The 122185-nt window shown below is 43.6% G+C and overlaps 3 protein-coding genes across 4 annotated transcripts; 2 read left to right on the top strand and 1 right to left on the bottom strand.

Moving 5' to 3' along the window:
- Positions 1-6956: 6956 nt before the first annotated feature.
- Positions 6957-14626, top strand: tp53inp1 (tumor protein p53 inducible nuclear protein 1). Its single transcript, XM_058053952.2, has 4 exons — positions 6957-7165; positions 9062-9426; positions 11568-12072; positions 12165-14626. Exons 2-4 carry the CDS (start codon positions 9303-9305, stop codon positions 12373-12375), a joined length of 840 nt encoding a protein of 279 aa, XP_057909935.2. The 5' UTR covers positions 6957-7165; positions 9062-9302; the 3' UTR covers positions 12376-14626.
- A 306-nt stretch (positions 14627-14932) lies between these two features.
- On the top strand, positions 14933-22230 carry ccne2 (cyclin E2). 2 transcript variants are annotated; one of them, XM_058053404.2, is made up of 12 exons: positions 14933-15534; positions 16849-16887; positions 17135-17216; positions 17349-17402; positions 18056-18198; positions 18274-18409; positions 18481-18627; positions 19607-19702; positions 19915-20049; positions 21177-21288; positions 21367-21524; positions 21599-22230. In XM_058053404.2, exons 1-12 carry the CDS (start codon positions 15446-15448, stop codon positions 21707-21709), a joined length of 1302 nt encoding a protein of 433 aa, XP_057909387.2. In that variant the 5' UTR covers positions 14933-15445; the 3' UTR covers positions 21710-22230. The 2 variants fall into 2 exon arrangements, with proteins under 2 accessions (XP_057909387.2, XP_057909388.2); XM_058053405.2 differs by lacking the exon at positions 14933-15534 and adding an exon at positions 16115-16387.
- Positions 22231-29519: 7289 nt separating this feature from the next.
- LOC131105307 (neural-cadherin) lies at positions 29520-117890 on the bottom strand. Its single transcript, XM_058053294.2, has 34 exons — positions 116746-117890; positions 72773-72961; positions 71211-71436; positions 69266-69470; positions 65488-65599; positions 64679-64928; positions 64279-64421; positions 62335-62507; positions 62086-62254; positions 61847-62017; positions 58597-58769; positions 55498-55665; positions 53941-54190; positions 52631-52758; positions 52363-52549; positions 52144-52287; positions 47176-47459; positions 44088-44717; positions 43028-44024; positions 42424-42517; positions 38900-39084; positions 38470-38705; positions 37574-37851; positions 37282-37496; positions 36172-36299; positions 35449-35576; positions 35204-35315; positions 32784-32964; positions 32537-32703; positions 32184-32448; positions 31926-32106; positions 31566-31816; positions 30735-30892; positions 29520-30655 (listed from the first exon to the last, which is right to left on the bottom strand). Exons 1-34 carry the CDS (start codon positions 117653-117655, stop codon positions 30083-30085), a joined length of 8661 nt encoding a protein of 2886 aa, XP_057909277.2. The 5' UTR covers positions 117656-117890; the 3' UTR covers positions 29520-30082.
- Between the last annotated feature and the right edge of the window lie 4295 nt (positions 117891-122185).

The following is a 122185-nucleotide window of genomic DNA, read 5'->3' as shown; positions in this document are numbered from 1 at the left end:
TAACGCAACTCATGTCTCCTCTGCTTCACTCCCTTCCAATACTGCTCCATCATCATCATCTGTGATTTTCACCTCTGGCACCTTTTCCTTCAGACCCATCATGACCTCAGAAGTTCTAGAAGAGCTCTCCAATCTGGACTCTAACAAGTCGACTGGCTTTGACGAGCTCGACCCCACATTTTTGAAAGCTGCTGCTTCTGTCATTGCTGTTCCCATTTCGCGACTCTTTAACATGTCACTGGAGCTGTCCATCCTTCCTTGGAAGTCTGCACTTGTCTTCCCGCTCTTTAAAGTTAAAGGTGATGGTTACTCCATCACCAAGTCTGTTGCCAGTCTTATGGACCCACTGCAGTTTGCATACAGGGCCGGCAGGGGAGTGGAAGATGCCAAATTGTTCATAATGGAGGCCATCCATGCACATCTGGAGACCCCTAATTCCATTGCTCGGCTCCTGTTCGCGGACTTCTCATCAGCATTCAATACCATGCAGCCACACCTCCTTGCTCAAAAGTTAGTTACCCGCTTTAAACTGGATCATCAGCTCACCTTGTGGATTATGGATTTTTTAACTGACCGTTCACAAAGGGTGCTTGTTAACAGTTTATACTCCGACACCCTCCGTACCTCCACCGGCTCCCCCCAGGGCTGTGTTTTATCACCACTCCTTTTCATCCTCTACATCAGGGGTGCTCATTAAGTCGATTGCGATCTACCGGTCGATCGCGGAGGTGGTACTGGTCGATCGCGGCGTGACATTAAAAAAATATCATCCTAGCATCAATGCCGTCACTTGATTGATATACAGGGCAGCCTTTCAGATGACAACTGAGTGTTGCCCTTCGGGTGACCAATCAAATCAAACAACGTCTCTAAGTGCAGCAGAACTTACGATGTCAGCCTATCATCCATCCCCGTTACTTGATTGACATACAGGACAACCAGTCAGATGACAACTGAATTTTGACCTTTAGGTCACCGCTCATGCGTAAACAACGATGCAAAGTGCTAAGCTAGTCGGCGAATTGCGTCAGATTTTAAGCCCTCGCTAAAGTTTATGGTCACTAAAATGAGTGAAGTAGCTGGACCAAGTAAAAAGGCAAAAACATATAACTTCCATACAGAATGGGAGGTGGACTTTTTTTTTTCACAATGTCTTTTTCGAAGTGCGTTTGCCTGGCTAACCTGGCTATCAGCAGCTACTGTCCGGACTATGCATCCCTGGCTGATTCAATTCAGTGCAAGTCATCAAAGTAAACTCAGGTAATTACAAAAAATGTTCATAGTTAATTATGTGTGTTTTGCAATATTGGCTCATTTGGTTATGTAAGGTACATCAACATACATTGTACGTACAAATAATCTTCAATACATTTGAAAATAAATAGATGTTTTGCATTTTTGTAGTGGGTAGATCATTTTGACTCGGTCATTTTAAAAGTAGCTCGCATGCTGAAAAAGTGTGAGCACCCCTGCTCTACATGGACGACTGTAGGTCTAGCCAGCCGCATTGCCACCTCGTGAAGTTTGCGTGAAGGTTTTCATCCAACACAGAGGAGATCCTCAAGAAGTGCCATCAGAGGCAGTACATGTGGAGGAAGCTGAGTTCCTTTGGAGTGAACAAAAAACATTTGCTGACCTTCTATTATGCTTTTATTGAGAACATTTTGACCTTTTCATTCATTTCATGGTTTTATTCACTGCATCTACAGGACCGGACTCAGTATTTAATCAGTATTTCAAAAGTTTGTTCCAAAATCATTGGCCATCATGTGAGAGCTCTTTCTCTACACTGCCATCAGTAAATAACCCGGACTGCATACAGGATTCTACAGGACCCTTCCCACACGCTACACCCCGTTTTTGAGTGGTTTCCATCAGGTCGGAGACTAAGATGCCCATGATGTAGAACACAAAGGAGGAGGGCTACCTTTGTCTCTACAGCAGTCCGGCTTCTGAACTTGGACCCTTCCCTATCCAGATTTTGCACAACCTCCCTTTAACTTGTTATACTTTTAAAAATTATTTAATTACTATTTATTCTCTTAGGTACGTGTGTGTTCAGTAGTGTCTGCTCTTTTACTTTGTCTTTGTCTGCTTTCTACATTTTTATTCCATATGCTGCTCTCTGTGTCCTTTAAATTGCCCCTCTGGGATAAATAAAGTGTTTTTGAACTTGAACTTGAAAGGTGGCACAGGCTCTGACCCCAATTGCTATAGACCTATCTCCATCCTGCCGTGCCTCGCTAAGATCCTCGAAAAACTGGTTCACAAACAATTAAGCCATTTCTTGGCCTCCCATAATGTTCTGTCCAACCTACAATCTGGTTTCCGACCAGGCCATGGTTGTACCACAGCTACACTGAAAGTCCTGGATGACATCATTACCTCCCTTGACTCCAAGCAGGTTTGCATTGCTGCTTTCATTGATCTCACCAAGGCATTTGATTCTGTAAATCACTCCATCCTCCTTCAAAGGCTCTCTAGCATTGGCTCGTCATCACACTCCTGTAACTGGTTTGCCAGCTACTTAAACAACCGAGTCCAGCAAGTAAAGACTGAAAACATCCTGTCTCCCCCTCTCACCATGACTAAAGGGGTGCCGCAAGGCTCCATTTTAGGCCCAACACTGTTTTCCATCTACATACGTAAATGATGTAGCCTTATCTGCTGGTAATTCCAAGATCCATCTATATGCTGATGACACCATCTTATATGCAGATGGGCCTTCATTACACTCTGCAACATCCTCTCTTCAGTTCAGTCTCACCTCAGTAGAGCAGCACTTCCACAGCCTTCACCTTCTCCTTAACACTAAGAAAACCAAATGCATCATCTTTGACCGGAAAACTGTTCTCACCCCTACTCCCAAAATGTTCTGGCCTCTGGTTGGACACGTCCCTTTCCTTCACCACTCATATCAAGCACCTACAGTCAAAAGTCAAAGCTTGCTTGAGCTTCCTCTATCGCAATAAGTCCTTTCACCCGTTCAGCAAAACGTTCAGCTTATCCTCACGAGGGTCGCGGGGGTGCTGGAACCTATTCCAGCTGTCTTCGGGCGAGAGGCGGGGTACACCCTGGACCGGTCGCCAGCCAATCGCAGGGTACATATAGACAAACAACCATTCACACTCACATTCATACCTATGGACAATTTGGAGTCACCAATTAACCTAGCATGTTTTTGGAATGTGGGAGGAAACCGGAGTACCCGGAGAAAACCCACGCATGCATGGGGAGAACATGCAAACTCCACACAGAGATGGCCGAGGGTGGAATTGAACCCTGGTCTCCTAGCTGTGAGGTCTGCACGCTAACCACTCAACCGCCGTGCCGCCCGCAGCAAAACATACACTTGGCAAAATGTCCATTTTGCCCATTTTTGATTATGGTGACACCATCTATAGAATGGCGTCTCAGTCCACTCTGAAGAAGCTGGATATTATTACTATATATATTATTATATAAGTTGGTAGACTGGACATGACTCGTCACTGGCTCCAGCTCATCTACAAAACCATACTTGGCATCACACCCTTCTATCTCTCTTCCCTCTTACATCTTTCTCACTCTGCTTTCAATCTAAGGTCCAGTAATCACATCAAACTCTCCATCCCCAAAGTTCGTACCGTCGTTGGACGCAGCGCTTTCCGGTTGGCTGCAGTTAATGACTGGAACAACCTACAAAACTTTCTAAAACTTTCAGCCTTCACATCTCTCTCTGTCTTTAAACAAAACTTGCAGCTAATTACATCTGACTCATGCACTTGCTGATTAGGCCTATTGCCATATCCCATTGTTTTAATGTTGTTTGATGGTTTTTGTATTACATATTTACTGTATTGATATTTGTAATTTTATATAACGTTGTTCTTATTTTCAGCACTCCCCTCTCCCTCAAAGTGCTTCTGCTCTTTGTTCAGGCTGCATTTGTAAATAAGAAATTGTTCTTAAATTGCTTGCCTGGGTAAATAAAAGTAAAATAAAAAATAAATAAATAAAAATATCACATCTCTTAAAGAGCTTAATTTAGGTCAACTGTGACATAATCCTTACAACACACATGCTAGGCTATGCTAACTTTTTTTTCCCTCATCGCCTGTTTTTTCCTTACCCGTGTCAATCCAAGTCTGCTATATAACATTTTGATATGGTTCGTCTTTAATTTGTACCGATGTGTCTAAAGTGTTGCAGACGTCACTTAACATGATGGTTTTGTATAATGTACATTGTATTTTGGGAGAGTGCAAGTGGGGGCAAAGGAAAAGTGAGGGAAAAGTCTGTCACAGCAGAGGTCACTGTGTCACTTAGCCCCGCCTGCATTCCCCTCCACATTTTTACGTCCTGAACGGGAAGGCCACGACCTGCGGATACTCTTATGACACCAGCAGTTGGGAGTCAGGAGGGCATACTGGGTCCTCTTTTGTTTTTCATACCCCCAAATTTTCCTTTTTTAAAATCATAATAGTAATAATACAAAAATAATAATAGTAGGTATGAATGGGCCAGTAGTAGGTGTGTACCTGTAGCTCATGAGCTGAAAATTGTGTATAATTTATCATATTTAACATATACAGGTGCATTTCAATAAATTATTCTATTTTTGAAAAATTAATTTACTGTATCAGCAGTCAAGTCAGGTGAGACTCATACTGTGCATTCTGTCAATTTAGAAAAGTGAAATATTTTTAAAAAGTAATAATTTGGATCATAAACCCCAAATTCAATATCTCTTTGACATAAATTGCCCAAAAGTGGCATTTTGAGCACTACTGGTTCATGTGCAAATACTTCCTGAGCCTTTATTTGGCCTCTTAGCCTGAACTGAACTCCTCAACGCAAATAACTTTTGCACCAAATTCTAATCTTTGTACCTCTAACGCCTGTATCAGCATATTGACTTTAACGCACCTCTAATGCTAAACAAAGTGCTTATTGATGTCATCAGCCATGTTTTATGTTTACTCTCAAGCAGTCATATGTGTAATACAAGCATCATCTCTTGACGGCCTCCTGCCTGGCGATATCCCTTTGAATATAAAATAGCTAAAAACTATATAGGAATTTAAAGTATAGTCAGTTAATGGTGTCTTATATCATGTGAGACACACTCTGAGGTTCTGTTTAAAGTGTGTAGCCTTTTTTGGGCGGCGCAATAATCTCGTCCCACTTCCCAGTATGTTTGGCGTCAACAACACAAGGTCGTTGACCCCTGATGGGCACACGGAGGACGGCGTTGAGCAACCCACAGCAAACATTAGTCTCATTATGTAAAGACGCCCCATATGGAGGCCCTTCATTGTTGTTATGGAACGGATGTCAGACACTGATTATTATGGATTATAATGAGGACATTTGGTACTGAACATATTGTGTGGGCTTCTTTGGTCAACTCTTGAGAAAGACATGAGGACACATTGTCCCCTTTTGGTGCTTAAAATGAAGATGAGCCAGAACATCTGAGGGGTTTATTCTAAAATAATAGTTTGCTATTATATTTCCAAATATTCATACCAAATTAGCCATTCATAATTTTAGCTTTTGTGGACCAATTTTGGCACCATTGACTTTATTTTTTCTCAAACAATTGTATGTAATGAAAGTGTATTATTACAAGTGTATTATTTTGTCAATATTGTTACATTGTCTTGTTGTATTTGCATATTGTATTTGTATACTGTTAAATTTGTCACAGATTTGTTCCCAAAATCAAATCAAAACATTTTCATTCACTGATCTTGATCGGCAATATTGGCTCTTTATCTGAATGATACCAACATTTGCAGCATCAACCCTAGAAAATACCATGTATGTGAGGTTTAGTCTTATACGTAAATAGTTTTAGCAAACATCCGTGAGCATTACCAAACCTTTTCTAAAGAGATTTGTTAATGTTTGAGAGACACAATGTTATTAAAATGCATTATAAACAAACCCTTTAGAAGGTTAAAGTGCAGTAGCAGTGAAGCTGATGTAACACAGCAGAAACAGGAAAGAGAGGAAAAAAACACTTTAGAAGAACGTCTTATCATTGTTGTGACGTCACCAATGTGTGCCAGTGGAAAGATGGGAGGTAAAGCGTTGTCTTATCTCGTGTTTTTGCTTCTGAATTTATTGCGTTGTTGTCTGGCTGATTCACACTGGCTCATGTGATGCCAAGGAACCAATCAGGAGGCTTCTACTGTTGTGTCAAAAGTTCAGCTCTGCTGAGGAAAAACAAAAGATGAATCTAACTTGAATTATTAACACAATGGGGTGTCACTTGAAATGTCTGCTATGACTATGTTGCATCACTTCATGATGAGCACTCAATTAACCCTGTAATGGTCACGAACCATATAGATTGGTAACTCAAGTTAGTGCTAAGAATATTAAAATGCAATCTCAATAGTTATTAAACTGGGGGTTTTGTTGACCACAGTTTGACCCTGGAACAGATTGTTTCCTTGATTCCCTGTGGGGAAAGTGGTTTACAAACAAGTTGGGCGTCGCCACTGTACACTGTATTGACTTTATGAAGTAATCCGATGACGTCTCAATGTGTGACTGCATGTTTGTTTAGTTGTTTTTTAAGCTAATTTGTTGTTTGAATATATTTTAATTAAATTACTGCCCATGCCCAAAGTTGTTCCTCCCCTGTGTTTATGCTGTCAACGAATGAGGCTTATTAAATTTGTACAAACAAACTGCAAGACTCCCAGCAATAAAACAATATAAAATATGTATTGATGACAATGCAGTAGTAATACATTGTTGTTTCTTCGCCTTGGAACCGGAAGCGGATGTTGTGGCGCTTATGTAACTGCTTTTTGGAGAAAGGCGAGTGTTTTGTCCAGTCATGTCCTTCAACTCGTCACGTGGCATAGTGACAGTCAGTGTTACGACCTGTGATTGGTCAAGAAGCTAATGGTTCAACCTCCTCTGCTCGTTAGCCCCGCCTTTTGACGTAATGGCGATCAGCTGTTGGAGGCTGACAACAATAACAGAAGGAGCAGTCGGGCAAAGAGGAGCAAGTAGCCTGCAGAAACCGATGTTCAATTTTATACTTTTCTTCTAAGAAGAAACATTTCCCTTTTCCATTCTTCGAAAAGTAACACAGCTACCTCATATTTGAAAGGATTTTAACGTCGATTTGAGCTCTTCACATCCACTTCTGGTTGAGCCGCAGGTGGGTTCTTTGTTTTCTCCTCAGTCATCCCTCATTTTTTATTCTCTTGAAAACGGATCACTTGAATACAATTAACAGCACAAATACGCTTTACTTGAATTGCCTACTTTCATTTTGGCTTCGTTAGTGGTCAATGACGATGGATTTGTTGAATTATATTATGTCTCTGTATTGTTTGTTCTTGCTAGCTTCTGAGCTGCATTAGCTACTCGACGCCTAACCTGTGCTCGAAGACATGTTAGTCTGGGGAAAAGTGCCTCACAGTTGGTGAACATTCTAGAAGGTGCTTCTTGGCGACATTGTTTTGAAATGAAGGTAGAACAGACGTTGGTCCTGCCCAACCGTGTCGAATTACAGCCCTCCCCTTCCAAGTTCAGCTAACAAGCTAAACCGTTTTACGCCGGCTTTTGGAGCCCTTCTAAGTCTCGCAAACTAGTTGTTCGACTACATACACAAACTAAAATAAGCCAGCCGATGAACAAAATGAACAAAATATGTAACATGTGTAACTTGTAAACAAGTTTTTCCCCATTTCTTCGCACCACATAGGTGTTTTAAAATAGATCGTTTGTGCCGTGATATCCTCAAATCCAGAGCTGTGGTGTGTGGAATTGCTTTAATTTGGTGCTTTTTTGTTTGGCATGAGATGGTTTCCCGAGAAGGCGGTACAACAGATTACCAAACCTCTGTTGTTGTTAGTTTTAGTGCGGTGTCCACCGGTAAGTCGTTGGGTTCTTTCCACTCGGCATGTTTACAAAGTTGATAATTCACCTCTTGCTCCAGAGAAGCTCCAATCTGAAGGAGGTCATAAAATTATCGCAGCCACAACGAACTCCGCGGTGCGTTTAAGTGCCAGTGAAGTAGATTAAAGGTCTGGATGATTGGAGTCAAAGCAAGTTCGGGTTGATTGAAGAACTGTGTTGGCAGTGTCTTCTGTTTTCAGAGAAAAAGGGACACGAAATGCAGAGGGCTTCTGACGAATAAAACACACATTCATGTTCATGTTTGCAATGGACTCAACAAACAACGCGTGTGCTGTGAACGTCACACGGCGTTGTTCACGGAAGTAGACAAAGCTGTACTTTGCGCGGTATCACTAACAAAGCATTCGTTTTGCAGTGGTAACCGATCTGGCTATACAAATAATGCAGAAACTTAACGACTAGCTAGCTTAGACTGCCTCGCGAGTGTTAGCAACAAAGTCACAAGTTGTTTTACATAAATATTTACTGGACAGCACCACGTAAACTGACAAGACTGTACTGGACTGTGAGTATTAGGTAAGAGTCAGGAGCCAAGAGTCAAAAACATGTCACCTTGACAGTTGGGTTTTGGGTTGGAGATGTACGAGTCAGAGGGGAAGGTCGTAAACGTACCACACAAGTGAACCTCATTTAGACCATCGTGCTTTTAAAGTCAATCCAACGCTTGGGTTACAAAGTATGCCTGTATTCAATTAATTATGAAATTCATTTCTGGACTAAAACGTTCACATTCCTCATTGAGTGTCAAGGGTGTACATTTCAGATGGTAATTGAGTCCTGCCATGCATCCAGATGATGCAAGGAAGCAGCAGTGCAAATTGACTCTCTGCTTTGTTCTCCAGTGTGAAAACCCAACTGTGAAGAGCTGACCCGCTGCTGTCCAGCTGTGTCTTCTTTTTATTTACTGCTCCAGTCTGACATAGCCTCTTTTTGTCAGGCCAGCAGCTGAAATCACCGCAGCTGCCGCAATGAATCCTGTAATTGGCTTTTGAGGGTCATTTAATCACCATAATCTTTGCACAACAGCGTCCCTGCTGGTTACAGCCAAGTAGTACACTTCCTTTTGCCTCAACACGCCACCCTTCTTAATATTAACATAAAGCTTATTAACAACCTTATTAATGTCTTTCAGGTCTTCTTGTTGTTCTTTGTCTCTCCCCCACACGCCGAGCTATGTGCAGCCTCCTGGCTCTCAGATGAGTCGCGACCACACATCGTTGATGCACTTTAGCGCCTCCGCCGAGATCCTCGCCGACCGCTGCCAAGCTTGCAGCTGATGACCAAAACGCCTCCCCACCATCGCCCCGAGCCACCTGCTGCTCTCCATTCCCTCCCCGAGATACCCTCTCTCGGCCTGACACTCGCGTCCCAGGATGTTCCAGAGGTTTGCCAGCGCCCTGTTTGGCGACGACACACAGGAGCTGAGTCGCTGCGGCCGACCCGGAGATGGCAAGGAAAAAGAGGATGATGAAGACTGGATTCTGGTCAACTTCCTGGGTGAGTGTAAACTTGTTCTAACCAGTCGAACCGGCAAATGCTTGAACTTGATTGTGGTGAAGGCAGCAGCACAATGTGCCAAAATGGAGGCCTTGTTGTGAGGACAGAAAAGTGCATTAAGAGCGGTAAGAGATGTAACCAGGAGGGGAAAGTGGAGGTCACACACACACACACACATTGCAACATTCCAAACTGTCTGGGCCCAGTCAAAACAGATCTGCCACCCAAGTCAACACACATAAGACTTTGCAATGAAAGTTCAGGTGACGCGGAGCTGGCACTGCTTTGGAACGTTAATCCATCGCTCAACCTTACCCACTGTGACTCGACTTGAGGCGACTCAGATTCCACAAGCGTGTGAACGTTTTTGGTGGGTGGGGGCAATGGGTGCACAGGTGGCCCACTTGTGCTGAGTTGTTGTCAGAATAGATAAAAATAGTACATATTAATAGTCCTAATAAATTGAGCATTAAATCTTGCACAGTAGTCAGCCATGGCTCCAGGAGCACAATATTCAGGGTTGCGGTATCAGAATCATTCACATATCGGAAATTTCCAGTAGGAATATTTGGATGACCAATTTAATGTTATCAGCAAATGTAGCTATCGCCACACACACACACACACGCACAGCAGGCCTGGCCTGAGCCAGTCAAAAACCACACAAAACAAACCACACTCACTCTTAACACAACACAAAATCTCAGGACACTCCACTATCATATTTGTCTGAAGAGAGGAGGTTATTCCAGCCTCATATAGCATATATACCCATATATGTGCAATTTTAATAGTTTGGTGATGTCCGATCACCTGGGAGCTTGTGTGTGTCATGCTGCATGTATGAGACACACTGATAGTCTTAATTAAGACTATCAAGACTACTTAATTCATTTTCGGATGTTTGTCGCAGTTGCCGTGGACAAAACAGGTTAGTAACCTAACCTGTTTAGGTTACTAACAGGTTAGTAACCTAACCTGTTTTGTTTAATAAAGCGATTGTTGATTGAGCACTTTACAGCTCCTTAGAGCGTCTGTAGACACTGCGATTAGTAACATTATTAAAGCAAACAGCATCTCGTGTTGAGGTATTGGCAGATATCCAAATTCAAATGTGGATTGGTGCATCCCTAGAATAGTGAAAATGTGTCATTTAATTAATGTGATCGATTCTCCACACATGCTGTTGTGTAAATAAGGATATTTAATATCCTGAATAAAAGAACAATGTATAGATGTGTTCAACCTGTTGAATTAGATTTGAATTAGAGTTGAATTAAATTAACCTGACTTGTAACCTGTGTATTCTAATAGAATGGTAGAGTGAACACTGTCACCACAAGGACAATGGTAAACATATTGTCAAATGAACATGATCTCTGTAAAGGCAGATTTTGTTTGTATTGGATCTCATTAGATGGCATACCTACTAATGAAGAGGCAGCTGTGTAAACAACCGTGAACTCGTGGGTGTGGTGCAAACGTCAGATGCAGCGATGATCTCCTAAAGTGTAGTTGGACATGCTTCCAAGCAGGAAGTAAACAGCAAAGAGGTCATTTAACAAAGTTTTTTTGGTTTCTTTCTGCTGCTGCTGCTGCCAAGTAGATGCATCACTCTGGTCACATGACTGACCGACTGTTTGCTATTAGGGGGAAAAAAAATAAATTCTAGAAGAAAGTTAATAAATGGGAAAACTAATGATTTACCTGCATTCAAGCAAGTTCCCCCATCCTAACAGCTTGTCTATGAATCATGCGGTGGGGCGGGGGTGTCCTGGGAGCTTGATGTTGGCATCTTTGCATAGACGGGATTGGATAACATGCAAAAATATTCAGTGTGGTGTCTGTGGCCTCCAGCCCAGCAAACAGGATCAGCTGTTTGTCAAGTTGCTATTAGCGAGTCTCCGGTTATGTGGTCAGGTTCGTCGCGTGATGTTTGGTTGCTCCCGGCAAAATGTTAATTTACCCTTATAGTGGTACGTGCAGACAGTGCAGTTTTATTAACCACAATGCGTCCTGGTAGATGACAATACGAGAGGATCATCTAAAGATTTGATGCATTTGGTAAAACTGTAGATTGATGCTAAATATGTAAGGGCTTAAAGCATTCTGGACTAAAAGCTGGTTTGTTGTGTTCTCAGCTGATGCCTGCACCAGTCAGCATGGTGACGGCCTCCCCAGACCCACCGGCAGCCCAGACGAGGAGGAAGACGAAGACCTGGTCATGATCCCGTCACCGATGGCCAGCCCTCCTATCCGCTACGCCTCTTGCACCTCCCTCAACTCCACAGCCGACACAGACCCGGATGGCGGCGCAGAGGAGGAGGAGGACGAGGTGGAGGGTGGCTTCCTGCGTCTTGACATGTCCTCTATGGAGGAAAGCTGGTTTGTCACCCCCCCGCCCTGCTTCACCGGCCGCAGCAGCCAGCCGGTCCTGGTGGAGACCAGCCCACTGGAGAACCTGCTGATTGAACATCCCAGCATGTCCGTCTACGCCCACCACAGCCCCCCCCGAATCAACCTTGACCCCCTGCCCCGCTCCCTCGACCTTGAATTGGGCCTGTTGCCCAGCAATGGGGCGACTGCAACGACTGCCTCGGGTGGAAGGGAGAAAGGCAGACGCTCACTTGACGGTCCGCGTCACAGGTAATAATACAAATATTTTATTATTATATTTACATACTTTAAACATTTTGTGTAAACATCAGCCTCATATTCTGTGGTGTCTCCCCATATAGGCCAGAGGTGGCGGTGGTCCAGCGTCGGTCCAGCCTCCACCCAGCCTGCTATGCGGCTCTCTCAACCCGTGCGGGCCTCCTGCCTCAGCGCCCAGGCCTCGCCAGCCAGCCGCTGTCCCGCAATGCGCTGCGACGTCTCAACCTGCTGCACCCACCCAAGGCCGGTGCTACACACCTGCACCAGCCCAGCCAGAGGCACCTCAATTTCTGAGGTCCTTCTCCTGTTGTCCGTACACAAACACCAGCAACAAGTGAGGCGCCAGTGAAAAGGGCGGCAGGTCATTTTCTGTCATCAGCCCCTTTTGTCACAGCAATCTCCTCCACTTTCTCCTTCCTCTTGTCATCATGGACTCTTCTTCATGAATCAAATCAAAGCTGTAGGTCACTTTACTCAGAGGCAGGTTCACTTGGCCCCGGCAGGACCACCCACAATGATGTCACTGCCATCTCTGCAACCTTTACATGAACATCCAACGTCTGTTCGGTCTGCAGATATGTTAAATTTGACTATTGTAAGGGGTCGCTATAAGGCTGCATGAGGGCAAACCTCTGATCCAATTTTGGACCTTGGTTTGTCTCCTCCAAATGATTTGACTTGACGTGGCAAAATCTTCACTCCAGCAACGACAGAGTCCAGCGTTTGTTCTGTACCGGCAACTGAACCAACCTCTGCTTTCTAATTCAGTACTTTTCTTGAACGTAAGAAGAAAAAAAAGTCAAAAATAACTGTTAGATATCACTAAATTGCCTTGTTTTAACGGTAGCTTTGAGACGAATAGAAATGTAAAAAAAATGTATTTAAAAAAAAAAGTCAAAAATATATTTTGAAAAATGGAAAACAGATTACATATCAGTATGAAGTTTGTGTGTCTGCTTCCGTCAGTGTGCGACGTGTTGCATGGTGGTAGACTTGTGTTAGCGCTGGGAGAAAAAAAAGAAAATGGAAAAATATTTTTGTTATTTGTTTGTTCTTAAATGAATCTGCAGTCCATTTCTCAGGGTCACAACCAATCACTTTTACACTTAAGGAAAATGCAGATTTACTTGACAGCTGATGATTATTTTCTTTTCCACCGGGACTTTTACTGAGAGGTCTCAGGAAGTGGTTTTGGTTGAGTCCATCACAATGGATAGAAACTTTTTGTCAGTAATACCTTTTGTTGGTTTTGTTCTTCTCCATGTTAGCTTAGTTACTCTTAAAACTATTTAAACCAAAAAAAAAAGGGTAGCAATGATCTTTTGGTCTTTCTGTATGTTTTTAAGCAGATGTTTTATAACTCTTATTGTTTAACGTTTATTGGGCTTGGTGCTTTTAACATGGCTGAGAGGTATTAATAGTCCGCCTTTTGAACTTGTCTGAAACTGATACATGTGATGTTAACGTTATACAATGTTTTGTTGTGATTTAGTTATACAGTACCCCCAATCCCCCTACATAACTTTTACCTTTATTAACCATCCCCAAGTAAAATGGGCTTCCTTACCATTCTAATATCTAAGGAGTGTATAATCTACCTGCCTGCCTTTTACTTGTTTTGTATTTCAGATGACTATTTACCTATAATCTGCAAGAGACACATTTGTTTTGAATTCTTTCAAACGGAATAATACATTTGCAGAGATTAGTAATGAGAAGTCAGACACAATATTCACTGTGTGATGGGACAATACAAAAAACATTTTAACGCGCCAGCAGATGTTCATAAAGTTGTTGGCCTGCCTGTAAATAATCCTGATAGTGTTTTCTGGTGTATTTAAGGTAATAATTTTTTGAATGTCTTGGTAACGCTCTACAATTCTTCATCTGTGTTCCAATGATGTATTTAAGAAAAAGAAATGGATCACAAATGAGGTTTATGGGTTTTTTGATTTGTGTTCTCGCATCTGTCATCAAAACTAACAGGGATTTTTCATGTTTGTGTTCAATGCCTTGAAAATTGTGCATCACGTGCCTTCCAGTTTGAAATGCTCTTATGCATCAATGAAGAACTTGGAATGTCTTTTTTTTTTTTTTTTGAAGTCCTGAGTGGACATTCTACAGACAAAAGGACGCCAACTATGCACCACTCAGCTGCCGCCGCCCTCGCCCTTTTTCTAAAGACTCCGATAAACCAGACAGAATGATGTAGCAAACCTCCAGTTTATTCTCAAGTGTAAAGAATATTTTGTGGCATTTTTTACTGTTGTTTCATTTGATTCACCAAGTGTTACACATTTTGTTTTTCCCTGTGTAGTTTACTGGAATAATACAGCACTTTGCCAAAAAAAAAAAAAAATTGTGTAGGTATTTTAGGGTTAACGTTTTTATTTATCAGCATATCCTCTGTATTTTGTATGTACGGTTGTTCAAGTCACTTTGTTAAAATCTGAAAAATGTTATATGGGGGTCATCTGTTTTCAAACTGTAATAGTTCATTCATGTGATCTCTTTATTAGTCACAAAATAAATGTTTTCATACACATCTCTTGATTTTTATTTTTTGGAATGTCAAACCTGTAGATATTTTTGTATTGTAGAAAATCATTGGGCTCATGCTATATGTATTGAGTTATTACAATGCCTTAAACTATGAAAACATGATGTACCGATAGACACTATAATAGTTAAGTTACATTGTAAATGCATAATTAACCATAATGGCTGACCGTGGTAAATTTCTGTTATAAAAGTAATTATATGTGAGTGCATAATTAAAGGGCTCAATTAGTGGCAAAGTGTCATTATAAAAGTGTAGTATTTGATATAAAGTTGCTATTACGTCCTTCCTTTCACGTGAGACTTTGTTGACATGTTTGACAGCTGCACCACGTGCTCGCCTGTTTACATTCTCCCAGGAAGGAGGCACGTGACCCGCCATGCTCGTGCTCCCATTGGCCGAACGTCGCCCTGACTCCTCCCTCGGGCGGGCCCAGAACGCGGAAGTTCCTCTGGCGCGGGTGAAAAATGATGAAAAACGTCACTTTATGATAATGCCACTGAGTATTGTGTGCACCGGACGATTGTAGGGTAAAATACCCGTCGTTTAAATTCAACCGGAACACACAGAATTCTGTATTAACATCAAAAATCACCATGAGATACGTTCACCGTTCGAAATGAACGCTGTGTCCAGTGAAACCAAACAAAAGGTCGATGAGTTAGACACTGTGTGCTTTCGTTGAGTGCGTGCATTATTGGAGCTGCTTTTCGGCGTCCATGAGAACCTCTCGGCGTTGCTCGTTTGTGGAGATTTCCGCTCATTTTCAAACATTTAGCGCGAGTGGTTGAACCGGGAAAGCGCATGCGCAGATGCGCGCGGCAGTCTCAGACGGATATAAGGATTGGCGCCGGCGCCACAGCTGATCCATTCATTCATTCTTCACTCAGGAGGTAAGAAGCTCTCACGGAGGAGCTCTTTTTTTTTTATACATGTACACTTATTTTAATACTTCTTGTTTCTAACAGGAGACGTTGACGGTTGCTTTTATTGCTTTATGAGGCGAAACACTTTTTCTTCTGTCGTGGTTTTCGCTGACTGTTTGAAATGTGGACGGACGAGGGATTGCAGCTTTGAGCGCGCTTTAACTTGGAAATGGGCAGTTTAGTTAGTGCTTTTACACTTCTACGATAATGTGCCTGTACGCTGCATGCCATGTTTTTACTTTGGATCGGGAGAACTTTCATTTTTAATGGGGGTTTACATGTTGGAACACAAAGACCAGTTTTCTGACTCAATGGAGCTCTCCAAAGTTATCTTTTAATTCACTACCACCTATTTTTCTTGTAAACAGAATGTAGTAAGAATAATGAAGGTGTTCTATTGTGGTTTTTAGAGTTGTTAATCCATAGTTAGCATTGTTGACCCAGTTAGCAGCTTGGCTAATTACAGTAGCTTCCCTCCAAACTGTTAGCCTCCATCCACTCGCTTTTAAACACAGCAAACTGCATTCAGACAAGACCAAGTGTCCGTTTAACGGGTGTCGGGGCTTTGATATAGCTGTTGGTGATGATAAATGATGAATAGGGGTCCATTTTGTGGTTTTTCTGCCCAAGTTTGTGTCCTCAGAAGAGGACGAGCGCTGCGTTCCACTCCCGCTTAGCGCTGCTGAAATTGGCGCGTCTTTGCGATTCAATTCTTGCTTAAAGTTCACATTTTGGCAATTTTCCCTTGCTAAAACCACCCGAGAGCTATTTGGAAAGGTTCGAGGAACCCTTTAAGGCGAAAAGAAGGCTTTTAAATGAGGTATTTTGTGAGTTTTTTTTGTTTGTAAGCGAGGGAAGAGCAACCCCCTCCTCCTGTTGGCTCAGTGGACTTTGTTAGACTCTTACTCAAAACACATTGCTACTATACTCACATTACAACCTTACATCTCATTACGTTTAAATGATCTGTTTTCAGATCTTATAGTCATTGTAGCTTTATAACAACTGTATGCACAGTAGCTCATTCACGATCATATACAAGATCAGGAGTGGACTAAAGTATGCTACTTCTGGGTGTTTCTGTGAGTGTTTTTTTAGACCATTATTTACTTGTATTTGTCACTCTTAAATGAGTCAAGTATAAGATGAGTTGAAGCTTAGCACATATGTGATGATTGGGGTTTATGGCACTGGGATGTGACCTCTTCTGAAGACCCCCGTCATCCACCGTCAACAAAATTTGCCCGACTGACTTTTTGTGTCTCTTTCCTGTCTTTGCAGCAGAACACCAAGTCCAATCAGAACCATGTCCAGACGCAGGTGAGCACCTGGTGCTGTTTGTGTCGGTCTTGAAGGAGGGGGGACGGGGGATGTGTCCGTGTGTCTCCCACCCACCCCTCTGTGTTTGAGAGGATTAGGGTGGTGGTCGGGGTGTGGTGACACCATTATCACATTATTAAAACGTGTCCACATGTCAGCCATGTTCAAGGCAGCTGTCTGTGCGTCCAATGAGCTTTAAGTCTTTATAAGTTGTAATAATAATAACAAAATATGTGTTTGTTCTCAGCGGTCGCATCACTCTGCAAGCCAGAGACTCCAACACACCAGAACCCCCCGTCAAGGCTCTGCTGAGGAAAAGAAAGTCTGAGGTTGGTTGTCTTGTCTTTGTACACAGTATGCATAAATATTAACACATGTTACTATAACAATCTTTATATTGTACAGACAGTTGTGCTAATGTGTGTTTTTCAACTTGGCTCACTTGTTTGTTCCTCTGGTAGTCCTCCAAGAAGAAGACACAACCTGCCGCCAAGAAACAAAGCTATGAAATTCAGGTTTGTGTCTTTTACATGTTATTAGCACCCATTGTGTACTCTGTTGATACGAGTAGTTCCCACAGGACTGCAATCAATTTCTGTTGGGGTGGGGTTGACGTAATCATCAATTTTAATAATTTGCAATGTTGTGGGGAGTCTTCCATCTTTTGTTATGCAAAGTGAACATGGTCATTTGTTTACTGTAATATAGATATAGATGCAATGCATTTCTGGTTTCAAGTAAAAAGCACTTTTACAGATAAATGAGGAAAATATAAGTCTCATAGCTTCCTAGATGACTAACATGGAGGCACACAACATGATGGAGCGACCACATGTCAGCTTTAAGGCTTAAAATTCTTAAAAAATTTGCAATCTCAATGCAAAACAAGAAAATTGCCATTCAAATTTTCATTATTACAACATTAACAGCAACACAAGCATGATTATTTGTTCTTAAAGTGCTTATTTTCTCTATGTCTAGAGGGTTGTAATAATGTTAAAAGCTGCATTTAGAGGATGGTAAACAGAATTTTTATGCTCTAATCAAATGATTCCGATTAGAAATAAGGAATCCTACTTTTACTTATCACAATCTGGTCCAAATGAAATGTAACAAAGGAGGTACACATGACAAATAAGTTAACCTCAAACTTTTTGTGTATTTGTAGAAGTGCTGGTCCGAGGATGGTACCAGCCCGTGTGTCCTCATTGAAACGCCCCACAAAGAACTGGAGCCCGCAGACCCATCCAGCTTCAAGCAGTACCGGTTCAAGAACCTCTTCATCAAGTCCTCGCCCCTCCCTGTCCTCAGGTAGGCCGCCGCCCAAGCGTCGTGCTTCCTCATGTCTCCTGTGTTCTCAAATTAAGACTTGTTGTCGCATTGCAGCTGGGCCAGCTCAGATGATGTGTGGATCAAGATGCTCAACAAGGAGCTGACGTACGTTCACGATAAGAGCTACATGCAGCGGCACCCTAAACTGCAGCCCAGCATGAGGGCCATCCTCCTTGACTGGCTGCTGGAGGTGAGGAGCGCACCGCACAGGAGAATGAGCCCCTGGGGAGACGCTTTTACATTTTGTTTGTTGCGGTACAGGTGAGCGAGGTGTACTGCCTCCACCGCCAGACGGCGTATTTGGCTCAAGACTACTTTGACCGCTTCATGCTGACTCAGGAGGACGTCAACAAGGACTACCTGCAGCTCATCGGCATCACGGCGCTCTTCATTGCCTCCAAAATAGAGGTGAGTCTGAACTCACTTTTTAAAATTATTATTAAACACCACTAAAGTAAATAGAATAAAAGGACTAGAGTAGGAACTATAATCAATTATATACTATACATTTCACATCCCGGGTGGCACGGCGGTCTAGTGGTTAGCACGCAGACCTCACAGCTAGGAGACGAGGGTTCAATTCCACCCTCGGCCATCTCTGTGTGGAGTTTGCATGTTCTCCCCGTGCATGCGTGGGTTTTTTCCTCCCACATTCCAAAAACATGCTAGGTTAATTGGCGACTCCAAATTGTCCATAGGTATGAATGTGAGTGTGAATGGTTGTTTGTCTATATGTGCCTTGTGATTGGCTGGCGACCATTCCAGGGTGTACCCCGCCTCTCGCCCATAGACAGCTGGGATAGGCTCCAGCATCCCCCACGACCCTCGTGAGGAAAAAGCGGTAGAAAATGAATGAACATTTCACCTCCCATTAAGTGATTTAAACTATAACGTCAAACCTCAGTTTTCAACGGAAATTTCCGCCACAATTTTTGTATTGTTCTTTGGAATGAAGTGCCCAAACAAAGCACCCTACATGTTGCTGACTCGCCATGTGTGCGCGTGGGTTTTCTCCGGGTACTCCGGTTGGCGACTCTTAAGTTGTCCATAGGTATGAATGTGAGTGTGAAACAGTCCAGTGTGTACCCTGCCTCAGTTGGTGAGGATAAACAGTGTAGAAGATAAATGGATGGATTTGGATGCACAAAAAATGCAAAAGGCCAAACAATATTCTTATGAATCACAATATTCTTGCTTTTACACACCAAGAAAATGATACTTAGGAATAAAATAATTAGAATCCTCATTGTCTCGCTGGCCTTTCTGCTGTTCTTCCTGTAAGGTCCGGCAAGGACGATGACATTTATACATAGAAATGAATAAAACATACACAAAATTAGAATGTGAAGGTGGGGCTTGGAGTATTTGACAGCGGACTTTCTTACAGGAGATCTACCCTCCCAAAATCGGCGAGTTTGCCTACGTGACGGACGGAGCGTGTGACACGTGGGACATCCAGTGCACGGAGCTTCACATCCTTAAGGTACTTTAATGAATCCAGGGTTTCCCTTCCATTCATTTTTGATGGCCCGCCACAAATATATTTGGGGCTACTTGTTCACCCTCGCCTGGATCAGTATTGAGTATTCTATACAGTATTTATCCAACTATTCAGACCCCTCGAGCAAATACTTTTTCTGGTGTTAGTTGAGTCTTTTGGAGACTGACTAAAAGCAATCAATTTGTCTGGTGCAGGCATTGGACTGGACTCTCTGTCCGGAGACTCCCATTTCCTGGCTCAAGCTCTACGCTCAGGTGGAGGCCCAGAAAGATGGAGATAACTTCCTGGTCCCTCAGTTCTCACAGGAGACGTACATCCAGATCACGCAGGTAACATGACCACATTGTCATCTAACACTGTTTTTAACTCGCTGCACTTTGTTAGTAGCGGACAGCAACTGCTATTTATACAGCATCATATGAGTGGATTCAAGTCCATCCTATTGATGCGGCCCACCAAGTCAATTGTGTATAAGTGCTACATAATGAGAGTTATTATATGAATAGGCCACGCATTAGCTACGGTGATGTGATGTAATATACTTTTACACAGAAAATTATACACTTGATCAAACTTACATAAGATTTTGTCGGGTCAAATCACGATCGCTGCATAAAAGTTGAAAACGTGATAATATCACCCACTTCAGAAACTTCCTGACTCTGCACTGGATCTGTACATAAACACATTTTTATAGAGAACAATTATAGTTTTACATGTGGAAAACAGGGCGGCACGGCGGATGAATGGTTAGCACGCAGACCTCAGCTAGGAGACCAGGGTTCAATTCCACCCTCGGCCATGTCTGTGTGGAGTTTGCATGTTCTCCCCGTGCATGCGTGGGTTTTCTCTGGGTATTCCGGTTTCCTCCCACATTCCAAAAACATGCTAGGTTAATTGGCTACTCCAAATTGTCCATAGGTATGAATGTGAGTGTGAATGGTTGTTTGTCTATATGTGCCCTGCGATTGGCTGGCGACCAGTCCAGGGTGTACCCCGCCTCTCGCCCGAAGACAGCTGGGATAGGCTCCAGCACCCCCGCAACCCACGTGAGGAAAAGCGGTAGAAAATGAATGAATGAATGAATGTAGAAAACAATAGAAAATAATGAAAAGATGTAGCTAACTGTTGGCACAGACGGAATTGAAGATGGAATTCAATAATGTTTCTCACCTTTATTGAATTGCTGCCACTCATGGCTTTCTTTGGACCCATGGCAGGTTATGTAGCAGTTGCACGCAATAAAAAATATGCAAAACTGTACAAAACCCAAGTCAGTGTACAAAAACTTCTGTCAAACAGAATCACACGGTAACAGTGAAGTTTGACTGTATTGCAGACACGCAAACATGGATGCATATTTTGTACAAGGCCTCCTCTGATTTCAGATCAACATTTGCGATAAAAATGTACACTTTGAACCCTCCCGTGACATTTTGACCTGATGGTGTTTCAGTTGTTGGACTTGTGCATGATGGACATCAGTTCGCTGGACTTCAGCTACAGCGTCCTCGCCGCCGCCGCCTTCTGCCACTTCTCCACCTTCGATGTGGTGAACAAAGTGTCAGGTAGGGGAGAAGTCCAGATGCGTTTGTGCTCGTTCGGACTTTGTACTTTCTGAGCGCTGACAGTGTTGTTCCTGGCAGGCCTGACGTGGGAGAGCGTTTCCCCCTGCGTGCGGTGGATGAGTCCCTTTGTGGACACGTTGCGTTCAGAACCCAAACCTGAGCTCAAGACCTTCCCTAAGGTCAAAGCAGAGGACAGACACAACATCCAGACACACGTCACCTACTTGGACCTCCTGGTGAGCGTCGCCAAAGAAAGGTTTTTTCTTTTTCCATCTGCTACCTGTCTGACGTTGACTTTTCACTTCCTCAGAGGAAATCCCAGGACCGGCACACAGACAGCACCGACTGTCCACTGTCACCTGTCGCCATGACGCCCATGTTGACTCCGCCCAGTAGCACAGAGAAACCAGCCAATCACTGAGCAGGACCTCTCTGACCAAGACATCTAGCTTTTGAAATTTTTGTTTTTATTTAAACACAAAATGAGATTTTTGGTTTTGTGAAAGACTTTTTCATCTTCAGGAGGATGTAACACATCCTGGTGCTCCTTCACTACATCATTCCACTGTGAATGTTCTCTGGATCATCCCATCATCAGTATGGGAACACGCAGCTCTCTCGTGGACTCATCGCCATGGCGACAAGTGTTATTGCTCTATTTTTCCTGTTTCATTCCTGGAAACTTGACCCAAGTAGGATGCCCGCCTACTTCCACTCGTGTGCTTGTATTTATTGAAAAGAGTTTAAAATCTGGGAGCGAGGGATGAGTTGAGCTTGGTGGCTATTTATGATGTTGCTGTACGGTGACGTGCGTTTGTGCCTTCGACTCCAACCATTTACATGCTAAAGAATGTTTGTGTACATAGATCCATTTTTTCTAATGATGAATTTTCAATCTTTTATACTGCAATGTTGTACACACAGATGAAAAATAAATTCTAAATGAACTCAAATGGGTCTGTTTATGCAATGAAATTCCACATTTTTCCCCATTAAAAATGAATGTATCAGTTTTCAAACTTTTACCATTTTCATATGTCTCAACTGATTTCAGCAAGTCCATGAAACTATCCCACTTAGTTGGGATTAAACTGACTATTTTTAAAAATTTGCACGTTACACCACTTCCTCTTGTAAGATTTCTTTCATATGTCCAGGTTTCTCAATTCAAGCCATTCCAACATCAAACTGTTTAACATGGTCAGGACATTCAGACATTCATCTATTTTTGACATCTTGAACATTTTTGCTTCACCCAAAACAACTATTTTCCTCTAAGAAACCTCCTAATTGTTAGTGTTGGCACATTTATCAAGCACACGATTAACTTTAAGGTTTTCATCTGGCACTTATACGCATAAAGGTGTGTGAGATAACATTTAACATGATAATAAAAAGTCAGGACTTTATTTGTGTGTGTGAGTGTGAGCTGGGTGGGGTGTTGGGTTCTCAGTTTAGTGTGAATACTTTCGGTAAGCACTATCACGTGCAAACATTCTCGTGCAAATACGGAAGAAAAGTTTCGTCTTAGCTCGTTAGCATTAGCGTCCTTCTCCAGTGAACTTCTTTATTTGCCTTATTTGACTTGGGTATCATTTGGCTCGCTTTGAGAAATAATCAAAGCGGCCACCAGGGAGCAGCAATCATGCAATTCATAGTATTGTACTGTATATACACTATTGACCTGCGAGTGTGTGTATGTGTGCCATATATAGGAAGATTGGGGAGAAAGAATACCCCCCCCCCCTCTAGCCCCTGTAGTGAAGCTATTGTGTTGGCCTGGGAATGCATGGCCTTAGTACACACACACACATACACTTTCCTGCATAGCTATGTGATTATAATAGTGAGGACAAAGTTGAAAACAACACTTTCCTTGGGCTTTTGCTGAACGATGAGTCAATTTCTATCCCTCAACTTTCACGTTCACACTAAAAGTGGTCACCATGACACTTTGAGTCACAAAGGGACTCTCACCCGACACTTCCTTAGCGGATAGAATCCCATACAAAAGTGGTGCAAAATAAAAGATGAACGGCAACATACTCTAGATCAGTGTTTTTCAACCTTTTTTGAGCCACGGCACATTTTTTACATTGGAAAATTTTTGCGGCACACCACTAACCAAAAATATTACAAAATGACACTGCACAGTATATTTAATTACAATATAATTTCGTAATTTATTTGTACTCAGTCAGTGTGAAACCTGGGCCTGTTTAGATGAACACAAAGCCGATATCCGAGCAGGAATGGAAGAAAGACACACACGAAGCTCTTCTTCAACAGCTCTTAGTCTCTCTCTGTTTTTAGTTTTTATAGCAGTTGGGCTTGAAAAGCTCAGCTCACACAGATACTATGTTGTGGAAAATGGGAGCAATGTCAGAACAGCTTTATTGGCCACAATGGGGAACTCCTTTGCAGCAGTCAACCAAAAACTGTCCAAAGGAAGATCAGAAAATCTTAGTTTTAAACTACGATCCTGTTTCAGTTCAGTTAGTTCCTGCTCTTGTAAAGTCATGTCCTTTCCAACAACTGATGCTGAGCTGTATGGGTCCCTAACCCAGTCAAAGCATTCAGTGGAGGCTGAAGAGAAATAAAATGACAACTTCTCCTCAAGACTTTTCAGATGTTTACCTATTACTTCACACAGTGCAGCAGTGGGACTTTGCTGTTTCTCTGTCAGTGGGAACATCTCCAGGTTGGCACGTTGCACATGTTGTTGCCAGAGGTGCACCTTTAAACGGAATCCATTTACTTTATCTGTGCTTGTAAGCAGGTTTTCATTTCGACCCTGCATCCTTGTGTTCAGTTCAGATGATGAAATATATCAGCCAGGTATGCCAGCTTTGCGCACCACTCATCACTTGCAAACAGATTTGAGTAATCAGACCTCTCATTTGTTCGAAACATTTTAAGTTCCTCTCGCAGCTCATACACACGGGTCAGCACCTTACCTTGCGACAGCCATCGGACCTCTGTATGGAGCAATAAGGCTTTATGCTCCGCTCCCATTTCCTCACACAGAGATGCGAATATCCGGCTTTTCAGAGGTCGTGTCTTTACAAAGTTCACTATGCGCACCACATCATCCAACACAGGAACCAGTTCTGCTGGTAAAGTCTTAGCGACGAGGGCCTCACGGTGCAAAAAACAGTGCGTAACAATCAGACCTGGGTTTCTTTCCTTCACTCGACTCACGAAGCCTTTGGTGCGCCCGACCATGGCTGCAGCTCCATCAGTGCAAACACTTGTGCAGTTTTCCCACGTAAGTCCTCCCTGGTCAAGATATTCCGATGTGACCCGAAAAATTTCCTCTCCAGTTGTTTTTTCTGGCAGTGCCTTGCAAAATAGGAAGTTTTCTCTAATCGTATCTCCATCCACAAAACGCACATTGGCCAAGCTGAGAATGTCCACTAATATCTGTAGACTCGTCCACTTGCAACGCAAATTTCCTACCAATGCGTATCTTTTCCAAAACATGGCTTTCAGTGTCTGTCGACATGTCATCAATACGCCTGGCAATTGTGTTATCAGAGAGCGGGACTTTAGCGATGTCTTTAACCGCGTCAGGGCCAAGCATCTCGTTGACAATGGCTTTACAGGCATGTAGTATTAATGTCTCTGCCACAGTGTGCGACTTTTTGGATTTTGCAACGAGTTCGGCAACTAGGTAACTAGCTTTGAGCGCTTTCTCATTTACCTTTGTGGTTTTTCTCATAAACGTTGCCTGTTTCGCTGTGTTAACACACAGGCGAACAAAATAGTCCATTGGCTTGTTTTGAAGCGACGGGTGTTTCGTTTGGAGATGGCGTTTAAGCTTGCTTGGCACCATGGCATTGTTGGATAGCTTCTCGCCACATACCAGGCACAATGGAATAGGTGTCGTCTCATCCCCGGTGAAGGTAAATCCAAACGAAAGATAGCTATTGCCTTGAGCTCACCGTCTTTGCTTTCTTTTTCCCACCACTCATACTAGGACCTTCCTCCGGGTCAGAATCTTGTCCAGGGCCCAGTTCGGAGTTTGCAGTTGTCCTTTTTAAAAACTTCTCCATGACTGTCACCACGACTTCTCAAGTGCATCACTAATTCTATTCGAGGAACGAGCCAATCAGCTCCGTGTTGCCACACGGACGAATATTACATTACTCTGCCAGTCTTTACAGCACGGACACTCGACAATGACATAGTATTTGTAGAAAATGATTAATAAATATTATTCATTCATTTTCTACCGCTTTATTAAAAAAAAAGTGATACTGGATAATTTCTCACGGCACACCTGACGATCTCTCACGGCACACTAGTGTGCCGCGGCACAGTGGTTGAAAATCACTGCTCTAGATGAGAGAACGTGCACATTTTATTTTCCCAAACATGTGCAAGTGTATGCAGGGAACAAGTTGTCCTCACAGAGACACAAAGGCGATACAGATGCCCACGCCAAACTCATTATACATCAACTCAACGCCCATCTATGTGTCCTGCCTGGATGGGGGTGTAAGGGTCACAGGTCACGTTCCCATAAGAGACGGACAAAGGAGGAAAAAAGACAAATGAATGTTCTTCTTACTTTCTATTTTTCCACCTTAGAACAAATCTATCAAAACATCTATCTATCTATCTATCTATCTATCTATCTATCTATCTATCTATCTATCTATCTATCTATCTATCTATCTATCTATCTATCTATCTATCTATCTATCTATCTATCTATCTATCTATCTATCTATCTATCTATCTATCTATCTATCTATCTATCTATCTATCTATCTATCTATCTATCTATCTATCTATCCATCCATCCATCCATCCATCCATCCATCCATCCATCCATCCATCCATATGTGTGTTACACTTTACAACCACTCAATACTCAATACTAAAGGCAAATACACACATGGCATGATGTAGGGAGGTTATAGGACAATCTTTGTAGTTTCTAAACTTGAGGCCATCTTGCTAGGTGCTAGCAGGGTAGCCGTTAGCATGTTAGCATTTAAGGTAATTTACTCATGTCTAAAGGATAATACACACATGGCATGATTTAGGGAGGTTACAGGACAACCCAGGCACTTTTTAACGTAAGGCTCTCTTGCTAAGTGCTAGCATGATGACTGTTAGCATGTTAGCATTTAAGCTAATTTACTCACGCCTAAAGGCTACTAAGCACATGTCACGATGTGGGGAGGTTATAGGACAACCTTGGTACTTTCTAAACTTGAGGCCCTCTTGCTAGGTGCTAGCATGATGACTGTTAGCATGTTAGCATTTTAGCTAATTTACTCATGTCTAAAGGAAAATACACACATGGCATGATGTGGGGACACTGCAGGACTGCCCCAAACTTTTCAGGACCTGAGGCTGTTTTGCTACGTGTTAGCACGGTAGCCGTTATCATGTTAGCATTTTAGCTAATTTACTCAAGTTTAAAGGCAAATACACACTTGGCATGATGTGGGGACACTATGGGACTGCATCAACCTTTTCCGTACTTGAGGCTTTCTTGCTAGGTGCTACCGCAGTAGCCGTTGGCACACCGGGCCCGAGGTTCACAGCACAGGTGGCCAGTCCGTCAAAATTTCCGCGGGAATTTTCTAGTTTCCTTTTAAAATCTCCTATTAAGCTAACTAAAACTAATTAACTATAAATAATAAAAACATGACTTTGCTATCAATACAACAGCTAGCAAAGACGGCTGTGTGCTCTTTTAAAGATAGTAATGTTTAGCACAAACCTCTGCTGTTGTGTTAAACAAATTTTGTGTGTCTATGAATTTAAAAGTCAATGTTCATGTACATGTGTAAGGTCATTTTGGAGTTATTTTATAATTACATTAAAAATGTATTTTACAGAACATGCATTTAATTACTTTAATCATTATTTTTTTTGTTTCCGTGGCTGTTATTACGGTAATGCATCCATACCCTTTCCCTACACAAACTGTCCACAAGGTGGCACTGTGGCTACATCCTGATTAGCATCTTGATAAACTTGACGTAATAAAATAGCATTTTAAAGACCCCAAGTGCTGCAGACTCGGTGAAATGATCAGCGTTAGTTAAAATAATCACATTATAATAAACAAAACATGTCTCTAAAGCACCACTCCAGAGTGTACCCCGCCTCTCGCCCAAAGACAGCTGGAATAGGCTCCAGCATATTATAGGATAAGGGGTATAGAAAGTGGATGGAATGATGCTGTCTAAAGTACTGCATAGAGTTTAAAACATGCTTTAAATAGCCCTTTTTTGAAGAGAAATGTGGTGGAATGGTACAAGACAGTGGTGCAGACAGTGCCAAGGGCCAGGGGACCAATACAAAATGAGGGGGTTGCATCAGGAAGGGCATCCGATGTGAATACAAAGCCAAATAAAACATGTAATGGACTCTGTGGAAGAAAGAAAAAAAAAATCTGTGATATCAACAAAGTTGCAGTATGTGCATGTGATTTTCGGGGAAAAGCCATTTTTATTCAAATTCATATACAAAAGTTAGATCCCGTGTCAGGTTGTTAAAAAATATTCATATTTACATCATATCATACAACTGGAGACTTTCTGAAGTGAAAAAAACACACAAAACAAGTGAAACATGATGAACGTTCTTTCAAATACAGTGAAGAAAATAAGTATTTGAACACCCTGCTATTTTGCTATTTCTCCCACTTAGAAATCATGGAGGGGTCTGAAATTTTCATCGTAGGTGCATGTCCACTGTGAGAGAGATAAACTAAAAAGAAAAATCCAGAAATCACAATGCATGATTTTTTAACAATTTATTTGTGTGATACAGCTGCAAATAAGTATTTGAACACCTGAGAAAATGAATGTTAATATTTGGTACAGTAGCCTTTGTTTGCTATTACAGAGGTCAAACGTTTCCTGTAGTTTTTCACCAGGTTTGCACACACTGCAGGAGGGATCTTGGCCCACTCCTCCACACAGATCTTCTCTAGATCAGTCAGGTTTCTGGGCTGTCGCTGAGAAACACGGAGTTTGAGCTCCCTCCAAAGATTTTCGATTGGGTTCAGGTCTGGAGACTGGCTGGGCCATGCTAGAACCTTGATATGCTTCTTACGGAGCCACTCCTTGGTTTTCCTGGCTGTGTGCTTCGGGTCGTTGTCGTGTTGGAAGACCCAGCCACGACCCATCTTCAATGCTCTGACAGAGGGAAGGAGGTTGTTCCCCAAAATCTCACAATACACGGCCCCAGTCATCCTCTCTTTAATGCAGTGCACTCGTCCTGTCCCATGTGCAGAAAAACACCCCCAAAGCATGATGCTACCACCCCCATGCTTCACAGTAGGGATGGTGTTCTTCGGATTGTACTCTTCATTCTTCTTCCTCCAAACACGCTTATTGGAATTATGACCAAAAAGTTCTATTTTGGTCTCATCTGACCATAAAACTTTCTCCCATGACTCCTCTGTATCATCCAAATGGTCATATGCAAACTTAAGACGGGCCTTGACATGTGCTGGTTTAAGCAGGGGAACCTTTCGTGCCATGCATGATTTCACATCATGACGTCTTAGTGTATTACCTACAGTAACCTTGGAAACGGTGGTCCCAGCTCTTTTCAGGTCATTGACCAAGTCCTGTCGTGTAGTTCTGGGCTGATTCCTCACCTTTCTTAGAATCATTGAGACCCCACGAGGTGATATCTTGCATGGGGCTCCACTCCGATTGAGATTGACCGTCATGTTTAGCTTCTTCCATTTTCTAATGATAGCTCCAACAGTGGACCTTTTTTCACCAAGCTGCTTGGTAATTGCTCCGTAGCCCTTTCCAGCCTTGTGGAGGTGTACAATTTTGTCTCTGGTGTCTTTGGACAGCTCTTTGGTCTTCGCCATGTTACAAGTTAAAGTCTTACTGATTGTATGGGGTGGACAGGTGTCTTTATGCAGCTAACGACCTCAAACAGGTGCATCTGATTCAGGATGATACATGGAGTGCAGGTGGACTTCTAATGGGCAGACTAACAGGTCTTTCAGGGTCAGAATTCTAGATGATACACAGGTGTTCAAATACTTATTTGCAGCTGTATCACACAAATAAATTGTTAAAAAATCATGCATTGTGATTTCTGGATTTTTCTTTTTAGTTTATCTCTCTCACAGTGGACATGCACCTACGATGAAAATTTCAGACCCCTCCATGATTTCTAAGTGGGAGAAATAGCAAAATAGCAGGGTGTTCAAATACTTATTTTCTTCACTGTAGGTGCATAGCTTGGAGTCAATAAAAAAAAAAAACAATCTTGAGAACCAGAACAATAAAATAAAGGTAACATGTAATGATTTCAATGTCAATCACATGCTTCTGCAGGTGCCGGACATTGAACACGTCCCTGCCCTCACCACTAGAGGGAGCACAGCAACGTGTGCCGTGGCAAGAAGGTTGTGTGAAAAGCATGGAGGAGACACCAGGAGATGATGTTCACGTTCACGTGTTGTTTGAGTCTGAGCAGTTCATCTCCTTGGCAAATACTCGAGCTAAGAATAATTGAATTGTTCTGTCTTGCTAACGTGGCGCCCGTGTGGTCGGCGGAGGAACCAAACCAACAAGTCACCGCATGTTGGCTTTTAAGTACATTCTTAAGGCAGCAGCATAGAAACCTTCTGGTAGGTTCCAGCAAAGTGAGGCTTCACATTTGTGTTTCTTTTATTATTTGTGAAATAAAAAAATGACGCCATGATGAGGAGGTGTTGCTCGCCAATTCGAAAAAAGCGTCCGCAAATTGTCTTTTCTTACTGGACCAACACACCTGGGTGGCAGTGTGGCACGCCCTAGTGGTGTTGATGATGGCCGCTGGTGTGCATGTAAGCCAGCGCCTCGTCGTACGTCAGTGTCAGCTGGGGGCGGTCGTACATCTCGCTCAGCGTCTTGAATTTGGGCCCCCAGCGTGACAGCCTCTCATACGGCGTCCCTCCTCCAACGTCGTCCTCGCCGGGATGGTGCGACTCCAGCGAACCCAGTGAGCTGAGGCTTCCTGCCGGCGTGCCTGAACCCTCAACGCACCACACGTGGAAAACATCCGGCGGGAGGGCGTCGCTGTCGTTGTCCGCCTCCCAGAGGATGCGCGCCACGTAGCTCTTAAAGTCCACGTGGGTGTGCGGCGTGGACTCGCTAGGCTCCGTCTCCTTGCTGCCGTGCTGCTGCTGCGTGTGGTAGTGATGATGATGATGATGGTGATGCGGGATACTGAGGTAGGGGGCGCCAGAGCTGCAGGAGGAGCTGGACGGGTGCACCTCCTCCTGCGAGCCCGGCGAAGACTTGATGAGTGGCGCCGTGGTGCATGACGATGACTGCGACAGGCTGGAACACAGCGGACGCTTCAGCTCCGTGATGTCATAGACATTCTGGAAGGAAAGGGGCAAAGGTCAAAGCGGACATCATGTGATCGATGGGTGCACGTGCATCAGTGTGCGTGGGCGTCACCTGGTCTTGCTCGCCACCTCCCTCCTCGTTGTAGTTGAGGATGTTCTCTCGGATGTCCTCCCAGCTCTCGTGTTCAGCTGGGATGTGGTAAACGCCTCGCTTCCGGAACTGGTTATGGCTGCCTTTCTGGTTCCACACCGTCACTGCCACCAGCACGGCTGCACACACACACACACACATGCACACACACAAAGGACAAACAAGCATGGCTGTGTTAATCGCCGCTGGGACACGTTTGATTTCCTTCCTGAAGCGGCGGCTCATTAAAGATGCTCCGTGGAGCCATTTTGCAGCGGCTGACTCAGCACTTTGACACACATTACTTCCCTGAACACAAACAACGGACACAAAGTGCTGCTCTGTCAATAAAACAACAACGACTGGACAGTAAAAACATCAAATATTCATACGGATGCTTAAGGAGAGTTACGTCATTCAGGTGGGAAGCAATGATGGGAAATGAAGTCGTGTCATTTATCAGATCTTACATGGACGTGACACACACACACACACACACAGCAGTGTAATCGGTCGGCCATGTTCTGCTCTGTGATGTTTGTCAATGCAAGATTGGAGCTAATGGACATCGTATTGATCCATGACGCGGGACAAAAGGTCTTTTGAGGTGATCGCTGATGTAATTGTGTGTGTGTGTGTTCGATTAAATAATTGCATGAAGGCCACAAGGCATCTGTTGGATTATTGGAATTTCCAGAAGACGACAGCGCTTACTAAGCATCCAATCAGCTTACTCCGATGTCATCTCCATACTGCTCACTGTCACTAGGGGGCGTATGTGCATGAGTGCATGAGTGGCGCTGATGGACTCACCAAAGAAGACCAGCAGACACATGCTGATGGCCAGGATGGAGCTGGGGCTGAGGGTGGCCAAACGGTGACCTCTGACCTGGCCCAGCTCGCAGCGCCGACCCCTGAACCCCTCCAGACAGCGGCAGCGGTAGCTGTCCGGCGAGAATGCCTGGCAGACGCCGCCGTTGCGACAAGAGGCCGGACTGCAGGGCGACGGCACGCAGCGCTGCTCGCCCGACTCATCCGTCAACGTCACCTGACCGCCGGGGCACCTGCGGGACGAGATGATGAGTGAGCAGCGCACTTGAAGAGTGTAGGGGCGTGTGTCTTATGATGAAACGTATATTGTGGCGTTATAGTGACATCATTGTGTGTGTTGACCTGCACTGGTGTTTCCTCCACAGGTCGACGCATCGCAGAGGGCTTCGGCAGGGCTGCGCTCGGCAGGCGTTGCTGAGGCAGCCCTGAGTGACGCCCCGCCTCTCCAGCACGGTTACAAGGTCACCGTTTTGGCCATCCAGAGGTAGCGCCCGCCCGTTAAAGCGGATGTCCCGCATGCAACCTGGGGGTGGCGATGTTGGGTTTCATCCTGGCTCTTCCACCATGAGGGGCTTTAGTGTGATGGACATGGCTACTCACCCTGAAAGTCCGTGTCGTCTGCATCGTTGGGTCCGTTGCCCACCGTGATGCTGGCTGGGTCCACCACCAGCTCTCTGTGACTCCCCAGGCACACCTGGACCTCCCGCGAGCCCCCGCCTTTCTCCAGCCGCAGGGTAAAGAGGTTGTCATGTCGTTGAAGGCTGACAAGGACCCACTGACCGATGTCCACACGCTGACTTGGGAGTCTCGCCGTGTGGGCGCCGTCGCCGAGATTGACCCGAGCTGCTAGGTGGCCGTCTGCGACCTGGAGGATGACAGCATCAGTTTCACTTTCCGTATTTGAACACACTTCTTATGTTCATTTTTTTGTGTGTGTGTGGGGTGGGGTTCACCTCCAGCACAATGTACTCGCTGGCCTCCCGGGACATCACGGAGACCAAGGTACCCGAGGTGGAGCGGGTACGCAAGAGCAGCTGGATGTTGGTGCGGCGGTTGTTGCTGCCTCCTCGAAGGTGGAACCTCAGCACACTGTTTGAGTCCAAAGAGAACTCTGGAACCACTGAACGGACATGTGGCTTTAGTCAGGAGGCGGACAGCGTTATGGACTCGAAGTTCAAGACCATACACGCGCACACAAACCTGTGTCGCACTTGTGTCCGCTGTATCCGGGGTGACATTCGCAACTGAAGGCCCCCCAGTCGGCCAGGCAGGATGCGTGGACGCCGCAGGATGGGCCCGCTGCCGTCACACACACGCCGTCTGTCATCTTGCACCCTGGGGTGCTGTTCACGCTCTCGCCGGGTGATGCCAGGTCGTACACCTGAGAGTGAGAGACACACAGATAATGCTAATGGTTTAATATGATTTGAACATGCATCAGGTTACAATGGAATACATCACATAAATCAATTCACAGTTCCACATGTCCAAAACGTATACACATACGTGTATATATGCGTGTATACACATACGTGTATATGTGTTTATACACATACGTGTATATATATGCGTGTATACACATACGTGTATATATGTGTGTACGTGTATATATGTGTGTACGTGTATATACAGTGAAGAAAATAAGTATTTGAACACCCTGCTATTTTGCTATTTCTCCCACTTAGAAATCATGGAGGGGTCTGAAATTTTCATCGTAGGTGCATGTCCACTGTGAGAGAGATAAACTAAAAAGAAAAATCCAGAAATCACAATGCATGATTTTTTAACAATTTATTTGTGTGATACAGCTCCAAATAAGTATTTGAACACCTGTGTATCATCTAGAATTCTGACCCTGAAAGACCTGTTAGTCTGCCCATTAGAAGTCCACCTGCACTCCATGTATCATCCTGAATCAGATGCACCTGTTTGAGGTCGTTAGCTGCATAAAGACACCTGTCCACCCCATACAATCAGTAAGACTTTAACTTGTAACATGGCGAAGACCAAAGAGCTGTCCAAAGACACCAGAGACAAAATTGTACACCTCCACAAGGCTGGAAAGGGCTACGGAGCAATTACCAAGCAGCTTGGTGAAAAAAGGTCCACTGTTGGAGCTATCATTAGAAAATGGAAGAAGCTAAACATGACGGTCAATCTCAATCGGAGTGGAGCCCCATGCAAGATATCACCTCGTGGGGTCTCAATGATTCTAAGAAAGGTGAGGAATCAGCCCAGAACTACACGACAGGACTTGGTCAATGACCTGAAAAGAGCTGGGACCACCGTTTCCAAGGTTACTGTAGGTAATACACTAAGACGTCATGATGTGAAATCATGCATGGCACGAAAGGTTCCCCTGCTTAAACCAGCACATGTCAAGGCCCGTCTTAAGTTTGCATATGACCATTTGGATGATACAGAGGAGTCATGGGAGAAAGTTTTATGGTCAGATGAGACCAAAATAGAACTTTTTGGTCATAATTCCAATAAGCGTGTTTGGAGGAAGAAGAATGAAGAGTACAATCCGAAGAACACCATCCCTACTGTGAAGCATGGGGGTGGTAGCATCATGCTTTGGGGGTGTTTTTCTGCACATGGGACAGGACGAGTGCACTGCATTAAAGAGAGGATGACTGGGGCCGTGTATTGTGAGATTTTGGGGAACAACCTCCTTCCCTCTGTCAGAGCATTGAAGATGGGTCGTGGCTGGGTCTTCCAACACGACAACGACCCGAAGCACACAGCCAGGAAAACCAAGGAGTGGCTCCGTAAGAAGCATATCAAGGTTCTAGCATGGCCCAGCCAGTCTCCAGACCTGAACCCAATCGAAAATCTTTGGAGGGAGCTCAAACTCCGTGTTTCTCAGCGACAGCCCAGAAACCTGACTGATCTAGAGAAGATCTGTGTGGAGGAGTGGGCCAAGATCCCTCCTGCAGTGTGTGCAAACCTGGTGAAAAACTACAGGAAACGTTTGACCTCTGTAATAGCAAACAAAGGCTACTGTACCAAATATTAACATTCATTTTCTCAGGTGTTCAAATACTTATTTGCAGCTGTATCACACAAATAAATTGTTAAAAAATCATGCATTGTGATTTCTGGATTTTTCTTTTTAGTTTATCTCTCTCACAGTGGACATGCACCTACGATGAAAATTTCAGACCCCTCCATGATTTCTAAGTGGGAGAAATAGCAAAATAGCAGGGTGTTCAAATACTTATTTTCTTCACTGTATGTGTGTATACACATACGTGTACATATGTGTGTATACACATACGTGTATATATGTGTGTACGTGTATATGTGTGTACGTGTATATGTGTGTGTACGTGTATATGTGTGTATACACATACGTGTACATATGTGTGTATACACATACGTGTACATATGTGTGTATACACACACGTATATATATGTGTATACACACGCGTGTATATGCGTATGTGTGTATAAACATACGTGAATATATATGTGTGTATACACATACATGTATATATGTGTATACACACACGTGTATATATGTGTGTATACACATACGTGAACATATGTGTGTATACACATACATGTATACACAGCAACAAAGCTCATCATCTTGTGTCAAATGGCGTCTTGCTAACCTGACTGTCCACCACCAGGTTGCGGATGCAGCCGGAGAAATTTTGATAACGTTGCAGAGGAGAACCCTCCTTCATGCCGCCCAGCTGAAGAGGCTGATAGACGTTTAGATACCTTAGGAGGAGATGGAAGAAGAAGCTAAAGTGTTGCAATATCACATTGTTCCTTTTGAGGCAGCAGTGAGCCAACAGCGCTAAGTCAACCGCGTGTGACCTTATATCGTGTTGACAGCGTTCTGTTCCTATACCTCTCGTTCCCGGGGGTCTGTCCTGCAACTCTACAGCTAGACTCGTCTGGTTCTGGAACATCTCCGCTGATACCCTCCAGCTCAGTCACCGGCACCCCCAAACACTGATCCAGGACCAGCTGCACAGCCTGCACACACACATTAGTGACTTGTTACATAAGGCATAAGTGCTCAGAGCTGCTTGAGCTTTTACAAGGTGGTTTGCTGATGTTCTACCCTCCAATACACAGCAGAAACACCTAAAATAGTCAACATCGCATCATTCATTCATTTATTCATTCATTTTCTACCGCTTATCCTCACGGGAGTCGCAGGCGTTGCTGGAGCCTATCCCAGCTGTCTTTGGGCGAGAGGCAGGGTACACCCTGGACTGGTGGCCAGCCAATCACAGGGCACATATAGACAAACAACCATTCACACTCACATTCATACCTATGGACAATTTGGAGTCGCCAATTAACCTAGCATGTTTTTGGAATGTGGGAGGAAACCGGAGTACCCGGAAAAAACCCACATATGCACGAGGAGAACATGCAAACTCCACACAGAGATGGCTGGGGGTGGAATTGAAACCTGGTCTCCTAGCTGTGAGGTCTGCGTGCTAACCACTCGTCCGCCGTGCAGCCTAACATTGCATCATTTGTGTCTTAATTAAATAAAAAATATATCCCAAAAGTGCCTCATTGGTAAAATAAGACCAATAAAGAAGTGAATTCACCTGACCTTGCCATCGCTGATGACGTCAAGGCGATGCCAACGGCGGTCGGCGACGTTGGACATAGGTGGCAGCTGCAAGGTCAATGTTCCAGAGCCATGGTTCACGTTCAGAACTGGAATGCCGTTCTTCAACTCTGGATGGAAAGATGCAGTTTGTTGTTATCATTGGCCACTAGGGGACAATCATAAGTGTAACACTGATTGAGGAGCATGAGGCTGTCATATGGACGGAAGCATTAGGAGACGTTCCAGATCAAGGAAGTGTGCTGTGTCTCCATACTTTTCTCTGTGGAGTGTTCTGTCAATTACTTTAAAGAACTTCTTGGTAGAACTTTGCATGTACAGTACTTTGTGTGCTAATGGCTGTGCCAACAGTCCTTTTTGCTGCGGTAGCTGATAAATCCCCAGAAAAAGTGCATTAATGGTCAATTCTTGGGTGCAAACGTGCTTCCTTCAACATCCTCTCATCCGCCGTGCGTGTCGGATGTGGCGTTGTGTGCGCGGCCTCTGCCAATGCCATCGAACACATTAATGACAAAAGCTGGGTCGTGATCAATGATGCAGCCATCTTTGATTTTCCCCTCACTGGAACAACGCTACAGCAGTCGGCAGGCTCGATAATGATGTAACTTTAATGCCATGAGATTATGCAAGACGTGTCTGAAAGGCCACAGGCGGGCTAATCCTATAACGCCACATTAGGACCACCGGGAGCTGACATTAACGTCCCGTGATGCTCTTTGTCTGCTGACAGGCTGCATTGATTCGCTCGGATTGTCGGAGGGAACAAGAGGATCAGCATGTTTGTTCCTGGCATTTCAAACACAAATCAAAACTTTTAAGTAACTTCACCATGGAACGACGAGCCGTGTTTCCCAGGACTGTAATCTATGTGTGGCAATTGTGGGTTGGACACAGGGGACACAACTGCTTTCAGTTTCTGTCTTTGAGTTTTTTTTTGAAAAAAAGTATTAAGCAGGGTCTGTTTACTCGCTAAGTATTTTGATAATGCAGCTATGTTGGCAAAACTGATACTGTACCTCCTGCTATGTCTTCTTATTCTCTTTCTCTCTTTGACAAACCTTGAAACAGGAAGTCAGGCGTTTCCAGACTCACCGATGGCAATGAAGTCGTCTGGCTCTCCGGGCTGAGGAAGGCCGAGTGGACCGTCGTAGAGAAGCAGCCCGTCAGGGGACTCTGTGAGGAACTCCAGGGATATACGGCTCTGGAAGCACGATATGATGGGAGGGAACCATGCGTAGCCCCGCCCACCAAAGCTGCGTTTGGTCTGCTGGCACTCGGGCCCGTCGAACATTGGCGGACACTTACAGCTGTCAGGTGGATATCAGCTTTAAGTGTTTATGCACGGGATCACTATTTAGCTAGCAAAACTAGCAGTTCCATCTACCTGTATCCCAGTGGCCCGTCCTGGCACGTGCCCCCGTTGAGGCAGGGGTTGGTCGAGTAGGCGGAGCAAGCTAGGTGGGTCGCCTCTCGACCCCGACAGCCACAACGCGCTGTCGCTCTGGCCGAGAGGGAAACCAGAGAGACGTTACCCGAGCTGAGAGGCTTTGGGTTCTGACCGAACGACACTTCAGTGGTGCAGCCGTCTGCGTGACTGCAGTCCGTGTGGGGACAGTTGTCAACGCTCACTTGGGAAATGGACACACCCAACATGGCTTCCAGCTGGAGGGGGAGAGAAATAAACGTCCATGTTTGACTTGAATTAAGCCTTTGACCATGAGCTCACCCTAAGAGACGTGCTTACTTAATTCTGGCAATACGCTGCCCCCTGTTGGCTTGGAGTTTGAAAAAAAATGACCATCTGGCATGTTGGATTCATCTTTAAAGTCTATTAAACGTCAAAGCTAACATTTAAGAAGTGTTCTGTTTGCTGCATTTATTTTGTACAGCATATTTGTGTATATGTACTATGTATGTACTGTATGTATGCATACTGTATGCATATGAGGTTGCATGTCAGTGTAACGCTCACTTCTGTACATTGAGTTGGGGTCAAGCAAGCAGCTGCTTTCAGGCCTTTGAAGGCTTTTAAAGTATTCATGTCCATGTACTGCATATGTGGGTGTCACAAGAACATGCACTTACTGGCCTCACTTACACTTGACTTGACTTGACTTTGTGTGTGCAAGGGTTAAATGCTTTACATTATTGTGCTAAGTGCTACTAAAGTACATATTTAAATCTTTGCGTTCACGTCTTCCACTTAAATCATGTGACTTTTAGCATGATATCTCCAGTATGTAAAAGCGCTTCTGTCAATCTTATGAACATTGTTCTCACCTTGGCTTTATTGGCGGCCACGTAGCCGTGCAGCCTCTCGGTCTTGTAGTACGGTGAGCCGTGAGCTGCGAGCCACACATCGAGCTCCTTTTCCTGCTCTCGGCTGGCGTCGCCCACGGAGAAGACGTACACGTTCTCCGGTGCCGTGTCCAGGAGTTGTGCCAGTGTCCGACTCAAACGGGAAAAGAGACTCTCGTCTCCTCCTGCAGAGGTGAAGAAGTCCTCCAGCGTCACGTCTGCCAGAGGAGAGAGATAAGACACATTCCTTACCCATCATGCTTGGCTGTCAGCTGCTGGTGATGAAGACCGAGTCAGCCGACTGACATCAAGTCAAGGCCCCTTGGGCACTTTGGGATGTGTCAATGCCTCTTCATGTTACCATGGCAACAACGGAGCGAGAACTTCTCTGGTTGTGCTGTCATCAACTTACTGCGAAGACGGATGGAGGCGGCGTTGTCCAAAGCGTCCTGCGGCAGCTCCACAATGTCCACCTGTGCCGTGGACGTGACATCCGGCCAGGTGGGGTCCGACACGCGCACCTGGAGGTGGAATGAGCCGGGCGGTGTCCCCTCCCTGATGCTGAGCTGACCCGAGCTCTGATTGAGACCGAACAATCTGCGAAGGAATAATGAGCACATGTAAATGTTTGATTAACTGCAGCTCTGCTGAGCATCAGGGTAAAGCAAAGACATTGTTAGAGATTTTAAAACTACAGTATATTAATATTAACATGATAAAAATAACATCCATCCCTCTTCTATGCCGCTTATGCTCACTAGGGTTGCGGGTATGCTGGAGCCTATCTCAGCTGATAGCCGAACCATACAGTAGATGCATCAAGGCTGGATGGATTCTATCCCCCCACAGAGGCCAGGCCACTTGTTGCTAGGCAGAATTCATAGAGCTTCACCAAAGGCCAATAAGTCACTTGGCTATAGATCTAAAATGGAACATTGTTTTTCATTATGTCTCGGGTTTCATACGGCCAAACATTCATTCATTTTCTACTGCTTATCCTCACAAGGGTTGCGGGGGTTGCTGGAGCCTATCCCTGCTGTTGTTGGGCGAGAGGCGGGGTACACCCTGGACTGGTGGCCAGCCAATCACAGGGCACATATAGACAAACAACCATTCACACTCACATTCATACCTATGGACAATTTGGAGTCGCCAATTAACCTAGCATGTTTTTGGAATGTGGGAAGAAACCGGAGAACCCGGAGAAAACCCACACAAGGAGAACATGCAAACTCCACAAAGAGACGGCCGAGGGTGTAATTGAACTCGGGTCTCCTAGCTGTGAGGCCTGCACGCTAACCACTAGACCGCCATGCAGCCCTACGGCCAAACAGTGCGACTCAAAAAATAGCCTAGTGTCCAGACTAAGCATCTACGCATTGGTGACTCAGTCTTTGTGAAGAATGGATTGCAGTTCCTTTAAGTGTTCCCGGCCAGGGAATCCTTGAATCGTTTTTATGATGTGTGTGTGGGTGGTTTATGTGTTCATAGAATGCACACAGAACGATGAGCAACTTGTAACAGTCTCCTAATTCCTTCCTTCTTTCAAGCACTGTGCCTTGCACTGTTGAGGCATTCAAGTGCATATGAAATTATAATTATTCTCTATAAAATGTGTTTTGTGTTCATTTTGTTCATCTGATACGGTGTATTGCATTTACATGATTTCTTATGGAACAAATGGATTCAGTCTGGTTTTTGTCGAACATTTTGGAACAAACGACACTGTCATCCCCTGCCATGTTCGCACTTCAACTTTTAAGGCTTCACTAAAACGTTTTTCCCAAATATATTCATAAAAAAAATTGTACAACTGTTTCTTGCAGTTTTATGATGGAAGCCTATTGTTAGTCATCATTTAAGCAATGTTTCTACATGTTTTTGGCTTCAGTGAAGTATTTCCAAGTAAACTAAACACATATATAAGGCATTCAGAAGACATACTGTACTCACTCAAAGGCCTGGGTACAATATCATAACCACCAAACAAGTTGCAGTATTTTCACAGCTTAGTGTGTGTGTGTGTGTTTTTGGGTAATACGAGTGTAAGGTAACTATGGGGTGTTATTTCATGTAGTAAAGAGGTTTTCTATGATATGATTATGAATATATTTCATCCTCTTTCGTGGAAATTCACAAATCACGGTTGGGTCCGGAACTGATTATCAGCAATAAACGAGGGACGACTTTATATCTCCACCCTTGTTGAAGATGGTATGATCCTCTTCTGTACATTATAAACTAAACTTAGCTGGCTTCTGTCCAAAGCTAACAAACACATAATGAATGAGTTTATTTTAGCGACACAAATGTTTTTCTTCACAGTGCCTTGTCATCATCTCAGCTGCTAGGAAACCAGCAAGGACTTGGACAAGTTATGGCACTTTGCCCAGAAGTACTGTAGCTTTATGAAATATTAATTTGTCTGGGCTTTTTTTCCCTAAAATATACGATTATTGTGACAGTTATGGTGAGGCGAGTCAGCAGAGTGATGACGTTTGTGATGCTCATACATGTGTTCATGTACAGTATCTTATTAAAGGACTTTCCAGAGGGGGATCTTTCACATGAAGATCAGAGCAGATGTGGTCCAACGCGTGTCCATAGAGGTGGGGGGGCGGGGGTTATATGATCTTGATGTGGAAAGCTTGGCGCTCACGCTCGGCTGCACTGGAGAGTCAATGTGGCCCGGATACAAACTTGGACACGTGCCATCAGGCTCATGTAGCGTTAAACATCCGCACGCCGCCGCGCCCTTCAGAGCGCGCAGCAGATGGACTCATTAGCTGCGACTGAAACGTGGCCAAAATGTGTCCGCGGTCGAACCACTGCTGCTACGCCTTCTCTGCATTTACACCTTTAAAGACTTTACACATGCGGCGAAGTACGTTATCGATAGTCCAGTTGGAGGTTTAACTCCTGATGTGTCTTGTGTGTATAGGTGGGATCAGCTTCTGTATGTAAACAGTGACCTCACAGCGTGGTCCTATTTAAGTGACCATTCTACGTCCACCAATCAACACACTGTTGTATCCAGCTCCGCCCCTTTAGGTACCTAACCATTGTGTTTGGTGCCCCATTAAAATGTGCCCCTAACCGGTCTTGCTTGCACCTCTAATTGTGGTACCCTTCACAGAGTTTCTACATGCAACAAAAATAAAAACTAGCAGTGCTCTATCAGGGTTTTATGCCTGTAAAGATTATATTTTAGGTTCATCCTGAAATGTATTTAAAATTTCCCTAACTTCCGTCTTGGAGTTCAGTTCATGAAAGATGGCAGCACAAAGTGTTGAGTATATAGTGAATGTATGAATGTCTATATTGTCAACAAGTGGTTATGATCTGCAGGGTGGATTTGTTGTTATTGTCCTTATAGCAGGTGATTGTGACACAATCAAGCGCTCCTTTCAGTGCGTACACCTGATTAAACAAAAGGAGCGCACCCTCGCAAGCACTTCCCTGGGAATATTCAATACATCTGCTTATAAAGTATTCATAGCTCAGATCTGCTTTTCCTGCGCTCGCCATCGCATGTTGCTGTGTCGCCATGCCGCCATCTCTTTGTCACGGTGCACCGCTGTGCTGAATCTCTGTGCGTCTAACTCTGGTTTAAATCTGTCACTTCCTCTTTTAGTTTGCCTTTTTTCTCCTCATTCAAGTCATGCTGCGCTTCACTTGTGACGAGAAAAACCTTTCTGCTCGCAAGCGTTTCATCCTCAAAACACCTCACGCAAACTTCATTCATATACCAAAACCTCCACAAATATGTAAACTAGGGGTGTCTAAAGTGCGGCCCGGGGAGCTATTTTTTCTTAAATGAACATTCTTCAGTTTTTCTGGATGTGGAAAAAGCTTGAACACCCTGGCATTCATAGGACGGTGCTTTAGGTTACCCCTGCACAACGAAATCTAATTTTACCTATTCTCACATTGTACCTGGATGGTTTGCCTTCAAATCGGTATGTTTTCTCACTCCAGTCATCCAGGTCCGGGGACTGGACTTTACCCAGGACTGTTGTCGGGAGCATACCTGGAAAGAGTCAAAAACAACAGCTTCACTTTGGAAACACAATTAAGGTTCAAAGAGTGAAGGGGCGCTAAATAAGTCACATGGTCATAATCTGACAGCCTGGCAGGAAGTTGGAGCTGCTCACTGTCTGTTCTGTAATGTCTATTCTGCCTTTTAAAAACATCCCGTTTCTGCGATCAATCTTATTGCTCGATCATTGTGCGTTTTAGTGAGTTAATGTACGTTCATGTGGAAAAGCTCATCCAGTATGAATATCTAAGAGAAAACCTTAGTAATGGCAGTAAGTTACTGGGCCTGACAGCTGGTCTGAAACAATAAATAAGTCATGTGGACTGCAGCGAGACAGCGGAAGCACTCGACTGTGACAAAGACGTCTTATGAGCATAGAGATGGTGGCAGTGAGGGGTTACCCGTCAGAGAGTGCCCTGCCCAGATTGACTGGATATTGACAGCCACCCTCTTAATCAAGGGGGAAAAGCAGTGGAGAACATTAGAGTCGATGGGACGCACCTTCATAACTGTAAACGATAAAGTGGGTGTGTCCTGGAGAGTGCGGGTGATCGTTCCTGTCACCAATCACCACTGTCAGTGTGTTGGTGGAGCTCATCGCAGGAGATCCGCTGTCAATCATGAGAATGGGGAGGCGGTACTCCTTCTGGCGCTCGCGGTCAAACATGCGGAGAGCCGTGATGGCCGCACTCCCGTTACGGAAGTCGGTCAGATTAAAGTTGGAGGCGTCTGAGGTGAGCATGAGAAGACGTATGGAAAAGGGACCGCTGTTGGAGGAGGTGTCACGGTCAGTGGCGTGGAGGAGAAGCGAGGTGTCGTTCATGTGTACCGTCTGTGGGGCCGCCGTGTTCTCCCACACGACAGGCCTGTATGGGGCTTCGAACTCCGGCCCATTGTCATTGATGTCCAGTACCGTTACCATGACAATGGCGGTGCCGGTCAGAGCCGGGCTCCCGGCGTCGGTGGCGAGGACCATTATCCTGTGCTGCGATATTTTCTCCCTGTCCAAAGGATGAGCCACCACAACCCAACCTGACTGGTCCACCAGGAACTGACTGTAAGGGTCCGACTCTTTGGCAATACTATAAGAAAAGCGCCCATTTTGTCCCGAGTCCAAATCTGTCGCTGTCACCTGAGCAACAATCGTCCCCACTGGAACATCCTCGGACATGGCCGGGGACTCGTAGAACTGAGGGAAGAAGACGGGGGCGTGGTCATTGGCGTCTTGGACCTGGATGAGACAGTTGGCCAGGCTGAAGAAGTCTGCGTCCTCGGCCTTCAGAGTCAGGTTGAAAGTCCTCTCCTGCGGCTTCTCAAAGTCCACCTTTTTCTTCAGCTTGATTAGGCCACGACGGTTCACCTTGTCCGTCTCCACAAAGAACTTCCTGTCTTCATCACCCCCAACGATGCTGAAAGTCACTACGGCATTCTCATCCTGGTCCCCATCTGTGGCGGACACGACAAGAACCTCGCTGTTGACCTCCAGGTCCTCAGTGACCTGACAAACACAGTAGGTATGGTCATCACCATGACAACATTTGTTTGAGACAAGTAGACTCACCTGAGTGGTGTAGACCCTCTGAGAGAAAATGGGCGGGTGGTCGTTGACGTCTGAAACCAAGATGGTGGCAGTCCCCGTCCCCGCCAACCCTCCTCCATCCCTGGCCTCCACTACCACCAGGTAGCGCTCCTCCACCTCCCGGTCCAGGGAGCGCAGAACCGTGTAAATGGTCCCCGTGGTGGCATTGATGGAGAACAGGTTGAGGTTGATCTCGTTGCGAACGTTCTTGATGATGCTGTAGGTCAGCATTGCATTGGTGCCCTCATTGGGGTCGTCCAGATCCATGGCTCTCATCTCCATGACCGAGGTGTCAGCGGGGGAATTCTCTGGCACTTGGCCGACAAAACAGCCGTCGACTTCCAGTGCCGGGCACGGGAAAAAGGGTGCGTTGTCGTTGACATCACGAACCTCTAACAGCACGTCTGCAAATCCCGTGTGTCCCGCGCCTCCCTCATCTGTGGCCAGGACGAGGAATCTCCATGCGGGACGCTCTTCCCGATCCAGGCGGCGCTGAGCGAAAACCCTTCCTGTGCGCTCATCGATGGTGAACTCGCCGCCGGCACCTTGTCCGTGGAGAGAGTAGCGGAGGGCGGTCTGGTCAGCGTCTTGGTCCGGATCGGTGGCTGAAACCTGTCAAGATAAGAAACACACCATCACTCCAGTCCTCCATGACCTTCACTGACGCTCTTCAAGATACTCCTCATGACCTACGACTTCTTATTTCTGCGGAGCTGTCCTCTCTGTTCATGTATACGTACTTCTGTCTACATTGTTTCATGAAGTAACATGACTTTGGGAAAGCGATTTATACTACGTTGATACTGTGACCAAACGTCTTAAGGGGCGCTCTTCCTCTTCTCTTATCACAGTGCTTTTCATTAAGTAGAAATGTTGAGCCCAGCAGATAATGCACATGGAAGCGAGCTGTGCCACCACTCCCCCCCGCCACTCATTTGCATGCTTTTATCTCCCAGAGTGGCGCCCCGACTGTCACTGTATCCCACCATGCAATTAAAAGTTAATGTTTGCCACAAAAGAAAGGAAAATGACATTTTGAGCCTTTCGTCTCCATCTGGGGGTTGTTTACACAAACCTTTGATGTGACCCCCCCCCTTGTGTGTGTTGCCTAGTGATGTGATGCAGGTAAACAATGCAGACGATACAGGTGAAGTGAAAACTATTCATTTCAAATAGGATTTTCCCATCTGTTGGCTAGTATGGATGGAGGGGAACTGTGTAGGGTGTTAGCGAGGGAGTGGGCGCACATCAAATCAATTCCAGCAGGCGAGCGGGAAGCGGGCCGGGCGGCGGACTGGGTGACACATCGGATTACTTCCCTGCCCTCTGTGGCGCACTTCCATCTTTATAATCTGATTGAGCTCGGCGGCACATTCACATTAGTGCTCGTTACGGCGGGGAGGTGTGACCAAAGGCGGGTGAACGGTGCAGGAGAAGGAGGTCGACTGACTTTGTAAGGAAACTTTTATGAGGACTTCTGCTTGACAGGATGTTTGTCGAATGATGCCACACGTGTGATGTGTTACCATGCCGACATTGGATCCTAACTCTGGTGCTGCAGGGTGCAGATGATATTATTAGTCTTGCATACAAGCTGACACATATTGTTCACATAAACAACATCTTCCATGGCGGAGGTGTTCTGAGGAGGTGAAATGTCCCGCTGTTGACATTTCAAACAGTTTCATCAGAAATCATATCAGGTGTTATGGTTAGAACGTGTTTAGTGGAACAATTGGTCACTTGATCCAATGTGCACATGATCCATCAGCAGGGTCACAGAGCGGCTAGATGCCATCCCAGAATGCAACCTTGACCTAACCAGCTTCTTTGTAGCCACTTTGACTGTCAGCAGTTAACATAAAGACTGAACTGTATTGGACACAGTAAATGTAGGGTGACCATATAGTGTAACGCATTTAGAAGATGCATTCAATGACATTGTGACGATTCCACATTGGTCACTAGTGTTTGGAGAGACACATACTCACCATACTTCATCGTTGAAACAACATGCCTTTATTGCAAGTTTAAAACCCAATAAAAACTACTGTCGTGGCTGTAATCCACGTCAAGCTAAAAGTAAACTCTGACTTCCTTTCCACCCTCCGACTCAATTCCCCTAGCATAGGAACAATTTTACAGCAACACACAAAAGCACAAGTCTTATTTAGGTCTCAAATGTGTTTTTTACTCTTACTATGTCTACTAAAATGGGTAATACAAGTGTGAAGGTGACTATAGGGATGTTATTTCATGTCTAGAGGGCTCTGATAATAATAAATCCTGTATTTAGAAGGTGGTAAACAGGGTTTCTAGGCTCTAACTATAAACATACTCAATTTATAAATAAGGAGTCCTACTTTGCAGAAATTTACTGACCAACCTCAGCCATCTCTGTGTGGAGTTTTCATGTTCTCCCTGTGCATGCGTGGGTTTTCTCCGGGTACTCCGGTTTCCTCCCACATTCCAAAAACATGCTAGGTTAATTGGTGACTCCAAATTGTCCATAGGTATGAATGTGAGTGTGAATGGTTGTTTGTCTATATGTGCCCTGTGATTGGCTGGCCACCAGTCCAGGGTGTACCCCGCCTCTTGCCTAAAGACAGCTGGGATAGGCACCAGCACCCCCGCGACCCTCGTGAGGAAAAGCGGTACAGAAAATGAATGAATGAATGAATGAATGTCCTGTGATTTGCTGGTGACTAGTCCAGGGTGTACTCGCCTAAAGACAGCTGGGATAGGCTCCAGCACCCCCGCGACACTCGTGAGGATAAGCGGTAGAAACTGAATGAATGGTCTGGGACCAATTAACTGCCATGAATGAGGCATTAGTGTATTTAAAGTACAGTATGTCTACTCTGTATGGATTGAAAATTGTTAGATTACAAAATATTATCGATAATCAAAGACACAAATTCCAAAGAAAGCACATTCAAAAGCTGGCACAAAAAAGATTTGCCTGTTTTGTCTGTCATAAGGTCACAAAGTCACAAGCAGCTTAGTGATGCTGGTTAATTTAATGACCCAATAAAAAAAAAACAGGACATGTTTAGTGGATCAATTGTACCTCCATGATGAAAACAGGAAGTTCCGTCAGCTCCTCTGTTACGACAGCGTGGTATTCCGTCTGACTGAAGACGGGTGCCTCGTCGTTGCGGTTGACAACCTGCACCACCACCAGCGTCTCGTTCTCCCACTTGCCGTCGGAGGCGACCAGTCGCAGCTCATAGCGCCGCTCCATCTCGTAGTCAAGTGGCTGGGCCACAAAGATGGTGCCCACCTCGGGTTCCACGTCAAAAGTGCCCATGGTGTTTCCCGCGGCAATCTGATAGCGTAGCTTAGCGTTGGCACCTGTGAGGAGAACAGACCACTTTGAGGGGTTGGGTCTAGACTTGGATGAAAAGTAACAATGAGGTACTGTCACTCTAACTCTTCTAACGGACACTGAATTGGGTACACACTTTGTAGAATATACATCTACTGTATCTATTTTACACCAATAATCTTACTAAGTTTACATGACATATCAATTCTTCCATGTGTGCATGTGACTTTAAATGTAAATAATCAGTCTCATGCATATCATAGCCATGGTCTTTAATATTATCTAAATAAACAAGACGACATGAGCATGTATGAAAAATTCAGCTTTGCCATAATCGTGCTCACTTTTGATGGATTCAAATCCGTTTCTCATAATTTGGTAATCCTAATCTTATTACTGGAAAGAATAAACCAGGAAAAAAAAATCAACAAAAGTCAAATGAGATCCTTCCATTTTTTCCTGGTGAAGCAGCAGAAATGTGTTCTGCACACTTAGCCTTGGTAAACATGCCCGTGTCGAAACATTCAAACACACATACACACACACAGATGCATGATGGGAGCCCAGAGGCAGGTCCGTCTGGGTCGGGTTCGCACAACACTTACTGGCACCGAGGAGAATTTAACAGACTATCACCATCTGTGGAGACATGCAGGGCCTCCATCACCACACTGGAGTGTATGTGTGTGTGTGTGTGTGTGTAAAAGCAGAAGCTCACCGGCCCTTCACAGCCTTTGAACACGATGTGTCGTGACACTCTGCAAGTTGTTGAGTGTGTGTGTGTGTGTTGAAATGTGTGTAAGGGGAGTAGCTCCAGCGGTTCCTCGCCTGCAGCAGCCTCACTAATGATCAGCCAGGCCATATGGCAGTGCCCTCTTCTCGCTCACACTAACACACATAAACACACCCCTACACGCACACACACACACAGATACACACACAAGGGGCTGATTTAATTTGTGGCCTAGCAGGAGGCTCTAAAATGAGATTAAGGTCAGAAGTGAGCTCCTTGTGAGGTAGACCTGAGGGGAAAGTTGTCCCTCAGCTGCGTCTGCAGGTCGACTCTCTAATGTCACCGCTGCTGAAAGTTTCATAGTATCATGATAAAAAAAATAGAGGACTTTTCATGAAGCTTCATTACTTTTCATTTAATAAAACAGGTGACAGATACCAAATGTGGCGTTGATTACAGTCTAACCCAGGGGTGGGCAAACTATGGCCCGGGGGCCACATCCGGCCCGCCAAGTGTTTGAATACGGCCCGCCCAATCTTTCCAAAGTATTTCATTTAAACTCAACATACAACCTGGCATCATGGCCTGAGCCAACCTTTTGATGGTTTTATCAATTTCGTTTTTTGACATGGTCTGTTGTTTACAAAGTGCTCCTGAAAAAAGGGACACAAGCATATAATAATAATAATAATAATAATAATAATAATAATAATAATAATAATAATAATAATAATAATAATAATAATAATAATAATAATAATAATAATAATAATAATAATAATAATAATAATAATAATAATTATTATTATTATTAGATTATTCTAAGTATTATTAGACCTATTATGATTATTATAATTATTATATTAATGTTAATTATTATATTAATTATATATAATATTATTGTTATATTTGCATATTTTACATAATAATATAATAATAATTATTTTAATTTCATTGTAATTATTATAATATTTTATTATTTTTAAAATATTTAAATATAAATATAAAATAATAAATAATAATAGCAGATTGCATGACAATTTTACAGATACAATAATACCAGGTGGACTGTTACGTGTAAAATATATAGTCTGCCCCCCCCCCCCCCCCTGGAAATTTTGTCATATCAATGCGGCCCGCGAGTCAAAAAGTTGGCCCACCACTGGTCTAACCGCTACCAGCCCCATCCTCATCCCCTGAGGTTGTACAATTTGGAATTTGACCAATTTGGGGAGAATACGGCGCTAACGTCTTCAGAACTACCATTGCAAGACGTCAGCGTAGCTAAGTTCAGTAAGCACTAAAAGGTTAAGAAGAACATGGCGGTTATGTGATGTAAGATGACTCAAAATAAAAGCACTAAGACTGGAGTATCACAATTAACAGTTTATCCTATTAACAGTTTCACTTCTATTTACACTTGTATGACATTGAAGAATGTTCAAATGTGATTTAAAACACTGCCTGTATTTCATTTTAGCCTGCAGTGTGTGTGAGTGTGTGTGTGAGCTCATCCATTGAGTGTATGTATCTGTGACTGTATCTATATGTGTGTTTATGAATGTGTTTATGTGTTTCAGTCTGTGTGTGTGTGTGTGTTTGTGCACTGAAGCTTCGGGCGACACAAACAGTCGACTCGGCAGAATTTTAAACAGCCTTTTGATCTCATTACCAGACGCACTTAGTTCGGCAAATTTTCCACTCGGAGGGCCGAGCAGGATGCTGAAATCACACAGGGTGACAAAGAGCTGCAGAGCTTAATCAGCTTTAGAGAAGGGGGGGGGGGGGGGGGAATTGCTGGTGGTTCATCCATGCTACACTCTGCCTTTTATTATCTCAACAAACTCCAAATCAAGATGAACATACAAAGTAAATATTACAAACAGCTCTTGGTATGGCACACCTCTCTGACAGTGTAAAATAAAAGTGAGCGTTATCCACTTGCATTGGGGCAAAATAATGAAGCTGGTGGAGATGGAGGTGTGGTAAAAAAAATTACTTTGTGGCAGTTGGCGCCCACTTTTATTGTGCATTATAACCACCTTCAGGACAGAAGTGAAACAGCATTGTTCTGCACATAATGATTTTTTTAATGACCTGCCTCAGTAGGATATTATTTAAATATGGTTGGACGTTGGCGCGATTCTTATTTGGTCTTTGTAAAGGTGCATCTTTTGATACAGTTCTTATCTTGGATTTATTGAGATTGTGTGCCCTATGAAGACGCCAGAGACTGAAGAAGGAAACGTTTTTGCGTGTTTAGAGTGTGTTACTCCTTCGAGAGGCCCCTATTGATCATGAATATTGACACAAAGGCCGTACCAATATATCTCCTGATAGGCGGGGAATGAAAGTTGATGTTGTTTGTTGTTTGAGCCTATCCCAGCTGACTTTGGTCGAGAGGCGGGGTACACCCTGGACTGGTCGCCAGCCAATCACAGGGCACATATAGACAAACAACCATTCACACTCACATTCATACCTATGGACAATTTGGAGTCACCAATTAACCTAGCATGTTTTTGGAATGTGGGAGGAAACCTGAGTACCCGGAGAAAACCCACGCATGCACGGGGAGAACATGCACACTTGAGATAGCCAAGCAGAGATTCAAACCTAGGTCTTCCCGATCTCCTGACTGTGTGGCCAACAAGTTAACTACTCATCCAGCACGTGGGCTTGTTGTACAATCATTCCTCTTTTATCAGGTTAATTGGTTCCCGACTGCTATGAGTGAATTTTTGCAAAGTAGGATTCAGTATTCCAAAGAAATGGAATGGAGATGTGTGGAGGACAGGAAGTCAGAGCTTCAGAGTTGAGGTTTAGCTTGTCGTGGGTGATGGCCCCAACAGCATCCCATGTTATTGTTATGATTATGCCGGTTCTGTTGATCACGTCTGGTACTTGTCTCACTGCACAATTACTGACACCTAGTGGCCATTGCAGAATAATACATTCACAAATTGTATGCCTTTTCTGCCTTGTTTTTGTATCATTAACCGGGAGTTTGTTCATTTATGCTTGACAATGTAATTGAAATGTTAATTTAGGCCAAGAATAAGTACAGTTTGCATATATGCATATTTGTTTTATTAATAAATGTGAGTGTGAATGGTTGTTTGTCTATATGTGCCATGTGATTGGCTGGCGACCAGTCCAGGGTGTACCCCGCCTCTCGCCCAAAGACAGCTGGGATAGGCTCTAGCACCCCCGCGACCCTTGTGAGGAAAAAGCGGTAGAAAATAAATGAATGAATAAAGGCCACATTCAACCATAAAACAGCAATCATTCATTCAAATTCATTCATTTTTGAAAACCGTTATCGAGTGAGGGCGCAATGTTTGAACTGTGATGTCTCGAGGAATGACTACAATGACTATTATATATATTATACATATTTTGGACAGTTGTTGACCTGATCTTTCCGCTGGTCTGTCCAAATGTGTGGTTGTGTTCACCTGTGTTTCTCATTTCGTACATCAAATGTCACTGTCTGACACTTGACGCTGTGAGTGAAAGTGAAAAGACAACTAGAGACAAAAAAAGCGACGCTTGTTTTGTTTATTTGTCGCCTCCTGCCGCTCATTGGCAGAGAGCGGAGGAAGAAGAGAAGCGAGGGACAAACACAAAGAGGCAAACATCAAAACTATCGGGCTCAAGGGAGCGGTGACACACTCGCTAACGAGCAGCGACAACAACGTGGGGTGGGCACAAAAGCGGTGAAGGGCTGTGGGGGGTGGGAGTTGGGGGGTGGGGGGTGACGGCTGCCGTGTGGTAACGTGTGTGTTAGAGAAAGTCGATAGAAACCAGAAAAATACTCAAAACTTGTTTGTTAGGTAAATTTGAGTACCTATCCATATTAAAGGTGTACAGTGATAAATGCTATTCTACTTTTATGAATATTGGCGAGCTGTTTTATGATTTTTTTCAGCAATTGAGTCAAAATGAAATGTCCTACTGCGCTGTTAAGGACTGACCTTCATCTTCATCGTTGGCCGTGACGGTGATGAGCACGTAGCCCACCTCCTTGTCCTCCTCCACGCTCACCTCGTACACTGAGCGGGCGAACATCGGAGCATTGTCGTTGACGTCGGTGACAAAGATCCTGACGTAGGCCGTGTCTGAAGAGAAGACGCATTCATCGTCAAATATGCGACCTGCTTTGGACTGGTCCGTGTGGGTTCTGTGAGTGGTACCAGTGTTGGGCTGGCCCTGCTGTCCTGATCGTGCAGACTCTGACCCGTCGTGCGACTGCACTTCGATCAGGTAGGACGCTTTCTGCTCGCGGTCGAAGGAAGCGCGGGTGGTGATGGTGCCGCTGCGTGAGTCAATGCTGAAGAGTTGCGAGTCGCCGCTCTCGTCCTTCAGGATAGTGTAGTGAACCTGGACAGGTGAGGAAAGACATGCTGACAGGAAGAAGCAGCAAATGATAGTGATGATGAAGTTTCTCAGGGAGATCCTCACCATGCCGTGCAGGCCCGAGTCCAGGTCGATGGCCGATACCTGGGCCACGGACGTGCCGACCTCGGCTCCCTCTGGAACCGTGGCCTCGTATGTGGACGACAGGAAGAAAGGAACGTTGTCGTTCACGTCTGCAGAAAGGAGGTTTTATCATGAAAGTGTCACAATGACTCATGAAAAAACAACAAATAAATCAATCAGAATTCTTAGTTTTTTTTTATTCCTGCAAAAAGCCTAAGGAATCCACAAAGCGACTCATCAGCTCAGCCAATTCAGTCCTCTGATGTTCTTTGTTGTTCAAAGCCGATCAAGCCTCTCCTCCACTCCCCCTCCATCCACCAGCGACAGATGCTGAGTGGCCCATGAGTCAGGGCCAGAAAGAGGCGGAATGGAGCCAATGCAGACCAACACAAATCCAAATTTCACTTCATGTCTGTTTTCGCCCTCATTATTTCCCAGCATTACACTACAGCTTGTTAGTTCAGCTTTCTGTTGTTTGACTGATGGATGATAGAAACGGTAACTATTTGCCAAAAACAACTAACGAGTTCTCAAAGAGTAAGAAGGGAAGCTCATGTAGCCTGGGTTAAACATTCAGACGCATTTCAAGTTGAAATATTTGCAGTTGTTTTGGCCCTAATGGAATTTGATGATATGATATGTAGCTTCCTGATTCATTTCCTTTCTTATAAGATGCTAGGCTGTTGGTGGAAAAAGCTGGTTGAAACAAACAGGGTAAGATTAAAATAATTAACATGAAAAAACAAACAAACAATGAAACAAAATCAAATTTTATATTATATATTTTATATTCTCAGCCATCTCTGTGTGGCGTTTGCATGTTCTTCCCATGCATGCGTGGGTTTTCTCCGGGTACTCCGGTTTCCTCCCACATTCCAAAAACATGCTAGGTTAATTGGTGACTCCAAATTGTCCATAGGTATGAATGTGAGTGTGAATGGTTGTTTGTCTATATGTGCCCTCTGATTGGCTGTCGACCAGTCCAGGGTGTACCCCGCCTCTCGCCCGAAGACAGCTGGGATAGGCTCCAGCACAACCCTCGTAAGGATAAGCGGTGATTCAATGAATGAATGAATAAATATTTTATATTTCGGCTGCACAGCAGTAGAGTGGTTAGCGCGCAGGCCACACAGCTAGGAGACCCGAGTTTGATTCCACCTTCGGCCATCTCTGTGTGGAGTTTGCATGTTCTCCCCACATTTAGGAAAAGATGAAGGAATTATTACACAAAGAGACTGACATTCATAGCAATAACGTCATTAAAAACCACAGCGTCAACATGGTGTCCTCACCTGTCACGTTGACGTAGACGGTGGTGAAGGAGGCTAGCGGCACGGCGGCGACGTTCTGCACTCGAACCCTGAGGGCGAAAAAACGCGTGGTCTCGTAGTCGAGGTTCTCCGCCACCAGGATGGAAGCTGAGCCGCCCGCCCGGTTGGGTTTGATGTAAAAGCGAACTGGCATATTGGTCTCGGGAACCTGGCCCTCCTCCAGGTTGTAGGTGACCCTCGGGTCCCCCAGGGGGGACGTGGCCTTGACGGTCTGGGGAGGGTAAAGGAGGTAGTTAGTAGCAGTCATTTTTTTTTCTAATTTAAGCTCCACGTACTACATCGTAAACACATATCAAGTATCAAGAGCTCCTCCTGGTTCGGACGCAACTTCTAGAGGTTGTTCATCTTCACAACGACTCTGACAAAGTTCAGACACGCAGAGCGGGAGTGTCGCCATGGCGACGAGTGAATAAGATCCCCAGTGCTTGTCGCGTTTGAGTGTTACGGCCTGAGTGTTACGTTCCTTTTAAGGACATGAAGTGTTCACAAAGGAGAAAACTACACCAACGCTCAAAAGGGCAAACTTGTATTGGTGTTGCCACCAGATATTATTATTATTATTATTATTATTATTACAACCACAGAAGCGCAAGAACTGTTAGATAATCATCCAATCTAACACTTTATTATTGCATTGAAGCAGTCCACAGATACTCCTTGTCTATTACATGACCCTCACAGAACCTCTCCAAAAAATGCTACCTTGGCCTGAGCCTAAAAAAGCAATGTTTCCACTAAAGGTAGCATGTTTCCTGGCGGTGATGCAGGAGGACGCTGAGTGAGAAATGCTGTCAAAGCACTTAAAACATTGAAACACTCTCAGCCGGGCCATCAGCTGCGCCATCACGCCACTTACTACACACCGAACATGTGCACACAAGCTCCCATGAAGGTGGCCAAAGAGGATATGGCTGTGCAAGTATGGACAAAAGTGTTGGGACATCTCTTAAAGAATGAATGAGGCAATGACTCGAGTCGTTCATTGTCCCTGAATCTTCATTCATCATCTTAGCACAGGTTTTTTTTTACATTTTCGTTTTGTTGTAATATTATAACCTTATGGGCCACACGGTGGATGAGTGGTTAGCATGTTGCGTGAGTCGGTTTTGTGCAGGTACTCCGGTTGCCTCCCACATTCCAAAAACATGCCAGGTTAATTGGCGACTCCAAATTGTCCATAGGTATGAATGTGAGTGTGAATGGTTGTTTGCCTACATGTCTTTTCACTTCCTGTGGGTGTTCCAGTACTTGTTAAAAAGTTTTAATATAATCTTATTCTCACCACATATGAAGTAAAAAAAAACTGACAGCACGTGCCCGCCTCTGCCTCGTTAGCGATGTAATTAACAGCCTGCTAAATTTAAAACTACTGTTCCTCCACCGTGTGATGAGCATAGCGGGGTAGATGCAGCCATGGAACTCATTAGTATGAACAGGTGTAATGAAGAGGCCACTGACTGCAACGACAACGCGAGTGGACCCACAGGAGCGAGGAGGTGTGTGTTCCTGTCGGCTCACCACAATTTTGGCATCTCTCATGGTGTTCTCCGGCACAGTGACCCAGTACTCGGACTGCTGCCACTGCGGGGGCTGGTTGTGGACGTTAGTGATGATGACGGTCAGTTCCACAGAGGTGCTGCGGTTGCCGCCGTCCGACGCCACAATCTGCTGGTTGATTTTGGACGTCTGCGAGGAGAAGACACATACAACATCACAGCAGAAAATGAATGAATGAATGAAAAATGCTAATACTACAGTAAAGTCTTGTTATATCGATATCGGTTATATTGAAGTACTGCTTATTACGATACTATTTTCATTTCCCGGCAAATTTCTAGTCTTTTATGATATAATTAGTTCCGTTAGTACGATACCCGGTTATTATGATAATCCGGTTACTACGATGCCCTTTTCATCTCCCGCCAGCCAATTTGGTCTGCTTATATCGATACAAAAGCAGCTTAAATCAATCTTTGCTTAAGGATTTCAATACCAAAAAAGAACACGCCGAATGGCTGCTTCCAGTCAACTTTATTTTTCACACTTCCACCACCAGAGCGCAGCACACACACCGATTCCCGCACTTCCTGGTTCCCAGGTCATGCTCAACCCGCCCCACATAGCTGGCCAAACACATGCCTCCAACAGAAGAACCAACTGCGTTCGTGGTTTCTCTCGTGTGTATAGAATCTATACACACGAGAGAAACCACGAACGCCAGCATGTACATATGAAAAACAGTGATTATTGCAAGCGATAAAAAGATATCTGAATACAACACAATTAAATACATGTATTTGTACGCTTGTGTCTTTGTTGGAATAGGTGTGTATGCTATGTCAGTTGGTTCTTCTGTTGCAGGCATGTGTTTGGCCAGCTATGTGGGGCGGGTTGAGCATGACCTGTGAACCAGGAAGTGCGGGAATCGGTGTGTGTGCTGCGCTCTGGTGGTGGAAGTGTGAAAAATAAAGTTGACTGGAAGCAGCCGTTCGCCGTGTTCTTTTTTGGTATTGAAATCCTTAAGTAAAGATTGATTTAAGCTGCTCGACATTGTTCTATACTATAGAACAATTTCGAGTGCATTATTGCCCACTTTTAATGCAGTTTGGCGCAGGATCGGATATATCGACAGTCCGGTTATATCGATATTTTTTCAGACTCCCGACAATATCGATATAACGAGACTTTACTGTAATTCAATATATCTAAAAAAAGTTCTTCCCCTATTTGGTGTGAGCCTAATTCTTCTCTGTAATGTTCTAATGGTAGCCAGGTTTAATTTTATTGTTCGACTATGCCCTAAGCCACTTAAGAACGAGCTGCAGGCCGAAATCTGCCTTCGGTCTGAATTTTGAACCGCTGATGTAGCATGTACTCATATGTAACGAAGTGGTCTGTGAGTGAAGGTTAAAAGGGTGGGCGAAGACATGTGAATTGCTAAATTTGGAAATGAGGCGTCCTTAAAAATAATACAGGTTCAAATATAAAAACGTGTATTTGAAGGACTCTTTATTCTATCTTTATCTTTGTGGGAGCTGTCAATGGTGGTCCTCACTAGAGTAATTCTTGAAAGCGGGGGTGTCCAAACCTTTCCAGAGAGGGACAAAATTATTTGAACATTTTAGCTTTGTGTTATTGGTGACAAAGCAAATTAATGTAATTTCTAATCATATAGCTCAGTGATTTTCAACCATTGTGCCGCGAGGAATTATCCAATATTTAAATGAACATTTATTATGTAACATTTATTATCATTTTCTTGAGCTGCACGGCGGAGAGTGGTTAGCGCGCAGGCCACACAGTTAGGAGACCGAGTCCGATTCCACCCTCGGCCATCTCTGTGTGGAGTTTGCATGTTCTCCTCGTGCATGCGTGGGTTTTCTCCGGGTACTCCGGTTTCCTCCCACATTCCAAAAACATGCTAGGTTAATTGGTCACTCCAAATTGTCCATAGGTATGAATGTGAGTGTGAATGGTTGTTTGTCTATATGTGCCCTGTGATTGCCTGGCCACCAGTCCAAGGTGTACCCCGCCTCCGACCTAAAGACAGCTGGGATAGGCTCCAGCATGCCCGTGACCCTCGTGATGTGGTGAAGTGGTAGAAAATGAATGAATGAATGAATGTTTCTCAAAATATATGAATGAATAAATCATCACTGTTTTGTAGTTGCCTACACCATATTACTAATAACAAAAATGTTAGATTGATGAGATCACAGCCATTGCAGGAAGTACTGTATAGAAACCAGAAGCAAAAAAGCACAAACAAGCACTCTCCCAATGCGAACGTGTGAGTCTATATTATGTTTTATGTGTCGTTTTTTCTCTTAAGATCTCGCTTAATGTGAGATTAAAACGTGACAAGATGTATCAAAGGCACTATGCTGAGTAATCACATAATAACTTAATTTGATAATTTTGCCGGCTTCAATACATTGCCATGTGCATGTGTGTATCTTTTCATAGTTTCCCGCCTGCAAACAGGCAAGAGGAGAGTTCACTCTGTGCAGCACCTTGGCATGTTTGCACCATAGAACAATGGTATGAACGGAGTGAGTCAGTCATACAGTATCTTGCCTTGATGGGTAGAGGCGGGACCGGTAGCATACACACAGAGTGCAGAAGAGTGTAAATTATATGAGTAGATTGCAACATATTGTCATGTATGGTTTATATTTTTTCATTGTACTTCAAAATAGTAAAGTTAAAATATAATTGTTTTTCGTTCTCGTCTATCCAATTGCGTTTATTGTCAACTGAGTCTCTCATGACACCCCTAATGTCTACTATATTGTGTAATAAAAGCTTGAAAGGTAGGATTGTAGGGGTGTTATTTCATGTTGAAAGAGCTAAAATACTACTAAAATCATATTTAGAAGATCATATGTAGGTTTTCTCTGCTCTAACTACAAAAATATAAAGATGACTGCATGCCGAGGGATAAGAAAACAGAATCTGCGAGGTGAAAATATGCCCCCGGGATGCAATTTGGACACTTGGACACTGACAGTATGTCTTCATTCTGCAAGTTCATTTGAAAGACGCTTACATATACTGCAAAAAAAACGCCGACTAATCACTCCAGCAGGACACAAAATCACAAATGCTTCATCCTACCTGTGAAATAGGCTGGTTGACGTAGATCCATCCTGTGCTGGGGTTGATATGCAGGTAAGATGGTTTTTGTTTGGATAGTGAGTAGGTGATGGCCGCGTTGCTGCCCTGGTCGTCATCGTGCGCCGCCGCTCGCAGGAAACTCGTCCCCACCGGTGTGTCCTCTCGAAGGAAGTCTGAGTGAGGTGATGACAATTCATGTAGGTTACAATCAGGGGTGTTGATCTACATTTACCAGAGACAAGATCACAAAGTACAGATTGCAAACTGTGGCTGTATTAAATATTTGATGTGACCGAGGACAACATGGCTTTGTTGTCCTCTCAGCAGATATGTTAATAGCGCCCAGCGCAGCATTGTGTCACCTCACTTTGCTGTTTCCACGTCTCGGTCTGCAAAGTCAACAGATGCCATTTTCACTTTTATGGAAAACAAGCCCAGTTCTTGCTGACTGGGCCGTGTGTCATTGCTGATCACGCTACAAAAACATGCATCGGAGGCGAGAGAAGAGGAGGATGTTTGACTTCCTGATGCTGCGTTTCAAGCATCATGTCAGAGATAATGTCGTTTTTTTGGAGGGGGGGGTGGTTTACGACTCGTGTCATGTTCTGCTGAGGCAGCCTAAAACTCCCATGATGCACCCTCTACAAAGATGATGGCCGGCAGAGGATGGTTTGTAAAAACATTTGTATCATGTGGTCATTCATTTCATTCGTTCATTTTCTACCGCTTTTCCTCACGAGGGTCGCTGGAGCCTATCCCAGCTGTCTTCGGGCATAAGGCGGGGTACACCCGCCTAGAATCACAGGGCACATATAGACAAACAACCATTCACACTCACATTCATACCTATGGACAATTTGGAGTATCCAATTAACCTAGCATGTTTTTGGAATGTGGGAGGAAACCGGAGTACCCGGAGAAAACCCACGCATGGTGGAGAACATGCAAACTCCACACAGAGATGCCCGAGGGAATGAACCCTGGTCTCCTAGCTGTGAGGTCTGCGCGCTAACCCCTAGACCACCGTGCCGCTGTATCATGTGGTGTTTTTGATTTTTAATGTAACCATAATGGATGCCAACATTCATGCAACATGGTTCAGGTACAGACAAACCTCGGTTTTCGGACGTCAAAAAAGATTTTGGCATGTAAAATTACAACTATTCTCTATAAAATGTATTTCTAATATAATTGACATATATTATTTTGGGAATGGATTCATTGGATTAACATTATTTCCCACGGGAAAATTAGTTTCGGTTTTCACAGTTCTGCAGCGTTCTGGTGGGTTTATGGTGTTGAGGAAAGTAGTTCTGGTTAGTTGTTGGGGTTACCTGAGGCAAGTATTTTGCTCCAGTCGTATCACAATCCCCCCTGAAGTGATGCCTGTGTATATGTTACACAGTGTTTACATGTGCGGATGACGACTGAGAACAAGAGTGGTAACCCCTCCCCCCCCCAAAAAAAATGCTGGAGCCTATCCCAGCTGTCTTTGAGTGAGAGGCGTTGTACACCCTGGACTGGTCGCTAGCCAATCAAGACAAACAACCATTCACACTCACATTCATACCTATGGACAATTTGGAGTCGCCAATTAACCTAGCATGTTTTTGGAATGTGGGAGAAAACCCACGCATGCATGGGGGGAACATGCAAACTCCACACAGATATGCCCGGGCAGGGAATCAAACCAGAAGAAGTAAAAAAAACCCTTAATTTAAATAACACTACAGACTACTACAGACAAGCATGTGCTTCAGATATTATTAGAATTTACATGTGTATTTGAGTCTTAATGTATGGTGATGAATGCTGGAATAAGACACTAAATGAATTCATGTCCCAGAAAGATTTCAATCTGGTTGTTAAATAGTTAATGAGGCACTCTCCTAATCTGACGAGGACGACTTGTGACGCGACGCTTATCAAAACACTTATTTGCACACATCATAAACAAACAGGCACTTGCGGGAGCCGCCGGCAAATATTTCATCAGCCTTAAGAGCTTCCCTGGATGACGAGGATGCGGAATGACGACTAGCAGCCGACTGACAAACTTCACCTGATCCCACCAGCACCCGACAGAAGGTTTGGCGGGCGGGAAGAGGGCGCGACGGTTGAAGGGAGGATGAAACTCTAAAAAGCCGAGTGCATCGCTGTCTGGTATCACACAAAGCAAATCTGAGGGAGGACAAGCTGAGCGACAGCTGAGAACATTCCCGAGTGTGAGCGCAGTTGATGAATATTAATGAGCAACAGCTGCGCTTGTAAGAACATGGAGCCCAAGAGGTGGGCCACCGGTACCAGTTAGCTCAAGTAAAGACTATGGCTGTGTCTCAGATGGAATACTTACTTTAGTATACTTCAATATGTACACTACGTATATTGCCTCCATAGTTCCTGAGTGTTGTGATGTCCCAAATCCATTACTGTCATTGCACGCTTACCACAATGACAATCACAATATTTCTCTTTTTCTCTCCTTTCTCGTCGTGAACTGCAACCACTCCAGATCCACACTACTGCACATGAACCGCGTTGAGTACAGCATCCGAGTACGGACAGTGCACTGGTTTTTGTCGTACTTCTCAGTGTGAAGGAAAACTTATTATGCACAACAGAGTTTCAAAGCATTTCACGTGTTGATAAGTGGAGATAATGACCATTTGTTGAATTTGCAGTATAAAGTGGTCATATTTACTGAAAGCAAAAGCTATTTCAATCACTAACATTTTTACATGTTAACATCTATCCCCTTGATATAAGCTTCACAATTCTATATGGATTTCTTGGCAAGATGTCAGAATAGCCTCCCTTCCCATCCTTCCCATCCTCATAGATTTTTCCTCAGCGATGCTCCACAGGTTCTCAACTGGGTTGAGGTCAGGGGAAAACAAAGGGGGGCAAACCATGAGTTTCTCTCCTTTTATGCCCATAACAGCCAATAACAGAGAGGTAGTTAGTCTTTGCATTATGAAATGTTGCATGAAGGTAATGTTGCTACAAAAGCTATGGTTCTTCTGATTGTACCTTGGTCATTTTCACACATGAAGGGCCTACCAGCTCTCTTCCAATTATTCCAATCCGAAACGTGACTCAGCCTTGTTGACAACACACAAATCGTTTGCACCAATAGCAAGTGTCCAAGTTAAAATACAGCTTCAGCACAATTACTTAGCTTTCGTAGCAATGCCGGGAGCAGAAATAGTGAAGTAGTTGATGCTAAGGCTAACAATTAGCGAACTCTTACACTGATAGCGGCTGTTCTCAAACTTGGGGTCATTGTCGTTCTGGTCGGCGATGAGGATTGTAATCTGACAGATGCCAATGAGCGGCTCCTCGGCTTGATCTGTAGCTGTCACCGACAGCGTGAACTCCCTCTGGCGTTCACGATCAAAGCTCATCGTGGAAGTGATGACACCTGCCAGACGACGCCATGAAAGACACGTCAGTGTCAGACTGATACCTGAAGTGAACTGTAGAACCTACCTGTGTCTGGATCAATGTCAAAACCAGACAACATTGCGTCTCTGTGCATGATGCCATATTTGACTTCTCCATTCACCCCCATGTCGGCGTCATGGGCCTGGACCTTAAGCACAAATGTTCCCGGTGGCTGGTTCTCCAAGACCGCGGCGTTCAGACTGTAGTTCTGACACTGTGATGACAAATAAACAAAAACATCACATCTTTAAGTCGCTAAGCTGAAAGGAACCTTTGTATTCCAAACCGGATCACCTCCTGGAAAACGGGCTTGTTGTTGTTGATGTCGTTGATCCCTACAATGACCTGAGCAGAGCTGCTGAGCGGGTACGGACCACCAGACGCATTATCGTCGGTGGCGGTGATGGTGAGAACGTACTGAGGACCCCTCAGTCTGGGAGGAGGACTCCGACGTAGCTTAATGATGCCTAAAAGCAAACAAAAACACACTTGATGAAGTAGAAACTAAACAAAAGATGTTCTACAGACCGTCTAGATTCTAGGTTTCACAACACAACAGTGGATTTTTGGTTGTTGAACTGGTGCAAAACAGTCCTTTTGGAGTCCTATAACTAGTTCCATGGGGTACACTACCACACTGTCTTCCACTTCCTACAATTTTCTGGTGTTAGCTGTCCACTGGTAAGTCAGGATTTACTGATCTAAAGTAAACCAGACCGCTTGGTGGGAGGGTCAGCAGAAAGAGAAACAAACATGGCCGCCTTGCAGCAAGCTACAAGCTGACAAACAAGGCTACATGCTAACCTTACTATGTCTACTACTACAGTGCTTTTTTCCCCATTTAGTCTCGTTAGTAGGCTTCTTGTTGCCGAAGTTATAATTTTAATATCCTAAATATAAAAAGCGGTAGAAAATGAATGAATGAATGAATGAAATATGCTATCTATGAGTCATAAATGACAAATGCAGCCCATTAGATTTGTTATGCTGCTTCTTCTACTCCTGCTTCCTGTCAACCTAGCATAATGTGTAAAGTTTGAAGACAGCCTCGTGTGGTCAATGGAGGCACTGCAGCTATGACAACTTGGAGCGTGGGAGGTTTGTCACATTAATACGAGTGGTGTGTGTGTCTGAAAACAAATGTCATGTTTGCACGTACGGCATGAACACAACAGAGCCAAGCAGCACACAAACAAACAAAGTAACACATAAGCAGCTTTGCGAACAACATGAATGGAGGCTGCGAGGGAGCCGGCGTGTCTACATGAAAATACTTCCCAACACTTTGAAGTGACAAAGCTCAACATCCCAGTAAGCCAAAGGCCATCTGCCATGTGTGTGTGTGTGACAATAAAAGACTCTTATTCCATTTATATGCACACGTTTATCGCTTTGGAGGCGTGTGTGTGTGTGTGTGTGTGTGTGCAGTAAAGAGTGGAGTGCATGCTGGGTGATAAGGTGACAAACACACACACACACAAGATAAACACCACAGCTGAATATCAATAAATAATTATGTGTATATTCATGTTTTATATTCATGCATGCTTGTGTGTGTTGGGGGGCTGTTTGTTAATGCACCCCTGCTTTGTCCCCAAATACTGGTTACCATGGCAACAACCCTCATGTTGCATGTTGTTATGCTAATGCATGCTAACAAACAACATGGATTGTGCCCTACCCAGGGAGAAGGAACATTTTTTTGTATTTCTCATTAAAAATTATAACTACGTGTTTACTAACGATGTGCACAAATAATCACATGAAGCAGTTTTTTAACAAATGACAAAATCACTATTTAATGTGGGCGTGGCTTAGAGAGGGAGGGAGTCACTTTTAATTTGTTATATTCACAAATTTGTTCAGCGGTCAAGTGGATTTAATATCAGAAAATTATAATGGTATTAATTTTACAAATGTATATTGCATTTATTTCCAATTTTGCGCATTTGGGTTTCTTTTTTTAGTTTTAATAATTTCATTTTTCATGAAAAAAGATCCATTGACTCATATCAGACACTTTGAAATAGAAAAACATCTCATAACGTCATCATAATTAAAGCAAGAGATACTATTTTTGTTCCAGGCTGACATTTGAAGTACTCTTACAAACAAAAAAAAATTTAAACAATCCGGGGGCCTGTATTCTGTGCACAAAAAATCCAGGGCCTAGTGTTATACAATTATAATGACTAATTATATAATAATAATTACTTTATTACATCATGTGTCTCTCACCCTTCTGGTTGTCCAGCAGAAAGTTGCTGTCCTCGTTGCCCCCGGTGATGGCGTAAGACACAGCATCCCCGTCGGGGTCATTGGCGTGGACGATGGCGACCAGAGTGTCGGGCCCGGCATCCTCGCTGAGGAAGGTCTTATAACTGCAAAGAAGTTAGAAGTCGAGTTCAAGTGTGGATGCACACAGGTGGTGCAAAAAAGGTGCAAAGGTGCAAAAAAACAACAGGCAGGGGCGTGAAAAAGAAAAAAAATGTGTGGAGAAAGAAGAAGAAAAAGTAAAAAGAAGGTGTGAGATACAGATGAGAGCAGATGGAGGCGGGTTAAAAAAAGAATAATGAGAGCGGCCGGGTGAGAGACAAGGGACAAGCCACGGAAGAACGAGAGTAAAAGTTGCTCGTACACGCTCTGTGAGAAAATGGGCGACTCGTCGTTGCTGTTGGCCACCCGGATGCGCACAGAGGCGGTGCCCGTGCGGGGCGGAGTCCCCGCATCCACGGCGACCACCAAGAACTCGTAGACATGATTGGGCCGCTCGTAGTCCAGGCGGCGGGCGGGGCTGACCACGCCCCCTGAAGTGATGTCAAAGTCGCTGCTGTGGACGAAGTAGGAGAGCTCCGAGTTGACGCCAGAGTCACAGTCCCGCGCCAGAACTGGGGAAGGAAGAGGATGAATGAGGAAGAGGCATTAAAGTGTAATGAGATAAAAAAAAAAAGATGCACAGGGAAAAGAACAGACTTCATTATTTAATAACACCGTGTGATTAACACAGTGATTAGTCACTAGTCTATCTGATGGTTAAATGCGTTATAGATCGATCCAGTGGCGGTTCTGGCTAGAATGGCATCCTGAGCGGATCGACGCTGTGGCGTCACATTTTGCTTCCTGGAGAATGCCGCCCTGGGTAACTGCCCATATGGCTCCTAGCTAGAACCGCTACTGGGTCAATCCAAAATGGAAATAGAGCTCAAACCTAATAAAGTGGAACCTCGATTATAAGTAGAATTATTCCCAAAACTATGTCTTGGTCTGAGTGTCCCTAAAAGTCGACACGCACAGTTGGGACACTATAGACAGATTCCACCCAGGCACTCCTTTGATAATCTTCATAATGAGAATGTGTGTGGTTTATTTGAACAACTCGTACTGTACACTATATGTCTCTTTCCTAAGCACAGTGTGATGTATGCTAATGGTTGAAAGTAAACTGACCTTGCAGCAGTGATGTTCCGGGTGCAACATTCTCAGGAATGTTGTCTCTGGTGTAGATGGAGTGAAGGAACTCAGGAGTGCAGTCGTTCTCATCTGTTATGTAGACAACAACCTGTAGGAATATGCAGTATTTGAGTAATCCTCGTTATATATATTTTTCAAAGACCTGATTTGTTTTGTGTATTTCATGACACTCACATATTTCCTTTGCATAACTTTAGTCAAATTCAGAAAGACTTGCAAGTCCTTTATTCATAGCCGATATACTTCATATGTGAGCGCAAGCAAAATGAAGACAAGTGTGATTTCATTTCCAACCAGTAAACGTCTCTCTTAAACCTGCAAATCCTGACCCTCTCCGACGTTCTGACCCATTTCCCTCACTGTCCCGAGCCACTGGAGCTCAAACCAATATGCCATTTTCCATTCCTATAATTTAACTGGAGAGGCTGCGCACCACCTGAGCGCTGATTTTCTAGCCCTGAGCCTTGGACACGCTAAATGTCGGGTAATAGCGGCGAGGCGATGGAGGGAGGAGGTTTGGGATGCGCGACTGCTTTGGCAAATTGTTCCACGATTTCAGGAGGAAGCTGCATAAAACTCGATTATTTTATATTTTGACCCAGCGGTTAAATATGTGAGTGCAATACGGACAAGGTGTTTCCTATTAAACAGATGTATTATTCATGTTGTTCGTGTGTCTTGTCGCAGTGTTACCCATACATTCATTTATTTATTTGTGGCAGCCCGCCACAAATCGACTTGGCACCCTGTTTGCTGGGTTTACTCTCTGTGAATGCAACTCTATAGAATAGATGGTCATGTAACTGCTTCATACACACCTGGTCAGCGGGGGAATAAGACCTAGCAGTGTTGCCAACTTTGCGACTGTCATTATCCAGCCATCCATTTTCTTTACCGCTTATACTCATCAGGGTTGTGGCTGTGCTGGAGCCTATCCCAGCTGTCTTTGGACGAGAAGCGTATAGACAAACAACCATTCACACTCACCTTCATACCTATGGACAATTTGGAGTCGCCAATTAACCTAGCATGTTTTTGGAATGTGGGAGGAAACCGGGAGTACCCGGAGAAAACCCACTCATGCACGTGGAGAACATGCAAACTCCACACAGAGATGGATGAGGGTGGAATCGAACTCTGGTCAGTACATTTCTGCAAATTAGGACTCCTTATTTATAAATTGAGTATTTTTATAGTTAGAGCATAGAAACCCTGTTTACCACCTTCTAAATCTTCAGGATTTAATATTATCAGAGCCCTCTAGACATGAAATAACATCCCTATAGTCACCTTCACACTTGTATTACCCATTTTAGTAGACATAGTAAGAGTAAAAAACACATTTGAGACCTAAAACCCACGCATGCAAGGGGAGAACATGCAAACTCCACACAGAGATGGCTGAGAATATAAAATATATAATATAAAATTTGATTTTGTTTCATTATTTGTTTGTTTTTTCATGTTAATTATTTCAATCTTGCCCTGTTTGTTTCAAACAGCTTCTTCCACCAACAGCCTAGCATCTTATAAGAAAGGAAATATATCAGGAAGCTACACATCATTTAATCAAATTCCATTAGGGCCAAAACAACTGCAAATATGGACAATTTGGAGTCACCAATTAACCTAGCATGTTTTTGGAATGTGGGAGGAAACCGGGAGTACCCGGAGAAAACATGCAAACTCCACACAGAGATGTCCAAGCAGAGAATCAAACCCAGGTCTCTCCGATCTCCTGACTGTGTGGCCTACATGCTAACCACTCGGACCCCATGCGGCTCTCCATAATCATTTAATACTAAATTGATACAACTTGAAATACACAACTAATGATAAAGTCTCATTTTCATGAGAACACTCTTAACGCACCAAATAATCATCAAAGTTACTTATTTGTTCACATGACAAATATAGAGCAATTAACAACTTCATGCTTCATACTTCATCTCCTTTCTGATCCTTTTAATTGTGAGCATTAGACACAAATTGTCATTAATTGTCATTTTTATTCACATGTATGACACATAAATTGACCGTTAGAAATTGTGTTTATGTTAGTGTCCACAATTAAGCTCCTGGATGACATTTCTTCTAAATGTCCTTTCATGCTAAACGCAACAGACCCTGCAGATGCTTCCGGGAGGTTTCATGGTAACACATATGTGACACACGCTTATAGACACACGGACACACAGGGGCCCTTGGAGTGGATTCACCACCATCTAATTGAGTAGCTGTGGCGTTTGGGGACTTGGTAGTTTATTAGTTATTCTAATGCTGTTAGCAAGATTTGGACAGCTAGAAGAGGTGCTAATGGACTCCTCCAGGTGTGTTAATGTAAAGAGCTGCAGCCATGAAATCTCCAGAGCTTCTTCCATGAGGAGTCAGAACCCTGCAAATAGCACTCCAATGTGTGCGTGGATGTGTGCGTGGATGCCATGGCGTCTGATCATTGAGCTTGTGAACGCAGCTTTGATGTGATGACTTTTCATCTGACGGACGGAAATGAGGTCAGCGGTAGCGCGTGCGTGGTGGCGTGCAGCGACTTGCATCACGGCGTCAGATTCAACAGCTGATCTTTTGCTCATTTGAAGGCTGAAGAGGATTCATTGGGTAGGGCAGTAGTAAACAAAATGCTAATTCACTTGCTTTTTAAACAAGTAAACAGTAAAACCCCGCCCTTCATGCTTTGCCAAAATATAACAGCCGTAGCCTAAAATTCTACTTTTACTAATACCAAATTATTAACTGTTTGTCTGGGATACAATACACGTCATTGTGAAGTGTATGTATACCATCCATCCATCCATCCATCCTCTATGCTGCTTATCCTCACTAGAGTCGCAAGTATGCTGGAGCCTATCCGAGCTGTCTTCGGGTGAGAGGTGGGGTACACCCTGGACTGGTCACCAGCCAATCACAGAGCATATATACACAAAAACAATTTGGAGACGGCAATTAACCTAACATGCATGTTTTTGGAATGTGGGAGGAAACCGTAATACCTGGAGGAAACCCACGCACACACGGGGAGAACATGCAAACTCCACACAGAGATGCCAAGCGGAGAATCGAACCCAGGTCTTCCCGATCTTCTGACGTATGTATATAATTTTAACACCACATATAGCTCTATTTTTCCGAATAAAACAGTAACAGTAGCTTGTAGCATGTTCATATTGGCCTGCAGCACATTGTAAAAATACGATTAAACATGAAAACAACAGCAAAAATGTTAAAATTACCAAAAAGGCGTAAAAAAAGAGAAATGTTGACAGATTCATGATAACACCTGTCATACCAAGATTATTATTATTTTGCCTGTTATTTTGCCTGTTAACAAAATAAAATGTTTCTCTAAGGTGGAAGAGGTTTTGACACACCTGCAATAACGGGTTGAAAAACTGCCTTTCAAGTAGCATCAATCATATGTGGGCTTTGTGACCTTTGTAAAGGCTGCAGTGTTTCCGATAGATTCAATTATTCGTGGCGGCCTGCCACAAATACATTTGGACCGCAACAAGGAGATTATAAACACTCATGTAGTTTGTTGTTTTAACTCCGTACAATAGATGGCATCGCAACGCTGCTTATTAACACACCTTACGCACCTTGTATGCCAGTGAGTAAGAAGACGTAGCACGAGGGATTAGTGTTGCTCACAGTGTCCATAAAAATTACAAGCACATTCGTCATGGCTTCTTATGCAAACTAGACCGTAAAGTGACGTTTGTGTGCGTTGGCTGTGTACCTCGGTCACTCCGCTGAGGCCGGTGTCCGGTTCGGAGGCTCGGACCTGAAGAGTGTGCACATTGTGTCCGCTCTCGTAGTCAACAGCACGAGTGAGGCTGAGCGCTCCGCTCTCTTGATTGATGCTGAACAGATTCCCGGGATTCACCAGCAACATGTAGGCCAACGTCTTCTTCTGGAAGGAGACAGCTTGTACTGTTCCCACACTGCACACACACAAGTAGAAGATGCCGTCAGGATGAGTTCCAGACACACAGAAGTCACAAGTGTGTCAACGTAAGGACAGGATTAGCATTAAGTCCATCATAATTGTTTATTACTTGAATTTTCACTTCATTGTCGTCCATGTGTGTGCGTGAGTGCATGTGTCCTTTCACTTTGACACAAACATCAATAACATTCCACTGCCTCTGATGCTGAGCGTGCAAATGACATCCCATCATATACATTACGTGTGTATTGCACATTTCCATGTCCAGCTCGTTGGCTTGACTTGTCATGTGATACATGAAAAGATGAGCGCTGTGGAGGAAAACAAAAGAGGAGAGGAAGGAGAGAGTGATGGATGGAGGGAGGAGGATGGTGGAGTGGGGGGGGGTGAAGGGGAGGACCCAGATGTAAGAGTGTGGCCCGAGGCTGAGAGTTTGAAAGTGTGGCAAATTCAAATATTTATTAAAAGCGAGGTCTGGATAAACATGAAGGGATGTGTGTGTGTGGATGTGTGTGTGTGTCCCTCTGGGCTTCTGGCGCAAAGCACATTGTGTTAATAATATCCGAGTGTCCATGCCACCCTGTGAGCAGTGCGTCTGCGGGCATGTGTGTGTGTGTGTTTTGAGTGCATCTATTAAGTCTATTTGATGTGTGGCATGTCCTCTAATCAGGTTGTGTGAGTGTTTTTTTTAAAGCATTTCAGTCTCAACATAGACACACAACATCACAACATGTCAGCAGTGATGACTTCAACGCAAATACCTCTTAAAGCCTAGGCTTACGAGAAGAAGATATACAGTGGTATTAAAAGGTTTGGGCACCCCTGATCATTTTCAATATTCATTCATTCATTCATCCATTTTCTACCGCTTATCCTCACAAGGGTCACGGGGGTGCTGGAGCCTATCCCAGCTGTCTTCGGGCGAGAGGCGGGGTGCACCCTGGACTGGTCGCCAGCCAATCACAGGGCACATATAGACAAACAACCATTCACACTCACATTCATACCTATGGACAATTTGGAGTCACCAATTAACCTAGCATGTTTTTGGAATGGGGGAAGAAACTGGAGTACCCGGAGAAAACCCACGCATGCACGGGGAGAACATGCAAACTCCACACAGAGATGGCCAAGGGTGGGATTGAACTCGGTTCACAAGTCTCTGTGTGCTAACCACTCGACCGCCGTGCAGCCCCAATTTTCATATGTTCCTTTATAAATCACTGATAGTTTGGATTAGCAATTTCAGTTAAATATATCATATAGCAGACAAACACACTGATGTATGAGAAGTGAAATGAAGTTAGAATTTGCTAAACACTGCTAAATACTTTTCAATTAGCTCTCCAAAGACTTGTTATCAACTTCTAAAGTTAGGAAGCACTTTAAGTGTGTGACCAATCACAGTGGAGTGGGCGTACCCTGAGGTGGGCCGTGGGTGGAATAAATTACAACAGACCGTTTTGGCAGGAAGCACAAATCCACGGAAATACAGCAGGAATGGGTGCAGATTCTGGAAGATCTAAAATGTTTTCTTTGTGGGTTATTGTGTGGAGCTGCTCTATAGGAGTCCACAAATCAATACAAAGGGTAACAAAAACGAGCATGGTAATGAGCAGGTAAGAAAAATGTTGGCAACACAAATGCATTGAACTGAACTGCGAATGTTGTGTATCGTTGCACCCCAAATTAACATAGCTTCAAGTCAAAAAATACAAAAGTCAGTTAGACTCACGGTTGGCCGACAGCCATGTTCTCCGCCACGTTCAGGCTGTACGAGGTGTTAGTGAACTGTGGCGGCCGATAGCCAGCCAGGATGGACACGGCGGCCGGCGGTCCTTTACGACCGTCAGCGTCCATCGCCTGCACTCGCAGCTGGTACTCCTTGCTGGGGGTAAGAGGTCGCCCCGTGGTCCTTATGTCGCCAGAACGACGGTCAATCTCAAAGCAGTCCTCCCCGCCTGAGAGGGAGGAAGTCCAGGTCATTCTGAGTCATTTGTAGTAACAAGTACCCGGAAGTGTTTGCATTAGTAAATACAACAAATGCTACATTTTGTCATACCTTCAAAATTATGTTATGTTCGATAGTTTAATGAAAAACTAATGAAAAAATACTGTGTACTGTATTTTTTCATTAGTTTTTTTCATTAGTACTCAGTGCATGTGGGATGTATTGCAGTTGTTGTCTCCCAATTACAGTGAATTTTTACATTGAATTTTACATCCAGAGCTTTCGGAAAGAGTTGGCTGGATGGTTGGAAGGGGGGAAAAAGGCTGCAGAGTGATGATGATGATGATGATGATGAAGAGGTGGAGGAGAATGCCCAGCTGTTGACCAGAGGCTTCAACTGGTCACAGCTGCATCCCACCTGTCAATCATCTCCTCCTGCACCGCTGATGCTTCTCATTGGGATGCACTTATGATGAAGCTCGTTGCTTCTCATCTTCTCTATGATCTCTAGGATACATTAGACTGTGTGCTTGGTAAAGGGGTGCCTGGTCAAACATGTATGTGATGTAATTCCTCAAAGTGGCAGTTAATCTCACTAACTATGCATGCAAACATCTCCAACATTGGCAAGATATTTAAAAGCATTTTTAAAAGTCAATTAGTGGATTATTTGCGTGTACATGTTGTCACATTACGCCACGGGGATGTTAACGCATTAAAAAAAATGAACTCTTAAAATATCTCTCCTTCCTCCTCCTCCTCCTCCTCCTTCCTCCTCTTCCCTTCTACATAAAAAATATAATAATAAAAGAAATCCACAGCCACTGGCGCCCAAACGCCCCCACCCTCCCGCTTGCCGCCTCTCCAGAGACGCTGCTATTATTCCCGAATCTGGGAGCTCTCTTGGCCCCGGGGAGCGTTTAGCGGCACAGCTCCTTGCCGTTTACCAGCGTTCTTGCTGCCGCTTGACACTAATTGAAATTCAACAAGTCAAATTTTATTTATAAAATCTATGCTTTGAGCCAAGCGGGTTTGTCATAGTGCAAGAAAAGCACATGACAGGTAATACATATACATATACTAAATGTACATCTTATATGCATATATGCTTTGTGTGCAGGCCTTCCATTGTTATGTATGTGAGGAATAAAAATAACTTCACGTGAACCTGAACACGGGAGCAAATTTACATGATAATAATGATAATAATATATCTGAATGTAAAACATAGATTTACCCTAATGCTAAAGTCAGTATTTACATATAAAGTATGTTTGTATGTTTGTATCCTAAATGCAAACAAAACACATGCTGGTTATTTCATGTTGGAGATCATGGAGCAATACCGTCCAATAACAGGAACTGCAGCTGCCCGAGGCTTCCGTCACGTTGCCTTGCCGACAGGCGGTACACCACAGAACCGGGCGCAGCATCCGGACCCACGGCGGCCAGGTAGGGGCAGGGAAACATGGTCCACTGGAGGTCAGCCTGACTGAGCGTGCTCAGAGTCAACCTGCACAGGTACCACTCATCACCTGCAGGAGACAAGATTGACATGATAAAGCACTAAAAACACAGCTATACATTCGTACCTTGTTTATCATGGATAATTACTTCCAGACCCGAATTTCTGCAAAGTAGGATGCACGGCGGGGGAGTGGTTAGCATGCAGGCCACACAGTTAGGAGACCCAAATTCAATTCCACCCTCGGCCATCTCTGTGTGGAGTTTGCATGTTCTCCCCATGAATGCGTGGGTTTTCTCTGGTTCCTCCCACATTCTAAAAAAATGCAACTCCAAATTGTCCATAGGTATGAATGTGAGTGTGAATGGTTGTTTGTCTATATGTGCCCTGTGATTGGCTGGCAACCAGTCCAGGGTGTACCCCGCCTCTCGCCTGAAGACAGCTGGGATAGGCTCCAGCACCCCCGCGACCCTCGTGAGAATAAGCGGTAGAAAATGAATGACTGATTAAATCAATCTCATAGCTGGAGCATATAAAACCTGTTTATTCATTCATTCATTCATTCATTCATTTTCTACCGCTTTTTCCTCACGAGGGTTACGGGGGTGCTGGAGCCTATCCCAGCTGTCTTCGGGCGTGAGGCGGGGTACACCCTGGACTGGTCGCCAGCCAATCACAGGGCACATATAGACAAACAACCATTCACACTCACATTCATACCAATTTGGAGTCACCCATTAACCTAGCATGTTTTTGGAATGTGGGAGGAAACCGGAGTACCCGGAGAAAACCCACGCATGCATGGGGAGAACATGCAAACTCCACACAGAGATGGCCAAGGATGGAATTAAACCCTGGTCTCCTAGCTGTGAGGTCTGCGCGCTAACCACCAGACTAAAACCTGTTTATCACCTTCTAAATACTTTTTTTGCAGAGATGAGACCAGTAAAAGAGATCCAGCACTTGACAGGCATAAAGCTGAAATAATGCACATTCAATGCACCAGCAACTCAAAGACACCAAGGCTGAACTAAATAATAAAAATGAAATGAGATGCAGGTGCGGGAAAGCAATAGCGAATGGAAAGTTTGCGGAACAGAAGAGGAAGTAAATACAGAGTAAGAGCATTGAACCGGAATTAATGCATAACAAGGGAAAACAAACAGACTGTCACGCAGACAATTACCCATGGGTGTGACAATTACATCCCTCTAGACATGAAATAACACCCCTCTAGTCACCTTTACACTCGCATAACCCAATATAGTACACATAATAATAAAAAATAAGCCATCTTAGACATAAATAAGATAAGATAGACCCACACATTAGCACTGACTGCGTATTTCCTGGTGGCTATTGTCTCATCAATGTAAGCTTACTGATGCCTGGGGACCAGTATAGAATACCACGCTACTGCCAATGTTTGTGGTGAAGGAAGGGCTGATGTTTAACGCTCACAGTTCTAACGGAATATGTGTATGCTTTTGTCATTTTTAAAGTTTGATGTCAAGTCCTTTTTTGGAAAAGCAGCGGTTGTTGTGTTTTTTCCTTTTGTGTTAGTACGTAGTACGATGTTATCTATTGTTTTGCGTCCGCTGCATGAAAGCGAAGCCTCTCAGGACCCCAAGGGGACAAGATGACATTAGCAACTAAGATCCTTTCTCAGCTTTTATCTCCATCGTGTTCCCCGGGAACACACCAGCTAGTGAGAGGCAACTTTCAGACGCTCTGACTGGAAGAAATACAAAAAACCCCCACGATACGGTGTGTTTGTTTGCAGCACTGAGTCTCCTGTCTCTGTGTCGGTCTTTGCATCTTTGTCTCATTCGGGTCGTGCGCTTCTGAGTGGGGATTAGTTGGGTTTGAAGGTACGGCGCTGGCATCTGTGTCGGAGAGGAGTTCACATCACAAAGGTGCCAGGAGGAGCGCGGAAGACGGGAAAACACAACAACATCTCTGCTTGTGTCAACTTTTTTATGGCTCTCAACTTCTGTCAACAAGCTGTGTCGACCACGAATAGGAGGAGGAGGTGGTGAAGAAGGCGTCTTCCAGCTCAGCTCCTCTTCCGCGTGGACGGTCTTCACTCGTCACTTGTTAAATCCAGAATAATGGCATCTATTTCTGTCTGTGGTTTTACATATGCTGCACGGTGGGACGCACCTATAGTCCCATTACCACAATAAACATCAACACACCCTGACAGAAAACATCATTGCTTGCCCTTGGCGGAGGTCTGCGCTCCACTACACTGTGTGCACAATGATTAGTTAGAGTATATGATGATATTCCAGCATATTTTCCAAGTCAAAGCCTGAGCCTAAGACATCTGTGCCTACATCAGGGGCCTGGACCACACTTTGGACAGCTCTGCCCTGTAATCAACGTTCAATGGGCCTTGAGTCAGAAGTGATACCATGTTGGCTACAGAAATATCAGCCACCGAGTTGGCTTGCAAGACTGTGAACTGGGTGAAACCGTAGCAGAATCCCCAGGTTTAGGGAGACCGAGGGTGTGCTAACACTTGGCCAAGGTCTACAACCAGGATAGAGGAGGGAAGGAGGTGCCTTACTTCTCAATTCTAGACTGGGACCAAACAGGGTACAGGCACTGCCCTAGAGAATAGATACCCAAGTGGGGACAAAGATACACAGAAAGTCATGACATCAGTCTTGAACTTTGTTCACATTACACCAAACAAACATGATAAGTGTTTGGTCTGAAGCAAATACAAGGTGTGTCAGTAGCCAACATTATTTGTTTACAATTATCATATACATTTTGAAGCTGTAAAACCCCTAACAATGCACGCCATGCACCATATCTGAATTGAATAGCTGGGCAATTTGGCCTTCAAACATGCCAGGTTCCCTCTCATCATTGTCGGAGTCGGTCTTGTTGTCAGGTGGCTGTTCAGCAATGCTGCCGGCTTTCGCCAAAGCTTGGACAACGCAGATACCTTAGCCCAAGCATCCGAAATCCAATCCCATACTGTATGGTGGCGTAACTCGCCCGGCGCTGCCTCCGTGCTCGCCATCTTTCATCCATCCCTTCGCTTTGAATGTCCTGTTTACACCAATGTCCAGCGGTTGCGCTTCATCCATAGTAAATACAATAATAGACATACAACAGAGCAACAATAGATAGATCTAATACACCACAAAGATGCAGAACACAATGCCTGTTCAAACACTGTAAAAAAAAAATTTCGATTTGTACTTGAAAACCCGAGAAACAGTGGGGGGTGAACCGCGTGGTTGTGAGGGAACACTGTATTTCAAATCCCAATGACAAAGTACAAGGAACCCACATGGAGTCTAATGCATTTTCTTAGAATTTCTCTGCCACATTTTTCTGTACTCCTGGAAGAATTCGTCTGGGATCCTTGACCGCTCTATTGTCACCACCATCTTGATGTCATCTACGCTTTAAAATGGGTCACCTTGATGACCCAGTTGAGCTTGGGGAAAGAGGCAAAAAAATCACACGCAGGGCATTGTGAGTAGGCGCTATCTTAGGTTGATCATCTGACTCTGTGGCAAGAACTCGCAGTGGATGATGCCTCTCGCACCCAAGACTGCCATGAACATCAACAGTCCTGGAACTTTTCTGGCACCTTGTAAATCATGACTATGACCACGACCGTGTAGGACATATTGTTGGTAACGCCACATACTGTGATTGTTCTTTCTAATTGTTGCCTTGACACGTTTACATGGAAATACAACAATGACATGACAAAGTTACATTGAAAAGTTTTTCAAGACACCGAGGAGAGCACCATGCGTGTAAACAGGACGCTTCAGAGCCCTGGAACAAAGCAGGAAGATGCCGACGGAATGTTAACTGACCACGGGGACGTCAGTGCGTTCAAGCATCACAAGACAAGACGATGAGCGTGAAAGCATGTCGGCCGCATTTGGACTCAGCTGCTGTCGCTCTTTTGTCAGTTTGTGTCTTCTGCATTTTTCATGCGCTGAGGTGATTGTGTAAAACGAACCTCGGGGCGAGTCTCGCTGCAGTTACCGATGCACGAAGAAGCTCATGAATACGAGCCGTGGCGCTCGTCTCCGTGACCGCAACCAGTGCAAGCGCGTGCCTCCGCTTGGGAGCTGCAGGGTCACTTCCTGTGGCTGATTAGATATCATTTCAGTCTGAGTGAACTCCACCACTGCTCCTTCTTCAGACTTTAATGCGAGCAGACTTCCCATAATGCTCACTTCATTATCCATGTGTGCACCTGAATGAACACAAGCCCGATTGTTGGCACGGTGACGTTGGCCGATGCTGAAGCGGTTGAGAGAAGCTTCTTTTTGAGATGAAGGCTTGTAAACTGATGACGGCTTCCTTTACCAGGTACATTTACACTACAGATGCTTGATATTGGCTTTCTTACAAATAGCCGCCATATTGTTACTGTCCAGCACTTCATTCCCAATATTGATATGAACCAATATATAGGCAGCAGCTCTTTCCTCAAACCAATGCAATGTAATGAACACATTATGCTGCTTTAACTGTGATGCCACTCAATGCATTTGACAAATAAACCGCTTGTTCAAAATAAGACACATACTGCAATATGCAATATAAGTTATGGGAAAAGTCCCATTTTTATTTTTAACATTTTGGGCTCTATTTTCATAGACCTAGCCTGCGCTGTGCCCGCGCCGGACCAACGGGGTGTGGTCAGCACACTTTGCAATTTTCCTGAGCAGCGCAGTCTGGTGCAGCGCCTCGCACCCACGCCTCCATCTCTCCCACCGGCGCAAGTTGCAAAGAGGGAGGATGGGCAGGGCCCACCGGACTGCGCATCAAAGGCCACAATGCGCGTCACCATGTAGACCACATCTGTTCCTGACAGTCACATTAAACACAGCAGCAGGCTAATCCAGGCATCGTGCTTGTGATCACGCCCACTCCTGGAGGTGGGCCGTGGGTGGAGTAAATTAAAACAGACCGTTTTGGTGGGAAGCGTGAAATCCAAAGAAATACAACTGGAATAGGTGCAGATTCTGGAAGATTGTGTGTAGCTTCTCTATAGAGTCCACATTGAGTCCACAACTCAATAAAAAAGTCCGAACATATGATACATTTATTCATTCATTTATTTTCTACCGCTTATCCTCATGGGGGTGCTGGAGCCTACCCCAGCTGTTTTCGGGCGATTGACTGGCTGTTTTCGCCAGCCAATCACAAGGCACATATAGACAAACAACCATTCACACTCACATTCATACCTATGGACAATTTGGAGTCACCAATTAACCTAGCATGTTTTTGGAATGTGGGAGGAAACCGGAGTACCCGGAGAAAACCCACGCATGCACGGGGAGAACATGCAAACTCCATACATAGATGGCCGAGGGTGGAATTGAACTCGGGTCTCCTAGCTTTGAGGCCTGTGTTGTTATGTGACTTTAAAAAACAGTCCACATTTCCTGTTGTGTTCACTTATTTTTAAACTTCTATGCCACTTAAAAATGTTAAAATGTGACTTAAAACGTAGGCTGTATACTTTAATAAAGGTTTCTCTGTAGTGTCAAAACCTGGCAGGGCTGGCAGACATGAAAATGAACAACGGTATTTGTGTTTGTCTTTTAATTTGAGCATATAGACGTACGTTTATGTCACCAAGAGGATGAAGACACAACCAGTGGAGCTATTTTTTGTAGGTGATGTATGCAGTGTGAAGATGCAGAAATAGCAAAGCTCCATCGTGGCTCACGAGCGTCAATTAGTAGAAGGAAAGAAAACAAGATGCCTCTCAGGAAGGAAGGAGGATTCGGGGCGGGGGTGTAGATGGTGGTGGAGGTGGAAGGCGAGTGCTTTAGGATGAGCGAAAGCGTAGCGGCGCCCACAGGTTGTCACGCCGCCGCCAATAAAAGGTGATTAAAGTCGCATTTATTTTTAACAAACAGGTTGAAGGGAGAAAAGGAGTCAAGCGGAAAAAAAGGGGAAAGCAGGTGTCAGGCACAAGGACGGAATGAAAACACGCACCCATAACCGTGACATGACCCCCACAAACACGCCTCGTTAGTTTTGATGCTTTTACGTTTACGTCGGCTGCGACTTGCCTTGAGTTGAAAGGACTTAGCTGAACACACCACCAGGCTGAACTGCGTTATTTTATCTTTTACTGTACATGAAGACTATTTTCCTTGAAAGTTCGGCTCTCATGCAAATAAAAAAAACATTGTGCAAATGCTTCCTGACCGTGTATTGACTGTGTGATTGACAAGCTGGGATGCATCCCCATGGTAACCCGCAGAGTGCAGGTGTCCCCACGGGGAGGTTGCCAGGGTAACATCAAGTTCCTGTGACATGTGAGACAGTGTCTGTCTCAGTCCCATGTGCTTGTATGTCTGTGTGTGTTATTGAGACATGCGTGTCTATTTGTCTTTGGGAATCAATTTACTTAATGTCAGTGGAAAAGAAATGAGAAAACATCTTTACTAATGAAGGTTGCAGAATGGATTATACAATATATGGTTTGAGAACATTTGAGTACAGTAAGGTCACATTAAGGTCGGAGGGTGAGAGAGGAGTGGGTCAACATGAAGACGAAAAGTCTCGACGAACAAACCCGCCTCTGTCGGTGGTGAAGCGGGACCTCCATCTGGTCCTTGGGAGCCAGCGGACAGAGGCCTGCTGCATTCTAATTAGCCACCGTATAGACTGGCCTACTTTACACACACACACAGAGGCAAAGTCCTGCAGGCACACCGTTAATTACGCCTCATTCTCACTGCTACCGATGATGAACAGCAACGCATACACGAGGCAGCAAGAGACGAAAGAATACAAAGTGCGACATGCGCTCATTAGCTTTAAATATTGTTATGCTCAGTGTCCACACGCCCTCGCTCATAAACATGATATAATGGGACTGTCAATGTAACTGCACTTCCTAACACACCTCATATGCATCCGGTCTGATGTAACAGAATTGATTTTTCGACTTCAACTTTTCAAAGCAGCAAATCTAGTAAAGAGATTTTTGAAGACTAAAATGGAAAGGGACTGAAAAGGCTGATATTTTTAATTCATTTTTAATTTCTTACAATTTTTAGTTTGGAATTATTAATATGTGTACGGGCGGCACGGCGGTCTAGTGGTTATTGCGCAGACCTCACAGCTGGGAAACCAGGGTTCAATTCCACCCTCGGCCATCTCTGTGTGGAGTTTGGTACTCCGGTTTCCTCCCACATTCCAAAAACATGCTAGGTTAATTGGTGACTGCAAATTGTCCATAGGTATGAATGTGAGTGTGAATGGTTGTTTGTCTATATGTGCCCTGTGATTGGTTGGCGACCAATCCAGGGTGTACTGCGCCTCTTGCCCATAGACAGCTGGGATAGGCTCCAGCACCTCCGCGACCCTCGTGAGAAAAAAGCGGTAGAAAATGAATGAATGAATTATTAATATGTGTACATTAAAGTTAAAGTGGCTTTATTAAGCTATGTCAGTGTCGGAGAAAGATACACATATAACTGTGGTGCATTCAAGGACCGCCAAAGCAAACAAAAGGAAGAAGCTCTCAAAGGAGTGAGATTTCACCACGGGTGTCAAAATATATATTGCTAGTTAGCTCGTTTTAACTAATTTTCTTGTGCTAGAATGCACAAAAAAGGGAAAGAAATATGTGTTCAGGATTGTGAATGATGGGCAAAATTCCAACAAAGTGCAGTTCCCCTTAAAGCATGGGATCATTTTCCCAGAGTTTTGTTTTTTCAGTTCACGGTACTCCATTCAGCATCCATTACAATTCCATACAATTGCATACAATGACGTCATGACTGTATGTCGTCACCCCTCCAAATGGATTGCAGTCCTGTAAAAAACACTGTGTGCTGTTGTTGTTGCTAACAAATTAGCGAACACATTGAAATGTACTATATGATGACTATATGATGAAAAGAGGATGGAGGTTGTCCCACAGTGATGCATGCAGGAAGCTATATAAGGTGTGGGGACAAAAGTCACCTTCCATGGCTGTGTTATTCTTTGTTCAATGGTTGCAACATACTGTATGCGTGTGTCTGAATGCGTGTGTGTGTGTTGGTGCTCCCTGGCCGCCAGCCCTAAGTCTATAAGAGTCCTGATGGAAGACATGAAGGACTCTCAGGAGCGTGTAGGCCAAGTGAAGAGCAACATGAAAACTCACTTAGGGCTGCAGTTTGTGGTTAGGGTGGAGAAAAAGCTTTACAGGAGAAGAAGAGATGGAAAAACACAAAAGGGGGGAAAAGATGCAGGAAAGAGCAGCTTGGAAGACCGCATCATATTGACATATTTTTAATTTGCCTTTGGTGAGGTTAAATAAGGTGATTGCAATATATCCATCCATCCATCCATTCATCCATTTTCTATGCCGGTTATCCTCATTAGGGTCGTGGGCATGCTGGAGCCTATCCCAGCTGTCTTTGGGCTTGAGGTGGGGTACACCCTGGACTGGTCGCCAGCCAATCACCGGGCACATATAGACAAACAACCATTCACACACACATTCATACCTATGGACAATTTGGAGTCGCCAATTAACCTAGCATGTTTTTGGAATGTGGGAGGAAACCGGAGTACCTGCATCTTTCCCATAGAAATCCGTGCTCCGCAGCAACCAGGAAGTGAAAAGGCATCTTGCCATGTTGTGCGAAGAAGGTTACGCATTGAAGACAAATTTTAACGCATGCATACATGCGCACAAACACATACACCAAACCTGATTTTGCCTTACATTTTGTCAAACAGATGAGCTAAATTGCGTTTGGCCTAAATTGCGTTTCAAAGAAAACAAGACCACATTTCACAGAAATAACAAAAGGCTTGACTGTGCAAATAATGAATGAACACAAGAGGCTTATTTATAAGTTAAATAAAAGTACTCTCTGAAGAAAAATAATTAAATAATAATTGAATAAGTGTCTCTTTCACAGAAAAGCTGCAAAAGTACATTGTTTACCTTTGAGTAAGATCCCTCAAGCAGAAGAACTCTGCAGCTCTCCCGTTAGCGAAAGAGGTTTTTTTGCTCCAGTATCCAAACAATCCTTCAGGAAGACTTATTTGTACGATGCCGTGCTGTAAATGAATGTGCTATGATGCTTGTAGATTTTTTATACTGGGCTTAAAACTTTCATATAAGACATATATGCCCCTTTGGCACTGGACTCTGGAAGAATGAACATTATGGTCCGTCCTTTCACTTTGAAACATTCGCTTTTCTCGATCGTCTTACTTTTGAGTAAGCCATGGTTCTACTCGAAGATTAGCAGCAAAAAATTAGATGGATGGGTGGTTCCTGGCAGTAAACACAAAAACAATTTAATTGGCTCATAATAAGTGACATCACAGCGTTTGTTGTCATGTTAACTGTAAAATGTAAATAATTACGCTGGTAAACTGCTGGTAAACGGTTTCAGATAATGAGGTTTGCACATTTGTAAGTGAGCACTGAAAGAAGTTTGGGATGGCTCAAAACGGAGGGTGTTGCTAAACTGTTCTTTTGTGATGTCACAGAGGAGCGGGCTTCTTTGTGGGCCTGGCTGTAGGCCAGATCTCTGCCCGAACCCAAGCTCTGCTTCTGTGTTTACGTTGCTAGCAAGCGCTCGCAAAAAATGTTTCTTTGGGTGTAAGAGAAAGCCACATTTGTTTACAATTCCTAAAGACGCCACCATCAGGCACAAGTGGTTGGAGTTCCTGATTCCCTACCAGCAAAAGAAATGCATTTTAATCTGTCAACGGCATTTCACACTGGACTGATTTGTGAATATGAATCGGTATGCAGCTGGACTAGCCGACAAACTTGCTGAAGCCCTACACCTTTCCAACGTTACTCGGTCACATGGAAGAGCCAGAAGAGCGAGCAGTAGGTAACAAGTCAGTGTCTGTAGTTTGTGTAAGTCATGGAGCAAAAGCGGTTGTCTTTCTAGAGTAGCATTATAGAGTGTGCACACAGGAAGCAGGGTTGCTAATAGCCGTTTCCCACCACAATTAGTGGCTCTACCTGACTTTCTTAAACACTCTTAGTCCCAGAAAAAAACATTACATATTACCGATGCTATAGAAAACAATGCCGTGGGTGGAATACATTAAAACAGACCATTTTTGCGGGAAGCAATACAGAAATACAGCTGAATAGGTGCAGATTCTGAAAGATCGAGAAAGCTTTCTGTGCTCGTTATCGTGTGTAGCTGCTCAGCTCAATACAAAGGGCCAAAAAGTGAGCATAATAGGTCTCCTTTAATATGATTTCAGTCCACATTGGGGGAGCAGGTCGGGGGAGCAGTCCTGTGCTGAATAATGAGACTTTTGACAAGAACATCAATGAAATACTGTACATCTACTGAGTAAAATGATGAAGTGATTGCATCAGCTTTGTGGTCGTTGTTCAATCTCCAGCGAACTTAGGCACTTTCCCATGAAGGAGAAGAACCCCATAGCTAATGGTAATGATGATGATGCTCAGGAGCCTCGGAGGCCCTCAACTTGAATCCGTGCAGACAAGTTGCAGCTTCACAGGCCTGATTGCTATCGACACCTGCGCAGACAATCAATGGTGGCGCCGCCGTGAGAGAGCATGAGATACAGTAACAGCGCAAGAACATCAAGGCGGAAGGCACAAAGAGGAACTATTGGAGCGGTGAAAACGGACAAAACAAACCATGAAGGGAAGATGAGAAAAGAATAAAATCAAAGCAGGAATATCAGCCATTAAAAATGGAAGGTGGTCTACTGCATGGGAACATCATCATGGGAAGTGGGGCAAGCGGACGGGTCGAACGGGATTTAATGATGATTCGTAGTATTTGTTTTAATCACCTCTGAGATACCGGCGGGTGGAGACTGTCTCTGCAGAGGCCAGTTTGAGATGTGTGTCTGTGTGTGTGTCTGTGTGTGTGTGTGATAGGTTCTGCAAGAGTTACACCAGAAGATGAAACATCCAAAAGATGCTGGAACCACAACAGGAAGTAGGAATACTTCCTGACTTTTTTGTTGTTTCCAGTCCACTTTTAAAGGTGCTATAAATCCTAATATTTATTGTGTGTGTGTTATGGCGGCCATCTTCTTCTTGCTTTCTGTCACCATTCTCCGTCCACCCATCGACACGCTGCACCCTTTAGCAACCACTGTGCTTGGTATCTCAACTTAGGGGTGCCAAAAAGTAGCAGAACAGGTCGGTAAGGCAACTCGCAAATGTTTTTTTGTTTGGATCGTGCTTAAAAGGGACGCCTGGGAGGAGGAGGAAGAGGAGGAGGAGAAGGGTGTGCGGTTTGTGTGCCGAGTGGTCACGGCGCCCGAGGAGGAAGAAGAAGAATCCAGTGTGATGCGAGACGGGCACGGCGCTGGTCTGAATTATGAATATCTAAGGACTTTTGTCGGCCATTAAAAAATAAAGCGATGAATGTTTAATGCGGCGCTTCGTTGATTATTGATGGCGGAGCGCTGACAAGTGTGCGACGTGCATGAGTGTGTGTCGCTGTGTTTTACACGCGTGTTCTCCTGCGAGATGTTCTAATCATCTGTGTGTACATTACTCGCACACACTTTTTTTTCCCCACTTCTTAATAAATGACACAGGTGGGCAGGAGGGGCGAGATCACAGGTGGGGTGGTGGGCGTGGCCAGCAGGTGTCTCCAGAGTGATTGACAGCTATGTGGAAACTGGTGGAGAGCAGCTGTTGAGCTGCTAGCTGCACGTATGTATGTTGAAGTGTCGATCTTTGTCTCTTTATGTGTGCGTGTGTGTGTGTGTGTGGCGAGCACGTCTGATATGTGAGCTTTCAACTCGGGATGGGATTTCCTCTCTGTGACTCAAATGGAATTATCTGCGGCCGTCATCTGTAGTGACAAAGATGGATCAACGCCAGCCGAGAGCTCCACTGAGCGCTCTTTGATGTGGTGTGTGTTTTTTTTTTTGCCTGTGTGCACTCCGGCATACTGTGTATTTTTCTGTGTGTGTCATATTCACTGTGGGAGAAAGTAGTCTGATTACTTTGACAACTCTCATAATGACTGCATAATGCAGTAGAAAAAAAGGCTATATTTGACAATAAGGTATAATTATTTACATGAATAGTGTTGAGGTACAGGTAAGGGCCAGAAAATTAGAATATTTTCATAAACTTGATTTATTTCAGTCATTGTGTTCAAAAGGTATAACTTTTGCATTATATTTAATCATTGCACACAGACTGATGCATTTCAAATGTTTATTTCTTTAATTTTGATGATTATAGGTGGCAACAAATGAAAATCTGAAATTCCGTGGGTCAGAAAATTAGAATATTACCTAAGGCCAATACAAAAAAAGGATTTTTAGAAATGTTGGCCAACTGAAAAGTATGAACGTGAAAAATATGAGAATGTACAGTACTCAATACTTGGTTGGAGCTCCTTTTGCCTCAATGACTGCATTAATGCGGCGTGGCATGGAGTCGATCAGTTTCTGGCACTGCTCAGGTGTTATGAGAGCCCAGGTTGCTTTGATAGTGGCCTTCAGCTCTTCTGCATTTTTGGGTCTGGCATTCTGCATCTTCCTCTTAACAATACCCCACAGATTTTCGATGGGGCTAAGGTCAGGCGAGTTGGCTGGCCAATTGAGAACAGAAATATCATGGTCCTTAAACCAGGCACTGGTAGATTTGGCGCTGTGTGCAGGCGCCAAGTCCTGTTGGAACGTAAAATCCCCATCTCCATAAAGCAGGTCAGCAGCAGGAAGCATGAAGTGCTCTAAAACTTGCTGGTAGATGGCTGCGTTGACCTTGGATCTCAGGAAACAGAGTGGACCGACACCAGCAGATGACATGGCACCTCAAACCATCACTGATGGTGGAAACTTCACACTAGACTTCAAGCAACGTGGATCCTGTGCCTCTCCTCTCTTCCTCCAGACTCTGGGACCTCGTCAGTGATGGTTTGGGGTGCCATGTCATCTGCTGGTGTCGGTCCACTCTGTTTCCTGAGATCCAAGGTCAACGCAGCCGTCTACCAGCAAGTTTTAGAGCACTTCATGCTTCCTGCTGCTGACCTGCTTTATGGAGATGGGGATTTTACGTTCCAACAGGACTTGGCGCCTGCACACAGCGCCAAATCTACCAGTGCCTGGTTTAAGGACCATGATATTTCTGTTCTCAATTGGCCAGCCAACTCGCCTGACCTTAGCCCCATCGAAAATCTGTGGGGTATTGTTAAGAGGAAGATGCAGAATGCCAGACCCAAAAATGCAGAAGAGCTGAAGGCCACTATCAAAGCAACCTGGGCTCTCATAACACCTGAGCAGTGCCAGAAACTGATCGACTCCATGCCACGCCGCATTAATGCAGTCATTGAGGCAAAAGGAGCTCCAACCAAGTATTGAGTACTGTACATTCTCATATTTTTCACGTTCATACTTTTCAGTTGGCCAACATTTCTAAAAATCCTTTTTTTGTATTGGCCTTAGGTAATATTCTAATTTTCTGACCCACGGAATTTCAGATTTTCATTTGTTGCCACCTATAATCATCAAAATTAAAGAAATAAACATTTGAAATGCATCAGTCTGTGTGCAATGATTAAATATAATGTAAAAGTTATACCTTTTGAACACAATGACTGAAATAAATCAAGTTTATGAAAATATTCTAATTTTCTGGCCCTTACCTGTATTTATACAGTCAGGTCATGGTTTGCGTATGCCCTAGCCGTCGTACAATATTGTTGTTGACTCACTGTCTGTGCATTTTTAAATGCAACTGCCAAATTAATTATAATTATAGCAAAGAGGATGGGGCCTCATTTTTTGACTGCAAAAATGATTTGGAATGCATGAGAAAGTGAAAAGGACTCTCTCTGACCACTTTCACTTCCACCAATGTTGTGATTGAAAGGAGCCAACTAGGAGAACTAAGTTGATTGTAAACAACAGTACGGCAAGTGTAACACACACAACTCCACCACACACACCAACACCTGAGTAGCAGCATTTTAAAACGCACGCAGAGGTACATGGAGCCGCTGGATACTGACCATAAAAAACTGTGTTTTTTTAACAATATTGAAAACACTTTCAGTGTCTATTCAGTTTGAAAATAAAGTGTAAAGCAGGGGTCTCAAACTCAATTTACTTGGGGGCCACTGGAGCTAGGGTCTGGGTGAGACTGGGCCACATCAGGTTTTCCAAAAAAAACAACACAACAGCATTATAAAACACACACAATGTACACAATGTGGGATTCATGCATGAACACAAACACAAATATAGGAGCACACACAAACACTTTGCTGAATGGAATTAAGCCTCACTAAGTCTGTGATCAACTTTTATACACTTGTGAATATCACACACACACACACACACACACACACACAGACTTTGCTGCACACACAGCCACACAGCAGCACGCAAAGATCCACACACACACACATTAAGCCAATTTGGTTCAATCTTATAAAGCTGCTGAGTGTGTATGAGCGTGTGTCTCGTGAGCCCTGTCATGGTTTAAGTCCATTGTAGTCGGCGATTGTCGAGTTCACCACAAAGCAGATTGTTGAGCCTCAAATCGTCTGTGAAGCTTTTTTTTTTTTTTTTTGCCAGTGTCGAAATGTGCTGAAATACGATCCAATCAATGGAACGAGTACAAGTGTTGTAAAAGTGATGGCTTCCAGGAGCAATCTCAACGTGACAATAAAGACAATAAACTATCAGCTGTCCTCTAAAGATGGCTGTTTAAGTTTAACATCTGAGATCTTTGTACAATATTGGATAATATACTGTAACTGTGTGGTGTCCTTAAATACCACTACAGCTAATTAAGGAGCCTTTCAGACCTTCCAGGTTTCTAACACAGTACTGATCCAAGCTATTGTTTTAATAGCGAGTGTTCTCAACGTCAGGTGACTTATATACTGTAAGTCACATACTAAACACATATGCTGACGTAGGAATTAGCCTGGCTACACAGCCCTGCTAAAAAACAGCATAGACCAGCTGACCAATATATGTTGTCCTTCAAGGCGGTCTGAGCAGCATATCGGCATACCAGCATACGTTGTGTTTTCCGTCCTCCAGATCAGCATAGACCACCTACCAGTACGAAAACACCATGTATGCTGGTCTATGCTGGTAGCTGGTCTATGCTAGTTTTTCCAGCAGGGAGAATTTAAGCAGGTTACTCGGAATTTAGCAAGGTTACCATGACGTTAGCCAGACTACACAGAAGTTAGCAAGGTTACCAGGACGTTAGCCAGGCTACACGTAAATTAGCCAGGTTACCTGGAAGTTAGCAAGGTTACCAGGACGTTAGCCAGACTACACAGAAGTTAGCAAGGTTACCAGGAAGTTAGCCAGGCTACATGTAAATTAGCCAGGTTACCTGGAAGTTAGCAAGGTTACCAGAAAGTTAGTCAGACTACACATAAGTTAGCCAGGTTACCTGGAAGTTAGCAAGATTACCAGGGAGTTAGCCAGGCTACACAGAAGCTAGGCAGGTTACTTGGAAGTTAGCAAAGTTACCAGGAAGTTAGCTAGACTACACATAAGTGAGCCAGGTTACCTGGAAGTTAGCAAGGTTACCAGAAAGTTAGTCAGACTACAAGAGAGTTAGCAAGGTTACCAGGAAGTTAGCCAGGCTACACCTAAATTAGCCAGATTACCTGGGAGTTAGTCAGGTTACTTGGAAATTAGCAAGGCTATAAGGATGTTTGTCAGGCTAACAGGAAGTTAGCCAGGCAATCCGGAGTTTTCCCCATTGGTGTTTGTGTGTTTGGATATTTTTTGTCTTTGAAGGTTTTTTTTAATGTAAATGATTCATATTTAAATCAATATATATATTTTTAAATTAAATAATATTAAATGCAGGCGAGTGGTTTGCGCGCAGACCTCACAGCTAAGCGACCCGAGTTCAATCCCACCCTCGGCCATCTCTGTTGGAGTTTGCATGTTTTCCCTGTGCATGGGTTTTCTCCGGGTACTCCGGTTTCCTCCCACATTCCAAAAACATGCTAGGTTAATTGGCCACTCCAAATTGTCCATAGGTATGAATGTGAGTGTGAATGGTTGTTTGTCTATATGTGCCCTGTGATTGGCTGGTGACCAGTCCAGGGTGTACCCTGCCTCTCGCCCGAAGACAGTTGGGATAGGCAACAGCACCCCCTGCGACCCTCGTGAGGATAAGCGGACTAATGAATGAATGAATGAATTTGGGAGAAGGCCCCGTGGCAGACCTAGGACACACTGGAGGGTCTATGTCTCACAGCCGGCCTGGAAATGCCTTGGGTTCCTTGCGGTGGAACTAGAAGAGGTGGCCAGGAATTGGGAAATCTACCCCCATGACCCAGACCCAAAAAGCAGAAAGAGAAAAGCAGTTGTTCCCATGAAAAAAATTTGTCTAAGTCACATGACAACATACAGTCACATGAGGCCAGTGACTATTGATGTCATTTGTCTTGTCACTTTGTCAATCTGACAAAGTTTGCTGCTGGCAACAAGTGGAGACAAACATGAGCTCGGAGCAACGTGGCGGCCTGTTCCCTCGGGAGAAAACATCCTCAAGTGAAAACATCACAAGTGACCAACGTTTTGTTTTTGAGGGTTTTTTTTCACTTTGACGACGAGTGTTCTCATTATGTCTCACTTCATCCACTTCTCAGAGTGAAGGTGACTCACATTCCACAGACAGTCAAGGAAATGTTAACGCCTGACTCATCTGCACTGATGGGACACACACACACACACACACTTACAAATTCACCCCATTGCCTCCACCATAAGGAGGTCATGTTGCCACTGGTGAGCCTTTGTTCATTTGTTAGTTTATTTGTGTGTGTGTGTGTGTGTGTGTGTGTGGAATTCCAGCCTCACATGTTTGACCCAAGACGAGACTTTGAATCTATACTTTCATGTTTGGTGCCATTAAATATCGGTAACCACACAAGTTCCATCAGATCATTTTGATGTAGAATTCTGGAGGAGAGGAGAAGGGAAAAATGAAGGAGTAGATGAGTGGAGGAGGACAAATTTAAGAAGATGAGGAGAGGAAGAGAAGGAATCAAGAGAACATGGAAGAGAGGAGAGGATGAGGAGGTGAAGAAAAGAAAAATGAGTTGAAACATCAAATGTTGCAAAGCCTCCTGTGAACTGGAAGAGACACACACACACACACGCACGTACACGCACACACCCACTGCGGGGTGTTTAAATGTGTGTGTGTGATGCAAGCCTGCCGGGCCTTGCTGTAATCGAGGCCGGATGGACATCAGGGCTAAAAGTTGCAGCAACCCTGCAGGCTGCACACACACATACACACACACAAACACACACACACACAGCATCATTATTTTCTGGATGTTGATGTAATTTCATTCTTCATCTCCATTTTTTTTCTTCTTCTTCTATTGCTTTCTGTCTTTTTGTCTAGTTTCCTCCTTCACTACAGCCTCTGTCACACTGGTCGAGTTTTCACACAGCAACACTGTAGGCCATTGGCTATAATGCATCTGCATGTCATTCTTATGACTGTCATGACAGACCAAAAAACACGAGAAGCAAAACAAATGTTTGGAAATACAAATAAGGTGTCGTTATTTTTGAAAGACACAAGCAAGACGGAGCCGCCCTTGAGTGCTTTCAGACTGAGAAGAGTAATACGTGCTTTGACGAGTCCCCAGAAGTGTCCAATAAGACCATTAAAAATGCTCGTTGGTAGTTGTTGAATGTGGAGGGCTTTCAATAGAACGTGGCAGCACAGGTCACCCCTGCGACGTCATCTTATTGTCTGGCAGACCAGATGCGTACACTGTAATGAGTCTTTGTGATTTCCACAGTATAGTACTGTATTATTGACAGTGCATTACTGTCATCTATGTATGTTTACAATAAAGTAGTGTCATTCTATTCTGGACTATTGTAGTATTGACACTAATTTACTGTAAATGTTTTCACATTAGAGTACTGTGAATTACACACACTTTCACAGTAAAACCAGTCCATAAATAATAAGTAATTTGCTGTGAATCAAATTACAATATTTTACTGCACTTTAACAATAGTTACTGTATTACTGTATTGATGTTTACAGTTATACACTGTTTTGTATTACAGTGAAGAAAATTGAACAGGGAAACTACAGTAACATACATATTTTGAGTACTTTTTACTACTGTAAATTACATCACTGGAAACATACTGTGAAATATATATATTTTTTAAATTAATTAAATTTAATTTACAGTCCCAGTTTTCATACTGTTAAATAAAACACAGTAAACATACTGTGAAATATATTACAGTAATTTACTGGCATCGTGCTGCCAGTAAATTACTGTAAATGTAATTTACAGTACTATTTTTATTACTGTAAAATAAATCACAGTAATTATACTGTGAAATATATTACAGTATTTACTGGCATCGTGCTGCCAGTAAATTAATGTAAATTTACAGGAAATTATTTTACAGTGTATGAGGAAGTTATGTTACGATGCCATTACTGTACTGACAGTCACATTATAATGCGTTGACATGCAAGGGCAAACAGGTAGCGCCAAATCTATTTGTAGCAGCCCAAATTCATTAGTGGCCACAAATAAATGCATGAAGGGGAAAGACTGCTTTCACCCAGGTGCTGCCCAGCCCTTGTTACTGCTGTGATACTATAAACACCAGCAGAAAACTGCCAGACTCCCACAACAATATTCCCTCCTCCTCCTCCTCCTCCTCCTCCTCCACCTGCTGTGTTGGAGGCCTCAGGTGAGAGCGATGCTTGACGGGAAACATCTTCATTTGGACCGCATCAACATTAAAATAAATAAATGAAGCTCCATAAGGAATGTTCCCAGCATCCTTCTCATTAATTTGCTCTCCTCGCTCTCGGCTAATTAGCGCCGCCTTTGATCTGTCCGTTAAAACGGCCCCCACCCCAGCCCTCCACCCCTCCCCTCGCTGTTAAAGCTTCAATTAGTCAGCAGCCATTCAGGTGAGGATTGATCCCAGCACACAAGACTTTTAATGGATTTAATTAAACTCTACGTGTGTGTGTGTGTGTGAGGGTGGGGTGGTTGGGTTTGCAACAAGGGGGTTGCCATGGAGACCGTGCCACAATCTGGTGCTCTGTTACAGCCTCGGCCTAAACGGAGCAGGTCGGGAAAAAAAAACACAAACTCCAAAATAGCATGTGTGTAAATTATGAAGGAGTGCGTCGGCTCTGCTTTTCCGCTCGATGCTGCAGGAAGTGATTGTTCCGTTTGTTGTGACAAGACAACAGCAAGGAGCGGCGAGCTGAGATTTGACACACAAGGCAAAACAAAACATCACCTGCTGGTCGACAGCTGTCACTCACACCGCCCTGGTACACACTGGGCTCTGTTATAGGTCAGAGAGCGGCCCAAGCCTTGTCAATCAACATAAGGGCACCTTAGAGCATATAGAAACATGACCCGCACAAGCCTGGAGGTCAGAGGACAACTGCTTTCACATCAACAATGACATACTGCCATAGTAGCGTGTGGTAAAACTATTTTTCTTTTCTTTTTTCATTCATTCATTTTCTACCGCTTTTTCCTCACGAGGGTCGCGGGGGTGCTGGAGCCTATCCCAGCTGTCTTTGGGCGAGAGGCGGGGTACACCCTGGACTGGTCGCCAGCCAATCACAGGGCACATATAGACAAACAACCATTCACATTCACATTCATACCTATGGACAATTTGGAGTCACCAATTAACCTAGCATGTTTTTGGAATGTGGGAGGAAACCGGAGTACCCGGAGAAAACCCACGCATGCACGGGGAGAACATGCAAACTCCACACAGAGATGGCTGAGGGTGAATTCTTTTCTTTCTTTATTTTAAATTATGTCACAATTTTAATTATGGAAGAATAAAACCCAGGTCTTCCTGATCTCCTGACTGTTTTTGCATTTTGTTTGCATAACAGATTAGTGTCAAATATAATACAAAATGAAAAAAACAAAAAACAAAAATACAATTTCACTATGTTTAGCTTTATACCCATATGGTGGAACATGCACGACTTCTTCATTCATTCATTCATTCATTTTCTACAGCTGGAGCCTATCCCAGCTGTCTTCGGGCGAGAGGCGGGGTACACCCTGGACTGGTCACCAGCCAATCACAGGGCACATATGACAAACAACCATTGTGACAAGACAAACAACCATTCACACTCACAATTATACCTATGGACAACTTGGAGTCACCAATTAACCTAGCATGTTTTTGGAATGTGGGAGGAATGCGGGAGTACCCGGAGAAAACCCACGCATGCACGGGGAGAACATGCAAACTCCACACAGAGATGGCCGAGGGTGGAATTGAACTCGGGTTTCCTAGCTGTGAGGCCTGCGTGCTTTTGTCAAACAGACGAGCTCATAAGAATATCATATTTGTCTTTAATGCGTCCAAGCACCTAGCTTGTGGTGCAAGTGCAATTTTGCGGCATAATTTATTTTAGAAAAAAACGCTAAAATGAGCCTGAACCATGAAGGGTTAAACATGTCCTCCATCCAACTCATCATCATAATGAGTTTGAATATATAAAATATCTGAAGGGCATGAAAAGATGAGAAATGCATCAATTCAACAACATGAAGCAACCAGCCATGATGAAGCTACTGTGTGCGTGCGTGTGTGAGTGTGTGAGTGTGTGTGTTGATGCTGAAAAGACAATGAGGCGTATTGAGGACATGAAGGCCATGACAAACATAGAGTTGATGCCCCCTGTCATGTCAATAATGACTCACACACACACACACACACACCTCCTCAGTCAGAGTAAGTGCCGCCCGCTGCGAGCCGTCACCCGCAGGACCGCCTGCGCCCTCCCCTCTTTGCCCATTGTGTCGCCAATGTTATTTCCCACCTCGGAGGTCCTGCCCCCTCTCATGTGTGATTGGCAGGCGGGGTTAAAGGACAGAGCTGTTGTGTGAAAACATTGATGAAGGCCAACAAAGACAACATGGCAGAGTCTTAATACATGTGCGCGCCATCACTGGACCACTCATTAGGTACGCCAGCTGATGTGAGCCAATTCAAAAATGCAGCTTCTACAAAGGTGATAAAGTTCCCATTTGGTGGACGCCATTAGAGAGGTATTCATTTATCTGTTTCATACAAAGACGTGTTTCTAATATTTGCAGCATGAGGGGTCAAAATATTATAAGCAGTAATCCTCTTAAAAGCTGCTTGATTAAAGCAAACAGTGATGCCGTTTTATATTTATCCGAAAAGTCACATCAAGGGCAAACGTTACGTACGCACACATCTTCCCACTTCTGCTTCATTTAATAATTACCACAATCACAGTTCTGGATTATGACGTTATGTGACAGCTGCTGTTGACTTTAACAACAATAATCCTGCTTACAGGAGGAACACAGGCGGCGTGTTTCTTCTCCTCGTTTTTTTATTTGCCCGACTGAAATAACGTCAGAATTAACGATTAACCATCTGCCGTGGGATGCTGTCAGGTCTCCTAAAAAGCTCGTCGGCATTCCGCAGGGCTCCGCGCCAGGTCCCCTGCCGAATTAGCAGAACATGCATCTGGTCGGGTTTAAAGGCCCGCGGAGACGGGGAAGTTTGATCTGGCCGTTGAGCTACTACATGAGCAAATAAACCAAGAGGATGATTGCTTTTAAGCAAATTGGCCGTTGGGGGTGGAGGAAAAAAAAAACAATGCAGTTAAAAGGCAAATTTAACTGTTGGTCTGCTTTGAATTTTAAAAGTGGAATTTGTAAACAGCAGCCAAGCTTTGATAGCTACAGAATCAACTAAATGTTATTGTGAGAAAACTCCCACTTTCAAAGTGCAACTGATGCTGGTCACCCATTATTTTTATTTTCATTACTTCCTATGGGAAAAATGGATACTGTAGTACAATGTTTGAGTTATTAGCTCAAAGGCAAAATTAGAGTGGACATTTTCTCAAGTACCAGTACGACCATACAGCTCTTTCGCATGAAAGCCATCATGTGTGAAAGCAGCAAACATGAACCTTTGCACCACTTTTGTGTTTAAATGTCTGTGGTGGTCCCTGCATGCTGCACGGGCCAATTAAGTCCCTAGCAAGGACTAAAGAGCTCCACAATGAGTCCATTCAGTGGACCCTGACGGGCGCCTTCCACACGGAGAGGACCTGAAGTCTCTCTGCCTGGTCTGATCTGAACACGTTTGCTGGTGTTGTGGGTCCTCAGAGGCGAGCGGGAGCACAGCCTTTGTGTTTGTTTGCACCTTTGATTGACAGCATTTATGAACAGGCTCACAGGAGGCCATTTGCCTTGAGTGTGGGCGTGCAAAACAACCAGTGTGTTCACTAACATGCAATTAACGCAATTCATTTGAATTTAAAATAATCATGTATGGTGGGAAGTTTCTCATGAGTACCGGGAGCCAATAAAATGTCAGACATAGAAAATAACAATGCATATATGCATGAATAATGAGTTTGGAATAGGTACTGTCATTTCAGGAAAGTTACTCCATGGACTTGAAGGGAATTTGCCTGCATGTCTGTTACACGCTCCCTCAATACTTGTGCTGTGTGATAAAACTGCACATTTTATTCTGGCTGGAATATGAATTATGAATGCTCACTGACATAGACGTTGACAAATTTGTGAACAGTATTTCAACAATATGACGGAAAAAGTTTTAAATATTTGAGTTGAGCTTGGGAAATATGGGTGCAAAAACAAAAGTGTTGAGTATATATATTTTTTGTATATATACATTCAAACATATACATAACCATCAATAAAATGTATCTATGTTGCGGTTGGGTGTGGTCCGAGGTGGCTGTGGAGTTATGGTATGGGCAGTTAAACTGCACTTTTTGGAGTGGCCTTTTATTGTGGCCAGCCCAAGGCACACATGTACAATAATAACGTTGTCTAATCAGCCTCTTGATACTGCACGCCACACTTGCAATAAGTGGTATTGAAAATAGATGGATGGATGGATGGATGGATGGATACAACACTGCCCCTGATGGTTGCAGCCAAGTAGAACACACCATCTGACTTAGAACCACAGCTATGAGAGATCCAGTGATTACTCACCACTTTGCGCTTAAGATTTTGCTGCTTCATCCATAATGGTTTTTCAAAAATATATAAATTAATAAATCATGCTGTTTTGTGGTTGTATGTGTCTTATAAGTAAGTATTTTCCAGCACAAAAATGGCCAAATCAAGTAAAATACAAATATTCAGAAGACACATTACACCAGTAAAGACGTCAAGTCTCAAATCCATGAGTCCGAAGTCACAGGTTTGAGTCCTTACAAGGCATCAGCATAAATGAATGAATGAATGAATGAATGAATGAATGAATGCAATTCAATTCTCCTCTGCAGCATGTTGACACATCCTGGTGTTAATCATTGCCACTCTCCACCAGCTTGGTTCTCACAGAAGTGTAAGGTTGGTGTTTGTTCTTAAACGTAATTGGATGTTAATTGGTGTATTTAATGAGGCAGATTCTGTGGGGAAATTCAAAATTCTTGCCCGAAAATTACGTAACAGTCACGCTAGTTGGATACTGACAATGACGACACATCTGAAGTATTTTCAAGTCTTAGTCAATTCCCGAGTCATTGATGTCAAAGTCCAAGTCTTTGATGATATCAAGTCTTGTCAAGTTGCGTGACTTGTTCATACGTTCATACATTCATACGTTCATACGTTCATACGTTCATACGTTCATACGTTCATACGTCATACCTCTACCACAGGCCACTGTTGGTGGCCCATACCAAAACCCATACCAACCCATACCAAGCTAAAACTCAACATTAAACCCCAACGTCACTTCCTGTTCACTCGCCAACTTTCCTCCCCAGCACCGGAAAACTTCTACAGCAGCAAACACAGTATTACATGTCTTATTTATGTTTTGAATTAATTATTGTCTCTTATTTTATCTCCTATATTGGCTGATACGAGTGTGAAGGGGGCTATAGGAGTGCTACTTCATGTCTAGAGGGCTCTAAAAATTGTATTTAGAAGGTCAAAAACAGGTTATCTATGTTCTAACAATGAATATATAACATTTAACAAAAAAGGCATCCTACTTTGTGGAGATACACTTACCACTGTCATAACTGCCATAAACGAGGGATTACTGCAGTCGTAAAGTCGTAAAATCCAAGCGAAATGGTTGATTTGGATGACTTGATTTTGCATGTCTTTGTCATAGCAAGTCATTACAGAGAAGAAGCTAATGTTATTAGCCAAGATGTTCTTCCGATGCGCTAGGAAGGACGCTGGCGGAACGCTGAGGTCAGAGTCAGGGAAAAAGCAGAGCGGGAGACAAGTGGCAGGACTTGTGGCCCTCTAATGAGGCGTGGAGTCGTTATCAGTGACAGGACTAATTATGTCCTCTGTTTCGTTAAGACACTGCGCTAATCCTGTTAGCATGGAAGCAAGAGGTGGGAGGAGAGAGGCATGCGAGAGCGGTGGGAGGATGAGAAAAGGTCACAACACTTGGGAGGGTGAAAAGGAATGAGTGATGAGAGAAACACTGACGGCTGGAGGATGACTTGAACTTGGAAGATGAGGGAGAAGACAAGTGGAAGGATGGAATGGGAAGAGATGGAGGGAAATGGAAGACAGTGAAGAGGAGATGGTAGGATGAAGGGTTGAAGGAATGAGACGTGAAGGCAGACTATATCTTTTGATGCTCCCTTCGCCCCTCACTCTTTTATTTTCCAATTAGTGGAGCAGGAAGTCGTTAGTGGCACCACAGCGACGCTTCCTGTTCTGCTGATTAGCAGCAAATCTGCATTTAAAAAAAAAAATCACAATCTGCTCCACTTCCTCTCATCTTTGAGCTTTATGGAGACAAATTGGGTGTTAGCAAAGTCTGTCGACACACACACACACACACACACACACGATTCAACAGTATTATGACCTAATAAAACCTTATTCAATTAAAACAGCAGCACCCCATGGACTTTTTCATTTTTGTAAATTGAGACTTGCTCGTGATGGTGTGTGCAAATGGCAATGTATAAAAAAAAAGACCTCATGGAGTAACAAGTATCTTATTATCTAACCAAGACACAAAGATACTGTTTATATTCAGTAGCATCACTCATGCAGTACATAACAGCGGACATTTCCTTCTGCATGTACTGTGTGATACATCATGTGGCATGTCATGTGACACACTAATTAACTGAGAAGGTCACTTGTTATGATTTCCTCCATCTTGTTGAGTTTCTTCCTCTGCAAAACAACTTGAGCAAACACTTTCTCGTTTTTCTAGCCTGAACGACTGAACTGATCCGTGCTGATGTGCGTGTGTGTGTGTGTGTGTGTGAGTGCGAGAACTTGAAAACATGCTCTATATGTGAGAGTGTGTGTGCATGTGTGTGGCCGGTCTCTTATCAGTCCCAGTCGCAAGGCTCTGGAGCCCTCCAGTACATTCCACCAGCTCTGAACACAATGCCAGCTGGCACACACAGACACACAGTCGCCTCAACCAACCCTGTTTTTGGCCCTCAAACATCTGAGGAGGCACCCGAGGCAGCGGAGAGAGCGAGGAAGATGAAAGAGGAGGAGAGAAGGAACAAAGATGAGGAAGAGTGTCAAACATGTTGAATGTGTTTGATCAAAGCCACCTTTGAATACCGACCTTTGACCTCAGCCCCGCGACCCCCAGACATTAGGAGGGTGTATATGTGTGTGAGGAGGATGTGGCGGCAGCGTGGTATGGAAGGGCTGTAATGCGAAGGGGGCTGGATGGAAAAGAGGATGAAAGGATCCGCTGTCGAAGAAAAGGAGGAAGAAACCACAAAGGAGGTGAAGAGAAGATGTGGAGCTGATAAGGTCTACCTAAACATTGTAAATAGAAGTAATATGAGGAATAAGTGGCAAAGGTGCAAGAAAGATTCAAAAGAAGGCGATGTGATGGTGGCACAAGAGGAAAGGACGGAAGAGGAAGTTCACTGCAGGAGAAAGGAGGAGGAGTTGGTGGGGTTTGTGTCTCCAGGCTGTATGTTCAGCTTTACTCCATCAGGCTTGTTTTGGGCTCAAAAAAGAACCACGCTGAGTCAGGTGTGTGTAAATGTGTGTATGTGTGCGTGTGACTTCGGGATGACAGGAAGAAAGATCCAAAGGGAAAAAAGGAAGAAGATAAAGATGAAGGACGGCACTCACAGTTTGGAGCCTGCTGGTCCAAATAGTCATGTCAAAGGTTGAACCCTGGCGATGACCTTGTGATAGCACACATGTTGCCTGCAGCTGTTAGTCTGCTCATTAACAAAAATGTGTTAATTAGGCTAAAATAAAGCACATGTCAGCATGTTCTCAGGGCAAAATCAGAGATGCAAAAAGGAGTGAAAAGAGTGCAACGTGCAGACCAACTTGGTCAACTTGGTTATACTTTAGAGTAGTCAGTGTACAGCTTGTACAGCAGTATATATTTACGATCCACTGGAAATGAGTTAACACACAGCCATGCATCCATTTTCTACACCGCTTATCCTCACGAGGGTTGCGGGTATGCTGGAGCCTATCCCAGCTGTTTTTGGGCGAGAGGCAGGGTACACCTGGAACACTTTACCATTACTGTCTAAATATGTACGTGAGTATAGCAAGATGTACAATGTCAAGTGTACAATGTCAATCCATCAATCAAGCATGAGTGCTGCCTGTATTCGGGTGCTGTGGCTCATTGAGAAGAAACACATTCTACAGATTCACATTCACATTCTGAGGGCACATGGCAGTTTCCCAAGTGAGGAAAGTCTTTAGACCTGAACCCAACTGAGCAACTGTGGGGCATCCTCAAGCAAAACGAGGGATGGTGGAGGAGTGCAATGTGCAATGCCAAGTCCATCAATATCCACGTATACATGGACCCAAATATTCCAATTCCATTTGAGTTATTTGCTCAAACGGAAAGAATGTAACCTTTGTATACACCTCATTCCGAAAAAAAAGTGCCAATCGGAATGAACATATAATCGGATTCACAGGGGTGGAATATTCCTTTCCCCAATCCGATTGAGGTATCTTGTAGCCGCTTAAACGGAAAGTTCTTCGTTGTGTTTTTCTTTTTCTATTGTCTATTGGCGGTTGGGAAGCAGCTTTCGTGTGCATTACCGCCATCTGTGGAACAGAATCTAAAGCCTTCTATACGCCATTCACAAGTCCAGTTTTATTAAAAAAGAAAATATATATCTATATAAAGCATGTGTCGAGTTTAATTATAAAATATTAGCAAGATTGAACTTTATCTTTTCCTATTCCCGGGTGCCTTCTTTCAGCGAATGCTGAGATATGACGTAACACGCAGCTCCAGACGTTCTTCGATTTAAAAAAATGGAGGCGAGCAATCGGCACTGGACTGCTGCAGAAAGTTTGTTTGTGATTCCAACTAAATCTCAAGACTGGACGAACAAAAAATACGGAGTTATTTCAACAAGTCAAAGAAAAACTCCAGGAAGTCGGTATCACGTGATGTTGGTGTTTACGCTTTACTGGGCATGCCCCATTGACTATTCTAGTTGATTATAGTGCCGCATGTAGACACACGATTGGAATATTCCTTTCCATGTATACCATTGCTTTCGGAAAGGTCATTCGGAAAGATTCCATTCGGAAAGAAAAAAACTCCTTGTTTACGTGGCTATTGATGTCATCATGGAGGAGTGGAAGTGGTCTCCACTGCTTCACAGCGTCACAGCACATATTGCAATTCATCTTTCTCCTTAGTGACCACCAGCTCCCCAGTGTCGGCAGCACTCATGCAGCCACAGACCCTAAGCACTACCACCACCATGTTTGACTTTGGGAAAACACAAATAGTCACTTGTGTGGACTATAATGTCTAAGGTTTTCCCATGAAGGGAAGAGGCCACGTTGTGACATTCCGCTCTCCCGTCTCCTCGCTAACCTGTCCCAGCGTGCCCACGCCACCGCTGTCATCTCGTTGCGGTGCTGCCATCCATTACGTGTCGGCGTCTGTCATCACCCCTTAACCTCCCCTGCCACTCGGGACATCACCTCTCTGTGCAGCGTTCCTCTCGGATGTCTGACACACAGAGCATGGCGTTTTGACAAGATTACTTCAATCAGGTAGAATATTGTTTTTTGAGATCCAGTTCAATGGTCATCCATTCATTATTATGTACTGCATCACACTTAGAGCTGTTTGCAATATTTTAACCTGAATTTGTGATACTGCCCCTTGTATCGGATGTTGGGCTCAGTGATGTGGGCTGTGAGTGACTGCTTTTTTAAAGAGGTGATGGTATTTCATCTGGGGGGCCCTAACATGGCATCTGTCATCAACACAGCTGCAAGACGACCCCCAAGACACCACGTCAACACACTTGCACTACACACACAACCCCACCTCTTCATGTCTCATTGAGCAAAGTGAGGCAGGGGTCCCAACATCCGCGGCGACGATTGATGACCAAAGCTGGCTTCACCAACACACTATAGTTGACACAAATAGCTGACTTTTAGCAAGAAATAACACAAGGAAACTCATTGGTAAGGTACTGTACGTGAATGATTGATTACTGAGAAGCTGCAGAGCCAAGTCAGTTCAGTCGTAAACAGAAATAAGCTTTACTTTGTCATAGCTTTGTCGTATAATTTGACAAGTACACCAACAAGACATTTTGGGATTGTGTGTGTGTGTGTGTGTGTGTGTGTGTGAAGCCTGGAAGACTAACTGAAATACAGCAAGAAAATGTCCCCACATATCTTCAATGAAACACTCACTGGCCTGGAAGCCACTTTCAAATGCTCCTCCTCCTCTTCATCCTACTGCCTCAACTTCACAGAGAAATACCAACAAGCTCCAGAGGGGTGAAATTAAATATATCAACACTTACTGGCTTTCTGTGATTTGTTCAACATTTCTATGGAACTCAAACGTGCTTTTAGATTTGCCAGTTTACATCAAAAAGTCAGACGACCGGCAGATAAGAAACAGATATAAACAACACATGTGTAAAAACTGAAGTCACTCTTGACTTTTCATTTATTTAAATTTGTATTATTATTTTTTTTAATAAAATAAAACAATTACAGCTGTCAAACATAGCGGTAACTAATTTCTTTCATTAATTACTTTACATTTTGTGCATAATCAACACATACGCTTCTCTGTTATGATGACAGACGGGCAGCACAGTGTAGCTCCCCACAGAGTGACGCTCTTTGATAACTTTATTCTGACCTTAACACATCAACAGCAGTGCAATTCCAACACCAGGTATGTATCTTCAACTCCAAACAAACACATCTCTCGTCCATTTGTCAATGCAATGACACATCGTCGCTCACGTTAAACAAGAAGTCAGCTTGTGAAACTATTGTAATGAGCACAAGCGTACTTATGAATGACTTAAGAGTGTATAAGTATGTATAAAATGAGATGAAATAAAAATGCTATAACTAATTATTGTAGCATTTTTATTTTATTGCGACAATTGCGACAATATGACACCTTTGCTGGGTCCTCTGCCAAATGCTGTATTTGTGTGAAAGTAGCTAAACAGTGATCTTATTAAACACAACATTAAAGGGATACTTTGGATTTGTTGACATGAAGTTGTATGACGTCCCAGTAAGCAGTGAAGTCCGTCAACAGCGACTCACTCACCGAGTTCTGGCATATATGTATCTGCCATATTGTTGCAATTGTGGGTGCTTCCAGATAAATATATGACATCACTGCTAGCATCTGTTGGGACATGTACAAATTGTTGGTAAGTAAGGCTCGGATTTTCAGTTTCATACCCCGATCCCATGGCTTTCCGAGATTTCCTTTCACACAGACGGCCTCTCGCCTCTGTCTTAGACAACCTCAAAGACGGGAAAAACTGCCATTCTGACTTTGTCCACCCATAAAACCATGGCAACCTCTGATGCAAAACACAACATAGCATACACACATAGTACACAAGCATCCGAGCATGCCACACAACATTGTGCTTTATAGTGATGAGCACCATCAGTGACACACACTAAAATAAAACACACACACACAAGGTTCAGTTAAGGTGTGACAACACTGCCGAGGCTCGACGGCTTGGCACGGTACCCTTTACACACATCCTCACACACACACACACATGTTAGCGCGCACCTCTTCAGGGCCGTGCTGGTAATCCAATATGAAGCAGGTTTGTGTTTGCGACACTGCGGCTTTAAATCAGCTCTGACAGGACGACCACTGCTCGCACCCTTACACCCTCAGGCGTGTGTGTGTGTGTGTACCCTGAAGAGCTATGCGACTCCTGAATAAAGTTTAGATCTTTATTATCAGTGAAATGTGTGTGAGTGGGCGCATGTGTGTGAACGCACAGGTTCATTGTCATAATACATATACAGTAAAGTCTCGTTATATCGATATTCTCGGGAGTCGGAAGAAATATCTATATAACCTGGACTATCGATATATCCGATCCTGCGCTGAACTGCATTAAAAGTGGGCGATAAATGGGGGATCTTTGATATGGCATGTAATTTTCTCCTTGAGTTCATGGATTGCATATCTAGCATGCTTTTGTACTGGAGTGAAGTGAAAAATAAACTTATGCATTAAATAAAAACGTCTTTACACTTTTTTAATGACTATTTCTTTTCTAAAATTCAACCAATGCAAAATCCTCACACTTCAGCAGACAAAACCATAAACATTGTTGCAAAAAATGATTGCATTCATATACATAACACAATTCGGTTAAAGACAGATGGGTCACATTTTTTTTCAACATTTATCAGTAAAGCTAGTGCCAAGAATATTGAACACATCTGAAAACACTAAGTCTATTCACTGAATCTTCCCTCTAAATTATACAAATATTTACTCCTTTACTTCAAAAGATTGTTTAATACTTACCTCATATTAATTACCTGTAATCCTCTAATTACCGTCCGTCGGTGGAAAAGCCGAAACGGTGTTAGCCGAAAATCAAACAATACGCCGTTTACAGATTTCGCTAATGGTGGTATTGAAATCCTTAAGCAAATATTGATTCAGCTTTAAGCTGCTTTTGTATCGATATAAGCAGACCAAATTGGCTGGCGGGAGATGAAAAGGGCATCGTAGTAACCGGATTATCGTAATAACCGGGTATCGTACTAACCGGAACTAATTATATCATAAAAGACTAGAAATTTGCTGGGAAATGAAAATAGTATCGTAATAAGCAGTACTATCGATATAACCGATATCAATATAACAAGACTTTACTGTACCTCTTTGTGCATGCTAGCGTTTACGATATGTTTGTGTGTCTGTCTATCTTTGTGAATTAAAACGTGAACCTTACAACACGCCTCTTACCCCTGGCCGACGCCATCACTTCATAACATTATCACACCTTTCCTGGCTTTCAGGACATCATTAAAGAGCGAACATGGAAACTCATCGTGCATCATCGGCGTGCTAGTATTTGTGTATTTGACATGTTTGTAAAGCGGGTCCATGTGGTGATAAAGCATATGGGTCAGGCATCCAGGGACTGCTGGCAGCTGGCTGAGTGTGTGTGTGTGTGTGTGTGTGTGTGATAGGATGCCATGATTGAAGTAATTACGACAACATTGCTGCTGCCTCCCTCTTGTATTTGTGTAATTTAATTAACAATAATTAGACCTGAAGTCATTTGGTAACCTAGCAACAATACAAACAAAACAGAATGCAACACTTGACAGAACACCATGGATGTTCAGAAGTATAATATTTGTTCATGTGTTCCTGGAGCACAAAGATGAGGTTCCTCAAACTGAAGTGAAGTTTTTCAACAGTTCTTGAATTCCAAATGAGCCAGGTTCCCCCGGAGACAATGACGAGTGTCTCAGTTGGGAGCAGATAAGCTGCAGGGCGGAGGTCACTTTGCCTTCTTTCACCCTGCAAAGGAACTCCCCGAGGGGGGTTACCACGAGGGGTTTGGGAAGGATTGGACCCCCTTGAGGCAGATAGATATGAGAAGGAGCGGCATGGTGGAGACTGACAGGACAGGCTGACTGTGAAGATGAAAAGCTTTTAAAACAGGATTCTCCACACGGCACGGATCAGAGAAGGTCGACATGTTGAAAATGACTCTAATAAAGTCTACTGCTCGCTTCGACTTTAAAAGTCAGAGGATGAACTCAAACAAGTAGCTGATATTATTGTTTAAATTGACGATTTAACCAGACGTGTCCAAAGTACAGTGCGGTGGCCATTTGTGGCACGCGAGCTGCTCAGCTAATCATAATAATCTGTGATGGCAATATTTATCAACAAATTATCCATCCATCAGTTTTTCTATGCCGCTTATCCTCATTAGGCTCACGGGTATGCTGGAGCCTATCCAGCTGTCTTTGGGGGAGAGGTGGGGTACACCCTGGACTGGTTGCCAGCCAATCACAGGGAATCAACAAATGATAGATAAAAATAATTATGTACAATTTATACGTATTGCTACATTTATCATAATAATTATTATTATTTGTAGTATTTTATTTTAATAACAAATTATGCAAATAATAGTTTTATTTTAATACAAATATTGACCATATTTTGTTGATTACTAGTAGTAGCCAGTGGCACCACACCGGAGGTACTTCTAAGCACTCTGGAGTGTGACCAATCACAGTGGATTGGGTGGGTGTGCCTGGAGGAGGGGCCATCACAGGAACCACAAAATCCAAAGAAATACAGCTGAATTGGTGCAGATTATGAAAGAAAATAGTTTTCTGTGCTGGTTATTGTGTGTAGCTGCTTTATAGGAGTCCACAACTCAATATATTGCTGTTAGAATATTAATAAAATGTCACGCTACTACACATTTATCAACAAATTATAAATAAAATAAAAATGCTACAACTATCATATTTATATTTATAGATAAATAGATATATAAATAGAAATAAATTTAAATAATAATTAATTCTCATCATTGGTATTATAAATTTATTTTTTATTTCAAAATCAACCAATTATTTATAATGCATTCATTATTCAAATAAAAACTAATTAAATGTCATAATTAGGATTAGTTTACATTTTGTTTTCATATTCATGTAGTGTAGGAATCTGGATGTTTAAACAAAGGTGAAATAACTGTGTCCAAAGTGTAGGATAGGGTCCATTTGTGGCCCGCAGCTCATTTTTCATTAGCCCGCAGCTAGGCCAATTTATCATCATGATGGAGGGATGGTTCTGATGCGTGATGTCACATGATCACCACCATATGAAGCTGATGAAAGAGGGATGAGTAAAATTCTTTAGCTTCCAAATTGCATAAAAATATGGAGACACTTAACAAGCGCGCGTGCACCATGCTGTGTAAGTGTGTGCGCTTGCCTCGCAGGAGGCCACCAGGGAGGGAGGGAGGGAGGAGGGGACGCAAACATGCATACAACACATGTGCAACATCTAACACGTCTAACAAGCAGCAAGCCGCAGCTGGGCTCCTCGTTTGTATGTTAATTGTTGAGGGCATGCTGGAGGGGAGGGGCGGTGTCTGCGATGACCTGAGTGGCGTAATGTTTTTACAGTATGTGTGTGTGTGTGTTTGTGTGTGTGTGTGTATGACGAGAACACGACACAGTCAACAGTCCAAAAATCCAACCAACAATACACAAGAAACTTGATTCTTTTTTATGCTTTTCAAGTTATTTTGCCAGATTGGCGTTTCCATGGTTACTGTGCTGTTTGCCTTGCTGAATGATAGCCGCTGATGGTCGTGACGGGACGACCTTGTCCTACTTGGTGAGCAGCCTCGCCCCAGGCTGCAGTTGGTTGGTCATCAATAAGCCATTAGAACATTTCAGAGAGGCCGAAGTAAACACAGGAAATGTACAGGCAGACTGAGCACTGGACGCTGGATAGCACCCCCTTTGGGACTGTGACACTCATGACAGGCGAGTCAAGCGCTTGAAAACACTAGAAAAATGTCACCGATTGTGCTTTGTTCATGTCGACAAAATAAAACCAGTGTATTTCTTCGCACCTTTTACTATTAAAAGTTCTCATGCAAAAGTGACATTTTAATAATATTACATTAATGTGTCTCTAGAGCACCAAACACGAGAAAATCTATCATTTCTCTCAGACACGCTTTTTTAAGGGGACTTAAACTCATAACCTCCTTTGCCTTGGATATGATGCATCTCTAGCTGGATGGAAACTGGAAAAAAGTAGGATTTTATCTTATTAATGTTTTAATCAAATTTTATTCTTAGAACAAAATGTTGCAAATGTAGGATAAGGCACTTTAAAGGGGACGCATTGGCCTCATTTTTCAGCCCTTTGTATTGAGTTGTGGACTCCTATAGAGCAGCTACACACGATAACCAGCACAGAAAGCTTTCCAGTTCTTCCACAATCTGCACCTATTCATCTGTATTTATTTGGATTTCTTGGTTCCCGCAAAAATGGTCTGTTTTAATGTTTTCCACCCATGGCCCGCCTCCTAGCACACCCATTCCGCGGTGGTTGGTCACATTCCCGAGTCATAGAAAGAGTTCCAGTTTGTGCCGCTAAATGTATAGGGTTTGATTAACCGTATAAGATTTAATAATAAACAGCGATTTTGCCCACTGCAGAGTACTTATAAAGACTTTGTGCCGACAGCTTTAAAGGATCATAAACAGTGATTTATCTTTTAAAATGTCTGCTTTTAACATGCAGCCATGTGTGTTGGATCCCGAATCCAACATGGCATCTTTTGGAATTGTAAACAAATGTGGCTTTCCCTCACAAGCCATTGCAAGGAACGTAAACAGAGAAGCAGAGCTTGGGGGAGGGTGGGGGAAGCAGAGTTTGGGGGAAGGTTGAGAGTGTTTCTGGCCTACAGCCACGACCATAAGGAAGCCCGCTCCTCTGTGACATCACAAAAGAACAGTTTTGCAACGCCCTCTGAAACCGAGTGTTTTGAGCCACCCCAAACGTCTTTCAGGGCTCACTTCCAAATGCGCAAACGTCATTATCTGAAACTTTAACACAAGAACACAACATTCTAACTACATTTATAGGTCAGAAAAGTGGAAAAAGCATAATAGGTCCCCTTTAAGCAAAGTTGAGTGATTTAACTAACATTTACATGACACGTGATGCATATGGATGATTATTTTATGTGTGTTGCTGCTTTGTTCTCTTTTAAAAGGTCATTGTGGGAGAACGTCAGCATGTGGCCACCATCATTTGTCCTGCGGCACTTTGCACACACTCGCAAACAAGAGCAAAAAAAAAAATGTGCCTATCGAGAGCGCTGTGATCAATGTTTGTGACAATGACAGACACACAAATACAGTCGCTGTGAAGCTCGGCAGCCTCCAGGACACACACACACATGCAGAGCGGTGGCAGGTTGCTTCCCGCCCGCAGCAAAATACACAAATAAAGACAATATCGAATAAACAGCAGCGACAAACCTCACGCATTACCTCGGGGGCCTGCCGACTACGCAAAAGCTGCGTCTTCATGCATGTGTGACTGTAAATATTAGCCGCTTAATCGGGGACACTACAATCACTGTGTGGACAACTACAGCCTTCCACTGCAATGTGCAGATAATAAACATATTTTATTACGCAGGCAACCACTATCACTGCCTACATTGTCATACAAAAAGACTATATTGTACTCTGAATAAGGAAAAGCCAGTGTGCCATGACTTTATAACACAATTACTGCAGCTTTCCAGGCTTTCTGTTTATTGATACTGGGCAGACAGTTATCATTAATAACTGGCAGGGCATAACAATTGCTTTCATTATATGACTTGTTGCGCATGTGCTCCTGTATGAGCGAGCAGAATGTGGGTTGTGAATTTGTGGATTATTTTCTTCTTTCTTTCTTTCTTTTCTTAATTTATTTCAGACATGCATACTATGTTACATTATTCTTTCACACATATACACTTACAATACACTTACAATATCTATTTATATATATATATATATATATATATACATACACACATATATAGATACATATACATACACACATATATACATATATGTATATACACATACATACACACATACATGCACACACACAACACCTCATTACTACACATGCCTGAAAAGGAGCAGGAAGAAGCAAAGCTTATTAAATCCTACCCTACCCTTACCACATATCTCCTGTGGTGGAATGAACACATTATGTGTTGTATACAGCATTTCTTTAACATGATTGGGAAAAAATCAGAATCCGATATTGAATTTTTAATCTGCTATCGGCCCGATATCAGCATCCCTACTTGAGATGAAACCAAAAACACAAAAATAGTGTGTATTTGTCAACATAATTGTGGTGCTTTTCGTGATGTTGACTCACTTTTTGCTAATATGTCACGGCTAATGAGAATGACATCATTACACCCCTACCACTCAAACCCACCTACACCACACAAAGATGGCGGCCCTGTGGTAAACACTGTCACGCCTGAGCGAACTGAATGTGCGTTTTGATTTGGTGGCTTATCTACTAATTATCTGTTTATTTCTCTTATGCAGGTGGGTGTCATCATTAATTTTGCATGTTCTCCCCGTGCATGCGTGGGTTTTCCGGGTACTCCGGTTTCCTCCCACATTCCAAAAACATGCTAGGTTAATTGGTGACTCCAAATTGTCCATAGGTATGAATGTGAGTGTGAATGGTTGTTTGTCTATATGTGCCCTGTGATTGACTGGCGACCAGTCCAGGGTGTACCCCGCCTCTCACCCAGCTGGGATAGGCTCCAGCACCCCCCGCGACCCTCGTGAGGAAAAAGGTCGCATTAATTATATGAATTGAATACGTACATTGGGCATGCGCTCATGAATGAGTGATCTTAATCGGGGCTTTAATATTCAGTTTGTCTGTCTATTTATTTTATGCAAGGTGGAGGTTATCATAAATAACCGGCGGGAGGAGCGGTCGCATTAAATATATGACTTGAATACGTTGCGTGTGCATTCATGCAGGAGCAATCTTAAAGTGGCTTTCACTTTTGTTGATTATTTGCCTATTTCTGTTATACAGGGTGTTGGTCATAATTAATAACCAGCATTAGGAGGGGTTGCATTAATTGTGGGACCTGAATATGTGCTCTCATGCATGTGTATGGGTTTTGATTTTCTGGATTAGTTTGTTTTTGTTTATTTTATGCAAGGTGGCAGTTTAATTAATTAATAACTGGCAGGAGGAGCCATCACATACATTCTGCGCCTCTTTATGGATTATTTTGAGTCTTTCTATTGTTAGGGTTAGGGTTAGGATATAATTAATATCTAGCAGCAGAAGGGATGACATGAATTATACGATAGTAGTACATTCAGCCTAATGTAGGCTTTGATTTACTGATTATTATTTTGATTTATTTGATTATTTTGACTCTCATTGGTAAAGGTGGTGGTTATTATATCATTAATAATTGGCAGGAGGAACAATCACATGAACCTGTCTACATTGTGCTTGCATGTGCTCATGCACAGAGAATTGTAACAGCTTCTTCCAAGCCATGATGATGAAATATGGAACAAGCTAACAGCAGACATGTTAGCCAGAGGCTGACGTGCGGTTCCTGTCAATCAAAAGTGATCATTCCAATCTTGGTGAAGGCAGAAACTTTGAATATTGGCTGTCATCCCAATGCTGAGCAGCAGTCAGAGGGTGAAAAATACTTCTTGTTGTTGGTGTGAGGAGTTGTGTGTGAAATAATAATCAAAGTGAGCCTCTTTCCCTGCTCCATTAAACATCAATATGAGCTATGTTTTCTGGCTGTGTTTTGTCCAATTCAGCTCATTAGACGCCTTTTTGTCTCAGCGCCGCACTGATCTTTATTTGGCTGAAATAAGCCGCTCTGGAGCGAGAAAGAATAACTTTGCTGGATTATAAATGACTACATTTGTCTCTGTGATCAAATCCTTTTTTTATCTGTGAGAAGACTGCAACAAAACAAGCCAGGATTCTTTTCTCTTTCTGTTGTTGATCTCAAAGTGGAGGCACATTAGCGTCAATGAGGGAGCGGAACAGCATGATTTAACATTCTTCATCATGTATGACCATACAAGATATTGATCATGATCTATTTCAGGTGTGTCTACAATTACATACAGTTAAACCAAAGGATGGAGGCGGGCACTTTGATATACTTCACAACACTGAAACCAATCAAACATAGATCATTCATTCATTCATTTTCTACCGCTTTTCCTCACAAGGGTTGCGGGTGGTGCTGGAGCCTATCCAGCTGTCTTTGGCCGAGAGGCGGGGTACACCCTGGACTGGTCGCCAGCCAATCACAGGGCACATATAGACAAACAACCATTCACACTCACATTCATACCTATGGACAATTTGGAGTCACCAATTAACCTAGCATGTTTTTGGAATGTGGGAGGAAACCGGAGTACCCGGAGAAAACCCACACATGCACAGGGAAAACATGCAAACTCCACACAGAGATGGCCGAGGGTGGAATTGAACCCTGGTCTCCTAGCTGTGAGTACCACTCGACTGCCGTGCCCCCTATGCTAAATATACTAAGCTAAAATATTGACACCTTGTGTTGTACAGTGACACCTCGGTTAGCGTCCGTCTGGGTTAGAGTAGTTTTCAGTCAAAAAGTTCTTAATACACTGCATGAGTCCAATGTATTTTTTATCACAAAACATCCTTCTTACAAAGAAGCTAGCTTGCTAACTGTCCATCTATGAAGTCATCTCTGGTTGACTCTCATAAATGTTAATACAATAACAAGAGTTATTGTACAAGTTTTAACAATTGTAACAAGAGTTGTCAAGAGTTATTTCTTCAATTTCTCAGCAATTCTATTGTGTTTTTCACCTTATTTGTCGAAATACTGCACATTGAAACTTTCTTTGGCTCCATTTTGGGTTGTTGAGATGGGAAATATTGTTGAATTCAAGAAAAAACAGCAAGGTGTGGTGGTGTCTCGTTGCCAGATCGTTTCTTTGGGAACAGGCACATCAGGAATCAGGAAAAAGTAACCTCAAAAGTTCAGTTCGCCATTTCAGTCATCATTGTTTTTATATTAGTAGTAGTTATTATTACATTACATCATTTATATGAATTCAGGATTGTTTCCTGCTATCTACATGGAAACGTTTTCGGAAAGTATTTTGGCGTTTTAACCTCTCATCCTCCCTGGAATTGTGTTCTGATTGACCCAAAACAGTCAATTTTTTTCCCACAGTTGGAAAATCTGAAAACGCTGGCGTAATACGAGTCTAAAGGTGACTATAGGGGTGTTATTTAATGTCTAGAGGGCTCTAAAAATGTACAAAAAAACTGTATTTAGACGGTTTTAAATAGGTTTTCAATGGTCTAACTACAAAAATATTACATTTATAAATAAGGAATCATACTTGGTTGGTTATCATTACATTGAGTTGGTGTTGAAAAGCACCGCAACTGTTTCTCTTCCTCATCTTCCATGCTTCTTCGCATGCCAACAACTGTGAGCACTGTATCCCGTTCTCATCCCCCTTCCAGTTTCTTCTAGTACAGTTTCAGTAGTTTATTTTTTTTTACCGATGTTTGTATCTTACATGCGGCGGCACGGCGGTCTAGTGGTTAGCGCGCAGATCTCACAACTAGGAGACCAGGGTTCAATTCCAAGCTCGGCCATCTCTGTGTGGAGTTTGCATGTTCTCCCCGTGCATGCGTGGGTTTTCTCCGGGTACTCCGGTTTCCTCCCACATTCCAAAAACATGCTAGGTTAAATGTTGACTCCAAATTGTCCATAGGTATGAATGTGAGTGTGAATGGTTGTTTGTCTATATGTGCCCTGTGATTGACTAGCGACCAGTCCAGGGTGTACCGCGCCTCTCACCCAAAGACAGCTGGGATAGGCTCCAGCATCCCCCGCAACCCTCGTGAGGAAAAAGCTGTAGAAAATGAATGAATGAATGTATCTTACATTAAGCTTAACTCTCCCACCAATTCCTCGTCTTCCTGCCATTCTTGTTGCTCCTCCCCTGGTCTGTTATTTGGTGTTTGTCGTTACTGTGACTACCTGATTTTTGTATTTAGCCTGTGGAATGTTGCGCTCTACATGAGCTAAGATTGCATTTGACGATTCTTCTTCTGTCTCCGCATCCCGATGTCTAATCCTACACTCAAAATGTTACCATGGGAGGGCAAGTGAGGACTAGAACACTGCGGTCAAGAGGGTGACCAATCACACGTGGTGACACATCCGCCCTGGTTCCCACTAACAAAATCCCAAGTGACAAAAAGCAGAGCGCCTCAATCAGCGCTCCGGTTTACATCACGGCCAGCGCCGTGTCGGACAAATCACAAAAAGACGCAGCGAGCGCAGCCGTCTGCTCTAACCCAAATAAAGCTTCCTGTCGGGGGGCCCGGGGAGGACGGAGAAGGGGGAGGGGGCGTCCCGTTTGAGCGCCTGTGAGATGTTCAGGTGAGCAAACACGACTAATTTGTGCAAATAAACAGCAGGGATGCAGCGTGCTCGCACTGATTGAACAAATGTGACCTGGATGCTGGCCGCCATCGTCACATGTGCCAGTCGACTCTTTGCCTAAACATTTACTTTGGTGGTGGCGGCTTGGGGGCGGGGTGTTAGTGTTCTTTTTTGAGGGTAGGTGGGGGGTCACAGCAACATCTGGATGTCGTTTCATCTTGTCAAACACTGACGTTGACGCCAGACTCAACTTTTTAAACACTTTTTCTTTGAAAGATTTCAGATGAAGATGAAGACCGCCTCAATGACCAAGTGCAAATGGAATTGTTTGATCTTTAAAGATCTTTTCCACTAAAATGGAAAAATTCATGCATCAATTCATCTCGTATGAAAAAAATACATGCATGCATACATCATATATTACAATTCACAATTCACAATGTCCAAAAAGGAGTAGGAAGAAACACAAATAAATCACTGTTATGATAATATATTTTTTTTAATTATACTGAGTGGGGGAGTGTACATATCTTTACAAATCTTTGTGCTTTTATTGGTTATTAATATCAACATTCTAGCTTTTTCGAGTGACGGCGAACAGATGTGCATTGCACGGTGGTACAAAGGTGAAGCTCACTCCCGCGTGTCTGCTTAGTGGATACTTTTTGATGATGGATTGCATTAATTACCGAATAAACGCATGACGCAAAAAACACTTGTGGACTCTTACTGGCTAAATATAGCGACCATGTCTTCTATGTATGAGGTGTGTTATGAAATGGAACAGGCGATCGCGGCTGCTTCAATGTTGGGGTTGAACCACATGCAAGGAGCGTCAATAGAATCGCTTGGTGCTTCTGCTTGGACATCAACAAGTAGCAAGCAGCTATTTAACTCAGATGGAAAACAACAGCCACATCATAGAAATCAATCGTAATCCCTCATTTCTCACCGTTAATTGTTTCCAGACTCGACCATGATAAGTGAATTTATGTAACCTAGGCTTTGTTATTTCATTCATTCATTTTCTGTACCGCTTATCCTCACGAAGGTGGCGGGTATGCTGGAGCCTATCCCAGCTGTTTTTGAGCGAGAGGCGGGGTACACCTTGGACTGGTCGCCAGCCAATCACAGGGCACATATAGACAAACAACCATTCACACTCACATTCATACCTATGGGCAATTTGGAGTCGCCAATTAACCTAGCATGTTTTTGGAATGTGGGAGGAAACCGGAGTACCTGGAGAAAACCCACGCATGCACGGGGAGAACAGAGATGGCCGAGTGTGGAATTGAACTCGCCTCTCCTAGCTGTGAGGCCTGAGCACAAACCACTCGTCTGCCATGCAGCCAGTGCTTTGTTATTTATAAATGGAACATTTTCATCGTTACAGCATTGAAAATCAACCTTCTAAATACAGTCTTTTTTTCATGTTGTAGAGCCCTCTGGAAATGAAATAACACCCCTATAGCCACCTTTACATTTTACAGTTTACTCGATACGATAGATGTAATATGGGAAAATAAGTCCTTTGGGTCATAAGTAAGACTTGTGGTCATGTGTTTTGCTGTAAATGTGTTCCGGTGCTGGGAGAGAGTGTGGGGCGGACAGGAAGTACCATCAGGGGTTCAGAAATTCAGGGTTGAGTTTCAGTTTATACAGGAGTACCCCGTGATAGAGATTACTGTGTCTGTTGTGAGATAATTCAAACCCGCAATAAAAGCCTGTTGTTCTGGTGATCAAGTCTGGTCAAGTCTGGTGCTTGTGTGTCTCAACCAACAGTACAGTAACTTAAGTCTTTGAATTCGGCTTGCGAATGCCTTATATTTGTATTTTAGTTCATTTAGCCATTTTTATGTCTGAAAATTCTTAATTTTGTCAAAATATGTCAACTTTGCTTAAAAAGGCATATTTATGACTAGTAATAGGCCACATTCTGTGAAGCCGCTAAATTCAAAGCGCAAAGTGGAGCGGGAAGACTATTCATGAAGGGAAGCGTAAAATGGCATTTTTTTCAGGTTTATGATTTGACAAAATATGCATGACAGCTGGTGAAATGAGTTTTATGTGGTGCTAAAAAGGTATCCTACTTTAGAGTGGGAAAGCTATAGACTGTGTTCAAGTTGTGTTGTGTTCAAGAACGCAACAGTGTGTCTTCTATTTGGAGGATTTATTAAGCTGTGGCAGTGTCAGAGAAAGGTGTGTATATGTATGTTTCACTTGTTTGTGTCTTATAGCGTATAGAGTAGCTTGAGGTGCGTTCAAGGACTAAAATCAAAATGCTTGACGTAAAGTATTATCAATGAAACAAATGGCTTTTCTCAACAAGTAGCAAGTGCCACTGTTGGCCCCGCCCCCCATCTTAAAGCAGTTTGTAACAACTCTAAACATATTTATTGGGCTTTTCCTGTTTTTACCCACTTTTTGTCTCCCACAATGTTATTTCTCTTTTCCATATCATCCTTTACAATAACACACAAATGCATCAAATTAGACGATGATGTTACAAATTAGGCTGCACTGTGAATGAGTGGTTAGCACACAGGCCTCGCAGCGAGGAGACCCGAGTTCAATTCCACCCTCGGCCTCGGCCATCTCTGGAGTTTGCATGTTGTCCCCGTGCATGCGTGGGTTTTCTCCGGGTACTCCGGTTTCCTCCCACATTCCAAAAACATGCTAGGTTAATTGGCGACTCCAAATTGTCCATAGGTATGAATGTGAGTGTGAATGGTTGTTTGTCTCTATGTGCCCTGTGATTGGCTGGCGACCAGTACGGGGTGTAGACAGCTGAGATAAGCGGTAGAAAATGAATGAATGAACATTACAGATTATTCTTTAGTGGGGTTTTTTTGCGAAAAAGACGGAATTTGACATCAAAAGCCAAATTAAAAAGTAGTGATTAGGCAGTGATGTCATCATGAAGCTTTTCTCTCTTGCTGTACCGCTCACAACCACGAGAGGGCATCTTTGCTAGGTGCCTAGACATTGCTACTTGTATGATATGCTGTGATGTGTTACGGTTATTATTTCTTAGTTGTGTAAGATTACAATACACATTTTTTTTCACATGAGTAATTGATACATGTTTTAGTTAGGTATTATTTATGATATAAACAATGTGTGTTTCATGAAAGTGACAATAGTTTGTGTCTATTTGCTAACATTATAGTGACAAACAACATGGAATAAGCCATAGAACAAACAAGAACACACACTCTACACCGCAACAGTGTGTGAAGTGTGCTGAGGTGTGTTTGTTTGATCACACACACGCGCACACACACACACACACACAGAGAGAGAGAGAACAACCGTAAAAAACAGCAGCAGCAGGAAAGCAGAACCTCAGAACCAGAGAAATGCTGATATTAAAGTCTGTTGAAATGTAACATAATAATTATGATCTATAATGCAGAAGAACCAACTTCTGACCCTACCATTCTCTTTCAAAAAAAGTCAGGTGTTCTTACCTCTGTGTTTTTGGACCTTGACCAGAACCTCCGTGGGCTCCTGCAGGCTGCTCGCCAGGTACACTCGACCAGAGTCCCTCTCGATCTGGACCGGCGAGTCCCCCTCTGATATCACCTCGAACCACCGCTGCTCGAACTTCTGGTCCGGTACCGTGAAGACAAGGTCTCCGATCCCGGCCTGGTCGGGGACTGTGACACTGTACGCCATCTCCTCAGACAGGGTTCGCTTGGTTCTCCTGGTCCGGCGGAGGACCGCGACGTGCAGGAAGACCGGGCCACCCACCAGCGGCTCGTCCCCGCCGTCCCTCACGAAGAGCCGGGCTGTCACTGTGCTGACCCCCCTCAGGGAGCTCACCAGCCTCACCTGGCCGGTTCCGGGGACCACGTGGAGCAGGTGGGACGTGGGCTGGGTGTAAAAAGTGACACGGCCGTTTCTGTCCGCGTCTCCGTCCTTTGCATGGAAGTGGGCCACTTCGGTACCGAGCATCGTGAGTTCGTCCACTTCCACAGTCTGGTTCCCTCCGGTGAAGCGGGGAGCGTTGTCGTTCATGTCCGACACCTCCACCTGGACTTGAACCGGACCCCGGAAACACCGAGGATTAATGTCCACTTTGAGCTCATACATGGCGATGAACTCCCGGTCCAGAGATTTAGATGAGACCAGAACCAGGTGGTCTCCGTGCCCGAGGACGAGCCGGAAGTCATCGGCGTAGTTCCCCCTGAGGGTGGCTTTGAGCGAGTCCTCATCGGGACAGACACCGGCTAGGACCGGCACTGCCACCCCGTTCACTGGAGTCCCAGCTGGGGAGTTCTCCAGGATTCGTCCAAAAAAGTGTCCATGACGAGCTGAGACAGGACGAAAAAGAAGAAGAAGGACGTTGAGGAGGACAAGTGAAGCTTTTTTGGCCATGTTGCCATCAAAAACAACAAAAAAATAAAGAGTCTGACATCCAAGTTAAAAAATAATAATAAATACGTGCAAAAGTGACTATTTAGTCTCTCATTTAACTCCTAAATCTTCAGTGAAGATCTCAAAGTCCATCCTGTGAACAACACCTCACCGAGATGATTAGACTATAAACCTATAAAAAGTCTTCCATTCAATAAAAGCTGCTGAATTTGGGAGTAGGTCCAGTGGTTTCTCCTGGAAGGAGGATGGAGGAGAGTGAAACTACACCCCCAGCAGCCTCCATGTGCATCACAGGCACCGCCCACACTACTGCAGGTGGACCAATCAGGGCGCATCAGCAGGCTCGAGTGACAGGGACTCCGCTGATGCAAAGAGAGAGAGGAAAGAGTTCATTTTCAAAGTGCAGCTAATAATATTAATAAGACGAATGATGTCACAAGATGTCATCGCGCGGCAATTCCAAATGTAAAAAAATGCCATTTATATGACTCCTTTTATTTTTCACACATTCTAAATAAGTTCCACAAGAGTGTACTGAAATGTGTTGTCCAAAATCTTGTCTTGATGCTGGAATTTAGAAACAAAAAGAACCAAAGAACCCACTGGGACGGAACAAGGCTTGAAGATGCAGCGTGAATAGATCAGTCTTATAGCCATACAACCCATCCCAGCCCACCTGGCCGCCACCTCAACAAACTTCAACTTTTTCCAACTACTGAAGCTCCTCTTATATTGCATTTGACATAAATCCAAATGTACACAATTAAAACTCTCATTCAAGAAAAGAAATTAACAGATTCTACAAAAAAATCTATTTAGTAATTCTCAGCACTCAGCAAATACTCATCGGGTTAGCAAAGGCAGACGTGATATTCATGTCCCAAACTTGATCAAACGTCCATCACAGGATGTGGATGAAACCAAGTGAGTTTTGTGGGGGCAGGGGCTGCTGGATGTCAGCCTTCAGCTTACTTAAGGTAAAAAAAAATTAAATTACAACTGTAATTGCTCAAAAATAAGCCACATTGTTATATATAATTGTTATATCATTACCCCTGTCCTCCAAAACCTCCACTGGCTTCCCGTCCCCCAACGCATTCACTTCAAAATTCTTCTCATCACCTACAAGGCCCTACATGATCTGACCCCCCCATATCTCACAGACCTCCTCAATCCACATAATCCCCCGCGTCCCCTTCGCTCCTCAGACTCAAACCTCCTGGCACTCCCCTGTAAGACCAAGCTCCGAACCTGGGGAGACAGAGCCTTCTCCATCGCTGCCCCCACCCTCTGGAACTCTTTGCCCCATTCACTCCGTGCTTGCCCTGACCTTCCCACCTTTAAAAAACAACTCAAGACCCACCTCTTTAAATCAGTTTTTAATGTCTAACCTTTTATATCTGACTGCTGTGCCCCGCCCCGCTTTTACTCATGTTTTAACTATACTCATGTTTTTACTCATGTATTAACCAATGAATGCTGTATTTTGGTGTTTCTTTTATTCTGTTTACTTGTTCTATTCAACTTCATTCTTTTGTAAAGTGTCTTTGAGTATCTTGAAAAGCGCTATACAAATAAAATGTATTATTATTATTATTATTATATCATATTTCTTTGTTTCTATCATTCTTTGTCAGGAAGCACTTTGGGCGTGTGACCAATCACAGCAGACTGGGCGTGCCCGTCCATTAATTCATTCAATTATTCATTCATTCATTCATTCATTTTCTACCACTTATCCGTGCTAGGGTCGCGGGTATGCTGGAGCCTATCCCAGCTGTCTTTGGGCAAGACACCACAGGAAACACAAATCCGAGTAAATACAGCTGAATAGGTGTAGATTCTGGAAGATCTAGAAAGCTTTCTGTGCTGGTTATTGTGTGTAGCTGCTCTACAGGAGTCCACAACTCAATCCAAAGGGTCAAAAAAGGAGCATAATAAATCCCCTTTAACAAACACTGCTTCACCTTTTTTACACTTGTGTGACAATGCTAAAATATGACTCAAAACAGAGTTAACATTTGATATTATTAGCACTGCTTCACTTCTTTTTGCACTTTTTACACAATTCCGAATGTTAAAAAGTGATTTAAAACAGTGCCTGTACACTTAATAAAGTATCTAACAACGTGGCCACATTAGTCTTGCTCATGAGTTAGCAGTCCAGAATGTTCTTTCTGCTGGTTGTACGTAAAAGCAGTCATTCATTCATTCATTCATTTTCTACCGCTTTTCCTCACGAGGGTCGCGGGGGGTGCTGGAGCCTATCCCAGCTGTCTTCGGGCAAGAGGCCGCAGGAAATACAAATCCAAGGAAACACAGCTGAATAGGTGTAGATTCTGGAAGATCTAGAAAGCTTTCTGTGCTGGTTATTGTGTGTAGCTGCTCTATAGGAGTCCACAACTCAATCCAAAGGGTCAAAAAAGGAGCATAATAGACCCCCTTTAACAAACACTGCTTCACCTTTTTTACACTTGTGTGACAATGCTAAAATATGACTCAAAACAGAGTTAACATTTGATATTATTAGCACTGCTTCACTTCTTTTTGCACTTTTTACACAGTTCCGAATGTTAAAATGTGATTTAAAACAGTGCCTATACAATTAATATCCAATATCTAACAAAGTGGCCACATTAGTCTTGCTCATGAGTTAGCAGTCCAGAATATTCTTTCTGCTGGTTAATACGTAAAAGCGGTCATTAGGCAAAATATGGCAGCAGTGCATCCAAGACAATGCAACTGTGTTGCATCGATACACACTGACAGCTGCCATCGGTCAACACTGATTGCTTCACTCCATTACTGGCCTGTCGGAAAGCCGGTTGACCTTTCACCGCCATCAGCCATCCACAGAGGCCATGCATGATATTGTTCACTCCACTTGTTTGTAGGTTTTTGTCTTCAGTGCTATTATGTCATCACTCATTTGTGTGTGCTGTCACAAACCTCAGCGTGAAGTGGTGATCAATAGTTGTGCACGTGTGTTAGTGTGTATGTGTGTATGTGTGTATGTGGTTATGTGTGTGCGCAGTAATGACAGCAGCCTGCAGTGCCCATCTATCAAGCAAAAAGATGTCTTCAATAAAAGAACAATTTGCAAAGATCAATGTGGTTTTTCCCCCCCCTCCTTGTGGATGGAAAAGCCCGTTTAAAAGTGACAGCTCAAACTGTGTTTGGATAAGGACCCCCCCCCCTCCCCCCGCCGCCACCCCATGCTTCCTCCCCCGCTCTGAGGCGCACTAAAACTTCAGTCTAAACGTCAAAATTATCTCCACGTGTCGGAGAGCGCAGCTCGCGATAAAAGCCAAACGTGAGTGAGTCCCCGCCACGCTTTGATCGCTGGAGGAGGAAGAGGCAAGAGGCAGGCGTGGCGTGATGGGAAGATGACAAGAAGGATGAATGAAGACACTTTCATGTGAAGAAAGACTGGATTGAAATCAACAACTTACACGCTGTCTTTGTTTGCTTACTGTTGTGCTATCTTTAGTCATTTTCAACAGGCAGTCTTCTGGTGTCAACATGATGACGAGATTAGCCTCACTTTTATTGGACTTTCATTGAAATTTAAACAGCTGAATGCTCCAGTTTTCAAATAGTTTGTGCTAAAATTTGTCCAGTATTGCACTTAACAAATTTTTTTTTTTATCGTCCTGTAAAATCAAGTGTCCAAACAAAGCCCTTTCCCATTGCTGACTCAATGTCTGGGCATTGTTTATTGTTTGGGACTGCTAAATAATCCATCATTTGCAATTTGATAAAGAAGGTGAGAAACACAATTGAATTCCATCATACGTATGGGAAGTCCGTGTCAACAATGAGTTCCATCCATACATTTATTTTCTGTAGCGCTTGTCCTCATTATGGTCACGGGGGTATTTTGGAGCCTATCCCAGCAGACTTTGGGTACAACCTGGACAGGTGGAGTTCCATTCATTCCTCATTTATAATTATTTCACACGATTTTCTGAATGTACTGTCATCCCTCTGCACTTTGTAGCTTAACTATATGACAGTATTTGAAATAAATAAATAGATAATTGTTGTTTTCTGGCTGAATGCGGTAGGTTATTATTCAAAACTGCATTTTAAGCAAATTTGATGTATTTGTTCTATACATTAAGTATTTCCAAGCATGTCTTAATGAACTAAAATACACATTTAAGGCATTCAGAAGATGCATTCAAAGATGTTATGCAATATAGTACGCCACACTGGTCACTAGGTGTCAGTAATATTACATTGATGATACAATGGTAAGTGCTGCACAGAAGACTGGAAGCTAAAAAAGAACAAAATATAACTCTCCTAATGCTAACACATGTGAGTCTGTCTTATTCTTTCTTATTTTCTCTTATTATCTCTACTATATTGGGTAATAAGAGTGTCAAAGTGAGTATAGGGGTGTTATTTCATGTCTAGAGGGTTCTATGTAAAAAAAAACATGTTTTCTATATTCTAACTATGAAAATATTTAATTTATACATGAGGAATCGTATTTTGCGGAAATTCGCTTATGGCCCTCAGGCC

Source organism: Doryrhamphus excisus, linkage group LG5 (assembly GCF_037039965.1).
Source record: "Doryrhamphus excisus strain RoL-2023G ecotype Guam linkage group LG5, RoL_Dexc_Guam_v1.1, whole genome shotgun sequence".
NCBI classification, from domain to species: Eukaryota; Metazoa; Chordata; class Actinopteri; order Syngnathiformes; family Syngnathidae; genus Doryrhamphus; species Doryrhamphus excisus.
This window is presented reverse-complemented; position numbering and strand designations above follow the sequence as displayed.

Bases quoted from the DNA above. Each gene is read 5' to 3' on its own strand.
- tp53inp1 (XM_058053952.2), top strand. From the start codon at position 9,303: ATGTTCCAGAGGTTTGCCAGCGCCCTGTTTGGCGACGACACACAGGAG. The intron at 9,427-11,567 runs GTGAGTGTAAAC...TTGTGTTCTCAG, and splicing joins GATTCTGGTCAACTTCCTGG to CTGATGCCTGCACCAGTCAG. The intron at 12,073-12,164 runs GTAATAATACAA...CTCCCCATATAG, and splicing joins CTTGACGGTCCGCGTCACAG to GCCAGAGGTGGCGGTGGTCC.
- ccne2 (XM_058053404.2), top strand. From the start codon at position 15,446: ATGCGCAGATGCGCGCGGCAGTCTCAGACGGATATAAGGATTGGCGCC. The intron at 15,535-16,848 runs GTAAGAAGCTCT...CTGTCTTTGCAG, and splicing joins ATTCATTCTTCACTCAGGAG to CAGAACACCAAGTCCAATCA. The intron at 17,217-17,348 runs GTTGGTTGTCTT...TTCCTCTGGTAG, and splicing joins TGAGGAAAAGAAAGTCTGAG to TCCTCCAAGAAGAAGACACA.
- LOC131105307 (XM_058053294.2), bottom strand. From the start codon at position 117,655: ATGGCCAAAAAAGCTTCACTTGTCCTCCTCAACGTCCTTCTTCTTCTT. The intron at 44,025-44,087 runs GTGAGTCTACTT...TGTGTTTGTCAG, and splicing joins AGAGGGTCTACACCACTCAG to GTCACTGAGGACCTGGAGGT. The intron at 31,817-31,925 runs GTCAACACACAC...CTCGTCCCGCAG, and splicing joins TGGAGGAAACACCAGTGCAG to GTGCCCCGGCGGTCAGGTGA.